Raw genomic sequence first — 144,179 nt, forward strand, 5'->3', positions numbered from 1 at the left:
AGTTTCGCGGGTACCCTCCCCCACGTGCTCCCGCCCCCCCACCCCCCACGCCTGCCTCTGTGGTCTAGTTCTTTCCAGGAATCTCTAGGTCAGGAGTTGAAGCGGCCAAAGTTGGAGGCTGGCCGTTGGGGAGGAACCCAGGGCAGTTTCGGCTGTCTTCATTGCAGCATTGCTTTGCTTGCCAGCCGCCTGGAGTTTTTCTGGATCCCTCAGGCACTGGGAGTAACACCGCGGTTTGGAACAGCAGTGACCAGTTTGTTTTTTTTGTGTGTGTCACGGGTCACACCTGGCAATGCTTGGAGAACCATTTGGGGTGCCAGGGATTGAATCCAGAAAGGGTGTGTGCAAGACAAGCGCCTTCCCTGCTGTTCTATCTCTCTGGCCCCTAGGACAGCTGTGACCTTACCTAAGAGTTTGCTGATGCTGCCTGCTGTCTCTGGGCTCACCTCGTAAGTGCTCTGGGACCAGCGGCCCCAGCCCTGTGCTGCTGTCTCTTCCCCGTTGCCCTCTGCTCTGCCAGAACACCTACTTGCCGTCACTCTCTTTAGCACTCTCAGAGCTAAAGCCCTCCTGCTTTGCTCCTGCTTGCTTCTCTCTCTCTCCCTTCCTCTCTCTCTCTTTTCTCCCTCTTTCTGTCTCTCTCTGTTTCTCTTTCTATCTCTCTCTGTCCTTCTTTCTCTCTTTTTTTTCCTCTCTCTCTCTCAGAAAACTTGGGTGCAGCAACCACCTCCTCTGCCCTCCTTGGGTTCCACGAACTCATTTTGTTTGGGGGCCACATCTGGTGATGCTCAGGGGTCGCTCCTGGGTCTGAGCTCAGAAATTATTCCTGGGAGATGCTCGGGGACCATATGGGATCGAACTCAGGTCAGTTGTGTGCAAGCCAGGCTGCGTGCTACCTGCTGTACTATCTCTCCAGCCTCTCCATGGGTTCGTTTCTGTGGCCAGGCACAGTGCAGCATGACAATGCTCTTCAGCTAACTGCACCCCACTTGCTTGCTCACTCAGGGGTCTCTCCGCCTCCCACCTTCTCAGGACTCCCTTCTATAAGGGACAAAACAAAGCAGGCCCAGTGCCATCTGCTCTTCCCCTGCAAATCCTCAACATGTTGCCCGGTGTTTGAGGACATGATGTGTTGCCTGAGTCCCATTCCCAAAGTCCCTGTTTCAAAGGGTTTGCTGTTTTCCCAAACCATGATCCCTCGGTTAAGCCTAAGCCAAGGGCTGCTTGTTCCCCCCCCACCCCCCGCCACCCCACCCCATCCCATCCCCAGCCCCCATATTTTCCTGGGCTTCCAAGTATGCCACCAGGCACATAGCCCCTTCAGGCCGAAGGGCTCACTGTTCTTATTGTGCGAGAAGAGCTGAATGCTTCGACCGAGAGCTTTATACTCATGATGACATTCTTTGTTAACTCGGACAAGGCTGCTCCTCCAGGAAACCCACCTGACATTTTTTCCTGTTCAGTTTTGCCCTGATTTCACAGCACTGGCCTCCATGTGTTGGAGGTTCTTATGAGCTGAGGCCAGAGACGAACGGGCTGGGTAAAACTTGTCTGTCTCCGCTCTAGACTCTGAAGCACGCACAGCCCCTCCCCGGCCTCCTCCGACAAGGGTAATGCTGGTGGCCATGCTTTGCCCAGTGGAATTCCTATGTGATTCTCTCTGAAAGACTGATTTAGCTTGGAAAACTAGAAATATTTTCTGATGTCGGTGTTACCATCTCTCGTTAGGTCGCCTGAGGTATCACTGACATACAGAAAGTTTACTATTTGTGTGTGAGGGTCTAGGAATTTTGACAAACATATGTGTTGTTCGATCACCACCCAAGCCAGAGTATAGAATAATTTGATTCCCCCAACCTCCCCCCCAATTTCCTTAGGGCCCTTGGTAACCGCCACTTTTCCCCACCCCAGGCACCAGAAGTCACTGACCTATTTTCTTTTCTAGTTTTAGGGGTTATTTATTTATTTTCTTTTTAGTTTATTTTTAATTAGAGAGTCATCGTGAGGGTACAGTTACAGATCCATACATCTTTGTGCTCATGTTTCCCCCATACAAAGTTCGATAACACATCCCTTCATTAGTGCCCATTCTCCACCACCAGTAAACCCAACATCCCTCCCCCCCTCCCCAGTCCCGTCTCCCCCCACCCCACCCTGCCACTATGGCAGGGAATTCCCTTTCGTTCTCTCTCTCTGATTAGGTGTTGTGGTTTGCAATAAAGGTGTTGAGTGGCCATTGTGTTCAGTCTCTAGTCTGTATTCGGCCTGCATCACCCTTCTTTTTAGGGGTTATTTTTGCCTTACACGGAGGTGCTCAGGGGTTACTCTTAGCTCTGAACTCACGGAACATTCCTAGAAGTCCTTGGGGCACCATATGGGATTCTGGGGACCCAAATATGGGCCAGCTGCATACAAGGCAAGAGCCTTACCTCCGTACTATCTTTCCGGTCCCCTCAATGATCTATTTTCTGTTACCCTACTTTGGCCTTTTCTTGATTGTTGCTTGAGCGGAATCAAGCACTAGGCAGCCTTTTAAGCCTGGCATCTTCCACACAGCAAATGCAGCTGAGACGTTCTCAACTCGGCGGCTGTTTTGTTTCTGTCAGAACAGGATTCCATTATAGGCACTTACCAGTTTGTCCATTCACAAGCTGAAGGACATCTGGATGGTTTCCATGCTCGGGTCATGGTGAATGAAGCCATTAGAAATATCTGTCTACATGTGTTTACTTATTTGTTGGTTTGGGGGGCACCCCGTGGTGTTCAGGGCTTACTCCTGGCTCTATGTTTGGGGGGATCACCCCTAGTGGTGCTTGGGGGACCCACCTTATGTTGGGGATTCAAACCTGGGTCAGCAGCGTACAAGGCACTGCCTCCTGTCCTGTTTCTCCAATCCATGGACAAATATTGATATGAAAATTCCACTTGTGTAACTTTTTTTTTTCTTTTTGGGTCACACCCAGCAATGCTCAAATGCTCAGGGGTTACTCCTGGCTCAGCACTCAGGAATCACTCCTGGCGGTGCTCAGGGGACCATATGGGATACTGGGAATTGAACCCAGGTCGGCCACGTGCAAGGCAAACGCCCTACCCACTGCGCTATTGCTCCAGCCCTCACTTATGTAACATTTCTAAGTTTTACTTTCTTGTTTATCTCGTCCAATCCACTTGATTTCCCCAGATTTCTCTGGCTCCCATGTCTGTCTGCCTTCTCTTCAAACCGCCACCTGCATAGAGATTTGAGCCCTGCTCTGTCTTTAGGCAGAGATATGTGACTTCTAGAACTTGGGAGCAGTTTCAGGGCTCTAAACAACTGACCTATCCTCTCCAGTGGTAATAAATAAAAAGCAGAGAAATGCCGATAGGACGAGGGAGAGCAGGGAAATACAAGGTGAGCAGGCAGGGGACAGGACTTGGACGTCAGGTGTTGTAATTAAGGGCTTCTTCTTAATTAGCAGCCCAGCTGCCGATAAAATTGAATTGTGCTTCCCTGCTTATAAACTGGAATGGGAACTCGCTGAATTATGACTTGCTTCCATCCACGCTGTCCGTTTTGTGCGTTGGAGCTAATGTACTGCAACTGATATCTGGACCAAAGTGAGATGATTAGGAGGTCTCTGGTCACCAGGGATCTCTCCTAATAATTCTCTTTGAATAACAATAATAGCGAGCACTGACTGAGAGCCTGCCACTGGCAGCCAGTGTACTTTATAAACTCATTTCATCGTCACAGCTCCCTTATGACTAGCCGTAACTTTCCTGCCTTTACAGGCCATGCAGAATCCGAGGCACCGAAAGGTCAGGACCGTGCGCGTGGGGCAGAGCTGGAAGGTGAACCCGGGCCATCTGGATCTCTTACCACTAGGCTGGCCTGCCTCTGCACACCTGCAGTCGGAGCCAGACATCCGACATCACTCCTGTGGGCTTCAGAGCGGCCCGGCAAGGTGACTGACTGGGTGTTATCCTTCATTTATAGTTAGTGAATTGAGTTTTAAATAACTAGGTCAAGGTCCCTGCTGGGAGTGGGGTGGGGGAAGTTGCGAAAAGAAGCCAAGTGACAGTCACGGGGTTCTCCTTCCCCTCTCCTGCCCCTACTACCATCTCGGGCTTTGCCTTGGACCTGCCCCAAGTTGAGAGGCTGTCGAAGTCAGGAAATGAAGATGAATTTGTCAGCGTCTCTGCTAACCTGCTGTCCAGGCTGAGCTTGGCTGCCTGGGGCCGTGGCTGGGAGTTTACTCCTGCAGCCCGCAGTGCCCCAAGGCGCTGCCCAGTATTGTAAAATCATTCTCATTTTTTTTAAAACCTGGCCTTTTCTCAAACAATAAAATCCCTGAGGAAAGTTGGGCATAAAACAAAAATAAACACTTGTTAGAGGCTATATTTGTCTTTTTTTTTTTTTTGCATTCAGTAGACTCCAACATCTTAACAGGCCGCTGAGGCTGGGCGCCCGCGAACTCTAATTAGTTTTATGGCACGTGACGGCTGGTCTCTGGAGGAGGAGAGCGTTTGCCAGCGTGCGCAGAGGCCGGGCTGTAAAATGCCAGATCAGCCTGTCACTCCCTGAGCCGTGCCCGGGCTCGAGGGTGGCCGGCTCAGTCCCTATCAATCTTACCATCCACAAAACTGGCCCTGGGAGGGAGACTGGGTTTTTATTTCTTTTCTGATCTCAGGGCCTCTCTGTGTTTGCGTAGCTCTGCCCAGCACTTTCGGATGTTTGCTCTCTCTGGTTCCCAACCCTGACTCCCCCTGTGGATCGGTTGGCCTCCTGGGGAACGGGATAGGGACTTATGTCATGGACACGGAATTGGATGGGGTTTGCCTTCCTCCTAGCGCCTTGAGTTCAGTGGGAGAAACTGACGTTTTTATAGACGCTGGGAAGACGGTGCACCGTGCTAGTGCGGTGGTGATAAAACAAACACAGCCGCCACAGAGGCTAGGGAAGGGCCGTGGTCCACGTGCTGTGCTGAATCCTTCGGGTTTCTCTGCTGCCTCATCCTCTGTGACATCAGTGCCCTCTCGGTTCTCTGTTGCCCCAATAATGCTGCACAATGGTCATGAAAGAGTGGTAGGAGGTGATGCTTGTTTTCTCTTCCAACCCTGTCCCAGGGCCAGGAGCATAGGCCCTCCAGCAGCCGGCTGGACAGGCAGAGACCCGCGTGGGGGTTTTCTGATGCAGCTGGGTGGCTGGAAGCTGCCGGTCTCTGACGACACAGTTGGCCTCCATTTCCCCAGGTCTCTCTTCTCCCAGCAGGTGAGCTCTGGCTTATTCTCAAGGCAGAGGCAGGATTCCGAGAAGCATGTGGAAACACATGGACCCTCCAGAGGCTGAGACCCGGAGTTGGCATCTGTCAATTCTGCTGCCTTCACACTTTGCCAAAGCAAATGTCTAAGCATCACCTGGATTCAGGGACTGGAGAACAGGCTCCCACTTCTTGAGGACAACAGCTGCAGAGTTGAAATGGAAAGATCCCGGGTACCATAAGGATGACGATTTTAGCCAGGTGTTGTTTAGCTTGTTCTTTTTTTGGAGAAGAGGCCACAGGGCTTACTCCCGGCATACTCTGGGCTTGCTCGGGGCTTGCTCCTGGCTCTATGGTCAGGGATAACTCTTGGCAACTCAGAGGTGCTGGGGATAGAACTTGGCTGGCCGCATACAGCCAAGTGCCTTATCCATTATACCATCTCTCTAGCCCTTGGAGCCAGTTTTGTAATCTACTACAGGGGCATTTGCTATCACCATTTTATGGATGAGGAAATGGAGGCATAAAGAAGCACTTAAGCTTCCTCCAGAAAATAATAACAGCATAAACACAAGAGCTATAGAAGTATTAGGAAGAGGAAAGATTTTTGTTGTTATTGTTCTTCTTGTATCATTTTTTGGGTCACACCCAAACCAAAAGTGGTGCTCAGGACTGCTTCTAAATCTGCTCTCAGGGATCACTTCCTGGCAGGGCGCAGGTGATCAGACAGGATGCCAGCCATGGAACTCAGGTGACCACGTGCCTGGTAAGCACCCTGTCCTCTGTACTACCACTCCTGCCCCCTGATACTGTTTTCTTTTGGAGCATACCCAGGGGTGTTCCGGGGCAACTCCCAGCTCAGTTTAGTGCCAGGGCTTGAATTCAAGGCTCTGGCATGGCAATGCATGTACTCAAACCCATTGGACTTCCTCTGGCTTCTGATCACTGTATCACTGTCACTGTCACCCCGTTGCTCATCGATTTGCTCGAGTAGGCACCAGCAACATCTCCATTGTGAGACTTTTTGTTACTGTTTTTGGCATATTGAATACACCACGGGGAGCTTGCCAGGATCTGCTGTGTGGGCGGGATACTCTCAATAGCTTGCCGGCTCTTTGAGAGGGACAGAGGAATCGAACCTGGGTCAGTTGAATGCAAGGCAAATGCCCCACCCACTGTGCTATCGCTCCAGCTATGATTTGCTGCCTACTGTCTGAACTGCATCAAATATGGTGTGATAATTATGGAAAATGGGTAGGAAGTGTCTAATAATGTGTCCGGAAAGTGGCCTGGAGCGTGACAGTGGTTGGGTAGTGGAGGTTACTGCTGGGGCTGGGTCCCTTGGGTGAGGAGTGTTCTCACCTGCCCCCCCACCCCCACTCTGGGTGCCCCGAGTGAAAACAGCCTGGCTTCTGATAGTGCTGAGTTTTACAACATACAACAATGTTCTTCTGTGGGGGTGAAGCAGAACCAGGTACTTACTGCACCTGGATTTTGGGTCTGGCCCTGTTTTGTGTTGAGAATTTAAAAGTTTACCCAGGCTCCTAAGGGCAATTCTTACATTAGGTCCATTTCTCACCCCTGCATCCTTTCTATTATTTTGCTGGAGGTTTTCTACAGTGCTATCAAGTTTTACTCCCCAACTTGCAGAGCAGCTTGAGATGTCTGTATTAATACCCCATGGGCACCCCTCCAACAAGGTGGAATGGCCATGGGTGACTCAAAACCCCAACGAGCTGGTCCCAGTTCCACCATGAAAGAACTCTATGGCCCATTTTCTTAAGACTTCTCAGCGAATCCCCCTAGGAAGGAGCCCCAGGTTACTCTACGTGCTCAGGGACATATTATTCTTAGTCTCTCTCTCTCTGTCAGTGATGCCACCTGCACCCCAGTTCTCACCCCAGGGTCTGCTTTGGTGGGAACCAAGCTAAGACACACTAAAGGGTGGGCAGGGTATCGACAGAGTCCGGTTAAGGCTCCATATAGAGAAAATCAATTTGAATCAGGTGTGGGATCCGTCCTAAGCTAGTCTCATCTATTTCAACGCTTTTCTCAGCTCCAAGGACTGGTTCTTTTTTTTTTTTTTTAATTATTTTTTTATTTTTTTATTTTTATTTTTTTTATAATTTATTTATTTTTAATTAGAGAGGGTACAGTTACAGATTTATACACTTTTGTGCTTATACTTCCCTCATACAAAGTTCGGGAACCCATCCCTTCACCAGTGCCCATTCTCCACCACCCGTAAACCCGGCGTCCCTCCCACCCTCCCCACTCCCATCTCCCCCCCACCCCACCCTGCCACTGTGGCAGGGCATTCCCTTCTGTTCTCTCTCTCTAATTAGCTGTTGTGGTTTGCAATAAAGGTGTTGAGTGGCCGCTGTGCTCAGTCTCTAGCCCTCATTCAGCCCGCAACTCCTTTCCCCCACATGGCCTTCAACTACAATGTAGTTGGTGATCGCTTCTCTGAGTTGCCCTTTCCCCGGAACGTGAGGCCAGCCGAGAAGCCATGGGGTCAACCTCCTGGTACTTATTTCTACGGTTCTTGGGTATTAGTCTCCCATTCTGATATTCTATATACCATAGATGAGTGCAGTCTTTCTATGTCTGTCTCTCTCTTTCTGACTCATTTCACTCAGCATGAAACTTTTCATGCCCATCCACTTAACTACAAAATTCTTGACTTCCTTTTTTCTAACAGCTGCATAGTATTCCATTGTATAGATGTACCAAAGTTTCCTCAACCAGTCATCCGTTTTGGGGCATTCGGGTTTTTTCCAGATTCTGGCTATTGTAAACAGTGCTGCGATGAACATACATGTGCAGATGTTGTTTCGATTGTACTTTTTTGCCTCTCTGGGATATATTCCCAGCAGTGGTATTGCTGGGTCAAATGGGAGCTCAACCTCTAGTTTTCTGAGAGTCGTCCATACTGTTTTCCAAAAGGGCTGAACTAGCCGGCATTCCCACCAGCAGTGTAGAAGGGTCCCTTTCTCCCCACATCCTCTCCAACAGCGGTTGCTTTTGTTCTTTTGGATGTGTGCCAGTCTCTGTGGTGTGAGGTGGTATCTCATGGTTGTTTTGATCTGCATCTCTCTGATGGTTAGTGATGCAGAGCATTTTTTCATGTGCCTTTTGGCCATTCGTATTTCTTCCTTGGTAAAGTTTCTGTTCATTTCTTCGCCCCATTTTTTGATGGGGTTGGATGTTTTCTTCTTGTAGAGTTCAACCAGTGCTTTATATACCATTGATATCAACCCCTTATCTGATGGGTATTGTGTAAATATCCTTTCCCATTCTGTGGATAGTCTTTGGATTCTGGTCACTGTATCTCTTGCGGTGCAAAAGCTTTTTAGTTTAATGTAGTCCCATTTGTTTATCTCTGTTTTTACTAGATTGCTTAGTTCCGTGTCACGTTTGAAGATACCTTTATCTTCAATATCGTGGAGGGTTTCGCCGACCTTGTCTTCAATGTACCTTATGGTTTGTGGTCTAATGTTGAGGTCTTTAATCCATTTTGATCTGACTTTTGTGCATGGTGTCAGGTCAAGGTCTAAACCCATTTTTTTGCATGTGGTTGCAAGGACTGGTTCTATGCCATGTACCACACTAAGTAAATAGGATCAGAGCTGCTACTCACCTAATTACTCATACATACGAATATTTTTCCTTTAAAAATTAATTTTTCAGGGCTGGAATGATAGTACAGCAGGTAGGGTGCTTATCTTGCATATGACTTACTCTGGCTTGATCCCTAGCGCCCCATATGGTCTCCTGAACACCACAAGGGCTGATCCCTGAGTGCAGAGCCAGGAGTAACCCCTGAATATTGCTGGGTGTGGCCACCCTCCTTTAAAAAAGCCCCAAATTAATTTTTAGGGCCAGAGAAACTGTTGAGGTAAGGCTCTTACTTTGCACATAGCTGAATCTTGATCAATTCCTGATCCCTCATAGGGTCTGGTGAGTACCACCAGGACTGACAACTGAGCACAGAGCTAGCAGTAAACTCTGAGCACCAAATGGGGCCTCAAGCCAAATTTATAAATAAATTAAATAATTTCTATAGTTGTATGATAAATGTAGAGAAAATTGAAACACAAAATAAAGGAATAGAAAAATTACATAATTTTTCTTATAATACACAGAGATAACTTCTATTAAATTATTCCTATATCTCCTTGTGATTTTCTTTATGCACATTTTTGTATATTTTATACAGACTATATTTTTTCTTTTGAAATCTTGTTTCCCCTTAATATCAAAGCAAAAATATCTTTTAATATTATTAACAACTCTCTAGAAATCTAGATACTGATGGCTACTTTATCATGTGAATATACTATAGTTTTATGTAATCATGTCCTGCAAATAACATCATACTATATTTATATCTTTGTATAATAAAATTTTACAGTAACCTCAAATTATTCTCTTTAAAATTGATTTCTGAAATTAGAGTAAAAAAATTGTAGGGTTTGAGTATTTTTAGACTTTGAACATAGAAACTTTTAGCATTTGGGATTTGCCTAGCAAAGATATCTTAGCACTTGAATAAATTTAAATTATGAACAATAATCATACAATCCAATAGGGCATTTGCCTTGCACGCAGCTGACACGGGTTCGATTTCTCTGCCCCTCTCGGAGAGCCCAGCAAGCTACCGAGAGTATCTCACCTGCATGGCAGAGCCTGGCAAGCTACCCGTGGCATATTCAACATGCCAAAAACAGTAACAAACAAGTCTCACAATGGAGACATTACTGGTGCCCACTCAAGCAAATCAATGAGCAATGGGACGACAGTGACAGTGATTCATACAATCAACACATATTTATTGAGAATCTATTATGTAGTAGACATGTGTTCTAAGTACAGCAATGAGCAAAATATACAAATATCCTTACCTTGGGTAAGTAGAAGAAGAAGTTTGGACATCTGAGAAATCTTCTAGAAAGTAAGGAAGTGCTCAAGAATTAGGAATTCAGGGGCCAGAGAGAGAGTTCTAGAACTCAGGTATCTTGCCTTGCACATAGCCAAACTGGTTTGCAACAAAACCTGCTTTGTTTCCCTGAGCACTGCTGTTCTTTTTCCACGTTATCTGGGGTGTGTGTGTGTGTGTGTGTGTGTGTGTGTGTGTGTGTGTGTGTGTGTGTGTGTGTGTGTGTGTGGTATCAGGGATAGAACCCAGAGTGTTCAAGGTATGTGCTGTAGAACTGAATCACACCATCACAACCTGGCCCCTCAATTTTATTGTTGCTGTTTGGTCTAGGGGACACACCTGGAAGTGCTGGAGTGCTACTCCCAGCACATTGCCTGAGGTTTGTGCTGGGGGACACTGGGGGCTGGACTGTGCTGTAGGGGCTCCTGAGTGAAGCATGCCCTCAGTCCTTTGTTCTATCTCCAAGCCCTCAGCTTCTTTTTTGGTGAGGGGGCATGCCTGGTAGTGCTCAGAGCTTACTCCTGGCTCCATGGTCAAGAACCTCTCCTGGAGGGCTTAGAGGACCGTGTGGGGTGCCAGGCATGGCACCCGGGGTGGCTGTGTGCAAGGCAAATGCCACACCCACTGGCCCCTCAGTTTCATTCTAATCATGCAGGCTTTTGACCTTACAGGCCATGTGCCACAAAATGATCGCCCACTTGGGCAGTGACCTGAGTGACAGGCTTGATGTCACCCATATTGATCTGTTTCAGGTTTGCCTGAGGTGTTTGCTTACTCAGTACATGCATTTCCCTAAGATTTCATGTTGCCATTTGGCATAGTGCACTTTTATCAAATTTTTGAGCATGTGGGATTGTTGCTTTTAATTCAATATAGCATAAATATGCACATGTTTGCACAGTTACACACCTCAATATAAAATTAAACATTAGACACCCTTATTCTAATAATTCATTGGCCTTTGTGCTCTCTCTCTCTCTCTCTCTCTCTCTCTCTCTGTATGTTTGTGGTACCACAGATCACACTCAAGGCTTATATATCCCTGACCCCTATCATTGACCCTTTTTGTACTTAGAATTTATCACCAAGTTTCTACATAAAAATACAATAAGTCCAACCCCATATTTCTGGGGCTGGAGTGATAGCACAGTGGGTAGGGCGTTTGTTTGCCTTGCACGCGGCCGACCCAGGTTCGATTCCCAGCATCCCACATGGTCCCTTGAGCACCACCAGGAGTGGTTCCTGAGTGCAGAGCCAGGAGTAAACCCTGTGCATTGCCAGGTGTGACCCAAAAAGAAAATTTTTTTCTTATTTTTTCATATTTCCCATTGCTGTTTTTCCTGATATCCTTTTACTTTTTTCATTTTAGCAGAGACTGAAGCCCCCTACCCCCAACCAGCGCCCATCCCTTTACCTCTTTGTGGTATTTTCTAAATTAAGCAATTCTCTGCCAGACTACTGTCCCCAACCCAGGCAGCCCATTCTTCAAGGGGCTCTGCAAGCAGAATAACTCATGAAAATGTTCATGAAATAAAAGACCGTGTTCTCTCTCAGATACCTCCCAAACCCGCCACTGAACGCTAATTTGTTTGTAGAAGAGGTGGGAGAGGGCAACACTGGAAGACTGGGAAACAGTAGGTGTCACTTGCGAAAGGGACAGGATAAGAGAGGTAAAAATGGAGAATTTTTGTCCTTTCCCCACCCCCCCCACCAGTATCCACCTTGAGACTCCCAACTCTGCACTTTATTCCTTTGGACTCTGAAAGCTTTTTGGTCTTCAATAATTCTCTATTAAAATGCAAATTCTCACTGGGAGTTAGTAAGCCTTATCAGTTTATAGTTGACTGTTGCTCGGGCAAAGGATCCTGCCTAAATGGGCCAGCTTTTAATGGCAGAGGGACAGGATGTTCTATAGAAGAACAAAGGAGAATTAATTGGTTGGAGTCATTTTGGAGGTCTTCTATTTTAACCAAGTGACTCCAGTCCACCATTAGCCATAGTCTTAGTCTTTATCTTCTCCAAGGGAGCAATTTCAAAAGGCTTGACTTTCCACATGAGATGAATTTTGGAGAAATGCTGGAACTTCTCTACTAAATGAGAAAAAAATAAAATGAACTCACGGAGCACCATAACTCCCCATCCAGTTTCAAAGTAGCCTGGCTTGATCTCCATGGCCTGTGGTAGCTCTGTGATTGGTGGTACAGTGGATTGCAGCAAAGCCAATGGGTATTCAGGGTGATGGGTGTCTTTTTTGCATAGGAGAAGGGAAGCTGAATAGCTACCAACCACTGTGCATCCAACAGGGAGGACTGAAGGAGAGATCTGATGCTCATGTCAGTGCATGCCAGCTACAGAGAAACCCACAGAAACCCACATGTCCTTCAGAAGCAAGGAAGGCATCCATAGCTGGAGCCTGGCTCCCTGGAAGAGGACCTTCTCCATCTCTAAGGTGCTCTTTAGATCTGCCAAATATGCACATCTTCTCTCTCCTGCTGGACCAGCAGCACGTTGGGCAGGAATTAATGTGACTTCATCTTATGTGCAAGTGCAAGTCAAACAATGCTTCCAGAATGAATGCATCCATCAAGAATAAGTAACGCCATAGGATCGATCCAAAGTGCAATTGAAAAATCCTTGCCAACCTTCTCTACCTTTCCTCCTGGATTCAGGGATACTGGCTGAAGCATGCAACAATTGGTCAGGCGCCTGCACTATCAATCAAACTGGAAACAGCCTCATCTGGAAACAGGGTCCTGGGACCAACCACTGTGCATTACTAAGCCCTCAATTCCTGGTGGATCAAGTTCCTCAGGATACTATCAGGTCAGCGACCTTTGTGGAAATGTTCCATTGTTTTATTTTATTTTATTTAAAATTTTCTTTCATTCTTTTAAATAAATCACCATGAGGTACACAGTTACAAAGTCATTCAGGCTCAAATTCCAGTCATACAATGTTCCAACATGCATTCATTCACCAGTATACATTTCTGATCACCAATGTCCCCAGTTTCCCTTCTGCCACCCCACCTCCAGCTTGCATCTATGATAGGCATTTCTCTCTCTCTCTCTCTCTCTCTCTCTCTCTCTCTCCTTTTGAGCATTTATGATTTGCAATATAGGTACTGAAAAGTTATCATGTGTTTCCTTTTACCTCCTTTCAGCACTCATTTCTTGTCCAGAATGATCCTTTCCGATTAGCTTTGTCATAGTGGCCCCTTCTCTATCCTAACTGCACTCCCTGCCTCACTATCTCAATAACCTACCAGTACTGCCTGAGTCCATCCTTTACTTCTTTCCAGACCCCAAGCTTTATTATCCAAAGCTCTGGAGAGGTTCCATCTACACTAGACTTGTGCTCTGGGGGAGGAAGCAGCTGGGTGAGCGAGTTTAATCCCAGGCCCGGTGTGGGGTTCAGACTGAAGAGGTTTGTGGCTTGTGTCTGAAGAAAGCAAAGCGTGGGTTACAACTCTGAGCTTTTAGGACTGGTGACTCTGCTGATTCTGAGTAGGCACTGACCTTGGCTTGATACCAAGGAATTCTCGGTAGCCTAGAGCAACCCTAGGGAAAGTCTTCCCTGGGCATGACATGATCAGCTCTCTATCTTTTCTACATTTTTATGTTTGCTTAATGTAAACTCACCACTGAAGAGAAATAAAATACTATCCCTTCTGCTCAATCTCTTATCTCTGAAAACAATCCACCAACCAACCAAACAAATGAAATGTACCTTTTAACAAACCCACACTGGCAGCTTGCAGAGGGGTAGATGGGAGCCGTATATGCTGTCTACACTTTAGATCTGAGATCCTTTTCACACCGGCTGTCTTCATTCATGCCACAACCTCGAGTCCTAGCACTGGATCTGAATGCTGACTCACCCCAGGGGTTCTTGGAGGTAATCATGCACTTAGGGGTGGGGAGTGGGGAGGGAGGAGAGCAAAGAAGTGAGCTATTTTCAGTTTGTCAAAAATCCAAATAGAAATTATAGATGAACACAGTTCTCTAGTGTGCAGTGAGAGGAATTCAACTTGTGCCAATTTAGGAGGGGGAAATGGAATTAATTGGCTCATGGAATCAGTGCACAGGAAGAAGTGAGGTGTGCCTCGGGGACAGCAGGAACTGGAACCTTAGCATCCCCAGGCTGTGGCCAGGCGGGGACTGGACGGGCAGAGTGATAACCCTCTTCCCCTACCCCCACATCCCTTTCCCCCCAACATTTGGGATTATCTGGGCACATCTGCTAGTGACAACTAGTATAGAGAGGCCAAGGGTTCTACTAAACTTCACGCAGTGCATATCATAGCCTCTTCTGAACCCCCAGCCAATAAAAAATGATCTGATCCCAAATCCAGAGCAATCGAGAAAACTTTTTGAGGAATTGTAAAACCAGATTCCTCCATGTGGCTGGAATATTACTGTTTCCAGCCCCACGCCCAACACTTCCATTCTTTGCTGCTGTTCTCTCATTGTTGCCGAAGGGAACTGAGACCTGCTGTTTCTGATCCAAGTATCAAAAATCCCAGAGAAGTCCTCATTCCAAACTGGCCCAGATGCTCATTTAGACACTTATTCATTCCAGTAGGTTCAGAAAGGTGGGGTTTTAGAAGATCAGGAAGATATTTTTTGTCAAAGCTCATAGCTGAAGTGGGGAATGTGTATGCTCAGAAGGAAAAGGTCAGGGACAGGTCAAAAGCAGAGAGGACAATGAAGTGGCTACTGCCATTATTGAGTAGGTTCATTGCGAGACAGCATCTTTTAAAACTATAAAATAGAAAATGGGGGAGGAATGAGCAAAGGGATATTTTTGGTGACTGAATGGTGCTAGAAATTTGGGGGTGGGGTGGTATGTCTATACATATAGAGATCTGAAGCTAAACCCCTGAAATTCCATGATATTGCAAACCAATGACAATAATAATTAATAAACTACAAATATGGAGGAGTGTTTAACATTAACAATCTTTGGTTGGGCAGAGGTTGGGAACCATGTCAATAAAGAGCCCTCCATAAAAACACTGCTCAGACCGTACTATGTTCCCTCTGCAGATACTTCCCCCCATTCTCCCACAAAGATCATTCTTGAGGAACTAGTCTCCACTCAGAATCTATAGGTAGTAAAAGCTATTCAGATAAACAAATTATCACTTATGTTTAGCTAGTTAATGAGCTATTCTTTCCAGATGACTAATGTGGTAATGCTTAACCCCATTACCATGTCTATATCAATTAAAAAATCCTTGAAAAAGGTAGAAATTTCAGGCAAGTGGGAACTTGGTGCAAAGACCAAGTTTTTTTTTATACAGGTAGCAGATACACACTATATATCTGAATAAGACACATTCAAGGTAATTTTCGGAAGTGCATTTTTTTTATGGACTACTGAGTCCCAAGAGTCCATAATCGAATCAGTTTGCAAAATGCTGATTTAGGTGACTTTTATTAGATTTCTTTAAGATTCAGGTTTGAACCCAATGGGCATTGTGATTCTCAAGTAAGGAACTATTGTATGAAGGCATTCAAACTTTGCGGACTAAAAAAACCCATTTGTTGAGGTATAGTTTACATAGGGTGATCAGTTCTGTTTTTCACTATTGTCCTAGGATAATTGCTCTACTTTCCATTCCCAGTGCACACTAGAAGGCAACTATATGGTCAACTTATGCTAATAAGAACATTCTATTCAGGTGGTTTTTTAATTATTTTTTCTTTTGGTAGGGGAGAATCTGGCTATGCTCAGGGATCACTCCTGGTCATGCTGAGGGGATCATATGAGGTGCTAGGGATTGAATCTGGGTCAACTATGTACAAGGCAAGTACCTTACCTGCTGTATTATCTCTTCAGCTTCAAACAGGAATATTTTTTTTAACACGTAAACAAAACTGATTTTGTAAAGGGTAAAAATATAAAATTGTACTGATTTTCAGAGATTTAAAAATACTTACAAGTTACATTTTCCTTTGTTGGTTTGGGTGTTTGATCACTCAAATATTATAATAAATAAGAAATTGGTAGATACTAACCTTCATTTACAATTCTTTTAAAAAAATTTATTTGTTAATCACCCTGAGGTACAGTAGTTACAAAGTTATGAACTTTTGTGTTTGCATTTCAGTCATACAATGATCATTGACCATCCCTCCACCAGTGCCCATTCTCCCCCACCAATGTTCCTAATATCCCTCCCACCACCCCACCCCATCCCCCACCACCCCACCCTGCCTCTGCGGCAGGGCATTCCCTTTTGTTCTCTCTCCTTTTGGGTGTTGTAGTTTGCAATAGAGGCACCCAGTGGCCACCATGTTCGGTCTATAGTCTACTTTCAGCACGCATCTCTCAACCTGAATGGGTCCTCCCAACATCCTTTACTCCTTTTCCCCCAGCGTGTGAGGCCGATTTAACAGGAACATCTTTTAAATTAACTTTAAATTTTCATCTTTGTTGTGGGAAGCAACTTTTCACAAAACTTAGATTAGTCTAAGAATTGCTCTCTGATGGCATATTTTCACAACTTGGTTGTCAAAGTTAGAGTCAAGGTTTAGTCATCTCTGGATGGACCCAGGAGTACTTAAAACAATGGTTTCTTAATCATGAACAGCTTTGTAAGGGTCCATCTCAGTGATTCAATAAAAATTTTAAAAAAACAATGTTTTCTTATTGCCCCTCCCCAGAACTTTGATAAAACCTACCTCATCATCAATATTAGTATTAGATTCTAGGAAGTATAGATTGTTTAAAATTGGACAGACCATATGTTCACTGCATAATTAAGGAATGGTTTATAAATAAACCTGGTTGGACTAGGCACAAATAAAATAATAATAATTTTGGGAAGAAAATACTAGAAGCATAGTCAAACAACGTGAAATAGAGCATCTCTGGGGACCTTTGAGCAAGGTCCGGTTTTTGATGCTCCCATGTTTCTCTCTTGACTCAGCTTCAATTTGTCTTACCAAAGATTCTTGTTGCCTCTATAGATGCTGGCAACTGCACGAGTCAAATTCATGCCCTTCAATATTCACATAATGTGCATTAGGCAAAGCAAATACAATTATTTAATAATTAGAACACAAGCAAGAATGATATGTAACATGGAGCAGTTTCAGAGGAGAAGCCCAGTACAATGAAGTTTTGTTTCAAAGTCAAGGTGTAGGACAAAACACAATTTCTGTAAATAATTACCCTTGAAAGTCCCTTAAATCACCAATGAAACACAGAATATGTGGTTTAATGCCCTCAAGTCTCAATAAGGGCAAATGACAGAGGCGTGCAGTAATGTGCAGAAAGTAATGAATCATGTACAGAAAAACAATGTCCAAAAGAACAATGAGCACATATCCAAATATAAATCTCCAAACTTTTTACTTACCTAAAAAAATAAAGCCTACAGATGGTTTCTTCAATTGGCAATAGATAAAGTACTTGGTTTAGGAAGAAGAGGCATTTTGTACCAAAGATGCTCAAATACGAAGGACACAGACCATGAGACCTTGATGCAGAGGCTGTTGCCTCTGGCTTCCTGTTACCCTTGGGAGATGGGGTAAAGTCATCTGCCCTATTGCCTGGGTTTGCCTTTTCCTTTTTGTTTCCTCCCTTCCTTTCCCTTCTTCCTTTCCTCCATCCCCCTTCTTCTGGGGCGATGAAGGATGTTGGGCCACACCTACGGACTCTTCCTGGCTCAAGGACTCTTCCTGGTTCTGTTTTTAATCAACCTCTGGTTTGTACCATATGGAGGAAAATCTTTTTTTTTTTTTGGATTTCTCCTTCAAAAGTCACACATTCCATTCCTCATTCATTACTTAACAAATACATATTAAGTGTTTCCTACATGCTAAGCATAATTCCAGAGGGTGGGGATAATGGAGGAACCAGATCATCACAAATCCCTGTCCTCGGGAGCTAAAAACCTGGCAGGAGATAGAGGACGTATAAGGAGACTGTCAAGCACTCCTGCTTCACAGTTTACGAGCCAAACTGAGGTTGTCTTCTTCCTCTCCAGTTCCAACCTGTTCTAATTCCCAGGCTTTGTGCAGAAAAGGGCATTTCTTTGATGTAAAAACTTTCTTCTCTTCTCTTGGCACATTTGTAAATACCTTAAGTGGTTACAAGACAGCTTTCTGGTTTGTTGGCTTTTCCACTAGCACATAACTCGCGCCCTCCTGTGCTCGGGACTGGGTGCTTTTCTGGGCTTCTATTTGCCTTTTTCCAGCAAGGTGGATTCCACTCTTGCCTGGCCCTTCCAGAGTCCCATCCTTGCAGCAAAAATCCTAATTTAGCATCACTTGTGATTATAATGAGTGTGCTGTTTACTTCCTCTTCCAGATCATTAATGAAGATGTCGAATGAGACCAGAATGAAACCATGTCCCCGAAGCATCCCACTAGACATCTTCCAACAACTTGACACTCTGCCATTTGCTGTTTCATTACCCTTTGTTTACCTAGTGGACTTGGGCCCTTGCTTGGAAAGAGGCAGAACACTCAATATTTCTACCGTGGCAGAGACGCCACTTGAGGGTGGGATATTAAAACCTGGCAGATTGTAAATACATCCTTTTGAGTGTGAATTAAATGTGGATTATGAATAAAGCATTGTCAGTAAATACTGGGTTGTTCTCCCTCCTTTCAGATGCCTTTGTCTTTGTTGGATTTTCTGCAGCTGTTGTGTCTTTTTGAGAGCAGGGAAGGGGAGATGTTTGCTGTGCGCGAAGATGTTGCTTGGATCAGCTTAACTATGAACTGTGAAGGGATGGTTACACGGGATAGCTGTGTAGCCGGATTGCACTCCTTGCCCTGGTTTTCCTCCCCTCTCTCTCCACATGCCGCTGGGTCATGTTGCAAGCCATCCTGCTCTGAGGCCGACCTAATGTGTCACTGTCTTGGACAGATGGGCTTTTAGCAGGCTTCGTGTAGAAAAGGGCTTGAAGTCAAGAACTCACAAGTCTCTGCTTGCGTTCTCACACCCTCCTCAGTGGCCATGAGCAAGCCTGGCAGGGCCTGCTGCGGTGCCTCGTTGCCTCAGCTGCCAAGTCAGGAAGAGCCGAGATCTCAGCTGAGATACTGCCAATTATGAGTGAGCTTGCTCAGTTCCACAGAACCCCCAAGATGACCTCTTGATGCATGTCAGCACACTGCTTTGGTGATCTTATCTGTTCTGTGCATTAGCCACCGCCGCAGAAGGCAACTACCACAAATCATATTTGGGAGTGTGAAGGGCTGGAAGCTCACTGGCCTTCTTCCTAATGGTTTCACATATAGTGTGTCTAGCCACTGTCCTTTACAAGAAAGGAGAAGGAAAAAACAAATTCTTTATAGAAGTTCAAAGCACGAAATCAATTCTTGCATTGACTTCAGGTTTGAACAAGTCAAAACTGTACAAATGATGTTTTTCACCTTGTGACTGCGTTTCTTCAGCATCTTCTTCCACTGGGAGACACCTCTACTGTGCTGTGCACTAGAGAAACACCTTTTCTAAGGAAAATAGACTAGAGAAGCATCCATGAAGGAGGTCCTGAGGAAAAACTCAGGGCACTTCCTCCCACTTTATCCTTAACAATTGTTTGCTACTTCCTTTAAACACGTTTGGGTGGGGGAGGGAAGGGGCAGGTCAATGGTTGGAAGCTTGCCACAAGAGTGTGTGGGAGATGTAGGGCAAAGGTTAAGGGATATACCTGATAACTTCTCATTATCTGTGTTGCAAACTATGAGGGCCAAAAGGAGAGAGACAGACAGAGAGACAGACAGAGAGACAGAGACAGACAGAGAAGAAAAGTTCCTGCTATAGTGGCAGGTGGTGGGATGGGGTGGTAGAGGAGGGGGGAAACTGGGACCATTGGTGGTGGGAAAAGTACACTGGTGAAGGGATGGAGGGATGGGTGTTGGAACATTACATGACTGAAGTCCAATCATAAACAACTTTGTGAATGTATATGTCACTGTGATTCAATTTTTTTTTTTAAATGGGAAAAGAAAAAATTAAAACAAAACAACGTTGGCCTCCTAAGACTGCCTCCTAGCTTAGTTCACAACTTAAAAGTATTTCTGCAGCTTGTGGCGAGATAGCAATGGTGACCTTGGTGGGCTGGGCTGAGCCTAGAAAAGTGCTGTTTGCCCCATAGTTTCTACTTCCTGTCTGGAAGTCATAGGTCTCTGGGGTGCAGAAGGAGCATGTCCTAATTGTTCTCCAAGGCTTTCTCATCCTGTACAGATCTAGGCAACTTCTGCACAGTTGGTCTCAACCGTATATTCTACCACTCAAAGATGTGTTCCTAGAAGTTCATCATCTCAAACTCTTGCGTTTTGCTTCATGGGTGAAAACGGTTCACGGGAAGCCCCACCCACTGCAGAGGGTTCAGTTTGAACATGAAGATGTTCAAGTGCGTTTGAACAAGCAAGCTTTGGTCCCCTGGGTCCATCCCAAGTCTCACAGATGCGGCCTCAATTTTTCACAAGAATCCCAGAGATTTGGTGCAAGTTGGAAGGGGTGGATTTTTAACTTTTCTCGAGGAAACAATCATTTGCATAGGTGCTAGCTATCTTATTATGCACAAAGGGTATGTTGAAGCTCAAATTTCTTCGGGGCGTTGGCATCCCAACACCTTGCCCTGCATGTTTGTATAGCATAGGCGTTCCAAACAAATTGATTTGACGGAAAGTGGGTAGATAGATAGCAGTCTCTTCAAGATTCTGCCACTAGTTAATGGACAAACTATTTCTCTCCATGATTCCAGACTCTCCTGGGGGTGGGCACCACCTTGTATGTACCCATCTCCCAAAGGAAGCAAACCTTGCATTTTGCCTCATGAGCGAAAAAGCTGCAAGGGCAGCTTCATGTCCTATAGAGATTAAGGCTTGAAAGTGGTGATGTTCAAGAGCATTTGAAGAAGCAAGCTTGGGGCATTTATTCTGCATATATTAGGATGTCAACCCTGAGCCTAAATTAGGGTCCTCCTGAAAATTTTGCTAGGTCCTCTTTAGTGGATGCAAAAATAGACCAGCAGGCAGAAGGGGAGGGAGACGGAGAAGGTGGAAGATATGAAAACAGAGAGAATGTCAGTGGGGGTGGGATGGAAAGAAAAAATAGGCTAGGGCTTATGGGACCTAAATTTTACATTCTTATTTTCTAGTGGAACTTGGAATTTTTCACCCCCTTGCATGCTATCATTGACATTAAATATCCAATCTTCTCTGCCCCACATCAACTTGAGTAATATACTATAGCCAAGGTTGGCTGCATCTGCTCTCTTCCTCCTCACTCAATTCAAGTTAAGAATGTTCCCACCATACATTCCTATTGGGATTTTTAAAATGATTTATTTTGCTGCACAATTCAAACCTTTGAACCTTACTGGATGCTGGGTGCTTTGTTGACACAGTAGTTAGGGATAAAAGGGGAGTTTGGGGGATTGCAGAATTCTGACTTTCTATAAATCACTAATTTTATTGTAGTAAATAGAGGTCACCTCCTGAAACTTCAATAGCTGGCCTTGAAAAATGGTATGAAACTATCAAAGTCCATCAAAAGGAAAAATAGGACAAATGGAGTAAGGGGAAAAGAATATTTCCCGGTATTAGCTAAGGCCACAGCTGGACATGATTGGCAGACTCAGGGCTACTCCTAAGTGCATCTACTCTGTGCATCACTGGGTAGAGCCCTGGGGGAAGCTGAGCAGCCAGGGTGTGGCCCTGTGGTCCCTGGACACTGTAGGGTCCAGAGAGGCTGCACTTGAAAGCTATCTCATTGAATGCTAAGCTAGTTGGTCAAGAATTTCTAGGCATGGCTCTGAGCACTGAGGCCCTGGTCACTGCATGGAAGGATCATCAAAGAAAAAAATTTAAATGTTAAAAAGAATTTCAGAGGTAGATCAGCAACTTTGCATCATGATGTCTATTATGTACCTAATGTATATTGTTCTGCCCAAGACGAGAATCTTGGATTAAAAATGGGGTCTCTACGCAAAGCATTATGGTGATTTCTCAGAAAAGGAAGAACAGAGTTTCCACAGGAGTCCATTTCTTGGCATTTATCCACCCCCCTACCCCTGCAAAACCACAAAAGCATTCATTGAAAAAGATAAATTGATCCTTATGGTCATTGCAATTCTTAGTGCAGTAGCCAGGAAACAAGTGAAATGTCCAGTGACCGATGAGTGGATAGGGCAGTAATGCCTATATCAAAACCATAAACATGAATTCTATTGTAAACATGTGAAACAGACTATATAATAATTTAAAAATAAGGGGGGAGAGAAGAATGGGAAAAAATAACTAGAAAGGGTGGGGCCTTAGGAAACCAGTTCTGCCATGGGTTGAGAAAGACAGTCATCAAAAGGGAGGAACTCAAGACCATACTTCAGAACCATGGCCCCAACTCAGCTTGGAATAATAAAGACAGGTACCACCTGTGGCAGGCGCTGTAATCACCAGCAGTTACAGGGAGGAAAGGTACACAGTAAACTTGTCTGGGAAGGGCCTGTGCTAAGCTGAGAAACTCTAGTGTGAAGGGGTGATACAGTCAATCCTTCCCAACTCCCTTCTAACTCAGGCGATAACAAAAGGCTCAATATCCTAGCCAAACAGAGCACGGTGTGCCCATTATCACTCACTTGGACTTTTAAGCTAGAGGTGCCTGGAAGTCTCCCTCCCTTTCCACAGAAAATCATAAAGCCATGCCGGAAGAGACTGTGTTTGCTGCTTCTTCCACTTTTTTTTTTTTGGTCACAACTGGCAGTGCTCAGGGCTTGCTCTTGGCTCTGTACTCACGGACCACTCCTAGTGAGACTCAGGGATCTAATTGGAGTGTCAGGGATAAAACCCAGATCAACTGCATGCAAGGCAAGTGCACTGCCTGGTATACTTTCTCTCCTGCCCTTATACCACCGTCTTTTCTTGCCTGGAACACATATGCTATAGTTGGATGTTCAGCAGCTATCTTGAGTTCATGAGGACAAAACACCCCATGTTACAGATGACTCCAGCTCAGAGGAACCTGTGGGTTCCTGATGGCATTGCTCACACTCTCTGATACCCTGGACCTCGAGCTCTTGTGGCATGAGAAAAATGAAAATTAAACCCTGGGAATCAACTTTTCCTCTTTTTCCTTTAGTGTTTTTGTTTGTTTGTTTGTTTGTTTTTGGTTTAGGGATTACACCAGAAAGTTCTCAGGGCTTAGTACTGGCTCCTGTCACAGGGATTATTCCTGACAGGTTCAGGGGACCACGTGGGGCGCTGGGGACGGAACTCCAGTTGACTATATGCAAGGCAAGAGTCCTACCCACTGTAATATGGCCCTGGCCCTCTTTAAAAAAAGTGGACTGAGTTACTGTGATTTACAATACTGTTAATGATGGTTTCCCATGCACATAATTCCAAAACCACACCATCACTAGGGTACCCACCTTCCTCCCCAGGACCTCAACATCACTCCCCCTAGACCTCTCTCTACCACCTCAATTGTATGGACCAGCTTTTTGTGGGAGTCAGTTTTTGTTATATATGCTGTGAGATATATATATGTATATATATACACACACACATATATAACACACATATACATACATACATACATATATATGTGTGTAGCACTGTAGCACTGTCATCCCATTGTTCATCGATTTGCTCGAGTGGACACAAGTAACATCTGCATTGTGAGATTTGTTACTGTTTATGGCATATCGAATACACCACGGGTAGCTTTCCAGGCTCTGCCATGTGGGCAGGATACTCTCGGTAGCTTGCTGGGTTCTCCGAGAGGGATAGAGGAATTGAACCCAGGTTTGATTGCTATGGCTGCATGCAAGGCAAATGCCCTACCTGCTGTGCTATGTGCATACATATATATGTATGTATATATATATGTGCATATATACACTGCCTTCTAGATCTACCCATTGCTGTAATGTACGAATATTGGCCCAGAATGAACAGATGCAGTTTTTTCTTTTTTTTCCTTCTTTTAATTTATTTTATTCTTTAATTAGTGAATCACCATGAGGGTACAGATACAGATCCACACATTTTCGAGCTTGTTTTTCCTCATACAATGTTCGCAAACACATCCCTCCACCAGTGCCCATTCTCCACCACCAATAAACCCAGTATCCCTCCCACCCCCCAATCCCATCTCCCCCCCACCCCACCCTGCCTCTGTGTATTCCCTTTTGATTTCTCTCTCCAATTGGGTGTTGTGGTTTGCAATAGGAGTATTGAGTGGCCATTGTGTTCAGTCTCTAGTCTACTTTCAGCACACATCTTCCTTCCTGCGCAGGATCTCCAACCACATTTTACTTGGTCTTCCCTTCTCTATCTGAGCTGCCTTTTCCCCCAGCATGTGAGGCCAGCTTCCAAGCCATGGAGCCAACCTACTGGTACTTATTTCTACTATTCTTGGATATTAGTCTCCTACTCTGTTATTTTATATTCCACAGATGAGTGCAATCTTTCTGTCTCTCTCTTTCTGACTCATTTCACTTAGCATGATACTTTCCATGTTGATCCATTTATATGCAAAGTTCAATGACTTCATTTTTTCTAACAGCTGCATAGTATTCGATTGTATAGATGTGCCAGAGTTTCTTTAACAAGTCATCTGTTCTCTGGCACATGGTTTTTTCCAGATTAAAAACAGATGCAGTCTTTTTTTTTCTTTTTATGTCTGTCCCTTTCTTTCTTTTTTTTTTTTTATTGAATCACCATGTGGAAAGTTACAAAGTACTCAGGCTTATGTCTCAGTTATACAACATTCAAACACCCATCCCTTCACCAGTGCCCATATTCCACCACCAAAAACCCCAGTATACCTCCCGCCCCCACTCCCCCCACCCCCAACTGCACAACTGATGAATTTCACTTCATTTTCTCTTTACCTTGATTACATTCCATATTTCAACACAAAACTCACTATTGTTGTTGGAGTTTCCCCCCAAGAAGGACAGCCCTACTACCAAGGAAGCATTTGATAATTAATTTTCCATTGCTTAGAATGAAGAGATATGTAGCCCCACTGCTTCAAGTACATAACTCTTTTTCCCCCTTTTTTCTTTTCCTTTCCCCCCCCACCCCCCTTCCCGCGCCTCATAGTATGGTGGATGTCTTGCCTCGTTTCTCCCCCAAAATGGGAAACAACTGGGAAAGAGGGATATTTCCTCTTCTCGGCTGGCGTGGGGCTGTTGCTTAGTTCAGTCTAGAGAAATGGCTGCTACTTTGACTACCTTCAATATTTCAACAAAAAACTCACTGTTATTATTTGGAGTTTCCCCCCAAAGTCAGATCTGTTAAAAAAGGAACCATTACACATTGCTGACAATTAAGAAATGTTAACTCGTGAGACTGCGGCAGCGGCCGTGCGGTTTTGGAATTCTGTATAAAGTCCAGGGAAAATTCTGCCAGAAACTGCATAGTCCATCTCACAGTCCGTTTCACTCTCAGCAGCTCATAATTTATCTGGGCCTAGGGCGTGCCGGTTACACCCATTTCCCATGATTTCCTAGGAGCCCCAAGTGTAAAAACCGTATACCTCTGGGTTAGGAGTCTTAGATGATGGATCTCACCGCGTGGATATTGCTGCCGCCACCATTTTCCATGCAGAAAAACAGGGTGGAGAGGAAAGATCCATCCCCGGGCGCACGGGGTTGTAGCCCAGCTCACAGTCCCAGTGCATTGCTGTAAGAAGCTGCGCTGGATGCCAAAATGTGTTAGAAGGTCTCTGGAATCAAAGTCTTTAGGCACAGAGGGTCCCCAGATGCAGTTTTAAAGAGAAGATGTAAGTTTAATTATTTTATTAAAGCATGGAGACCCTCCCCCCACTTTAGTATTTAGTATCTGGGAATTGATCTCAATAGAAACAATTAATTTCACTATAAAAATGTGTCCAACTACACTCATTTGTGGATTGTAGGGTAGCATCACATGAGGCTGACACCCAAGGACGGTAGATACAAGGGCCAGGGGGGTTGCCCCACATCTGGAAGACTGCTTCATGAGCGGAGGGGAGAAGGCAGATGGAATAGAGAAGGGATTACTAAGAAAATGATGGCTGGAGGAACCAATTGGGATGGGAGATGCATGCCGAAAGTAGATAATGGACCAAACATGATGACCTCTCAGTGTCTGTGTTGCAAGCTATAATGCCCCAAAGTAGAGAGAGAGTATGGGGAATATTGTCTGCCTTAAAGGCAGGGGGAGGGTGGGAAAGAGGGGGTATACCCGGGATATTGGTGGTGGGGAAGGTGCACTGGTGGAGGGATGGGTGTTTGACCATTGTGAGATTGTAACCCAAACATGAAAGCTTGTAACTATCTCATGGTGATTCAATAAAATTTAATTTTTTTTTGCTTTTTTTTGGGTCACACCCGGCGATGCACAGGGGTTACTCCTGGTTCTACACTCAGGAATTACTCCTGGCGGTGCTCAGGGGACCATATGGGATGCTGGGATTCGAACCTGGGTCGGCCGCGTGCAAAGCAAACGCCCTACCCGCTGTGCTATCGCTCCAGCCCTGATTCAATAAAATTTAAAACATTTTTTTAAAAAGTCAGTTTGGGAAGAATTAATTTGTTACTTTAAAAAAAATGTGTTCAGTTTGTTACTTTCAATTTGTAGAGTGTTTGCTCTGAGCCAGGTGTGCTGCTAAGCACTCTATGTAGACAGTCTCACTTAGGCCAGACAGAACTGAGGGTGTCTCTGATGCAGTGCAAGAGGAAGGGCAGGGCACCAGGTGGATTTCGTCAAGCACTTTAAATATCACCCATCAAACAGGTGGTCCACAAGACAGATAGACAATCAAAATAAAATAGATAATGGGGTGGCTGGGGTGGGAGATGGCTAAGAAGAGGTCCTCAGCCCCCCCCCCCCCCCCACTTCCTCCCACATGCACCCAGACAGACTGCAGGATCAAGGAATCCATTGCCACCTGACACATGCCTTGTTCAGGTGGGGACAGACGCTGAGCACAGGAGTGTCACCCACATGCAACATGGTGTGGCTGGAGATGAGAACAGCAGGGGCAGAGTATCAGGACCTGCTGGGGTGGCTGGAGAGAGAGCAGAGAGACTAGCGCGCGGTGGCAGGCTCAAGGCAAAGCCAAGCCACAAGATATCAGGGAACCATTGGGATAGGTCCGGGAAAGGCTCGGGGACCGACTTCAGACTAGGAAGATGCACACAGGCTAGAGCGTGACTTGGGGATGGAGCCTGAATGCCGTTTGCTGGAGGCGGCGAGAAGACCACATGGGACAGTGACTGGGATGTCACATGGATGAAGCCGTGCAGGGCCAGGACACGTGACATTGTATTGGGTCAAGGAGAGCTCTGGACATTGGAGAGAGACACGCGAACCCATCTACTTCGACCGTACAATAAATTCTCAGCTCTTAACCTTCTGAGTTTTATATGTCAATCTTTCAGACAGTTCTCCGGGACCTACCAGCACAGACAGGAAAATCCACTCTGTCTAGCAATTCTGCTCTGCTGCCTTTACAGGAGGAATAGAGGTGCTAAGGCTAACTTGCCCGGGGCCATCAATCTAGCTATTTAGGGGCTGTTCTGAAGACTCCAGCCTATTTTTGCATAAGCTTTGTTAATTACCAGGGAATCAATCCTTCATTATCAAAATGATGCTGCTTAACTCAGTGATAAACGGGTTTGGATATTCCGGCTTCCATTTGGGTCTATAGCTTAACTGGAGTTGGGAACTCTAAACTGGATTGGGGGGCGATGAAGGGGGGATCTCTGCATTAGTTGAATCCAGGTGGGCCCATACCGGTTTATCCTGGAACCCAGGAGAAAGGGCAATGACCTTGGGGTATGCAGTTGCCTTGGGGCTAAGCCAAATGGAACAATTAAGACCACTTTATGTGCGGTGGGCACCCCCCAGTTAGGAAGTTGAGCCCAACATCTACTGAAGGGGGGGGAACTGTTTGAGGTTCCCAGTGGGAGAGGGAATGGGAATTGCTCGTCTGAACTGCTAACAAAGACAGCTATGCTTCTGTCTTCGGAAAAACTGACTTCATTGTGATAAAACAAAGACTCCTTTCCTGAGCCTTCTCTCTCCCCCCCTCCCCCCGTTTGCAACAACAGTGGCTGATGCAGGGAACTGGTAAATACAGAACACGAAGTCCTCTCAAACCAGTTGAGTTCAGTGATGCTGTGGCCCTCTGAGGAAATTTCAGCCTGAAGATTGTGGTGTGCTCCAGATTCGGGGAGGAAGCTAACAGAAGGTGAGGAGGTCAATGGGAATGTGTACCAGGTCCTCTGGGGAGAGGAGCTATCATGCAGCCCTGAGTGGTCGAAACTATCCCTGGTGCTCCCCCACCCTGATTCCTGACTCACCCCTTCTTTTTTCCCCTTCCCATCATTTGTGTTTCCTCTCCCTCTTCTCCAACCCATTAGACATTCATTCATCCGGTCCTTCAATCTTTTAAGCCACAGGCATTACTAATCCTCTCTGCTGGGGGAACATGGAGACTGTTAGGACCCACTTAACCAGAGAACTTCCATGACAGGCTCTGAGTAACTTAGGCCTCTTCCAGGAACAAGAAAAGGAGAAAAACCAGATGCTTTTGTCAAAGATTACATCCCTGGAATAAGATTAGGTCTCCGGAATGTAACTGTTAGGGAGTGGGCTGGATGTTGCGGGCCAAAACTAAACAACAAAAAATATGTGTGTAGTCTGTAGGTAATAGAAAATTGCTGAGTAATGCTGACTTGCCAAAATGAAAGTATTAGAACTTGCTGAACCTCATGCTCGGGGTCCTTGTTGAAGCCCGCTGCACCAGGTGGATACTTGGACCCCAGCCGGCTGGAACAATGAACCTCACTATGTGATTTGCATTATTGGCTCTGTTCTCTGTCCTTGAGGGGTGGTCGACTCCGGACCTTAACAAGACCAGCCTATTGCTTTCATGGAATTTTCGTTTGTCAGGGGTAGCACTGTAGCACTGTCGTATTGTTGTTCATCGATTTGCTCAAGCGGGCACCAATAACGTCTCCATGGTGTGTTGCTGTTTTTGGCATATAGAATATGCCACAGGTGGCTTGCCAGGCTCTGCCGTGCAGGTGGGATACTCTTGGTAGCTCGCTGGGCTCTCTGAGAGGGATGGAGGAATCGAACCTGGGTTGGCCGCGTGCAAGGCAAATGCCCTACCCGCGGTGCTATCACTCCAGTCCTTTGTCAGGGGTAGAAAGATAAATTAATAAGATTTGGTGCTGAAACCAAGGTAGAGCAGGTAGAGCACTTGCCTTGTGTAAGGCCAACCTGGATTGGATCCCTAGCACCCCAGATGCCCCCCTGAGCTTGGCTGGGAGTGATTCCTGAGTGCAACGCCAGGGGTAACCCCTGAGCATAGCTAGGTGAGAGACCCCCAAACCAATAAGTAAATAAAATGAATGAGATTTTTTTTTTACAGGGAATGAGGAAGCCCTCTTAGGAACTAGTTAAATGGAGTGGGGAGCAGAGAAGGGCCAAGAAGGGAGATGCAGCTGGCTCTGGTTTGATCCCACACACACCACGGGATCTTCTGAATATTGCTGGGTGCAGCCCCAGAGGCCTCAGCACCACTGGGAGGACACTTGTTGGTACTGCAGAGTTCTATCACTGTAGCACCCTCAGGTCTTTGAGTTTAGGATGAACTGCTGCGAGCCCCTCCCTCCCCAACCTCCTGAGCACCGTTTGGAACACCCCCCCCCCCCAACTCTTACACAAAAGAGAGAGATTCTGGAGACATCCAGCTGACAAAGTTTTACCCAAGAAGATATTCATTGAACACTTAGTGAGTGGACTGGAGTGATAGCACAGCGGGTAGGGTGTGTTTGCCTTGCATGTGGCCAACCCGGGGTCGAGTCCTTTGTCCTTCTTGGAGAGCCTGGCAAGCTACGGAGAGCATCCCGCCCACACGGAAAGCTCCCCATGGTATATTTGATATGCCAAAAACAGTAACAACAAGTCTCACAATGAAAACGTTACTGGCGCCCGCTTGAGCAAATAGATGAACAGCGAGACGACAGTGCTACAGCGCAGTGCTACCTAGTGAGCACGAGGGGATTTGTTGTTTAAAAAAATCACTCAAGAAAGACTTGATCCTTAACCCTTGGGTGATTTCCTTTGAGTCCATGGCAGCTGTAAGAATGAGTAAGAGTCCGTTGCAGCCACCAGAACGTGGCTGACCTGAGAGGCATTCCTCAACGCTTCTCACTGTTAGGGTGCGGATCTCCCTATAACGACAAAGAGACTCCAGAGACTGCAAACAGCAAGCAGGGTTTATTGTAAGACTGGCTAGCCAGGGTCCAGCCACCTACGTGGACATGCAGGTCCAGCAGGTTGGGCAAAAGACCCCGAGCTTCTCCAAAGGAGATCTTATTTAGGCCTTCCCCGGCTGTTACAGCAGAGCCCGCCAATAGATTTGCAATATTACAAACTTTCTTAACCAATCCATTTAAAAGGACATCACTCCTTAGCCTATGGTTTTAGAGATCAGTATTTGCGGCAATATTCAGGAATGTCCCGGTTCTGGGGGGCAGTCCTGGGTCTTGTGATATGGGTCTTGTGATATGGGTCTGGTTATCTGGTCTGACCACCACCCTTCTTGCAACCCAGGGTGCCTGTATCCAAATTCCTTGCTCAGGGACAGATAGACAAGTTATTCTACAATTCGGGCTCCTGTAAAAAGAGTCTTAAGAAAGCTAAATAGATTCTTGTGGTCTATCCCGGGCCAGTTCCTCACACTCACACTCACGGCTTTGTACGCAGAGTGGAGCGACTCTGCCTCCCTGTTTTTAGGAACACCCACCCAGGCTGACCACAGACAACACACCAGGGCCAGGGAGTGATCTACCCTCACATCTGGAGCATTGACAGTGTCCAGAGAAGTCTTTGAAGATCAGGGTTGGGCTTGGCAAGGGGGAAGCAAGACTGGTGTCTTGTGGGCAGAGACGGGGAGGTGCTTAAGTGTTGTCCTGTGCACAGGAGAGTGAGCCCCGCTGCTGCAGACAGCTGGCTGCCTCCCGCAGGGCTCTGTTAGTGCCAGGTAGCCTCGGTGCCCTGATTGCAGGCTACGCACATTGCACACGTTTAAAGGCACCAAGGGACAACACCCGTGTCCTCCCAGCCTCTCGTTCCCCGCACTCTTGCCCACCGTCAACACCAGTTCAGTGGGTACCTTCTTCAGACCATCTTTGTGCATATCTGAGCAGCCCCTGTTGGTGTCTTACTAAAGTCTCCTAGTTCCTCACCTCGTCCTCTCTCCTGGGGGCTTTAGTTCTGGCTCTGGGAACGTGCCAGACAGACTCCAGAGCAAATGCATCCAAAGCCAAATGGAAAGGAGGTGGCCAACCCTGCCGGCTTCCTGGTCCTTGGATGGCCTCACTGTGAGTCCAGGTCTACCCTGGTTTCCAGGCCTCCTCTCAGATTTCACCTTTTATTGCCCTGTAATGAGTGACCTTCCTTTCCTCATCCTCTTTGCCTTCCCTATTTTATCTCCTGTTGAAATGTCCTGGGATCACAAACCAAGGATATTTTCTTATATCCATTTTTCAAAACTTGACTCAGGAAAAAAATTAGACTTATAAATATAATATCTACAGATAGGTAATAAATATAATACTATACACATGCTACCGAGAGTATCCCGCCCACACGGCAGAGCCTGGCAAGCTACCCGTGGCGCATTGGATATGCCAAAAACAGTAACAACAAGTCTCACAATGGAGACGTTACTGGTGCCTGCTTGAGCAAATCAATGAAAAACGGGACAACAGTGCTACAGTGCTACTATACACATGCAATATTTGTATGACCTTTACATCACACATGTCAGCATCATGTTATGTATCCTACATGTACATATTATAAATTACATGTGACATATGCACACTGAATATCGGTATCCCTCCGATTCTTGTTTTCACTTTTGGGGCCATACCTAGTGGTTCTCAGGGCCTACTCCTGGCTCTGCAGTCAGTGACCACTGCTGGCAGACTCAAAGGATCATATGGGATAAGATGGATCAAACCTCGGGCCAGCCATGTGCAAGGTAAATGCCCTACCCATTGTTCTATCACCCTGGTCCCATGTATTCCTCCAATTGTAATCAAATCTAACCCCCAAGGTGACAACAGTGTTTGGAGGAGGTGTCTTTGGGAAGGGAGTTGTCCTGAATGAAGTTAGTGCCATTATATAAAAGTGACCCCCACAAACCAGAGAGACAGCACATGGGAGAAGGTACTTGCCTTGTTGCAGCTCAATCCCTGGTTTCATATATAATCCTTTGAGCATTAGAAGCGCTCACTGGTGAGCACTGAGCCCGGAATATCCCCTGAGCACTGCTGAGATGTCCAACCTCCTACTTCCCCCAACAAAAGTGACCCCATATAACCCTTTGTCCCTTAACAGCAAAAGGACAGCAGGAAACTGGAATGAGGCTCTTATCAGACACTGAATCTATTATGATGACCTGGACTTGCCAGCCTCCAGACCTCATGAGAAATAAATTTCTGTTGCTGACAAACCACCCAGTCTATGATAATTTTTGTTACAACAATCTGAAGGAACTAATATGTATGTATATGTATGTCCATTTTTTACATGATGTAGCTATTCTGCATCTTGATTTTATACTTGGTTGTATATCTTATTGATTGTTCTTCATCAGCATAGAGAGTGCTTTTGTTCTTTTATTGGCAGCATTGATTTTCTTGTATAGATATAGCTATAATGTATGGACATCTGGATAGCTTTTTATTTTCCCTGTTTAGTTAAATATTGCTGAGATGACTCATAAGCATGTGTATGACTTCTTCCAGGGGAACTATTGGGTCATGGGGTATGTTTATTAAATTTTTGATAGATATTGCCAAGTTATTCTCTAAAAATCAAATATATATGTACATATATGCATACATATATATACACATATATAAATGTTTGTATTTCTTTTTTTTCACCAGCAAAGTATAAGGGCATAAACACAGCACTGAAAAGAAGCATATTTTGGTTTTGCTCAAAGCATCTTTTCTTTTCTGTCACTTGGAGGTAGACATAAGCATAACTCCCTGGTGAGTAAATGTACTGGAAACTGCCTGGGCAGAGCCCTTGGAGGTGTGTGTGCACAGCTGTATAGCAAACTCACTCTGTTCATCTGGAGAGCTAGAGTCCTGGTTGGTTTAGTGGAAACGAAGCCAAAGTTCTGTACTCTTCAGAGGCGGGACTTCCAAATCAGGTCCAGTGGTGGGAAATTGAGAGGATGCATGCATTTCCTTGGGAGACTCTCCGAGAGCTTTAATAGGGACCCAGCACCCTAGCATTTACTATGTGCCTGGCAGAGATGGGAAATGCCTTTAATGTGTGTTTTTATCATGTAACAACCACCCTATTAAGAGATGTCTTTTAATCCCTATTTTTAAAGTGTGGATGTTGAGTCATAAAGGTATGACTTGACTATATGCACAGAGGGAAGCTGGGTCGTTATAACTCCAGTTGCCCAGGCTAAAACCCCACCTCTCCTGATGTGAGTGGGTAACCTTAGGCAAGTGGCCCTTCCCTCTGGGTCTCAATTTCATTGTCTACAAAATAGAGAATTGTAGAGAGGATTAGATAAATCAATAGGACGTGTTTGATAAACTATGGATATCATTATCATCCCAGGGACTCTTCAAGCAGAAACTTTAATCACTATTTTGTAGTACCCTGGTAATTCATTTTATGATTACTATTATTTTTATAGACTTCACATTTCAATTTCTATCTTCTTTTGGGGGTGAGTTGGGGGAGAGGTGCCAAACCTGGTGGTGCTCAGGTCTTACTCCTGGCTCTGTGCTCAGGGTCCGCTCCTGGCAGTTCTTAGGAAACCATACATGGTGCCAGAGATCCAAGAGGGGTCAGTTGCATGCAACTAATGTCCCAACATCTCTGTATTACCTCTCTGACCTGATCCACTTAATTTTTTTAAACTGAAGTTAAATGCATATTTCTGATTGTAAGAAGGAGTGAAAAGGATTAAAACTAGGGTTATTTAAGAAATTTCAAAGTACATTTGAAAATGTTGCAGGAGGCACCCTGGTGGCTGAACATGGATGGTTAGGAGGCTCTTGTGAGAGCAGATTACACTGTTGTGAGTGGAGCTAAGGGAGGCAAGAGTCTAGCACCCACGGTTAGGCTCATCTGCAGAAACCCAGGCCGGCTGCATTCTGGAATAATTGGATCACCTGGCAGCTTGAAAGAAGAAGAAAAAGAAGAGGAAGAAGACACAGCCATGTAGCATGAATGTAATTCCCAATCTGAGTTATGCACCCTCATTTGCTTCATGTAATCTGAGCCAAATTTAAACATGTCAATATCTCAACAACTGCTGATCTTTCCAGTGCTCCACGATGCATCTGGCAGAAACTCATTGAATGTTCTTCAATGATGGTGACGTCAATGTATTTACTAAAATATAGCGCATTGAAAAAATAAATCATATATTGTGATGTCCTTTGGTTTGCGTTCGCATAAATTGGCACTCTGAAATCAGTTGGGAGATTTAAAAGAGCAAGACTACGTTTTAAGATGTTCAAAGAATCATAATTGTAGAGCATACAAACCAGTTAGTCCATTTCTTATTTCGAGTGGAGGAAAACTTAGTCCAAGATTTGCTTTTGGAGAGAGAGAGAAAGAGAAAGAGAGAGAGAGAAAGACAGACAGACAGACAGACCAGATAGACAGACAGAAAAAAGATTAAGAACCTAGACCCCCAGGCTCCAGGGCTGGAGCGATAGCACAGCAGGTAGGGCGTTTGCCTTGCACACAGCCCACCTGGGTTCGATTCCCAGCATCCCATATGGTCCCCCAAGCACCGCCAGGAGTAATTCCTGAGTGCATGGGCCAGGAGTCACCCCTGTACATCGCTGAGTGTGACCCAAAAAGAAAAAAAAAACCCTAGACTCCTAGGAGAGCAGGGAGAGAGAACTGTGGAGACTTCAGGGCATCCCCCTCTCCTCTTCTCTCCCATGACAGCACCTGTAGAGCAGAAAGCCCTTCATCCTTTCTAAACTATTTTTGTTTTGACTTTTATTTTGGAGCAATACCCGGCGATGCTCAGGGGTTACTCCTGGCTCTGCACTCAGGAATTACTCCTGGAAGAGTTTGAGGACCATGTGGGATACTGAGGATCGAAACCTAGTCAACCACATGCAAGGCAAGTGCCGTACCCTCTGTACTATCTCTTTGGCCCCAGATCTTCATCCCTTTGCCCCATTTAGGTTTGCTCTGAGACAGAGGTGATATAACTTAGTTTAATAGAAAGGGCTCTAGGAAGAAATGCCTGTTGAAAGGAAAAGAGGAAGTAGGTTGGGGTAGGAGCAGACACGAGATGGGAGCCTTTAATGTTTTTGCTTGTTTTGTTCCTGGGTTAGAGTGCTCAGGGGATCGATGTGGTGTCAGGATTGAACCAGGACCTCTGGAATGCACAGCAGGTGCTTCCAGACCCTTTCACTGTGCTGTCTCCCCAATACTGTATCAGGCATAGGAACCAGGTGACCTTTCAGCATTGTCCCAAGTGAAGATATTCCCCGTGTTTCCTAGATTTTCACTGTGCTTCACCGCAAGTGGGGCAGCTGTGGCTCCTGAGTGAGCCGACAGCCCAGGGCTGCAGCATTTTCGCTGCCAACGGAGAGACTTCTATGGGGCTATCCCTGGCCCCTTCCCAGGACAGTGCTTGGCACACACTGAATCACTGTCTGTTGTGTGGATGAGCTCGTGGAAGACTTGGGACAGATCTTTGAGGTACAGAACGGCTGTCACCTTCACATCCTGCCTTAGAGAGAGATCTGTGCACACTGCCAAAACCCAACCGGTATTATGCTTGCATGGAAAATGTCTCAGTGCCCCTAGATTTGGTGACATTCCTGGGTCAGGCTACTCCTATAGGGCATGGTTCTAAGACACCACTCAGAGTACCATGTGGAATTGTGGTAGGGATACTCTCGTTCCCCTTCGGGATTAGAAAAAGCAAAATTTGCATCTCTTCTCTTATTTGCAGCTGAATTGTCCAAGCATGAGAGGATCTTCAGTCTGGTCTTCAAACAGTGCGGGATTTTGCCCCGTCCCAAAACTAGGCAGCCTTCTGATGTGTAGTTTCCCAGCTTCGAGGGTTTTAGCATTTTCACTCACCATTTTAATTTACTATTTTAATGCATATGTTTTCAACAAGTTACACTGAAATGGTAACATCTGAATTCATGCATTTATCATCTTTCTATAGTGATCTGGGGTTTGGGACCACATCTCACTGACATCAACTCTTCTTCTATGACGTCAAGGATGAGATTGGCATGGTTATTCTGGGGTTTTGAATGATTTGGTTTCACCTTAGGAATTTTCTGTCACTGTCATCCTGTTGCTCATCGATTTGTTCGAGCGGGCACCAATAACATCTCTCATTGAGAGACTTATTGTTACTGTTTTTGGCATATCCAATACGTGCTGGGTAGCTTGCCAGGCTCTGCCCCACGGGCTCAATACTCTCGGTAGCTTGCCGGGCTCTCGAGAGGGGCGGAGGAATTGAACTCGGGTCGGCTGTGTGAAAGGCAAACACCCAACCGCTGTAGCTCAACAAAATGATAGCCATTGTGTCTTTAGGGTATGGAAGACATTCCTTACAAAACTAGTTTACACTTAGTGTAACATACCTGAATTTTCTGAATTTAGTTTGTACATTAAACAGATTTTTAAAACATTGTTTTCCTTAAGGCACAAATAAATATTTTTCAGCCATAGCTTTAGTGGTTTTGCTTTACAAATTTCACCATCCAGAATTTTTGATTTTCTGTTTTTCCCCCTTGCCCTTGAATCTTTCCTATTAAAAAAAAATCTTCGTTGAGGTATTGTAATGGACAGTACCATTAGTGATGGCTTTGCGCATTTGTCATTTCAGTACCACACTCATCACAAGGATACCCACCCAGGTCCTTGGCAGAGACTTGGAGGAGAGATGTGTAATGTTGTTATACTACAGCAGGAGCCTCCAAGTCCTCTAGTTGTTGGGGGCACACCCATCGGTTGTGTTGGGGCAGTTTACAGGTCTGGTTTCTGGAGTTGGGCCCAAGTTAAGTTCCAAATGCTTCTCTTGCCAGTTCTGTGTCTGGGCAGGTCCCCACACCCCAAACTTCTGTAAATTCCAAGAAGAGGAGAAGCCGTTAGGTCAAAATTTCTCAAATGAGTGTCAGTCCAAAAAACAACTCGTTTAATGAGCCCCACCTCCTCCAATAGAGATTGTGAGATGAAGTGAGATTAAACCTGAACAGCTTTCATTTAGTCTTAAGGAACCGAATGGATCCTTCACTTCCTTTTTAAATTGTAACTATAGAAGAATAAAAAATGATAATTTTTACTGAAAAATGAGAGGACAGATTCAAAGTAGGCTTGCAGGTTAAGCCTTCTCCCTCTCTTAGATCCTGTTAGGACTTTTCCCTCGGCACCTCCTGTGGCCCGGGCTGGAGCGATAGCACAGCAGGTAGGGCACTTGCCTTGCACTCTGGCCAACCCCGGTTCAATTCCCCTGCCCCTATCAGAGAGCCCAGGGAGCTACCAAGAGTACCTTGCCCACATGGCAGAGCCTGGCAAGCTACCCGTGGCATATTCGATGTGCCAAAAACAGGAACATGTTTCATAGTGGAGACCTTACTGGGTTCCCACTCAAGCAAATCGATGAGCAATGGGATGACAGTGACAGTGACTGTCCTATGGCCCAGGCCTCCTGCCCTTGGAGTGGAGGCACCTTCCTTTCTGCTTCAGGGTATCGTTGGGTCATGTTTCTACTTGGGGAGGGAAGTTGCAAGAACACAGACCGTGTGCTTCTGTTTGAGCATATGTGCTTTATGTTTGTATGTCTGTGTCTCTGTGCATGACTCTGGGTATGTTTATGTGTCTCTCTGTGTGCTTGTGTTGTATTTCTCCGTGTTTAGGTGAATTTGCATGTGGGCCTGTGCATTTGTGTGCCTCTGTGTATATGTTTGCCTTTGTGTGTCTCTGCATGTTTGTATGTCTTTCTGTGTGTCTGTGTTGTGTTTGTCAGTGTTTAGGTGGATTTGCAAGTGGGAGTGTGCATATGTGCATCTGTTTGCCTTTGTGTCTCTCTGCACGTTTGTATGTCTCTGTGTGCGTTTGTGTTGTATTTCTCAATGTTTTTATGTATTTGTCTATATGTCTGTGGGTTTCTTGTGTGTCTGCTTGCATGTCTGTGGGTGCATATGGGTGTGTATTTATGTTTGTGTGTCTATGTCTCTGTCTGTGTCTATGTGTCTTTGGGTGTATTTGTGTATGTGTATGTGTGTTTGTGTCTGTGCTGTTTCTGAGTGTGTGCACATCCATTTGTGTATTTATATTTGTGTGTCTGTGTGCCTATGCGGGCATATGCACATGTGTCTGCCTGTCCCCACCCACTGCCACCCTCCTCTAGCTCAGTGCCAGGTTGCAGCCCTGAGTAAATACGTCTGTTCCTCAGATTCAGTCGTGCTGCCCAGGTACCCAGCTTTGGCTGAGTGGGCTACGTGGGCAAAGGTGGAGGCAGGGAGGAGGAGGATGCCTTGGGCTAAGCTATTCCCTTCAATCCAAGTTCAGAAACAGTAAGGCAGATGCAGTGACGGGCATGTCCTTCTCTGGGTTCTCTCCTTGGATGTAGCACGGCCCCGAGGAGAGTGCTGTTGTTAATTAGTTCCCTCCAGCCCCAGACAGGACTGAACCCACCAGCTCAGCACAGGAACTGTGGCAACAACTTTACTTGTCTGTGCCAGAAAAAGGTCCAGCGTGGCAGCAAAATAGAAGTCACCCTTGGAGTGACAGCAATAAATCATTCCCAGATATGGGCCAGAGCTGGGGAGGCAAAACCCAGTAAAGGGACTCCAGGGAAGGGGGTGTGGGCTCTAAAATTTCCTTGGCTCTGCTACCAAAGGTATTTCTTCCCAGGAATGCTTTTGCTCACATCTCTGCCTTTGCTCCAGCTTCCCGTCCTTCCAGAACCTGCTCTTCCCTTCCCACTTTCTTACCATGTATAGTTGAACATGTTTCCCCTGTCTTCTACCTGCCAGTAGCCACCCATGTAGCCTAAAGCTCTTCTGACTGTTTTGCAGCTAAAATCCCTAGTCCAAGCCACCTTCCTTTAAGCAGCAAGACTGATTACGGGGATCCACAAATCTGGAGAGAAAAATACTCTCCCTTGATTTTCAGTAGATGTTCAAAATAAAGATTTAGCACTCATTTTAAATATGGAGGTAGGTAACAAAACTGTAATAGCTTTAGCTGAATTTTTGAGTTTATCATCCACAGAAATCACAGGTTATTTTCGTAGCACCTACAATTGTTACAGACATCTTAAAATATCCCTTGTGCTCATTGTAACTTGGAAATGACAAAATGCATTAAACCTGCAGTTAGCACTTGCTAGACATGACTCAATTCTTATTTAACTATTGTGCTGTTTTCTTGTATCTGGTTTCCTCTGAAATCATGTTTTTATTTTAGGCACTTGGAAACCACCGACTTTCACTTCTTGCCAAAGGGAGCTGTGACCCCATAATGATTTGGGATTCCCACTTTGGCAGGAAAACCAGTTATAGAAGTGAAGCAATGGGTTTCCTTGAACATGATCAAAGGCCAGCGGGAACTGTAGCTGTGATTGAGGCCAGCAACCAGGAGAACCTCACTGCTGAGAGTTAAGTGGACATAACCTGCAGAGAGTCTCTTGCCCGCACACCTGGCTGTCTTCCCCAGGGCCCCTCAGAGTGGGTGGGCTTCAGTTTCCCTCCCTGCCCCGAGCAGAGCTCCCATGGCCGAAGACCTCCAGAGTCTAGCCACAGCCATGCTTAAGGCCCCTATCCACACATTTGGATGAGCCTCATGCATGAAGGAACCGGCAGAGGAACCCAGGTGTGTGGGACCCAGGGCTGAGATCTCCAAACCTGCTTGGATCGGAACTGGGCCTCTTCTGCCCAGATCCCCCATTTTCCAGTAGCTAGGCAGTCATACCCAGAAACTGCTCCTGGTGCTGTGTAATCCCACCAATGGCCAACATCCAGAGACTATAAAACCAAGCTCCCGGCAGTGCATGGTTGCTTTGCAGCCCCTCAACATCTTGTAGCCTAGTTCTCCCTCTGGGAGAACTTGGCAAGCTACCCAGAGTTTCCTTCCCACATGGGAGAGCCTGACAAGCTCCCCATGGCGTATTCATATGCCAAAACCAGTAACAATGATGGGTCTCATTCCCCTGACCCTGAAAGAGCCTCCAATGAGGCACCATTGGGAAGGACGAGTAAAGAGAGGCTGCTAAAATCTCAGGGCTAGGATGAATGGAGACATTACTGAGACCACTCCAAAAATGCAACGATTAATGGGACGATGATGATGATGATGATGATGATGATGATGATGATGATGATGATGAACCTGCCAGAAAAGGTGCCACAGAGGTGGTTCCTAAGCCCTTGCATCCCTCACTCCAAATGTAGAAGAGAAGGACTCCCCTGGCTGGGTTTTCTCTCTGGAACGGGGAAGCAAGACCTTTCATGTGCCAGCGAAAATGTTACTTTCCCAGGCCAGGTCCAAGGAAGAATGAGCATGTCCTGTGTGGGACAGGTCTCAGCTGAGTTCCTAAAACAATATACAACATCCAGGCATTGAAATGGGAAGCTGAGTCTAGCCCCCATCGTCATTCGCTGCTTTACAAGACCCAGGGCTAAAACCTCCTCGCTCAGCCCAGACCCCAGAATGGGGAGCTAGTCAAGAGATTGCTGCTGTATTTCTTAAAAAAAAACCTAAATTTTTTTATTGATTCATCATGAGATAGGGAATTACAAAGTTGTTCTTGATTGTGTTTTAGTCATGCAGTGTCCAACACCCATCTCTCCACCAATATAATTTCCCAGCACCACACCAGTGTCCCCACCCTTCAAGGCACCCGAATCCCAGCCTGCCTCCATGGCAGGCACCTTTCTTCCTTTCTTCTCTCTCTCTCTCTCTCTCTCTCTCTCTCTCTCTCTCCCTCTCTCCCTCCCTCTCTCCCCTCTCGCTCCCTCCCTCTCTCTATCTGCCTTTCTTTCTCTCTTTCTTTTTCTCTTTCATTGTAGGCTTTGTGGTTTGCAATACAGATGTTGACGGGTTATCGTGTATCCCTTTACTTGCTTTCAGCACTCAGTTCTTGTCCAGAGTGATGATTTCCAACTAGTATTGTCGTAATTGTAATACCAGACAGCACTGTAGCACTAATCAATGGGCTGGAGTGATAGCACAGAGTATCCTGGCCACACAGCAGAGCCTAGCAAGCTACCCGTGGTGTATTTGATATGCCAAAAATAGTCACAACAAGCCTCACAATGGAGACTGGTGACCGCTCAAGCAAATTGATGAGCAATGGCATGACAGCGATACAGTGATCGTCATAATAGACTCTCCTCTATTTACCCACCCTCCACCCCCCATACCCTTATGGTCATTCCCAGCCATTGACCTCCTCACCTGTTTTCCTTGGTCTTGGATGTAAGTTTCATACTGCTTTTTTAAAATATATCCTGCAAATAAATGCAGTCATTTTATATCTGTCCCTCTCCTTTTGACTCATTTTACTCAAATTGCTGTGGCTTTAAGGGACTAATTTCTGGGGTAACTTGCTCCACAACAATGGTAACTAGAATAGTAGGTGCTAGACTGTTTGGACTACAATTTTTGCATGCAGACCTATATTGCACAAAAGGTGTTTCAGTGTTGGTCTACTGGACTCTAGAGCCACATTGTCTAGAAGTTTCTGCAATGAAGGATATCTCCACTGTACTCTCTAGTATGGTAACAACTACCCACCAGTGGTTGTGAAGCACTTATAATGTGGCCAGGGTGACTGACAAACTGGAAATTGCATTTTATTTACTTTTTCTGGTTTGGGGGCCATACCAGGTGGTGCTAAGGGCTTACTCCTGCTTCTGCACTGAGAGGTCACTCCTGGTAGGCTCCAGGGATTGATTGTGGCTCCAGGAAATCAAACCCAGATCAGTAGTCTCTGTGCAAGACAAGCACCCTACCTCCTGACCTGTGAATTTCAGCAGCCTCAATTTTATGAATTTTCAATTGGAGTGAGTAAGTGCTCACTTAACAAGGTTCATAGTTCTTTTTTTACCCCCTCTCCAAATGACAGCTCTAGGTGAAATGATATCACAGGAAAGCAGGTCCTTGGTTTGACTCAAAGTCAGTTGGGATTAGTTTTCTCATTAAATTCTAACAAAACAACATTGAATGAGAAGATGCTGCTTGAGTACCTGTGGTCTTTTAGCTTTAAGTATGTTCCTAGCTCCTTTATTGGACTCCCCAGGGACTGTTTTCCATTCCAGATGCTCATAAGTTCAACTCTTACCCACTCTCCATACCTGTTTGATTTAGTGAAGGAAACAATTGCCTGATGGGCACGCAGCCAACCTGATGATTGTGAGAGTTTGCATTTGGCAAACCAAATAGGACATAATAGACAAAACAAACAGACAAGTCCAACCACTTTGCAAAACAGGCAAAGTGACAACACTGTCATGTTGGCATTTTAATGCCAAGAGGCCATAGAAGCTTTGAGGCTGTCTTATTAGAAGCCAAAACAGAATTTAGAGGCCAGCAGGAACAGTGAGGGGTCCCGGTGTAGGGAGAGTTGGGGCATGGAGTCCTATTTATTTGTTTGTTTCTCAGCTACTCCCAGACAGTGCTCAGGGATCACTCCTGGCAGTGCTTGAGGGGCCATGCAGGGTTGGGGACTGAACCTAGACCTCCTGTCTGAGAAGCATGTGCTCCCACCTGTTGCACTACCTTTCTAGCCCTCAAGATTTCATTTTAGGTGCTTTATTGTCATTTACATTATCTCTTATTCAACAAATGAAAACTATAATTCACACCCTATGTTCTACAGCTAGATAATTTTAGTCAAAGAAACATTTTCATGGGGCTGGAGTGATAGCACAGCGGGTAGGGCGCTTGCCTTCCACACAGCTGCTCGGTTCAAATCCCAGCATCCCATATGGTCCCCTGAGCACCACCAGGAGTAATCAGGAGTAATTCCTGAGTGCAGAGACCGGAGTAACTCCTGTGCATGACCGGGTGTGACCCAAAAAGAAAAAAAAAAAGAAAGAAAAAGAAAAAAAGAAACATTTTCATATTCTTTTTTATTTTCAATTTTTATTTAGGCACTGTGATTTATAACATTAATAATAAGGTGTCAGGCACACCAAATGCTGCAACACCATTCCCGCCACACCCATCACCAGTATCTCCATCCACCAATGACTCAATATCTTTTCTAACCCCCCACTCTACCTTCTTGGCAAACTAATTAAAAAAAACTTAATTATTACATTTGGGTCACATGCTCACAAAAGTATTAATGCTTATGGTTTTGATGTACACAAGTACCTCACCTCACCACCACCAAAATGCTCAAGTCTCTCGACTCATATTCTTATGTTACATCCAGTCCACCTTATCTTTTCATTCTACTCGGTCCCCACCCTTACTTGGTATTTCCAGTTCAGTAATCCAGGGCTAATAGTGAGCCAAACATTTGATATACCCCCTTGCCTTCTCTTTATGTATATACCACAGATAAGTGAGATCATCTAATATTTGTCCTTTTCCTGACTTATTTACCATAACATGATAGCCGATTTTCATTCAATTTGTAGCAAACTGAATCTTTTTTATCACTTCTATGGCTGCAGGGTATTTTGTTGTGTATCTAAAGCTCAACTTCTTTTTAAATTCATCTGTTGGACATCTGGGTTTTTTTTCCCCCCATATTCTAACTATTGTACTCAGTGCTTCAAAGAATGTAAGTATGCATATACCTTTTCAAAGTAGTGCTTAGTGTTTTAAGAGTAGATACCAAAAAGTAGAATCACTGAGTCATATAGAAACTCTATTCTTATTCTTCTGGAGAAATCCTCACACTGTTTTTCGTGGAGGCTGAAACCAGATGGCAGACTCATTAGGTGTGAATGAGGGATCCTTTTTTGCCCCATCCCTGACAAAACTGGTTGTTTGCATTCTTTTTTGATATATGTCATTTTCACTGGTTTCAGATTATATCCTATAGTCATTTTGATTTGCATGTTGCTAATGATAACACTTTTACCTTTTTAAGAGCACAGTTTTATTTTAAAGAGGGATGTGCTGGAGAAGCTAGGATTCAAAGCATCGTTAAATCTGAAAATTAGAAATTTAAAAGAATCTGCTCAGATTGTCAAAGAGGGTCTGAATTAGCAAATATCTGTGCTATTTGTAAGGCAAAGCAGATGTGTGACACCCCATCCTGACAAGTAACACAAACTAATGGAGAACAGGGTTGCCAGGAGGAAATTCTGCCAAATCAACTCAATGGATTATAATCATTTATAATCAGCCCATTAATTAACTGGGCACAAAAGGATGTTGTAAAGAGTTCAAAGTATTTTCCCAAGTAGATTCAACACACCCTTCCAGTCTCATTTGCATCCACGGACATTTCACTCAACAAACCCTACTCTGATTGAAGAAAAAAAAATATTATTGTCCTGTCTGAATTTTCTTTTTTCTTTTTTCAAAATAGAATTTAAAAAGTTCCAAATGAATAAGCTTCTGGTGTAAATAGGAAAAACAAATGAAAATGCCAAAAGAGTAAAGAGAATAAATAAAACAACTATGAATATTCATTGAACACCACAAAAGGACATGGATTAAAGAGGATAAAAGGACATGTTTTCTGTTTTTAGGAGCTTACATTTTAATCAGCAATTGACAATGTAATTATAAAAAGAAACAATATTGGCCAAATGTCAGTATTTGGCTAGGATTTTTATTTCTCTTTTCAATAGTGGTTAAAAAAGAAGAGAGAAGTTTCCAAATTATGGGCCTTCCAATGAAATGTTTTAGAAAAAAGCTTTCTATTCATTCTGAAAATAACTCCTAAAAAAGAAAAACATGAAAACAAAATGCTTGAGATGCAAGCTTATTGTAGAAAAATACTCAAAAGTACAGAGAAGCTAAAGAAGATAAAAATTTCCTGTGATGGCACTGTTCAAAGATAAACGTGGAGGTTCTTTTTTTCACATTCTTCTGGAATTTTTATATGCCTACATCTACCAGTGTTTTTCTTTGGCAAAATAGTATTTTACATATTGATCGAAATCCATTTTCCTCCTCTTAATAATCAACAGCACATGTTTCCATAGCAACAGAGAAATAACTGTATCTATGAGCATTTCACTGCATGGGTATTCCATTATTTGTCAGACTAACTCCCAGTCTTGGACATTTCAGTTATTATTCTTGGGGCAATCATAAACAATGTGACAGCCATCAGTTGTGTCTTTGGGTGGGTCTCTGATAACTTCTGTAGCAAATGCTATTAATGAGTACAAGAGCATGTAGAGGTATAGGAAATATTTCACAGTTTAAACTAAGTTCAAAGTAATTAAGTCACGTGACTGACAAAGACAGCGGGGATGGCCTGACTGCTAAACACTGGGGATTGTTCAGTGAAATAATCCAGCGTTTCTTCCACTGCTTTCCACTGTCCGCCCCTTTGGGCGGGAGAAACACAGGCCTGAAGAGTGCCTCTAGAAACGGTTTGGATTCACCATGCAGTCGCTGTTTGAATTCATTTTTGCTTGCTCTGCTTTCAGAAATCTTTTTCAGGGCCAGGGAGATAGTTCATCCTGTGAGGCACTAGTCTTGCATTCGGCTGTCTGGGATTCAATTCCCGGCACTGCCAGGAATGATCTCTGAGCACAGAGCCAGGAGTAATTGTGGCTCAAAATACACAACCAGGGACTGGAGCGACAGCACAGTGGGTAGGGTGTTTGCCTTGCATGCCGCTGACCCGGGATCAATTCCCAGCATCCCATATAGTACCCCTGAGCACCGCCAGGAATAACCCCTGTGCATTGCTGGGTATGACCCAAAAGAAAATTAATTACAAAACCCTTTTACTATTACTCTTCTTCTTCTCCTCCTTCTCCTTCTCCTCCCCCTCCCCCCCTCTTTCCCACCTTCCCCTCCCTCCCCCCTCCCCACCCCTCCCTCCTCTCTCCCCTTTCCCCCTCCCTCTTCTTCCTCTTCTTCTTCCTCTTCCTCCTCTTCCTCTCCTTCTCCTTCTCCTTCTCCTTCTCCTTCTCCTTCTCCTTCTCCTTCTTCTTCTTTGTGCATGGCACACAGTAGGTCCTTAAAAATTGCCAGGTACACCCCTCCCTCCCTCACCTACCCTGGAATTTGAGCTTGCTGAGAGAAAGGGAGGGTGGGGAGAAAGAGCCGTGGAAGGGGGATTACCAACCCCCAAACATGGATCTGCTTTGCCTTCTTCTTTTTTTTTTTTTTTCTTCCAGGAGGAAAGACTCAGGAAGGCTTTTCGGGTTTCTTTATGTGTTTGTTTTCTGTGGCTGGAGTCCCCTCTGGCTTGCACGGAAGGTTTACAGCGCGTGGCTTCAGCATTTCAGGCTGCCCTGGGGTATGATGAAAGGTTAAAACCCACACACCAGGGCAGAGCTGAGCTTGTTTACGGCAAGATTCATGTCTGGTCTTGAGAGGTATTTTCCTCCCTCGCCTGGCAACCCCTGATGAAAGGAAGATGGATGGGGCTGCCAGGCGGCGGTGCCAGCCTGCAAACGGCTTCTGCGTGGGCAGGCGGGAAGGCCTGCTCCTGAGCAAGCACCCCACACCTGGACTCTGGGCGCGCTGCGGCCTGCCGTGCCAGCTCTGCCACGTCACTGCTCCCTGCTTCCAGCCCGTGTCCCTGGGGCTCGCTCCTGGGCTGGGATCACCTCGGCTCAGAGCTCATTTCAGCCGGCGCCAGGATGCGGCGTTCTCGGTGGGATGCCAAGGGCATCTGTGTGAAGATGTTTACTTCTCACCCAGGACTCCCTGCTTCCTTCCCAGTCAGCCTCCCAAGGGCCCTTCCTGGAAGCCCCATGGGCCACTGCAGACCCCGTCGCATGTGGGAGCCGCATCAAGAGACTCACAGCTCCGCTGTACCCGTGGATGATTTTTCCTGTTGTGTTTTTTTTTTAATTTTTTATTAGATCATTATTACCCCTCTTCTCTTCCCTGGGGTTGTTTCTTTTGTTGTCTGGAGTGGGAGGTGGGGAGTGCAACACTTGATTGTGGTACTTGCTGGACGCTTCGTTTCAGGACTCAGTGTCTGGAGACAAGGAGGTCACAGGCTTGGTTGATGAGAGGTGACACATTTGTGGCATCAGGCATCACACTCGTAGGGCAGGGACCAAATCTGAGGCTCAGGGCTGTAACACAGGTGCTCTCCCCTGGGGCCACATGCCAGGGTCTCAGCGTTTAGGTTTTAATCAAGAAGATGTAACACCCAAGTGTACACACACACACGCACACACACACACACACATACACACACACACACACACACACACTCTCAGTTATGAAGTCATCAAGACCCATCTAGGTGGGAGTGTTGGGAAGGACCCTTCCCCGCCCCCTACCTCAGGTGATACTCAAGCTTATTTGGATTTTTGCTGAGTTTCAAATGTGCATCCCTAGGGGAGATCAGTAGGCCAGAAGCTGCAGTAAGAGATAGATGCTTAGGGCTGTTGGAATCACAGCAACGTCCATTCACAGCTTCTGTGAGCTAGAGAGGCTGGCATTCATATTATCACAGCCAGTTTTTGCAACAAATCTGACATATTATCTCCCCCATACTCAGAGAGCTATTGTTTGACATCAATGGCCGAGCAGAAATCGTAGCCAGCTCTATGGAACTCTGTAGTGTTTTTTCCTGTCCTACCCTATCCCCATCCCTCCCTCAGAGGTAAAACAGTTTCCCTTCAAATGCTGTCCTATGGTGTAAGTTATTTTATTTGGGATCTACTTAGATTACTGTTCAAACGAAAACGGCCTTTTCTTTAAGGCCCTTTGGAAGAACTTGCAAACTTTGAATTAGTCCTTCTTTGAGCATATTTCCTGCTGATTTACCACAGCCTTTTCTTTGGGAGGCAATGGTCCCTTCGGATTAGTAAATGTCCACTTGCATTTGGCAGAGGCAGACAAAAGAGATGTGGGTTTGTGTATCTCAACCCTTCTCTCTCCCTGTTCTCCCTCCCCCTGTCCCCTTTCTTTTCTTTCTTCCTTGGCTCTAGATTGGTTTAGTCTGGTTGACCTACCAGCTGAAGCGTAACCCTCTCCACTTTAGATCCCACCAATATTCTAGATCCTTACAGTTGCCTTATACTTAGGTTCTCCTGCAATAGGCTTTTGAGAAATAGTTACCATGCAATTCCTTTTTTTCCCCTAGGGAGGCATGCCCAGAGGTGTTCTGGCTTACTCCTGGCTCTGGGTTCAGGGATCACTCCTGGAAGGGTTTGGGGCAGCGTATGTGGTACAAGGCACATGCCCTACCCACTGTATTATCTCTTTGGCCCTTTGAGGCGAAATGCCTTGAATCTAGCTAATATCTTAACAAGGTTGAATATCAATAGAGCTTACCGAAGTCCCTTAATTTTCATTAACTCCTGTCATCTAAAAATTCATGCGATGGGTCCCAAACTGTTTACACTATAAGCAAGAGAGCTGTAATTAATAACCTATACCAAAAATGATTGTTTCCACCACAGACAAATAACATGCACTATTTATGCCAAAACCAGTTTCCATGATAGAAAAAGAAGTGTGTAATATCTATCCGTAATGATAGGTAAAATATGACTGGCCCCAGGTCCTACAGCTGGTAACTGATCTCACTGAGACTCAAATCCAAGGCTTTGGGAGGTAAGGCCAAATTCTTTTTCCAAACACTGTTTTATCCTACAGATCGATTTATCAGAGACTTTCTGTGGCAACTGGCTGGAAGAAAAGGTTTAGGGAAAATGGAACATGGATAGCAGAGAAAGTCAGTGTGTAAAAATTGCTGATGAATATGTTAATGACTCATTTGTTCATAAATTTGACACTAATTGAACACAAATATGAAGCTCCATAGGTACCTAAACACCAGGGAGTTGACATTTATATATGGCAGAGACCACAACCATTTCTTTCTTTCCCCTGGACGTACAGATTGACTGCATTTCCCTCCTCTGTGGTGATTGGAGGCCAAGTTCTGGCTAATGGAATGTGCCCCTCAAGTGTTTCTTCTCCCCTCTCTTTCCCTGAGTGCAAATAAGCAGAGAGAACTTGGAAGTGCTAAGTTATTTTGCTCTTGCCAATTTGGAATACCCATTAGACATAAACTTCTATTATGTGAAATCACTGAAAGTTGAGAGTTTATCTTTTATGATGATCAGTGTTACTGGCTTGTCTGAAGCAGGTTGCAGGAGAGAATTAAGCCCTAAGGCCCCAAGGCATCCATTGTACATAATGAATTAACTTTTCGCCGTTGCATCAAAAATGGTACTAGTTATATATCATCCTTGGGAGAATTGAGAAAATAGTTGCTCATATAATTTTCCATGGAGTGTAAATCTCTTGCGGAACCCTTCTCGAGAAACACTGGATACACTTGAGCAATCCCTGTCCTCAAGAGGCTTAGTATAATCTAGGTGTGAAAATTGGACAGATGCACGTGTGTCTAACAGGGAATAGGAAGAGGGAAACTCATCGGGCTTTACTTTGATGACAAGCTGTGAAGGTGACGGTATTATTGCCATCTCAAAGAAAAGAGACATTGTATAGTTAAGCAAAGATTTAAGGTGCATCAGCTGTGTGTGCGTGTGTGTGTGTGTGTGTGTGTGTTTGTGTGTGTGTGGCCAGAATTTGAACCTATGTCTGAAGACTCTTGGTATTTCTGAAAAGAACTCATTTTTGGGGTTTTGATTCTTGGGGTACTCCCAGCGGCTGCTCAGGTATCACTCCTGGAACGATTTATGGGACCAAATGGGATGTCAGGGATTGAACCTGGATTGACTGCATGCAAAACTAGTAGCTAGTAGCAAAGCTAGTAGCATGCCCTACTCCCTGTACTATTGATGCAGCCTTAAGGAAGAACCCTTTATTCAGATCACTATGAAATGAGTAAGTTTAATGCAAATCATAATTTTCTTGAGAGTACTCAGGGCACCAGAGGACCCAAGACCTCTCTGTTCTTTTCAAGGACAAAAATAACACTTCCTCCTGCAGGGGTCTGGTCTCTTTGGGGTCCTGAATAGTTCTGAGATGCTCTCTTGCTGTCAGAATTTTCCCATAATATGTCTTTCCATGAGTGTTATAGTACCATTAAAAACCATTTATAGAAGTCAATCAGAGAAAAAGAAGCTATCCTACATCTTGACTTTAGGGAAAAGGGACTCATTTATGAAAACTTGGGGTGGTGTGAATAGGAGAGCAAAGGATTGTTAGTTTACAGAGAGAATTAGGGTAACTAACGACCATCTTCCAAAAGCTTAATTAAGTCTCTCAGACCTCAAGTGAGGCAAGGAAATAATTGATTTCTGCATTGCTGGTGGGGAAAGTGAGGGGGAGGTAATTTGCCTATGGCCAACAAGGGAACAAGCATCTGTCCTGGGATTCAAAGCTAGGATTTTCTGGCTCAGGGTCCTTTGTTTCACTTTGGAATCAGGAATGTTCAGGGCCCAGAAGAATTTGTGTATTTGTGTATGTGTGTGTGTATGTGTGTGTGTGTGTGTGTGTGTGTGTGTGTGTGTGTGTGTGTACTTCAGAGCACGACCATCAACCAAGATACTCCATGCAAATAAGACACCAAATAATTAAGGATTTGCTCCTTAGTAATTTCCTGTCCTTCAAAGAAATAGCACAAACAATGCTCTGCTTATGAGAGTCAAGGCCACATGGGTTTATTGGAATAAGTGCTGGCACTTTTTTATTATAAGGCCTGTGCATTAGCAGTGACTTGCACTGCCAGAAAGTATCTGGAGATCTCCAAATGTGAAGCACCTCTGCACCAATCTAGAGAGAAGTGAGAGGCCAGAGACAGGGGGAAGGGGATGATTGCAGAAAAGGGTGGGAAGCATACTACAAGAATGAACTATCACATTCACCAATTATTTTTATTGAGGGGGCTACACCTGGCAGTGCTCGGGGCTACCCCTGGCTTTGCACTCAGGAATCACGCCTGGAGGGCTTGGGAGACTATCTGGGGTGCCAGCGTTTGAACATGGGTTGGTTGACTGCAAGCCCTATCTGCTATACTATCTCTCTGGTCCCTAACTTTCATTCTCATCAGCATGCAGGCATCCTACATCTTATATATGTAGAGATGTAGGATAGCTATCCTACATATATATATATATATATACATATATATATATACTTTTAAGCTATCCTACATCATATATATATATATGTGTGGGCTACCCCTGATATATATACATATATATATATATTTATCAGGGTGTTTATAAACACAGTTACACTTAAGCCTACTTAAAGCTTAAACAAATCTTACCTTACCTTACCTCACCTTACCTCTCCTTACCTCACAGCTTAAATGCTCCTTCCACGCTTCCGCTGCACACAAGACGCCAATCTAAGTAATAGGTTCCCTGTTACCCTTGTCTTCTGTTTTGTAGTACTTAAAATTTCAGTTTTTTTTTTTTTTGCTTTTTGGGTCACACCTGGCGATGCACAGGGGTTACTCCTGGCTCTGCACTCAGGAATTACCTCTGGCCGTGCTCAGGGGACCATATGGGATGCTGGGATTTGAACCTGGGTCGGCCGCGTGCAAGGCAAACGCCCTACCCGCTGTGCTATCTCTCCAGCCCCAAAATTTCAGTTTCTAATCAGTGACATCCCTTCTCCAGACCCTCTCCAGAATCCCACCCAGAGTTTCTTCAGTAAAACAAAGACATTTCAAAGGATTAGAGCGATAGCACAGTGGGTAAGGTGTTGGCCTTGCCGTAGCCAACCTGGGTTTGATTCCTCTGTCCCTCTTGGAGAGCCCGGCAAACTACTAAGAGTATCCCACCCGCATGGCAGAGCCTGGCAAGCTCCCTGTGGCATATTCAATATGCCAAAAACAGTAACAAATCTCACAATGGAGATGTTACTGGTGCCCGCTCGAGCAAATCAATGAATAACGGGATGACTGCTACAGTGATACAGTGCAGGAATAAAAAAGGGTTTCAGGAGCCCTTGGCTAGGAACCTGAGAGCAAAGCTCAACTGTAAGAACAAAGAAGGTTTCTAGTTCTCTTATCATTTAGGAAAGCACTGGCATTTCAGGAACTGCCAGGAATGAGGCAGAGATCAATATTTCTATTGTTACTCAACTATGGGGTGAATAGCCTTTCACTGATCTCTCCGGAAGAGAGATGCAGAGGAGAACTATTGGAAGTCATGGGATTAGATTTTTTTCCCCCTGCTGAGCTGTATGCTCCCCCCCAAACAAGAATCAAATGTGCCATTTTTGTCTCCCTAAATCCAGATGTAGTTCATTAAACGCCATCAATGTTTGCTGCAGGAGTGAATGACATTTGCGAGAGGCCAAAGGGCCCAGGATCAAATATCTCACCTCCTTATCTCATTCTGAACCCACCTGTGGTCTCTCAGGCTTTCAAGATAGACATAAAATGGGTTTGCCTTCCTCTGTTCTTTCCAAACTCAGCTCCCTGCGTTGAGGAAGTCCAAAGGTCTCTCTAAGGATGGGGGACAGCCCTACACGGTCAGGACCTCTTCGCCTCCCTCACCCTGAGTTCAATCTCCTGCTCTCCGGCTATATCACTCGTATGTTGTGTTAGATTCTGAGAGTCAGTTTTCCTCCCTGTGGATGTCCATCCAGATTTGGATAAGGGGGAAAAGCTCAAATGCCTCCAAGGGTCAATCGAGTATTAATAATAAAGGGCACAGATTAGAAGACAATAGGATGAACTGAGAGCTGTGACCTCCGGGAAAGGCTATGCTTAGTAGGAAGCAGCTACTGCCTTTTTGGGGGCGGTGGAAAAAAGATGAGGAATCACACCTGGCAGTACTCAGGGCTTACTCCTGGCTCTGCTTCCAGGGATCACTCCTGGCAGGCTTGGGGTATTTAGGGTGCGCTGGAGATTGAACCCAGGTAGACTGCATGCAAGCAAACACCCCAGCCACTGCACCATAGCTCCAGGCCCTGTTTTTGTGTATTGTCTCATGGGAATGTGAGCTAAGTGTAGCCATGTTTTCTTCTCTTTTTCTTTTTTCATTTTTAAGAAAAGACACCAAAAGTCTGGATTTTTATGCAAAATCTCCCATTTCTTAACTGTTGGCACGAAAACATTCAGAAACACAAAGCCAGCCAGACTCCCACATCTGTGTGCCTGATTCAGCCTGGGGGCTCTGGTGCAGCCTTTGCCCAGATGATGTCTGAAGTCTTTTCCACCTCTGAAGTGACGTGGCCTGGTGGCAGATTGTCCCTTCCGTCTGTATGTTTTTGGCTCCCTGGTACTATTCCTGCTACAGTTTGAGCAGAGTGGACGAGGGCTTAAGTGTAACTGTGTTTATAAACACCCTAAAGAATTCCATATGGTATGCCGAATGTGAAGTTGGCTTAATTTGCAAAGATTAAATGTGCTCAGGCAATTGCAGAGTTGTCTGTTTTGTAAATCAATGCAATTTTCTCAGTGGCAGGGCAGGGGGTGCGGTGAGCTTTGGGAGGCACAGCTGGTGTGACCAGCAAGCCCAATGGTAGGAAATCAGGGGAGTCAGCACAGCAGTAGTGATTCCAAACTCCTCTCTCTCTCTCTCTCTCTCTCTCTCTCTCTCTCTCTCTCTCTCTCTCTCTCTCTCTCTCTCTCTCTCTCTCTCTCTCTCTCTCTCTCTCTCTCTCCTTGCTCTATCTCTTTCCCTCTTGTATTCACTCTCCCTTGCTTGACTCCTGATTTCCTTTAGCATTTTTTAAAAATCTACACCTGGCAGTACTCAGGGATTACTCCTGATTCTGCGCTCAGGAATCATTCCTGATGGTCTATGGACACCATATGAGGTGCTGGGGATTGAACACAGGTCAGCCGCATTCAAGGCAAACACCTTACCTGATGTATTATTGCCTTGCCCTTTTCTTAATTTGAACCTTATCCCAATGAAAAATATCTCCTTGGAGCTGGAGCGATAGCACAGTGGGGAGGGCGTCTGTCTTGCACACAGCTGATCCAGGTTCCATTCCCAGCATCTCATGTGGTCCCCCGAGCATCTTCAGGGGTCATTCCTGAGTGCAGAGCCAGGAGAGACCCCTGTGTATCGCAGAAATGTTTAGCAATCTGGTACCAAGTGTCTCAGCTGGTCATGGCAGCTTTGAGTCATTCAGAAACCCTCAATTAGGAAGCCCCGTGCTGGCCTTAATGTGTGGAATCTTGAACAGGCACTTCCTTTCTCCAAGCCTCTCTCCGAGACAAAGGGAAGGAACACCATGGCTGGGTCCCCTTCAGTAGCAACCACACTCGGGATTCTGATGCCCCTGAGGAGGAGGAGTTCGCTCCTGTCTCTCCTGTCTTACAGTATTGTTTCTGCTTCCAAAGCAGCAAGAACGCAGACAACACACCTCAAGGCAGTTGTTGGAGTAGCTTCGTGTGGGGTAGGGGTTTAAGGGGTGGAGGCAGGAAGGGTCAGGTTGGAACATGAAGGCTGCATCTAGCAGTTCTCAGAGGGTGCTGTGAGGTTGTGGGGGGGTCAAGCTCAGGGCTTCACGTGTGGTAGCCCCATGTCCTCACGCCTGAGTCATCGCCCTGCTGTTTGCAGGGCTGGTGTAGTAGACGGTGTGGCCCCAAGGCAGGTTTTGAGGCACCTACAGATCTCATCCAAGCCCTGAGCAGAGTCCCCTGCTTTTGCCTTTTCTGTTGTCCTTTTGGCCACAATTTCAACAGTGGAAGGATGTCACACTTGTGTAATCAGGTTCCCTGATAGCACTTCGCCACCCGTTAGAGAGCAATAGTGCATGAAGGAATAAAAGATAGATCTGCTCACAAATAACAGAAAAGCAACTCAAACCAGTCTGAACAATAGGGGGCTGATGCAGTGACTGTGGGGAGAAGCCCAGAGTTATTCCAGTAGTTGAGGGGGGCTAAGTCGTCAGCTCATTGATGTCATTAAAGGCCCATTTAATGGCCTTTCTCCACTCTACATCAGGTCACTTCTCCTTACCCCAATAGTAGGTCTGCTGTGGTTCCAGGCTTCATATCTTTATGTGCCAAGGTCTGACTCTGTGAAACTTGCATGTTCTAATAAGTCCCACCTTCAAAAGTCCAATTGGGGGGAAGCCAGTCATATATAGCACTGTAGCACTGTCATCCCGTTGTTCATCGATTTGCTCGAGCAGGCACCAGCAATGTCTACATTGTGAGGCTTGTTGTTACTGTTTTTGGCATACTGAATACGCCACGGGAAGCTTGCCAGGCTCTGCCATGCAGGCGGGATACTCTCAGTAGTTTCCAGGCTCTCGGAGAGGAACTGAGTAACTGAACCTGGGTTGGCCGTGTGCAAGGCAAATGTCCTACCCTCTGTGCTTGCAAGGAAATGAAATCACGGGTTTAGAGTTAATCAGGTTCTCCATGGATCTGGGGAGGGACCTTGCCTCCCTCTGAGGGGCAGGGTACCTCATATCTGAGTAAAATGTAGGAGACTAGTTGGACGAATAAACACAATATGTCTCTCTGCTTCTTTCTCTCCTGCACTCTCCCCCAACCCAACCTTGGGATGGGAAAGAGTAGGGAAAGAAGAGAGAGAAAAGTTGAGGGAGGGTGCTGGAGCCACAGCACAGGGGATTCGGGCTTTGCCTCACACGTGGCTGACCTTGATTAGATCCCCGGCACCTGTCACCAGGAGCAACTCTCTAGGACAGAGCTGGGAGTGCTGGCAGATGTGAGGTGCCAAACTCCTGCCCCTAAAAGAAAAGCAGAGGGAAAATAATAGGAAGGAGGAAAACAAGGGGGAGGAGGAGAAGGGAGAAGAGGAACTTGGAAACCAAAGGAACTTGAGTTTCAATCAAGTTTGTTGTTCCCTGCCTGGGGACTCTGGGCTTTCATATTTGTAAGACGGAGCCAAGAGAGGGGTTTTCATGAAGTCCTAGGAAACCTGGAGTCCCGAGGACTGTTTCCATAGGAATTCATAGAAATCCATAGGAAGAAAAGAAATCAAAGCAAGAGTGGGCTTTTTATACAGGGCTTGCAGCCTCCAAGACGCCTTTGCAAATACCAGTGCCTTTGCTGTGACAAACTACTGGGTAGGCAAGAAAAAGAGACACCTTAACTGTCTCTTGTGGACACTGAAGATAGGGCCCAGAGACTACCCAGGAAAAAAAAGAGTAGTAAAAAATTAAAAATTTTATTTAAAAAAATGCCTTTTTAATTTAAGTAGAACAACTGCTTGTGGCAGATGATGGAGGTTATCCTGGTAATTATCATTTTCCTGATAATGGAAAACTCTGTGTTTTAGACACCTCTGGGCTCCCAAACCTCCTTGTCCTTTAGCTTCCATTTAGGACCATTAGACTCAACACCACAAGCACACTGAGTTCTGACGGCACAGGGCAGGCGATGCAGAGGGGAGGGAAGACACGCTGTACCCTGGTTCATCAAAGGCTTTCTTCTCCCTCTGCCCTCCAGGGAGTGGAGCCATTCAGCGGGCTATTTGGGGGCCACACCTGGATGCTTAGGCTCCTTAGGTTACTCCTGGCTCTGCACTCAGGAATCACTCACGGCGGTACTCAGGGGACTTGATGGAATGCTGGGGCTCAAAACCATGCAAAAAAACCTTTCTTTCCTGGACTATCTTTCAGGCCCTGGATGGTTTATTTGAAAAGGGAATGAATCCCATTCCTGAGGGTCCCACCCTCCTGACCTAATCACCTCCCCAAAGTTCCTGCTTCCAAGACCTTCACTCGGGTTAGAATATTCAGTCTCTTCTGGCCCACATCCAAAAGTACAAAAGCAACCAGTGTTGGCATGGATGTGGGGAGAAAGGGACCCTCCTTCACTGCTGGTGGGAATGCCGACTGGTTCAGCCCTTTTGGAAAACAATATGGGTGATTCTCAAAAAATTAGAAATTAAGCTCCCATTTGACCCAGCAATACCACTCCTGGGAATATATCCCGGAGAGGCAAAAAGGTACAGTAGAAATGACATCTGCATTTGTATGTTCATTGCAGCACTGTTTACAATAGCCAAAATCTGGAAAAAAACGGAGTGCCCAAAAACACATGACTGGTTAAAGAAACTTTGGTACATCTACACAATGGAATACTATGCAGCTGTTAGAAAAGATGAAGTCACAAGATTTGCATATAAGTGGATCAACATGGAAAGTATGTTAAGTGAAATGAGTCAGAAAGAGAGAGACAGACATAGAAAGATCACACTCATCTGTGGAATATAAAATAACAGAATGGGAGACTAACACCCAAGAGTAGTAGAAGTAAGGACCAGGGGGTCTGCCCCACAGCTTGGAAACTGGCCTCACATACTGGGGGAAAAGGCAGCTCAGATAGAGAAGGGAATACCAAGTAGAGGATGTTGGGAGGACCCATTTGGGTTGGAAGATGCGAATTGAAAGTAGACTATAGACCGAACATGAAGGCCACTCAATACCTCTATTGCAAACTACACCACCCAAAAGGAGAAAGAACAAAAGGGAATACCCTGCCGCAGAGGCAGGGTCAGGTGGTGGGGGAGGGGGTGGTGGGTGGTGGAAGGGATACTGGGAACACTGGTGGAGGAGAATGGGCACTGGTGGAGGGATGGGTAAACAATCACTGTATGACTGAAATGCAAACACAAAAGTTCATAAGTTTGTAACTGTACATCACAGTGATTCTCTAATAAAAAATTTTTAAAAAGAGTATTCAGTCTGTTTTTTTTTTCTTTTTGGGTCACACTAATGAATAGAGAGAGCCTCTGTGACACAGGGCACAGACATCTGCCCCCCTGCTTGCTGGTGACAAATGTACCCAGATGAGAGGCGTCAGTGTCCCTGTCAGTCATTCCTGCCATTCATGCTTGGGTGCTGCCATCACAGGGTCCCTTCCTGCCCTCCCAGAGTCCTCAGAGAAGACGCTTTGATTTTTTTCTTTTGGGATCACACCTGGCGATGCACAGGGGTTACTCCTGGCTCTGCACTCAGGAATCACTCCTGGTGGTGCTCAGGGGACCATATGGGATGCTGGGAATTGAACCCGGGTTAGTCTCATGCAAAGCAAATGCCCTACAAACTGTGCTATTGCTCCAGCCCCAAAGATGCTTAGCTTTTCGAAAAGGGTCAAAAAGATTTAGTTGAGCATTTTGATTTCCCCGAAACAGAAAGGTCCTAGATGGTAGGGGATTTTCATCTCTTTGTTCACCAGAGGACTCCCCAGAGTCTGTAAGAGTCAAGGGCATATGTTGGCACTCAACAGGTGCTTTTAGATATTGACTAAATGAAATAATCCATACAAAGTGCCAAGCACAGTGCCTGCAAAAGCACACAATTAATGTTAGTTATTGCTGTTATGAATGGCTTAGAATCTTCCAAAGGGTCTGAGAACAGGAAGAAACTTAATTTAGATGATGTGACTGTATGTTTCAGTAGTTTTCATTCTACAACTGTGCTTTTACTTTCTAAGTTCTGATAGGAAATAGTCATTTGACTTTTTCTAGTTTTTTTTAAAATTTTGGTGCTGACATAATTACTAGTATCATTTCTAAATCTATTTGATTTATTTTGGGGTATTTGGGCCAAACCCGGCAATTGCTTGGGGGACCAGAGAGTGCTAGGGATCAAACTGGAGTAGGCAGCCATGAGGCAAATATCTTAACCCTTGTACCATCTCTGTGCCCCATTCTATTTTAAGGAATTCCTCTAGTACCACTAACATTAAGGAGAATGAATTTCATGTGTGTGATAGAATCCATAAAGTGTACGCAGTATGTCAGTATCAATCCATGATGATGGCTTTGAAGAGTCACACTAATAACCAGTTTATCTACACACATTTGTGTAAATGTGGCTTTAGAAAGTCCTTTATTCCCAGACCTAACTCATGTGAGCACATGATAGTCTGAGCTCCAAAATCAGACAGTGTCTGTGCAGAGATGTTAGCACAGACCACCTACAAATCTCTAGTGATGAGTATGGTATGGTGACTATTGGATGCTATTTGTTGCTACTCAAGGTTTCTAAGTCAATTTTTCTTCCAATAAAGATTTAGCAAAGAATAGATTCAGGCCAGTGTGTGCCAGGTGCTCTGAAGTTTGGGGTCCCATGGTGAACAGAGACACATTGGGGGTGGAGAGCAGATCTAATGAAGGAGACAGACGATGGACCAGCAATTACCAGGGTTCCCTGAGCTCCTCTGCATGCTGATCACCTTGTCAGTGGGTACCAATGAGATGGGCTATCTTGGGGTAACAGGACTAGACCACCTGCTGCAGCTGTACCAGGCACATGAGCCACTGTAACCGTCAGCAATGAACACAGAGGTTGTGCTTTGCTTGTAAATCTCCATCCATCCTCTGCACCAGCGGGCAGCCCTGCACTTGCCAGGCTTCTGGGGACCCTGCTGTCTTCCCAAGTGTGCCTCTGCCCTCTCCACTACTGGGCTCCAAGTTTCTTCTGTGCCCTCCCAGGGCAGGTGGGAATGGGAGGAAGGGTCATGAGGAAAGTGTTGAGCATGACATCTGCTTCCATGCTATCGATGACCAGGCAACCTGGAGGCACAACTAACCAGAAGGACACTGAAAAGGGTTGTCCAGTCTGGACTTTGGGGTTTCTCCTGTATGCTGCCCTTCAAGCAACCCCCACTCTCACTCTCCCAAACTCAGGCCAGCTACCATGCCCTGCCTCTGAGTGATATGCCCCATCTCTGTGCAACCCTGTGTAATAATACTTCAAGTTCATTGACACGTGAACTGAAAGGGCACACGATTGGTCACTCCACATGCCATGATGGACCGTGGCGGGATGAGGTGAGAAGACCACCCCCTAGGAAATGGCAGGACAGGAGGCCCATGGTTGTCCTGGCCTATGGCCCTTCCACCAGACAATATATACTCTTCACAGGCAAGGCAGCCACTTTTTTTTTTTAATTAGACTGGATTAAACTCTTAGAAAACTCCCCTCACTATCGTGATGTTATTTTGTGTTTGAGACTAGACAGTTTCTTACTGGGCTATCTCCCCTAGGCTACAGATTCCCAGCTTAGAGGCCACAGATTTGTGCCAGGCTCAGTGTGCCATCCCAATGCCTCCTGACATTGCCAATATGCCATGGAGGGGAAATCTCCACCCTCCCTGGTTCAGAGCTTATGGTTTAAGACTTACACAAAAACAGAAGCTTATAGTTTCTTGGGCAATGCCATTCCCCCATTCCCTTTACATTGGAGCAGACTTTTGAGGTTTTAATCGGTTTCACAAACAGTAACCTTGGCTGGAGTTCTTTGCTTTGCTATCTTTTGGGGGTGTTGAGAAACGTGGTCTCATGATTCTTGGCCAGTCAGATTGGTGGTGGAGGAATTGCTTGGGTGTGGCGATGCCAGTGATTAGCCATACCAACCTGGTTGTCACCTGGAGTCCTCCAGGGCTGCATTCTGCCATGTTCAGGGGACCATGTGGGGCCAGGATGGATTCTGAGTGGGTTGCATTTGGGCATGTGTCTTAATCCCTGTCCTATTTCTCCAGCCCCCCTGGAGTTCTTTTCTAAACAAAGCAGTTCATATGGGATTTATTTCTTTACTTTCTAGTATTTTGCTACTGCATAACACAATTTTCATTTTCAGATCATTTAAGATCATTTTTCTTGCCTCTTGTCACTCATTCCATTTAGCTATGTGGTAGGCAGCCAGAAAGCTGATGGGAAACTGGAAAGACTTATGCAGTGACAAAAGACCTGTGATGATTTGCAAGGCAAACTGTGGAACCAGTGCCACATGCTTGAGATCAGGATCAACAGCTCTGATTTCAGTAAGTCCAAAGCTGGGCTGGTTATTCTCTGGCTGGAAGGGTAGGAACTTGGTATGTGTCTCAGAGGAAAGTAGGAAAGAGGAATGTGTGTATGGCGAAGACCCCTCAGGGTCTGCAGCTGAAACTGGAAGGAACTTGGAGCAGCTCCTGGGACATCCCAGGTTTTTTAAGTTTTGATGCATGAGATTGCAAGGTCCAGACTCAGTCACAGGGGCCAGAATGGGATGAACACCAGCAAGCCACCAAAACAGTTCATGCACTTGGTTGGCCAGAAAATAATTCTGAATTTTGAGTTTTTTTGTTTCTAATAGCCCATTACAACTTAGGGCTGGAGAGATAGTACAGGAGGTAAAGTGCTTGCCTTGCTTGCAACCAACCTCAGTGTGATCACTGACACCCAAACAGGTCTTTGAGCATTGTTAGTGGTCTCTTGAGCACAGAGCCAGGAATAACTTCTGAGCACCAACAGGTATGATCCAAAAAACCCCTCCAATTATATGTGCACATAATTGTATACATATAATTGTATATATGGATATTAGTTTCTGTGAAAATGACACTAGAAATCAGTATTTCATTGGATTATGAATATAATGAAGAAAACTTGAAATAAGTGCCCTTAGGGGAAATGCTAAGAAACTATGGTATAGCCACACTATAGAACGTTGTTTTGCAGTTAGACTTATGTGTCCAGTGGGAGAAACTTTACATCAGAAGGGAAAGTTGCCATGTGTGTGTGTGAGGATGAAGTATCGTCAGGTTTTGAAGGGAAATCAAGGTGAAGGGATGCACGTCAGTGTGCCAAGCCGGAAGGAGAGGGAGAAGTTGGCATGGATTTGGAATAATGGTTAAAGCAGCTTATTTATTTAGTCCTTTAGGCCACACCCGGCTGTGCTCAGGGCTGCCTCCTGGCTCTGTTCTCAGGGATCACTCCTGGTGGGGCTTGGGGAACCCTGTGGAGTGCAGGGGCTTGAACCTTGGGTCAGCCACATAAAGGTAAGCATCCTTCCAGCTATACTATCTCTCCAGCCTGGTTAATGTAATTTAAAGCAATGGTCTTCCTTGAAAAGAATATAAACACAGTTGGATAAAAATATAAGGAATGATAAGGACCCGTTAGAATACCAGTTCCTTTTCTCCTTTTGAAAGAAACTATTTACAGTATTTATCATTACAGGGAAATGGAAGGAGGTATAAACAGATGGGAGTTCCACTATAAATTTTGAACTTCTTTATACCCTCAATGTTTTGGCCTTATTTATATGTTAAACACCAATAGGATTTTCTGGGTGGCAAAATAATGGATCTTTTTTGCTTTTTATATTCATCTCTATTAAAATAAATAAATGTTATTTAAAAGGGATAATGTAACCATCAATACCATTTTGATGTTTTTTTCTACCTTTAAAAGGCCTATAAAATGTTTATTTTAATAAGGTTGAATTATATTTTACATCCAGTTTGATGCTGTTTTTTGCTTAGTAATATATGAGCATTTTCTGTGCCATTAATATTCTTTTAGCAATGTAATTTTAATAATTGCATAATTGCTCAGTGCAGAGAAGTGTCCTAAATACATATGTGTATGTATGTTCATATGCATAATCATAATTCTGATGCTAGTATTTAAGCACTTACAGTGATCAAGCTCTTCAGAAAGGCTTTGCCTACATTATTTTATTTAGTGCTTCAAACAGTGCATGTGGTAATGCTCTCAATCTCATCTTATAGTGAGGGAAAGAGGCCCAGTCAGTTACACATGGTCCAAGACACTGAAGCTAGTGAGTGGCTAAGCCATGTCTCTCATTCCTACTTATCCTTTTCATTACTGAATTAAATAGCATCTGCAGCAGCTACTTGTCCAGTCCCCCTTGCTAGACATCTGATGGCCTGACATTTTTTACTCTCTCGAATCACACTGTAGGGAGTAGCCTCTTGCATATGCCTTCAGCTACATCTCAGAATTCTTGGATTAGAGTAAATTTCACAAGCTGGGATTTAGGGTTCACAAGGAAAGATAAATAAAAGTTGAAATGAGGGTAAGTACCCATAGGGAAAATGCTAAGAAAAAGAAGGCATAGCCACATTACAGAACATTGTGCTACAGTTATACCAATGTGTCCAATGAGAGAACATTCATATCAGAAGGAAAAGTAACCATGAATCCTTCAGCTTCATGAACCTATTGCTGGACAGGTGTGCTCTGAAACTGTAGGTCAACCATTCCAAAAGGAGTTGGGAACTCTGGAAGGAGCTAGGATCATAGCAACCACTACCCCATGATGGATTGAGGGCTTAGATGAAGCCCACAATGTAAATAATGACAATAATGGCACATAAGTCACACCAGGAGAGCCTGGAAAGTTTCGCTCAGTTTCTCTGTATCATCAAGATGCTCCTACACAAAGTCAGGCAGAACAGCGACCGGGACCCCATGACACGAGGTAAGTGCACATCTCGCCATATGCTTCCTCTCAAGATTCTAATGTTTCAAGTGTCAAATGCAATTTGCCTCCAGCATTCGTGGGCTTTCATTTTAAAATCCACATGCATTTAATTTATTTATTGGATTCTGACGGGACTTGAGGGGTAATTTAATTCATACACTTCGGGTTCATCTTCACTTATCTCATTGGAGAGCTCAAAAAAGCTTCAATGATGCTCCTAATTGAGGATTTTTTCCCCCTTCTGGTCTCCTGCTTTCTGTCACTGTCATCCCGTTGCTCATCGATTTGTTTGAGTGGGCACCAGTAACGTCTCTTGATTGTGAGACTTATTTGTTACTGTTTTTGGCAAATCTAATACGCCATGGGTAGCTTGCCAGGCTCTGCCATACGGTCGTGTTACTCTCGGTAGCTTGCCAGGCTCTCTGAGAGGGCCGGAGGAATCGAACACGGGTATGCTGCATGAAAGGTGAACGCCCTACCACTGTGCTATCGCTCCTTCTTTCTAGGGATGCTAAATTGAAGTGAGGGTGAGGGGAGAGAATATCATGGGAAAAATAAGAGCTAAGGTAGAAGCTCATGGGTCTGGAAAAGGTCAGGCTCCCAGCCATTGTTCAGAATATTTTTGCTACTCAAGAGATTACAGAAAGGCTCTTACTTGCTTTCATTGGCTTAATTTGGGTACCCACCTTTTCAGGGATATGCCTAGAAGCTTCGGGATACCTTAAATCTCAACAGTTTTTCTTTTGTTTTCTAAAAAACTTGTTGACATTTAACTCTCAATCATGTTCTTCTTACTAAGATGAGATCACTGGGATACTCCCAGTCCATCTTGGATGTTTTCTCATAAATTTAACTGGAAAGTGGCTACTTGTGCTATGTCCATGATGGCTGTCTCTACTTTTACAGTTTCCTTTTCAAAAATTAAGGACATTTTCAAACATCTATCTATTAAGGTAGAAAGAACTACATGGTGAACTCTTCTATCACTATGTAAATACCTTAATCCTATTATTACTACTATTCTGCCTCATTTCTTATGTCACATGTCAATCCAGCTCTCTATGCACCCATCAATCCATCTTATTTCTTAGTGTATTTAAAAGTAATCTATCAGAAAATTCAGTCCCTAAACTCCCAAGTTTCATTCCAGCAGGCAAATTTTTAAGTTAATGTTCAGCATTCATTACCATTTTTCCTTTTTCAGGTAAAATTTTTCAGGTAAAATTCATACAAGTAAAATGCACAACCCCCTTCTTTGGTATGTGTGTATGATTTGTATTTGTGGTGGTGTTTGGGGGTTGCTCCTGGTAGTACTAGGGGTACACTGTGGTCCTGGGGATTGAACCTGGGCCTCCCATAGGCAAAGAATTCTCACAAGCCCATTGAGCTCTCTCTCTCTTTCTCATCTGAAATGCACAAATATTAACTGCGCTGGGGCTGGAGTGATAGATAGCATAGCAGGTAGGGCGTTTGCCTTGCACGCAGCTGACCTGGGTTCAATTACCAGCATCCTATATGGTCCCCTGAGCACCGCCAGGGGTAATTCCTGAGTGCAGAGCCAGGAGTGACCTCTGTGCATCGCCGGGTGTGACCCAAAAGGCAAACCCCCCTCCCCAAAAACCCCAAATATTAACTGCACATCCAATAGGTTTGACTAAGGAGTACAACTGAATAACACAAATCCCATCTAGATAAAGCAATTTTCAATACCAGAGAACTCCCTTTGTGCTCCTTTTTTTTTTAATACCTAACCGCTTCTTACCCCTTGCCTCAAATGACTGTTCTAATTTTGATGACTATATTACCTTCATCTAATTCAAGAACTTCAAATAAATACACTTACACCATATGAACTACTTAATCAAGTTGCCATGGCTTTCTGTTGTAGCTATAAGTTTTAGTTGAAACAAAAACTATTTGAGGTTGATCTTTCTTGCCTTATGTTATAAATCGGAATTTCTCAGGAACGCATGAAAATAGAAGCAAAGGCACTTATGGGGAAAAATAACCTTCTTAATGCCTCACTGGGATGATATTAACTATGCTAGGGAATCATTCCCCATAACAAAGTAGCATACAGCACAGAGGCTTGGTGGAAAAAGAAAAAACCTAGGAAAAGCTCTATTTTTCTCACCTGAGTTACTGGGTTACTTCACAGACCCACACTAGCTTGCTCTATATTTAGAATGCTCTGATCTCTTCTGTATCAGTGGTGCGTTGCTTTCAAATACTAGAGTCGGAGTTCAAAACCAAGTGTCCTGTTCTGCTAGGAAGACTTCTGACTTTGAAGGTGATTAGGAAGGAGTAGCCCAGCATCCGGGATGATGGAGGTGGAGCAGGTCATCGGCAGGTGGCGCTCTTCCTCTGAACCATGACCCAGATTCTCTGCCCACCTTGACGAAGGCCGGAAGCCAGCCCCAGGAAGGCACCGCCTCTGCACAGCGACAATGCAGGGAGTTCTCAGATGTTTTCTCTTATGAAGTCTGCTTCATAAGACAGGCCGTGGTGGGAGGCCACGGAGAGTGGTGCCTAACCATGCCCAGGGCCCTTCACCTGCAGGCTGAGATCTTAGATAGCCGGGACCCTCACAGTAAGCCCCTTTGAAGAGGGATATTCAGTGCACATCACTATCCACCATCAATGCTAAAAGGTCTAGCAAAAATTAAATAAAAAAATCCAGGAAGAAAATCAGAAGAGTGGATAGAATGTGAATGTTAATCAGGGATACTAGGATCATTTCTCTAGGAAAGACCAATAACAATCCAATCTTTGATTTTCCTTCGTTTATTTAGTGTTCCGTGGTGGCGAGGCTCTAGTAGAGTATGAAGTGCGTTGGAGGGACCAGGGAGAGAGCTCAAGTGACAGACACCAGCCTGGCATGCGGGGGGGGGGGGGGGGGAAGCCTCAGTCTGGGCGCCACCCCCTCAACTCCCCCCCCCCCCCCACCACCACCACCAAGCTCCACCGCCTGCCTACAGTTGCCTAGCAGCTGTTTGTGTCAGGTCTGGTTTCCAACCTGAGCCAGTCAGCATCTGTTTTCTGATCTGTAAAATGGAGGCAATGCATGTACATTCTAGAGCTTTTCCTTCCTTGTCTTGACAAATGAGTATTCTCAAGTTGCGTGACATTCAGCTCCAGGGCTCTGCAATAGTGTGAACTGGGCCCCAGTTTTCAGGGAACTTGGTGGTGTTCTGGGGGCTCCTGTTGGCTGGCTGTTCAGAAGTTGGTCCTTGCAGTGGCGGGCAATCATGCAGTGCTGGAGGAGGGACCCAGGCCTCTGCCTGCCGAGCATCTACTCCAGCTCATTGAATGGTCTTTCCTTTTTATTTCAAGGGAAGCACCACAGCATACAATAAAAGCAGACAATAGCCTGAATAGTTTTTTTGGGGGGGGTGGTGTTTTTTGTTTGTTTTTGTTTCTGGGTCACCTAGAGGTGTTTACTCCTGGCTCTGTGCTCAGGGATCACTTCTGGTGGGGCTTGGGGGACCACCACATGGGTAGAGAGGATTGAACCCAAGTTAGCCACATGGAAGACAAGCACCTTACCTATTATACTGTATTTTCAGACCCTAGTTAACAGTTTTCAAAACAACTTTGTTGAGATATGTAAAAGTCTAGGTATGTTTCATGCAGACAACTTGATAAGTTTGAGGATAAGTGTACATCTGGGAAATCACCAACATCACAGCCATAGACACGTCTATCACCCACCTCACTTTCTTCTGCCCTCTTTTTAGCGTGTGTTTTAAGACTTTTAAACATTTTAGAAAATTTTTAGAATACAGTATGGAATCTCTAGCAATTGGTATCATGCTGTATTGTAGGTGCCCCAAACATGTTGAATTAAAACTCTGTACCTTCTGTCAGCTCCTCAATACTCCTTTCCCTCACCCCCTGGCAGCCACTATTCTCACCTCTTCTTTGAGTTCAACTTTGTAAGGTTTCACCTATAAGTGAGATCATACGATACTTGTATTTCTGTGGCTGGATTGTTTCACAAAAGCACGACAGTCTTCCTGTTGCTGCAGAGGCAGGATTTCCTTCCTTTAAAAGAATGAGTAATGCTCTAATGTGTGTATATATGTGTGTGTGTCACTTACATTGCACATGAATCTGTCCTCTTCTATTATTATATGAGTACTCTTCTGGGAGAAGTCTGCAGCCCCGGGACCCACGAATTGGGACAAACCTGGGACAATGGTGCAAATCTTACTTATTTAATCTACAAGTCAATGTCCTAGAAAGCAAGACAGAATTCTCCTGCTCCTCTCTCCTGGGAAACAGACCTTGGGGTTTGAGTTGGTGTGAAAGAAGTCTAGCTTCATCATTACAGCCCCCAGAGGTAACCACATGGACAGGTCACATAGGGACAGATGGAGAAGCCCAAGGGAACCTGGCTGGTCCTGGTCTCCAGCTGAGGCCCTGGGATTTCAGTCATTCCCACTGTGCTCTATTCTGCTTCCTTATCTTGATCCACTACCAGGTACTAAATGGCTGGGTAAGATATTCCAGTGAACAAACAGCCATGGCTACAGAGAAGGAAGAGAGAAAGAGATACAATGGGGGAAACAGGTAGGGGGAAACTAGGCAGAATAAGGAAATCAGGACAGAAGAGAACACGCTTGCAAGTGGAGATACAAATAGAAAGAGGGGTCAGAGGAAGCAGTATCACTTGTATGTCAGAGTTTGAATTTTTATCCAACAGTAATAGGAAACCATTGAGAGCTCCTTGGTGTGGGGAGGGATATACCATTATTTATATAGTAACCAGGTTGTCTTAAATATAGCTGTTGTGTGAGGAAGAGATTGAAAGGTCAGAGATAGAGCAATGAGGCTCATTAGAAGACTCAGACTTAATCCTAGTGAAAATAGATGCAGGTTGGCCCCCTGGGTCTGTGGACACCAATAAAAATATAATAACCCAATTGCTAGCATGACTGGGGGTTCCTATATCTAGTCATTGTTTAAAAGACTTTACACAGATTATCTTATTTTCTTCACAATCCCCACCTTATGACAAAGGTTCTGCTGTCATTGCAGATGAAAGTTCCATGACTTTGCCCATTACTGAGTACATTTCAAGTGGTGGAGGCCAGTTCCTGACTCAAGCTAGATAAAATCTAGTGGAAAAGTAAAAATTCTGAAGGTAGAGTTGACAGGATGGATGATTGGATGTGAAGGAGGAAAAAGAAGAAAACTCAGGAAATTTTGTCAATCAAGAGAAAGAGAGGTGATTTCATTTACTAAGAGTGGGGAGGTGTAGAGGAGGAATTGGGACAAGAAGATGCAAGAGGGCTGGAGCGACAGCACAGTGGGTAGGGCGTTTGCCTTACATGTGGCTGGCCCCGGGTTATGGGACCCATATGGTCCCCCGAGCACCGCTTGAGTGCAAAGCCAGGAGTAACCCCTGTGCATCGCTGGATGTGACTCGAAAAGAAAAAAAAAAGATGAAGCAAGAGTCTTCTCATTCATAAAAATTGAACACTAATAGGGATAAAATGAAAGCAATGGAGACCCATGCATGGGCAAATTTTGCATTTATCAAGTCATTTGATGGTATAATGACACTAAGAGGGAGGGTTCAGCTATACCACCCACCTATCTCCCCACCCACTGCCTATTTTACCAAGAATGTTCCTTGGAGCATTTGTCAGTGATACAGGGCTAGTAATTTGTAGGTTCGAGGATTCAGGTTGAGACTTTTTTGCAAGAGCTTGTTGCCTTCTCTGCTTCTCATTTCATGATCCAGTGCTTGGGAAGCACAAAGCACGATGCTCAGAGCAAATGATCCAATAAATGGTGGCCAGTTAAAAATATCATGATTTTTTGGTGCAGCTATGTTGTGTGACAAAGAAGTAGAATTCAGCTTGTGCCTTTGAGAAACAAACATCTCTGGACAACCCAGACTCCTATGCAAAGTAGTTTCAATGATTGCAGACGACCCCACTGTACCACATGGAGAGTGGAGCGGCGTCTCAGGCAGTGTGTGATGAAGTGCCCGAGGAACGGCATAGATCTAGCTAGGCACAGTCTTTTTTCCCCAAACGTCTAGAGGAATATTAAAGCTTTGTGCCAGGATTATTAACACATGTGCTTGCAACAGGGACATTCCTTCTCTATAATTCATTGTGCCCTGTCAGGACCCAAACCAAATGTCAAAGATTAGAATAGTGACATTTACACTGTTTTAATTACCCAGCAAGATTAGTGTTTGTGGATTTGTTAAGTAGTTCCCAAACAAAGCAATGAAATTTATGGTTTGGTTGGGCCACAAAATGCACCTCCCTCCCTCCTTCCCCCCTCCCCATCTCTCCTCTCTTCCCCCACTTCCATTCCTCTGTATGTCTTTCTCTTTTACTCATCTCTCTCTCTTTTGGGGAGGCAGTGGGGACAAGTTTTCACTAGTATAATCAAGACAAATTCCTTGAAGTTTTGATGCAATAAAAATGAAAAACACGCGCTGCTTCCACCTTTCTTGCTATTTATAGCACCATTTTTTCTCTGCGCTTCCCCAAATGCCACCGATTCAAAGCAATAAGTCAAGCTATGTTCGGGGGAAGTGTTTCAGATTTCCTTCAATTGAAAAAACCCCAAAGTTTAGAAAAAGAGAAAATAAAAAAATCCACCCACCATCCCCAAACACAACAGATGTTATTTTGTGCTTCCTTCTGGATTTTAATTGTCCTGTGCTTCTCTCAACATCATTCTCATTCTAAAGCACCAACCGTTTTTTTATCTTCCTTTGATATAGAAATGTTTATCAGGTACTCCTCACCATGTTTTTGAGTATCTTTTCAAATTTTCATGGTAGAGTGTTTTGATTGAATATCTCTTAATTTTTAAGTCATGTAATTATATCATTTTGATGAGGCTGACACGCTCCCTACTGTGCTAATGAGGCTTCTTAGGTCACTTTTGAAATAAGGAAGTGAATCAATCAAAAACTATCAGTTTTTTCTCTTTCTCTTTCCTCCTTCTTATTTCTTCTTTTTCTTCTCCTTCTTCTTCTTCTTCTTCTTCTTCTTCTTCTTCTTCTTCTTCTTCTTCTTCTTCTTCTTCTTCTTCTTCTTCTTCTTCTTCTTCTTCTTCTTCTTCTTCTTCCTCCTCTTCTTCTTCCTCTTCTCCTTCTTCCTCTTCTTCTTCCTCTTCTTCTTCTTCTTCCTCTTCCTCTTCCTCCTCCTCCTCTTCCTCTTCTTCTTCTTCTTCTTCTTCTTCTTCTTCTTCTTCTTCTTCTTCTTCTTCTTCTTCTTCTTCTTCTTCTTCTTCTTCTTCTTCTTCTTTCTTGACACACCAGGCTGTGCTCAGTGCATACTCCTGCCTTTGTGCTCGCTCAGGAACCTCTCTAGGCATTGCTTGGGGGACCATATGAGGTGGCAGGGATCACACCAGGGCCAGTTGCATGCAGGGCAAGTGTCTAACCCCTGCACTGTCTCTACGGCTCTTTTCTCTTAAACCGAACTTGGCAAGGCCTGTGTCAAGGGGTTGAAATTTTTGCAACCTGTTAGCTGTGTGACCTGTGACAAGTTACTTCTCTGGTTTTCAGTTTCTTCACCTGCATGCTATAGATCAGTGTTCTTCAGCCGTACAGCAGTGCCAGTCTATGAGTGTCGGGAGGTTGAAAGCAAGTAGTCTGCCACCTGCTTTTTTTTGCTGTTAACTGCAAGCCCGTGCACCAGCATGCGGGACAGGTGCTTGTCTGCAGGTGTAAGAAGGCTGAAGAATGCTGGGTAGATAGTGGCAGTTCTTATCCCTTGGTAATGGAATAATGTGCACTGCAATACCTGCAGGAGTACCTGTCACAGGATGAGTGCTTAAGAAACGTCAGTCATCATTACTGCTATGATCATTATTATTTAAAATTTCAAACATGATTAAGACTCAGAAACTTGGAGCTCTAGATCTGAATGACTCATAAACTGGTGTTGGTTTCCTACCTGTTAAACACCTGGCCAACCTCTTTAAAAAGGAACTTTGAACAAGGATTAAAATATTCCATAGATACAATGTGTCATGCCTGTAAGACACCCAATCTTAAGAACTAAGTACTATCAAAAATCCTCTGCCTCAAAAAAAAAAATGGGGCCTGGAGTGATAGCACAGCGGGGTAGGGCATTTGCCTTGCATGCGGCCGACCCAGGTTTGAATCCCAGCATCCCATATGATCCCCTGAGCACCGCCAGGGGTGATTCCTGAGTGCAGAGCCAGGAGTAACCCCTGTGCATCACTGGGTGTGACTCAAAGAGAAAAAACATTCTCTGCCTCCTGATCTAAGAGGCACGAGCACTGTGACGAGTTCCCTCCATACCCCAGGAGCTGGATGGGGGCTCCCTTATACCTCTCTGATGACCAAAGCTCAATTCAGAGCCAGCTTTGCTGCTTAGAACAATGCTGGCTGCACATGATGCTTTGCCAAGGTCAGCAGCGGCTTGCCCACTGCCTGCTGTGACTTTCCTTCCACCTGGTCACGGAAGGCCAAGGAGCTACTCAGGGCTGCTGGGCTAAGGAAACCCACACCTCAGCCTTTTTTTTTTCCTGTATTCATTTATTTTAGATATTTTATCAATGCCTTTTGCCTGGCTCAGGTTAGAACTTGTCAGCATTTCCTATTTAGGCCGCAATTTCCAGGGGAGGGTAATTTGATTGCAACATTTGCTCAGAGAAGCCAAGGCAAGGTCTCAGCTCAGAAAGCATCCCCCACCCACTTAAGAACAACAGCCATCCCAAGACACTCCTTGTGTGACCAATTTAAAATGATGGAGCTGGAAAAACAAAAAACAAAAGCCAAAGAAACAAAACCCTGTAACAACTGACCACTGATAGTTTGAATTCTGGCAGGTGGCAGGGGCTGTTTCTGACATGGGTGTAAAGTTCAAGCTGCAGGTCACGGAGAGTGCATTCTCCAGCATCCTGGGCGCTGTGCATGCTGCCAAGCTCCTGGAATGCAGCCACAGTCTCCTGCCAGGTTCAGGCTCTGTCTTTGCCTTCTGCCTTTCCTCTTTCTCCTGTGTGCAAGAAGGAGGTGAGAGCAGGGTCAACTCCTCTTGTTGGGATGCTGGTCCCAGCGAGGAAAGTGGGCAGGGCAGAGTACGGAGAGGAAGTAGAAGGCCGACACTCCTGTCTGGGTGCTTTGCTCTGTATCACCTTAGGATGATCCTGAGAGAGAGGGCGGGTGGGTAGCAGACGTTCTTTCACACAACAGCTCCTGATTGAACACCTTCTCCTGTGTCGTGAGCTTCTCTGCATTGCTGGCTGCAATGAAATGACATGGTTAGAGGCTGGGCCTCCCTAGTTGCCACCTATGAATGGGCATGCACCAAGCGACGGCGTGGTGTCTAAAGTCAATCACGCTGGCACTGATGACAGGGCTGGTTGCAAATAATGAGACAAAGCCATAAGGAGCTAAATATACAAGGAATAGCCAAGCTTTGGGGTCACCAGAGAGCCCGCAGTGAGATCACAGCTGGCCCATCTTTCCAATACAATATCGCTCCTCTGTCCTGGCTCCTGACACACGAGCCATTGTTGCAGTTGGCAGAGACATTAAGGGCAGTGAGTGAGGACATCCACATTTGCTGTGTACATTAGGAGCAGAGATGGTTCACACTGCCAATCAGGCAGGCACCCTTAAGGTTTTATACTTTAAAATGTAAAGTATAAAGCCATGATAATTTCCTATTCTATTTTAGCTTCTGTTGCCCTCTACACCTAAAGGATCCTAAATTATTTTATTCTATTCTTTCCTGGGCACATTTTTGGCTGGCCCTATAATATATTCTATTCTTTCCTGGGCTCATTTCTGCTTGCCCAAATTACAGTCTAAAAGACTTAAGCTGTCTTGCTCAGGGCCTATCTCAACGTTGGTGCCTAAACTAATTTGCCCAGGAGACTAAACCAACGTCGGGGTTATTGTTAGCAGAACGATTCCCCACAGCTTGGAGAGGCAGGGAAACAGCACAGAGTGAGAGAATTCTTCTGACAGAAAGGGACAGTTCGCCTGAGAAAGGAAGGTGCAGGGAGGCGTTGAAGAGGGCGATTACTTTCTATCACCATCTTTTGTGGGCTGGATTTCGAAAGCAGAGGTGCAGAGATCCCAGAGCCCCTTGATTCTTGACCAACTGGGCTGGAGGATCCATGTGGAAGTTCAAGGATCGGGTGTTGCCAGGCCTTACCTGCATCACCCTGGTGGAAATTGGTGGCCTCTGGGCCTGTCCCCAGTAAGACTTGAAGCCAGTGTGGTGCTGGGGATTGAACTCTGGTAAGCAGGTAAGGCATATGCCCTACTTAATCCCTGTCAGACCTCTTTGATTCATTGATAAGTAATGGAAGTCGTGCTGGATTTGTCCATAGAGAATATTTTTGGATGTGAGCACCTGGTACCTATTACAACTGCTGACATTTAAAGAACGAGTTGTTCAAAGGGGGAAATTTGATAGATACCAAATGTCCCTAAAGAAAACATCCAGGGGCTGAAGTGGTAGTACAGTGGGTAGGGCATTTACCTTGCACGTGGCTGACCTGGGTTCAATTTCCAGCATTCCGTATGGTCCCCAAAGCATCGCCAGGAGTGGTTCCTGAGTGCAGAGTCAGGTAGAAACCCAGAGCACTGCCAGGTGTGCCCCCTCCTTCCAAAAGAATAGACATATCCAGCTTTGGGGCCTGATCAATAGTATAGTTAGTAGGGCATTTGCCTTGCATGCGGCCGACCTGGGTTTGATCCCTGGCACCCCATATGGTTCCCCAGGCACCACCAGAAGTAATTCCTGAGTGCAGAGCCAGGAGTAATTCCTAAGCATTGATGTGTGTGACCAAAAATCCCCCCCCCAAAAAAAAATCCCAACATATCCAGCTTTTCCATGGAGGCTTGGAAGACTGGTGGTTTCTCCCGTGTCTCTGAAATGGGCATGAGCACCTATGTGGTGAGTCAAAGTAGAAATAAGAGGCTATTGTGAACAAGGCCTGCTTCACCGGAGGCTTGTGAGCTCTGAGACCATGGTAGGAAATGCAAGACTGGGGCAGGTGCTGGTGTCTAGCACGCAAGAGAGGGTGTGGCACCGTCAGCAGGAACCAAGTCAAACAGCTTTTGTGCTCAGTTAAGGAGCAATCCTTATCCTGGAAAGATTGACAGAGAGAGAAGTAGGGAGAGAGGAAAGAGAAGAGAGAGAGAGAGGAGAGAGAAGAGAGAGAGAGGAGATCACTGAAGATTCCATGTAGATGATGGGGGGTGGGGAGACTAAGGGAAATCTAGTTGAATAGTCTTATTTATCCAGGTTTGGGATGAACAAGGACCATGTGTTGGTCACCCAGCATCTGGATGCACTTCTGCATGTCAAATTGGGGGATTTATAAGTGTTGACAGATGTGGTACAGAAACTGCCTCTTGCCACAGAAGCTAAGAATAATCAGACATTGGCTTTCCAGTGTCCCTTTTAGCCTGACCACAGACATGTGACCTTGGCCTGGCCCACCAGAATGTACCACAGATATGTTTATTTCTTCTCTCTTCCCTTCATCCTCCACCTTGTTCCTTCCCTACCTCTCTCCCCTCAACCCCTTTGCCCCAACTCTGACCAAGGAGGCTACGGGTGTCTCTAGGAAATGCTGCAAACTATTGTACTCAAGGCACATGTTGGTGGTTGACAGTTTCTCCTCTGATCAGTTTTTCAGCTTTGTGACTTGGGAAATCTTATCCTCAAACTCACTCCCAAATACTTCATCTGTATTTCTGAAGTAGTCAATAATTTCAAAAATTTCAAAACTTCCTATTTAATTGATTTCATACCTGTATACAAAGTTGAAAGGTACTTCAAGAGAATTATCACCAATTTCCTATAATAGAAGCATTTTAAAGAACAATAGTGAAAATAGGAATTTATCACAGGTAAATGGGCTAGGTCTTCTATGTGTTTTGAGTCATGTAACCAACCTTTCAAACCAAAATACTAAACTCCTAATAATCTTTCCCCACCTACTCACCCACCCTGCCATACCTAGCTCGGGAAAGTTACTAAACTGTTTTTCATCTCTATTATTTTTTTTATGGTGTGTCGCGCGGCCGCTTTGTGGCTGTGGTCCGGAGAGCAACCTGGAGTGTGGCAGTGGCTGGGTAGTGGATGTAGTGGGGGTCGGCCAGTGAGGTATTTATCTGGCTTGGCTAGGGTGGGGCATCTGGGTTTGACCCCTCCCTCAGATGCCGGAGATTGGAGGAGGCAGATAGAGGATCTTGTTCCCAGGTCTCACTGAACCTAGAGTTCAAGGTTGCAAAGTTCTGCTTACCTGGTTTTGCAGGGCTTCACTCATGCGTAAGGTTCGGCCCAAGTGTCCAGAGAGCGGCCTGGAGTGTGGCAGTGGCTGGGTAGTGGATGTACTGGGGGTCAGCCAGTGAGGGTGGGGTGGGCGTCTGGGTTTGACCCATCCCTCAGATGCCGGCGACACACTGTAAGACAATTAATACCCATTATTCCCACACCATATTTGATAGGTTTAAATTTGGTGTGTAAAATACAGAAATCCAAAACTGTGTGACTGCTAGTGCGGCCGCTTGACCTCATATCTCTTTATTCTCAGCAATGGAAAACCAATTATCAAATGCTTCCTTTGCAGCAGGTCCGACTTTAGTGGGGAGAAACTCCAAATAATAATAGTGAGGTTTTTTTTTTGTTGAAATATGGAATGTAATCAAAGTAAAGTGAAAGTAAAGTGAAATTTATCAGTTACACAGGCAGGGTGGGGGCCTGGGGAGGTGGGGGTGTGAGGGGAGGTGTACTGTGATTCTTGGTGGTGGAATAAGTGCACTGGTGAAGGGATGGGTGTTCAAGCATTGTATAACTGGGACTTGAACCTGAAAGCTTTGTAACTTTCCATGTGGTGATTCAATAAAAGAATAAATTAAAAAAAATTTGGTGTGAACCATGGTAACAACTCTAAGGGCGATTGGAAGCCACCCTAAAAGTCTTCCTCCCTCTCAGAGAGCCAGGCAAGCTACCGAGAGCATCCCGCCCACACGGCAGAGTTTAGCAAGCTACCCATAGCATATTTGATATGCCAACAACAGTAACAACAATTGGCCTCATTCACCTGTCACCGAAAGAGCCCCCAATTTGGCAGCATTAAGAAAGATGAGCAAGGAGAGGGCTGAAAAAAATCTCGGAGACAAACTAGACTGCCAAAAGAAGAAAGACTAAAATGATTGTCTGTACTTTCAACGGACGTACGCTGGCATCAGAAGCATCCATCGATGACCTGATGGTGCAAGCGCGAAGATCAAGTACGACATCATTGGTCTGACCGAAATGAGGAGACATCAATCACATCACGCCATTTTTGACACTTGAGAAGAATTGTTCCTCAGAACATGCAACAACAGAGGCGTTGGTGACGTTGGTGTCCTTGTCTACACGAACTTGGCCATGAGCATCGATTCATTCAAATGCCTAACCACCCGAATTGGACGATTACGCTTGAATAGATGTAGCTCACTGCCTGCAGTTTTTATCTTCGTTGTCTATGCACCAACTTTCAACTACGATGAAGAAGAAATTGAGAGGTTCTACATGGAACTGGAGACATTCTATAAAGAAGACTATACCTTCTACAAGATAATTGTTGGTGATTTTAATGCCAAGATAGGTCAGAGAAGGTTGCCTGAAGAACTCCACATTGGGACACATGGCCTAGAATGGAACGATCAGGGTGAGAGACTGTCTGAATTCATCTTGTCGACCAAGACCATCCATGGTAATTCACAGTTCCAGAAGGCCAAATCTAAACGCTGGACATGGGAGTCTCCTGGTGGACAGTTCCACAATGAAATTGACCATATCATATTCAATTGAAGGTTTTCCCTGACCGATGTCGCTGTTGTCTCAAAATTCCAAATGGGATCGGACCACTGTCTCCTTCGTGCAAAATTTTACTTCACAGAGTGGGGAGAAAAGTCTGCAAAATTTAAGTCTAAGAAGGCAACTCCCCAAATGACCAACAACTGTGAGCTCTTTGGCACTATTGCAGCAACGTGGGAAGATGCCGTCCTTGACAACATTGACGAGGAATAAGATCGACTGGTTCAGCACCTCCATGACTGTATGAAGAATGCCGAGAGTGAGAAAGCCACAAACAGCCACAAACAGACACCTGTCTTCAGAAACTCTCGGGCTCATTCGTCAACGTGGTTTGGCGCGAGCCTCAGGCAACCACAAGCTAATGTCCAAGCTCACAAAGCTGTGCAGAGATATGATAAAGGAAGACCTCAAAGAGAGAGGAGCAGCAGTGGTGGCCAGTGCAGCAGAAGCCGGGAAAAGTATTCACAATGCTCGCCTGTCCTTCGCCAACTACAAGACCAAGATGACTGCCCTCCGACATCCCAATGGACCTATCACATCTCCCAGAAAGGCAACGGAGAGGATTATTCATGACTTCTACTTGGATCTCTTTGACAGCCATGTCTACCTGCCCACGTACCAAATTCCGCAGGATGGATATGTCATTCCCAACGTTCTCCTTTCTGAAATCCGACATGCCATTTTGTTGGTAAAGACAGGTACAGCACCTGGTCCGGACAAGGTCAGACCTTGAACACCTGAAGAATCTGCTGCCAGTACTCATCAATACACTGGCTTGACTCTTCACACACTACCTGTCTGAATGCAAGGTTCCATCTCAGTGGAAAACCAGTAGGACCGTTCTGTTGTACAAGAAGGGAGACATCCATGACATCGGCAACTATTGCCCAATCTGCCTACTGTCTGTCATCTACAAGTTGTTCACTCATGTCATCCTGAATAGAATAGGCAGAACACTAGATGAAGGACAACCATGCGAGCAAGCCGGGTTCCGAAGGGGATTCAGCACGATAGACCATATCCACACAGTGACCAAACTCATTGAAGTTTCACGAGAGTTCAAGATGCCGCTCTGTCTAACTTTCATCGACTTAAAGAAGGCCTTCGATTCTATTGAGACTGAGGTTTTCATCGAAGCCCTGGCCAAACAGGATGTTCAAACTCAGTATATCAAAATCCTCCACGAGCTGTATTGTGGATTCACCACCAGGATCTCACCATTCTACAAGGAAGTGATCATTGATGTAAAGAGAGGGGTGCGGCAGGGTGATACCATTTCACCGAAACTCTTCAGTGCTGTCCTCGAGAACATCATGCGACGACTGGAATGGGAAAGAATGGGAGTGAAGATAGACGGTCGGCAATTACACCACCTCCGCTTCGCTGATGACATCATTCTCATAACACCAAACATTTGCCAAGCGGCACAAATGCTGGTCGACTTTGTCCACGAGTGTGGAAAGGTTGGATTGCAGCTGAATCTCAACAAGACGATGTTCATGAAGAACAAACTGGTCCCTGAAGCTCCATTTGCTCTCAATGGAACGAACATCTCCAAATGCAGCAGCTATGTGTACCTGGGTCGAGAAATCAATATGAGGAACGACTTGGTGCCAGAACTGCGCAGGAGGAAGAGAGCAGCGTGGAATGCCTTCAAGAGCGTCAAAGAAATGGTTAAGAGAACAAAGAACCTCTGACTCCGGGCACATCTTTTTGATTCCATCGTTCTTCCTGCACTAACATATGCCTCAGAGACTTGGGCCTTACGCAAACAGGATGAGAATGCTATTAGGGTATCCCAAAGAGGAATCGAAAGAGCTATGCTAGGAGTATCACATCTCACTCGAGTGAGAGAAGAAATCTGGAGTTCTGACCTCCGTCAATGGTTGAAAATCAGGGACGCTGTCTCTTTTGCCAAGGCATCAAAAATCAGATGGGCCGGTCATGTAATGCGATTCAGAGACGACCGCTGGACTAGAGCTGTTACAGACTGGATTCCACGGGATGTCAGAAGACCCGTGTTGAGCAAAAAACTGTTTCAAAATAACACATACTGTCTTGCACCATTTATATAAATATTTTCAATATAACAAAATAATCACTTCACTTGTATCACTTGTCATCCCATTGATCTTTGATTTGCTCGAGCGGGCGACAGTAACGTCTCCATTTGTCCCTGTCGCGTGCTAGTGCAGCCCAGTGATATCTGCTCGCTCCAGGAACAGGAAGAGCCTTAAATCATTCATTCAGGGATTTGACGACGAAATCTGACCATCTAGTTAGTGGGCGGTCACAGGTCTTCTGATGTCACATGGAATCCAGTCGGTAACAGCTCTAGTTTTTTAACCAATTGTATACTGGTCATTATTTTGTTTGGTGCTTTTGCATCTGGGCTCTTATAAGCAGCTGTGTTATAAGCAAAAAATAAAAAGCTTTTGAGCAGAAATAAATTTTCATATTTCTGTATTTTAGTTAAAAACTGTTTCTATGTTAGCTTTTTAAAAGTGGAATAGTGAAGTCATATAGATGTGTGTTTGACTTTTTTTAAAAAAGAAATGGTCAAGTTATTTTTCAGAGCAGGAACACATTTGATATGCCTACCACTATTCATGAGAGTTCCAGTTTCTCTGCATCTTCCCAGCATTTGGTAGTGTTATTTATTATTTCAGTTCTTCTCACAACCACATAGTGACCTCTTCTTGTACTATTAACTTGGATTTTATTAATGGCTAATGCTATTGAATATCATATTTTTTTATTATTCACAGCGCCTCATTGGTGAAATGTGTGCTAAAGTAAGTTTTTTCCCCCATTTTAAAAAACAGATTCTGTATTTTTGCAATGCTGTTTCTAAATTGTTTAATTTTTTAATTCTTTCATTTGAATTCTTTCATTTAATGGACTGGAGCAATAGCACAGCGGGTAGGGCATTTGCCTTGCATGTGGCCCATTCGAGTTTGATTCCTCCATTCCTCTCGGAGAGACTGGCAAGCTACCGGGAGTATCCTGTCTGCCTGGCAGAGCCTGGCAAGCTCCCCATGGGGTATTTGATATGCCAAAAACAGTAACAAGTCTCACAATGGAGACATTACTGGTGCCCGCTTGAGCAAATTGATAAACAACAGGATGACAGTGCTGCAGTGCTGCAGTACAATTCTAGAAATAAGACATCACTGCCACTGTCATCCCGTTGCTCATAGATTTGCTCTTGCTATTTAATCCTCTTAACTTTTTGTTTTGCTTTGTTCTGTTTTGGGGCCACAAACCTCGTGGTGCTCAGGGGTTACTTCTGGCTCTCCCTTAGAAAAATCACTCCTGGCAGATTTGGGGGGCCAAATGGGGTGCAGGGGGTCAAACTCTTGTATGCATGGCGAGCGACCTATGCACAGTACTATCTCTCGGGCCACCATATTCTCTTAACTTTTATGGAGATAAAGTCCTATTTGGCATCATTGTTTTTTCTTTTATAGATTGTGCTTTTGGGGTCATTCCCCACTAAATAAAAGGTTTTTCAAACATTCTATCATGTGATCTTATAAGGCTCATATTTTACAATTCAATAAATGTGTGATCCATTTTGAGCTAATTTTGAATAAGAAATAATATTTAAGTCGAGGTTTGTTTTCTTGATCATGGACATCCAGTTGATTTAGCACCTTTGCTTGAAAAGATTGCATTGTCTTCTTAAATTCATTTTGCATTTTTCTAAAAAAATTAAACTTATATATATATACAGAACTGTTCCTAATATTCCCATGGTGTCTTTTGATGACTGTAAAATCTATGGAGCCATAACATATTTCATTTTTATCATTATTTTATTTGTGTCTTCATTTTCTTTTTTTTTCAGTTTGGTTAGGTTTATTTTTGTTGATCATTTTATTAAAAAATTACTGATTTTTTCTATTTTCCTATTTATGTTTTATTGATTTCTATTATTCTTATCTTATAGTTGCATTTTATTCTTTTTAAAAATTAATGAAAAAATTGTGACTTATAAAGTTATTGATAGTTGACTTTTAGATATACAATATTATATCACCAATTTTCTTCTTTTAGCTTCTTGAAGTAGAAGCATAGAGTATTGCTTTTTATTTTTTTCTCTGCTTTAAGTAAATATTATTTATTTACTTATTTATTTTTGCCTTTTGGGTCACACCCAGCAATGCACAGGGGTTACTCCTGGCTCTGCACTCAGGAATTAAACCTGGCAGTATTTTTTTTTTTTTTTGGCTTTTTTGGGTCACACCTGGCAATGCACAGGGGCCACTCCTGGCTCTGCACTCAGGAATTACCCCTGGCGGTGCTCAGGGGACCATATGGGATGCTGGGAATCGAACCCGGGTCAGCCGCATGCAAGGCAAACGCCCTACCCGCTGTGCTATCTCTCCAGCCCCTAAACCTGGCAGCATTCAGGGACCATATGGGATGCTGGGAATCGAACCCGGGTCAGCCGCGTGCAAGGCAAACGCCCTACCCGCTGTGCTATCTCTCCAGCCCCTAAACCTGGCAGCATTCAGGGACCATATGGGATGCTGGGAATCGAACCCGGGTTGGCCGCATGCAAGGCAAATGCTCTACCCACTGTGCTATCACTCAGGCCCCTCTAAGTAGATATTTAGTGCTATTAATTTACCTCTCAGAACTGTTTTAGCCGTGTACCTCATTTTGTTTTTAATTTCAATTTTGTTTTGTTTTTTGGCCATACTTGGTGATGCTCAGGGGTTAATCCTGGCTCTGCACTCAGGAAATTACTCCTGACGTTTCTTGGGAGAACCATATGGAATGCTGGGGCTGGAACCTGGGTAAGGCTCATCTAAGACAAAAGCCCTACCCACTGTACTATCTTTCCAGCCCTATGCACCTCAGTTTTTGATAGGTTTTCATCTTTATGCAGTTCAATGTAGTTTTAAAAAATTCTCTTTAAACAACTCAGGGGTTGTTTAGATACATGTTTGTTTAGTTTCCCAGTTGACATGAGCTAAATTATATCTCTCCAAAATTCACACATTGGATTCCTAACCATTAGTACCTCAAAATGTAACTATATTTGAACGTAGAATCTTCCATGGGGTAGCTCTGCCGCTCTCCCGTTGTTCATCGATTTGCTCGAGTAGGCACCAGTAACATCTCCATTGTGAGACTTGTTGCTACTGTTATTGGCATATCAAATACACCAGGGGTAGCTTACCAGGCTCTGCTGTGCGGGTGGGATACTCTCTCGGTAGCTTGCTGGGCTTTCTGAGAGGGACGGAGGAATAGAACCCGGGTCGGCCGCATGCAGGGCAAATGCCCAACCCGCTGTGCTATTGCTCCAGTCCTTCCATGAGGTAATAAATTAAAATGAAGTCATTAGGGTGGGCCCTAATACAGTCTGAATGATGTCCTGATAGTGGAAGGAAGGAGAGCCCCAGCTGGTCATAGAGGAAGGAGCGTGAGAAGTGGCTGGAGAGAGAGGTCAGGAAGGATGCCAGGAAAGAATCTTGACACACTGTCTCCAGAATCCTGAGGCAATCAGCCTCTGTCTTAGTAAACCACCTATTCCTTAGTGCTTTTAATCAGTATTTTTAGAACACTTACGCTCATTTAATTATTGATATTTTAAGTCTAAGTAAGTTATTTTCTTTTTTTGTCTGTGTGTTTGTTTTTTGTTCCTTCATTTTACTTCTCTCTTTCCATGGTTGCTTGAACATTTTTTAGAATTCTGTTTTGATTATATAAAATGTTTTTTCTTCCAACTTGGCAGTTATTTTTTCACATCAAAAGTGAATAATTTCCATTTGTTGGCACATGAGTTAGAGAAGAAGTCATAAAATTTGGAATAAGAACCAATATCAGATACGTAGAATAATTGCACTTTGGTGTTTGAATATAATAGTCATTTGTATATGTATATATTGAATAATATTCTGGATTCATGCTAAACTTTACAAATTGTGGTTTCTTTTTTAATTTATTTTTATTTTTATAAAGTTGTTCACATTCACGATTATTTATTACATTCAGTACTCCAACACCAATTCCATCACCATTCCCATTCCAGCCCTTCCAACACCATTATTTCCAATTTTCTCAACCACCACCCAAGCCTGCCCCAATAGCAGACCCTAAATAATTTATTTTGCACTGCTTGTTATTAATAATTGACAAATGTGCGAAGATTGTTGTATCTCATCCTGGGGACATCAAGCTCTTGTATAAGGGATTACTAACACGTTGTTACAGGTTAAGTCTTGTGTGTTAATATTTTATTTACTTTTAATTTTTATTTATTTACTTTCTTTTGCTTTTTGGGTCACACCTGGTGATGCACAGGGGTTACTCCTGGCTTTGCACTCAGGAATTACTTTTTTTTAACTTTTAATTTATTTTTATTTATTAAATTTTTTAAATTTTAGTGAATCACCGTATGATAGTTACAAGCTTTCATGTTTGGGTTACAATCTCACAATGATCAAACACCCATCCCTCCACCAGTACACATTCCCCACCACCAATATCCCGGGTATACCCCCCCTTTCCCACCCTCCCCCTGCCTCCATGGCAGACAATATTCCCCATACTCTCTCTCTACTTTTGGGCATTATAGTTTGTAACACAGACACTGAAAGGTCATCATGTTTGGTCCATTATATACTTTCAGCATGTATCTCCCATCCCAACTGGTTCCTCAAGCCATCATTTTCTTAGTGATCCCTTCTCTATTCCATCTGCCTTCTTCCCTCTTTTCATGAAGCAGTCTTCCAGCTATGGGGCAATCCCCCTGGCCTTTGTATCTACTGTCCTTGGGTGTCAGCCTCATGTGATGTTATTCTATACTCCACAAATGAGTGCAGTCCCTCTATGTCTGTCCCTCTCTTTCTGACTCATTTCACTTAGCATGATACTCTCCATGTTTATCCATTTATAAGCAAATTTCATAACTTCATCTCTCCTAACAGCTGCATAGTAAGGAATTACTCTTGGCGGACCATATGGGATGCTGGGGATCAAACCCGGGTCGGCCTCGTGCAAGGCAAACGCCCTCCCCGCTGTGCTATCACTCCAGCCCCATTGTGTGATAATATTTTCTTAAATCAGGATTGGTTACCTTCTACTTTATATCCCACCCAATGTGGTGTGCTACTCCTGGTATATCAGTGGTATAGAGTATGAGATATCGCTCCAGGAATTCTAAAATTTTGAATGGGCAATACAGCTGGAGTTAACCTTTTAACTGGATGGTAACTTTGGGGTCCGGAAGCATCTCTGCAGATTGTGGATGTCTTATGAGATTTATTTCTGAGACTCCGAATCATGGCTGGTCAATGGGCTTATGTGGTGCCAGAGGCAGTTAATAGGCCTGACTGCCGGGCTCCCAGAAGAACAGGGGTGCGTGGGGAGGTTGCCCATCCTCGACTCTGTGAGAACCTGGAGACTTTGGTCATAAAACCTGCATATCTCAGTTTTTCAATAGATTCAATCCAGGATGAGGCTCGTCTTGAGCCTGTGGAGTCCGACTGTGAACAAGGTGGCAATTGGATTATGGAGGCTTTGGGCTGCTGGTGCTCTGTTTGGGTGGGTGATGGGCTTGCATGCTCCCGCACCCCCCAGGGTGCCCTCGATGAGATTCGGTTGGCTGGCTGAGGTCTGAAAGCATCTCTGTTGGTCTCTTCCGGGATTTATTTATGAGTCTCTGGGTCATAGTCAGTCAATGAGCTTACATGGCTTACAGCGGCAGTTCCAAAGTGCAATTTCTATGTTGTTTACTCAAGCTAAAGTCCTGTTTTAAAAATGTCTCATTAGAAAAACAAAACCCAAAAAGCACCCAAGCCGGGCCAGATCTATACTTGTCTTGCACCCAGCTGACCAGGGTTTGATCCCTAACACCCCATATGGGCCCCTGAGCCTGCCAGGAGTCACCCCTGAGTGCAGAGCCAGGAGTAAGCTCTGAGCACCACTGGGTGTAGCACTAAAGCAAAGAACAAAAACAAACAAAACAAAAAATGAGATTTTCTACTTTAAATTTTTCAAATTATATCCATATGGTCATTTTAGTTGTGTGCAATGACCTTTTCCAGAGTTTGAAGTGTATTTCATAACATTAAACTGTGTTATACATGTGATTTGGGGTAGTATATCTTTTCCCTTTAGAATAAGTTCAACATCCAACACTTTTCCTTAAATAAAATAATAGGAAGAACCTGACTTCTATGTATAAGGGTCAGCTTCTCTCTTTTTCTTGGCAGGTTGTGGGGGGTACTCTTGGCTCTTTGCTCAGGGGTTCTTTTAGGGGTGCTCAGGGGACTATATGTTGCTTGGGGTTGAACCTGGGTCTCCTGCATGCAGAGCATGTGTTCAGTCTATTGAGCTACCTCTCCAGTACCATGTACACACACTTTTTAGCTGTGTGTCCTTCAACAAGTTACTTTAACTTTCTGTGTCATAGTCTATTAAGTGGTAAAGCTACTAGAATATATTTCATAGTATTGCCAAAAATATTTCATGATTTAATGACTAATACAGGCTTATGACAAGGTCTCACACAGAAGTCAATAGTACTATTATTACGACTGCTATTACTAACATTTCATCATAAGGCAAACTAGAATATTCTTCCACTGCTCATCTGTGTGTTTATTTCGTTGAGCAAATATTAACCAGAACCTACCCTGTGCCAATCATTGTTCTAGTACTGAGAACCAGAAGTGCCAACTTGCAATGTTCAAGGTAGTTCTCACTGAGGATATGATACTTTTGCAAGGGATTGAAGCAAGCAATAAAATGAGCGTTGACATGTAACTATCTGAGTAGAGGGGTAGACAGGCACTAGTCCCAGCGTGGAAGCAGGTTGAAGTGTGTGTGTGGGGGGCGGGGGGAGGAGGAAGGTGTTGCAAAAGAAGAGGAAGTCAGTGAGATTGGAGCTGAGAGAAGGAAGGGAACAGTAGTAATGGTTAAAGACAGAAGTAACAGAGGCTAGCTATGCAGACTTGTAAATCTTTTTAAGGGCTTGACTTTCCTGCCAAGGGAAACAAGAAGTCATTCAGGGCTTTGATTTAATGTTTTAAAAGGATGCTATGGAAAGAGGTGAGGAAGGAAACAGCTCAGTCTGGACTGATGATCTTGTCAAGGTCACTGAATACTTCCTCGCTTTTGCATCCGAATGGCACTTTCTAGTTCTTTTGTTACTCAATTTCCAGAGTTGGTGCCACTCTAGATCACTCATTCATCTGTTGTTGCCCGCATATGCTAATAGAGGCTTCTTTTATTATGGGTGGGGGAGGGGCAGAATCACACAGAGGTGCCCAAGGCACATGTGGGATTCAAAGCATGGGCTCCAGCCTTCTGGGCCCTCCCTCTGCCCCATTATTTTAATTTTTAAAAATTAAAATAAACCGGTTTACAACAGTACTGTAATGCTTTAGACTTGTAGTTCCACTTTACCATTCCAACACCTAACTGTCAGTTACCTGCCACCATGACTCACCTTTTCTCTTCTTCTCTGCAACCTTAGTTTACTTTTTGTTAACAATCTTGGTTTATTTTCTTTGGGAAAATTTCTCCCTCCCTCCCTCCCTCCCTCCCTCCCTCCCTCCCTCCCTCTCTCCCTCCCTCCCTCCCTCCTTCCTTCCTTCCTTCCTTCCTTCCTTCCTTCCTTCCTTCCTTCCTTCCTTCCTTCCTTCCTTCCTTCCTTCCTTCTCCCTCCCTCCCTCCCTCCTTCCTTCCTTCCCTCCCTCCCTCCCTCCCTCCCTCCCTCCCTCCCTCCCTCCTTCCTTCCTTCCTTCCTTCCTTCCTTCCTTCCTTCCTTCCTTCCTTCCTTCCTTCCTTCCTTCCTTCCTTCCCTCCTTCCCTCCTTCCTTCCTTCCTTCCTTCCTTCCTTCCTTCCTTCCTTCCTTCCTTCCTTCCTTCCTTCCTTCCTTCCTTCCTTCCTTCCTTCCTTCCTTCCTGGAAGTGGCCCAGGACAGACCACAGCAATCTATTTAGCTTTCTTAAGACTCTTTTTACAGGAGCCCGCATTGTAGAATAACTTGTCTATCTGTCCCTGAGCAAGGAATTTGGATACAAGCACCCTGGATTGCAAGAAGGGTGGTGGTCAGACCAGATAATCAGATATCACACGACTCATATCACAAGACCCAGGACTGCTCCCAGAACCGGGACATTCCTGAATATTGGAGCGAATACTGATCTCTAAAACCATAGGCTAAGGAGTGACGTCCTTTTAAATGGATTGGTTAAGAAAGTTTGTAATATTACAAATCTATTGGCTATGAAATGTGCAGGCTCTGCTGTAACGGCTGGGGAAGGCCTAAATAAGATCTCCTTTGGAGAAGTTCGGGGTCTTTTGCCCAACCTACTGGACCTACGTGTCTGCGTAGGTGGCTGGACCCTGGCTAGCCAGTCTTACAATAAACCCTGCTTGCTGTTTGCAGTCTCTGGAGTCTCTTTGTTGTTATAGGGAGATCTCGGTCCGTGCCCTAACACTTCCTTCCTTCCTTCCTTCCTTCCTTCCTTCCTTCCTTCCTTCCTTCCTTCCTTCCTTCCTTCCTTCCTTCCTTCCTTCCTTCCTTCCTTCCTTCCTTCCTTCCTTCCCTCCTTCCTTCCTTCCCTCCTTCCCTCCTTCCTTCCTTCCCTCCTTCTTTTCGCCCTCCGCCCCCTCCCCCGTTTCCTGGGATGAGCTAATCCTGGCTCAGTGCTTGGGTGGATGTGTCTGGGTGTGCTCAAGGGACCATGGTTGCTCTGCTTGTTTCTTTATATTCCATATATGAGTGAAATCATCTGGCATTTGTCCTCTTTCTTCTGATTCACTTCACTTAGCATGATACTCTCCAATTCCATCCAAGTTGCGGCAAAATTGCAAAAAAAAAAAAAAAAAAAGGAAAGTAATTTCTTCTTTTCTCCTAGCTTAGTATTCTGTTGAGAACATATACCACAATTTCACTATCCATTTATCTGTTGTTGGGCACTTGAGTTGTTTTCAGATCTTGGTTATTGTGACTATGCTGCAGTGAGCATAGGTGTGTATACATACTTGCAAGTGAGTCTGTTAGTGTTTCTGGGAGAGATCGAAGGAGGGAAATTACTGGGGAATGTGGAAGTTCTTTTCTTAAGTTTTTGAGACTTTACACTGTTGTTCATAAAGGTCAAGTCAGACAGTAATCCTGCCACAGTGAATGAGGATCTTTCTTCTCTGCACACCTGCCAGTCCTGGTTGTTTCTGGCTTTTTTTGATACAGGCTATTTTCACTGGTATGAATCTCATTATTATTGAGATATTATTATTATTGTTGTTTTGGCATCTTGTTATTGTTTTGATTTTATTTCCCTGATAATTAGTGATGATGAATAATTTTTTTCCATATGCTTGTCAGCCATCTGAATTTTATTTTTAATTAAGGCATTGTGATTTACAAAGTTATTCACAGTTGAGTTTCAGGCACACAGTGTTCCCATACCAGTCCCATCATCATTGTCAACTTTCCTTCACCAGTGTCCCCAGATTTTCTTCCAGCCTGTCACTTTCCCCCCTGCTCCCGGCCCTGTGGCCACCCCCCACCCCACCAGACCCCCAGCCTTCCTCCTTGACAGGCATTATATAAGTTTGGTTGTTGTAGTTTGGACCTCCTGCTTTCAGCGTGGTTCGCTCTGTGGTTTGGATATATTAATAAGTTGCTCTTCTACCCACAGATGTGCCAGGAACCCCTGGTCCTGTTACTTCCCAGTTTCTTTCCTTCTCTAGCTTAGTATTGTCCTTCTCCCTCCTGTACTCTAAGGTCGAGTGATCTAGGCATCCCCCCTTTAGTATCTTGCATTCCTTCATCCTGTTCTTCTATAAGCCACAGATCATCCTGTGGTTGTCCTTCTGGCTTATTCACTGAATGTGAGACCCTCCAGGTGCATCCAAGTTGCAGTGAGTCGCATGCTTTGACCCTTGCTACTGCTTGGTATTCCATCCTATGTCTATGTGCCACACCTTCATAGCCCACTCCTCTGTCACTGGACCCAGATTGATTCCACAGACTAGCTCTTGGGCTAAGTGCTGCAATGAATAACAGTGTGCTTTTTTTTTTTTTTTTGGAGTGAATGTTTTTGTGTCCCAAGGGGAGATACCCGGAACTGGGATTGCTGGATCATATGGCAGCTCAGTTTTTTTTTTTTTTGGCTTTTTGGGTCACATCTGGCGATGCTCAGGGGTTACTCCTGGCTTTGCACTCAGGAATTACTCCTGGTGGTGCTCAGGGGACCATATGGGATGCTGGAAATTGAACCCGGGTCAGCCGCATGCAAGGCAAAAGCCCTACCCGCTATACTATAACTCCAGCCCCAGATCAACTTTTACATTTTGGAGAAATTTCCATACTGCTTGACATAGGAATTGAACCATATATACATATGGCTTTTGGGTCACATGAGGCTGTTTTCAGGGCTTATCCTGGTTCTGTGCTGAAGGATCACTCTTAGTATTGCTTGGGTACTATATGGATTCCAGGGATAAAAAGTGTCACAATTATTTTTTCCCCATTGTTTTTGGCTGCACCTGGTAGCATTACTCTTAACTTGTGCCTCTGGTGTTATTCCCGGCAGTGCTCGGGAGATCATGTCGTGTGGGGGATTGACTCTGGGCCTCCAACATGCCATGCATAAGCTTCAGCACTAAGTTGTTCCTGGCCTCGTGACACTTGGCCGACTGCAAGATAAGTCCTTTACTTCTGTACTAGATCTCTCTAACTTCTAACTATATTTTGAGTGTGTCATTTTATGTGGCCTCCTAGTGATTATTTTAGGTGTTACATTATGTACACATAAACACACACAAACATAAAACTGTATACAAATCATTTATCAAATCTACTGGAGGTAGTCTATTACCAGTTGAACGAAGCATTCAGAAAGTTTGCCTTAATTATTGTAGCTTCACCATCCCCTTTTGTTATTATGATTATGTTAAGATCTTGGGGGTCACATGCTGCAGTGCTCAGGACTAGTTCTGGCTCTGTACTCAAGAGTAACCCCTGGTAGTCTCAAGGTACCACAGTGCCTCACATTCTGTTCTATGTCTCCAGCCCATCCTCTGATATTAATATGATTGTCTTCAGGATTTCTCAACATGCATTGAAAAGCCTTTTAGATGGTGTTATGATTTTTGCATCAGAACCTCTAAGCATTATTTAAGGGAAGGTTATCTGTTGCATTTACCCATAGTTTTGTTCTTACTGTGTTCTTGCTTCCTTTTGATGGTCTATGCATCCTCCTTTAATCATTTCCTTTCTAATTAGAGAAGTTCCTTTAACCACCCTTTTAAGGTATGTCCAACTAGTAATAGTTCTTCAAGTTTTATTTCATCTAGGAATGCTTTAATTTCTTCTTTATTCCTGAAGGCCATTTTTATTTTATATAAAATTCTGAGTTGACATTTCTTTTCTCACTACCCTTGAAAACTGCTCCACTTTCTAGGCCTCTATAGCCTCTACAAAGTTGATCGTTAACAGTGTGTTTTGAAAAGGTGACAATTCCATCTAAGAATGGGAGGGGAGATGAAGAAGAGAAAAAGAATCTGACGGGATATTAAGGAAACAAAATTACAGAAGCTGAGAACAGATTGGATGTAAACGCATAAGACAGAAGAATCTTGTGACTAGTCAAATACACATGATCTTAAGTAAAATTGACCAGTTATTGCATCAATGGTTGATGAAGAATCCAATTAGCAGCTTTTAGTATTTTTACATGAGGTAACTTTCCTTTAAAAAAAAAAGTACAGAAGGGGGCTGGAGCACAGTGGGTAGGGCATTTGCCTTGCACTTGGCTAATCCAGGTTTGATTCCCAGCATCCCATATGGTCCCCTGAGCACTGCCAGGGGTAATTCCTGGGTGCAGAGTCAGGAGTAACCCCAGTGCATTGCCAGGTGTGGCCCAAAAAGCAAAAAAAAAAAAAGTACAGAAAATAGAGGCTTTTATTTTTCTTTTTGTGTTACAACTATTTGTTATCAGGCTGACTTTAGTTTTATAGAGTTTGCCCAGCAAAGAGCTTCTAAAACAAGCTAAGTATATCAACTAAAACCTAACAATAACAACAACAAAAACCCACATCTGAATAATATTTTTCTTCAAGTGTCACAATTCTTTTTTTTCCCCCTTGTTTTTGGCTGCACCTGGCAGCATTACTCTTAACTTGGGCCTCTGGTGTTATTCCTGGCAGTGCTCAGGAGATCATGTTGTGTAGGGGATTGACTCTGGGCCTCCAACATGCCATGCATAAGCTTCAGCCACTAAGTTGTTCCTGGCCTTGTGACACTAATCTTTACTTGTGTAGCTCATTCTTTTCTTTTTTCCTTTTTTTTTTTTTTTTTTTTGTGAGGTGCCTTCCGAGAGGTGCTCATTCCCACACAGGATATCCTTCCACCACAGGCTACTCTCACACACACGTACACACACACACACACGTACACACACACACACACACACTCACTCAGACACATTCATACTTGCACACAGGTATAAGACATAGACACATAGACATTTGCATACTCAAGATATAGTCATGCATTTTCACACTTGCACACATGTGCAAGCTACACACATAGGTACACTCATGTAAGCACACTCATAACTTTGCACTTCCATGCACAATCCCATGCATACTTGCACACACATGCTTTCTCACACACTCTTATACAATTCATACTGATTGGAACAATTGAGGCAGGCCATTGAAATACGTATATGTGTTCTCTGTGATGTGGAGAGGCCAGAGAGCTCATGTAGACCTGGGCAGAACAGGCAAACTCCACATAGATAGTGGTCTTAGTTGGGATTACTTTTTTCTCATCCTTACAAGGAAATGATGGTGAAAGAAATAACATTATTTGGTGACCTGCTGTGTATGACTCTGAGTTTCATAGCAATGAGACTAATCAATTGCTGAACTGGAAATAGCTGTGGAGTTCCTGTTTGTGTCCAGGACTGTCCCCATTTTCCCTCACTCCACCACTCCACTCCAGTCTATGGCAGACACTTTTCTCCTCTCTCTCTCTCCCTCTCTCTCTCTCTCTCTCTCTCTCTCTCTCTCTCTCTCTTTCTGTCTGTCTGTCTTTCTCTCTCTCTTTCTCTGTCTGTCTGTCTGTCTCCCTACCCTTTGTACCCTTTGGGAATTCTGGTTTGCAGTACAGGTACTGACTAAACAGTTATTACATATATCCCTTTACCTGCTTTCAGCTCTTGATTCTTGTCCAGATGGCTCATATAATTTGATTGTTTTTCAGTAACCTGCAAATATGTGGGGTGTTGGGGTGTGTGTGTGTGTGTGTGTGTGTGTGTGTGTGTGTGTGTGTGTGAATTTCTCATGTAATAAATAAGAGGAAAGGGTGAGAGAGTTTTAGAGAAATGTCTAATCAGGGCCTCAAAATAAAGCAAACCAACAAGAAAAACCCTCCAGGGCCAGACAGGTGGTGGGGTGTCTGTGGAGTGCTTCCAGAAAGCTCCAAAAGAGAACTGGGATTTTCACAAGCCAAGACACCCATAAAACATTCTGCATGTGAACTTGAGAGATGGTACAATACGTATGGCTCTTGCCTTGCATGCAGCCCAGTAAATTTGATCCCTGGCACCACTTATGGTTCCCAGAGCCCAGCACTTCCAGGAGTGATCCCTAAGCATAGAGCCAGCATTAAGCCCTGAGCACTGCTGATATGACCCCTAAAGCAAGCCCAAAACAAAACAAAACAAAACAAAAAGACCACAGAGTATTCTTCACGTGAAATACATTTCAGGGAAAAATTCACCCAGCGCTTTCTTAGTGGGTGGGACACACAAGCCATAGTCTCTCTGACGTCCAAGAACCCAGCCAAGTCATTACTAACAGTTCAAACCGAGAGAGATATCCAGTATATCAGCACAGGGAATGTCAAACCCCATCCACCCACAAAACATTTGTCTGAAGTAGAAACAGTCTCAGCCAAACTTCAGCAACAAGAGTTGGAGGATGAATACTCCCGAAGAGCGCATTTTCCTGGGCTTGGCCTGTTTTTCTTCTGTGTGTCCTTTACTGGGCTTGTTAAATGGGCCGACAGCCCCCTCCCGCCCCCCACCAAAGTGCTTGGTCAGGATATTTGTCGCGCTTTTGCTGCCATGGGAAATGCACGCAGGGATTGAAAGGCCCTGTTCATGCAACATTGCTCAAAGGATTTGAGGACTCCATTACTGCACAAATCCTTTAATTAAAGCCAGTTCCTCCGGGCCCCCAGTGCCCAACCCACTCCATAGCGTCCCCAGTGACCTTGGGAGGGTTGATTAATTGACGAGCTGGCAGTGCAGCCATGCTTTCAAAGATCCCAAGATATATCTGCAAAAACAAAAATGCCCCCAGACAGCACCGAGTCCTATACTTGCAGGGGCTCTTAAAATGTATCTGCAACTTCTCCCCCACTTGAGTAATGCCTGCTGCCTTCTACTCAGTGGCTGTTTCGACCCATCACCTTCCTCTCTGAGGTGGAGGACTCGTCAGCAAGGAGGTATTTTTGGAAACTCAAGAGGGCATTTGTGCAATTTGGCAGTAGGAAGCGACCTTCTCCTCTGGGCCCAAGTCACCGTTGATATCAAAGTAGCCAGAATTTTGAAAAATATCTGTCTTGGCTGCTCAGGGAATCGGCAATAGGCAATTATAACTGGGAAGCACCAACATCTAGATGCTGCTTATCAGAAGAGTGAATTGAGGGGAAGTGGATAATGGAGCAAAGTCAGGTGGGACCGTTTTTTCCATGGCAACTGTATGGGGCGGCTCTAAATGCCTCAGTTTTATAATTTGGGATCCTCTCCCTTGGTCTTTGTCCGTGCCCTATCCACAGCTGCTCTAGCAAAACGGTTCTCATTCATTCTTTCAGCAACCCGAGGAAGCAAGGAAATTTAATTAAAGAAAAACTGGCTCCCCTCTCCCTCATGCCCCAACCTTCCCTTTGCTGCTGCATTTGCTGCTGGTGCAGTGACCAAAGGTGGGGACACACCTGGAATGTGGAGCTTATTGGGGGGGCACACACTTTTTCGGGTGAAGGTAGTTGCAGTGTTTGCATGCTTGCTTTCTGGTCTTAGCTGCCTTCCTGGGCATCGATGCAACTAAGAAGGGATAGATAAGCTCAGGATGGTCTAGTGAGCTCAACTGTGGAAAATTGTTCACATAAAAATAACTCCAAGGTGTTTGAATATTAAATATAATCAAATATTGTGAACTACTTTATAAAAATAAAATAAAATAACTCCAGGGTTGGAATAGTCCTTTAGCAAAACAGTTTAGGTATTTTAGATTATAATCCAGGCCATCAAAATGCACCTGGCAGGGGGCAGGAGCCATAGCACAGCGGGTAGGGCATTTGCCTTGCATGCGGCCAACCTGGGTTCAATTCTCAGCATCCCATATGGTCCCCCGAGGACCGCTAGGAGTAATTCCTCAGTGCAGAGCCAGGAGGAACCCCTGAGTATCGCTGAGTGTGACCCAAAAAAGCAAAAAAAAAAAAAAGCACCTGGCAGAGAATAGAATAGATTGATTATAGGCAAGCAAAAATGCACCAGGAAAGAATAGAACAGTTTAGGGTCTTTAAGATAAGAGGGCAGTATAGGCAAAAATAGAATAGGAAACTGTCACCACTTTACCCTATACTTTGAGGGTGCTGCTGGTTGGTATGTGACGTCCTCTAGCCTCTGCTCTTCATGGACCTATTGAATGTTGACGTGCTGACTAACTGTCCTTAGTGTCTCTGTCAACTTAAAAAGTGACTCACTGGGGACCAAGGCTGGAGGAGACTTATAGTATTCAATAAATGGCCCTTGTGAGCTCACAGATAGATGCCCAGGAGATCAAAAAGTTGGGATGGAGGTTGAAGGTGTCAATGTGATGGGCTTTAGACACTCAGCTACTCTGGTCTCTCCATTTATCAGAGTGGTCCCCAGTCTTGTCCATTCTTGGAGAAACTAGATTTCTCCAGACAGAAAATATATGCGGTGAACAAGCATGGTGGTAGAATGAGTCAATCAGTTCTATCAGTCCTCACCTTCCCTGATACCTACATCTCTTGGGGAAGAGGAGGTAGTTCTTGTGCCTGTGGCAGAAACAAGTTCCATCCTGTGACTTGTGCCACTCTCAGACCCTCAGGCATTCTTTGGTCAGTCTTCGTCATACACACAATATCAGTTGTAGTCAATTTTCAAACACCCAGTCACACTGGGGGTAAAGATTGCTCTCATTCTTTTTTCCATGCAGGAGTATAGAAATTTGGAGAGAACAGTTAACTTAATAAAGGTCTTAGAGATAGAAAGTAGTGAAACCAGGATTTAAACATTTTATTCTTTCCATCCACTTTTCATTGGTTCATAATATTTCATGAATTTCAGGGGGTTCGCTTTCTCCTGTATGTGTGCAATGTTTCCACTCCCGTCTCAAAAGTTTCAGGAGCTTCCCACTATCAAAAAGACTCCTCTGCTCATTCTCCCATCCTCTCCTTTTCCCCTGTTACTGACCACCATAGTTATTATCCAGTTAGACTTGCTTTTTCGTGCCAGTCTGTTGGCTTTATTCATATTCCACCTATGCATGAATTATTCAATAATTGTCTTCAACTTCCTATCTCACTCAGCTTAGTCACCTTAAGATTTATAAATTTTGTCCCCAAAAAGCAGCTAGTCATCTATTGATGACTTCATTAGGTTGACTTCATTCCTTGGTTATTGTGAATAATGCTACTATAAACAATGGTGCAAATATCTTTTTGAGTTACTGTCTTGTATCTCATAGGTGTATAGGTAAGAGTGACATTACTGAGCCATATGAAATTTCCATTTACACTTTTTGGGAGGGGGCACACCCAGTGGTGCTCAGACCTAACTTTAGACTCTGTGCTCAGGGATTACTCTTGATGGTGCTTAGGAAATCACATGAGGTGCTGGGGGATTAAACCCAGGTCAACTGTGTGCAAGTCAAGCACCGTACTTGCAGTACAATCTCTCTAACCCTCCCTCTTTATTTTTAAGGAACACCATTTTCCACAGTGGCTAAGCAGATTTACACCGCCCACCAATAGAGTACAATTTCTTTATCCTCCATAGTCTTGACAATATTTCTTTTTACATAGGCCATTTTCACAGGTATAAGATACTATCTCACTGTGGTTATAACAGGCACATCCCCTTAAAGACATATAAAACTTTTTTTCATATATCTATGAGTTGTCTGTTTTATTTGAAAAAGTCTACTGGAGTTCATCAAACTTTTGGTTTACATTTATTATTTGGTTTTGGGTCACCTTGACATTGTTTAGGTGCTATTCCTGGCTTGCTGCTTGGGTGACCATGTGGTGCCAAAAATCAAACCAGGGTTTTCACATATGAACATACGCTTCACTCCTTTGGGCACTCTTCAGGACCTGATCAAATGTTCCTTTTTAAAAAAACTGGATTTTTAAAAATGAAATCAAAGTGAGATACACATTTACAAAGTTGTTTGTGACATGATTGGGTTTTAGTCATACAGCATTCCGACACCCAGCTCTCTTCACCAGTCCACATTTCTCACCACCAAGGTCCCCAGTTTCCCCCACTCACCCACTCCCAATGCCCATTTGTTTGATTGGATTCACACGAATCATGAATCATGAAATCCCGTTGATCGTTGATTTCTCGAGTGGGCTCAGTAACTTCTCCATTTGTCCTATCCCTGAGATTTTAGAAGCCTCTCTCTACTCAGCCTTCCTAATGATGCCACATTGGAGGCTCTTTCAGGGTCAGGGGAATGAGATCCAGCTTGTTATTGGCTTTGGCATATGAATACACCATGGGGAACTTGCAAGGCTGTCCCATGTGGGCAGGAAACTCTCAGTAGCTTGCTAGTTTCTCCCAGAGAGAGAAGTAGGTTATAAGATATTGCTTCTGGGAGCTTGCTTTTAAGTCTCTGGATGTTGGCCATTGATGGTATTACACACACCTGGGTTCCTCTGCCGGTACCTTCATGCGTGAGGCTTGTCTGAATGTGTGGAGAGGGGCCTTGAGCATGCCTGTGACTAGGTTCTGGTGGTCTTCGACCCCTGGGACCTCTGCTCACCGTTGGGAGGGAAACTGGAGCCCATCCCCTCTGAGGGACCCCGGGGAAGACAGCCAGGCATTTGGGCAAGAGACTCTCTGCATCACTCTCTTCTGGGAGCTTGTTTTATTGGATTAGTTGTTTGTTTTATTATTGAGTTGAATTACTTCTTTATATATATTTTGGACATTAATTTCTTGTTATCTGTGAAATATGTGGATATCTTCTCTTAATTGCTAGTTTGCCTTTTTGATTTCATGTTAGGTTATTTTGTTTTGTGCCATTTAGAGCTTCTGAAGTCATCTTGTGATCATTAGGAGTGAGGTCCAGTGAATTGTGGGTCCCAAATTCTGACATTGGGAAACTGTAAAAGTAACACAGAAATTTTCTACCTTTAGATTTATCGATAAAAAACATTCTTGGAATTTAAACCACTTTAATTACCTTATGACTTGTCCTCCAAAAATAGGACTTTTAATTTCTGCTTTGGTGTACACTGGTGCTCCCTAACTCGTAAACAAGGAACTATACTGAGAACATTTAAGATTAACTTGTTTGTTTTAATTTTGGGCCACAACTGGTGGTGCTCATGGATCATTCCTGACCCCATGTGGTGCTAGGAATCGAACCTGGGTTGGCCGTGTGCAAGGCAAACACTCTACATGTTGTACTATCAATCTGGCCCCTGACTTTTGATTCATAGTACATTTTCCCCTTCTTGGAATTAAACTTTTGAATATTAAATACAATTAAACAACATGGATATTTAAAATAATTGAGCATAGATAAATAAATATATTTCTAATGTGACAAGGTTATCACATAATTTTTTTCCATTTATGACTTAATGACCATATGTTTTGATGACCATTTTGGTTGGATTCTATAATTTTCCTCAGATCCTCAAAAGAATTCTGGGGTGGGAAAGAAAAGTTCTCTTGTGTAAATACTTTTTCACACAAACAGTGTGTAGGAAAGACTGATGGTAACCTGCGGGCTTATTGGAAAATAAATGTGGGTTTGTGGAGGTGAATAGGAACAATAAATGAAAATGTGGATTTTAGAGTCTGACATCACTACTCAGAGCTTCTGTTTCCTAATGCAAAAAAATGGGGATCAGAATGACCTAACTCACAGGTTTGATGCCATCTTTGAATAATGTATTGGCTATAAAAAGGTACTGTCATCTATAATGTATGCAAAGTCATTTCTAGAATATAATTTGAGCTCAGCAAATAATAACCAATGACCTTATGTATCATGAGACACCTGTAGGATCAAACTTTGATGCCAGTGAATGCCTCTAAGACAATAAAGGAAGAAAATGCAGGTATGGCCCATGGAGTTACAAGTTAGCACAGATAATAGAATGTCCAAGGAGTTCTCTAACTTTGAGACTGACTCTGACTTTGAGACGTAGGACAAATTGTATTCCTTCTCTGTGTCTGTTTCCCCTTCTGCATACTGGGGTGTAACATGCCCACCTCATGAGCCCCCAGTGGATGCTAAAGAGAGAAGGAGGGTAGAGGGATACCCAGTGGGGACATTCAGTAACCGAAAGTAGATACCCATCCCCAAGTCCACTGGCCTATTGTATTTATGTTTACTCCTGATCAGCGACCCACATGTCCATATACAGGAATAACTGAATAAATGGAATGCTCTGGATCAGTGCCAATGGGCGGAAGGCTGAGACCTCACCAGCATGTATGCCATGACTGCAGGGTCTGGTAGGAGCTGTTCTTATTGGGCCTTGGACTATTCTCAGCCACTCTGTGCCCCCTGAGTACCTGTGGCAGCCTGAGGCTGGGCTCTTTCCCAGGCTCTGAGTTTCCCGCCAGAAGGGCTATTAATCCAGGATAGGGAGAAAGCTAGTAGCTCTTATATTTACCAATATTGTTGCTATCATTGTCATTCAGAACTGGTTTAGGGGCTGGAGAGATAGTCCAGCAGGTTAAGCACTTGCCTAGAATATGCCCAACTTGAATTTGATCCTCAACAACTCTTGAAACAATTCCTGGACCTTTGATGGTAAGTGAGCAAATTGTTGATTAAACAAAGGACTGGGTTTAAAGGCAGTTATTGGTTAGGAAAAATAATTGGAGTTGGAGTGATTGTGATTTGTACAGAAAGCATCAACTTTTGCTAGATTTCCATCTTATTTTTAAAGACTTGTGGACCTTGGTTTGGCCCAAGTTTCTATACTTGATCTTCCTCCAGCTTCTAAGGATTGAGATCAGTTCCATCCTGTTGATCTCAGGAGATTTAAAGTCAAAGCCACAAGGTTTGCTTTAGTCAATGAAGTGTAAGTGGAATCTATGCCAGACAGGAACTTTTAGAGCTATCACGGGGAGCCTTGTGTTTCCTTTTTCTGTCTACCATCTTGGAGCTTCTGTGGGTTTGTTTGTTTGGGGGCCACACATCAGGTGATGCTCTGGGGTTACTCCTGGCTTTGCACTCAAAGGTCGCTCCTGCTGGTGCTTAGAGAACCATATGAGATGTCAGGGATTGAAGCCAGGTCAGCCATGTGCAAGGCTAACTTCCTAGTCATTGTGTTATAGCTCCAGCCCCGGTGTTGGCCAAATTTTGAGTGACTTTGGGGTCTCATGGTGTTGTGTAAACCACAGAGGTGTGAGTGAGACATGAACTTGCTTGCCCCTGCTGGGATGGTCACTGCGGCACAGGCTCACCAAATTGCAAGGATCCAAGGCCCATTCCCATGCTTTGTGCTTTATCTATTTATGCCTTTGACCACAAACACAGGAGCCGGGCAGAGGAAAGGATTGCATTGATTCAGTGCTTCCCAAATGCCGAGAGTGGGGGTAAGGGGGAAGCTTAAGGGTTATCCCCAAAGCCATTTGATCTCAAACCTCTCTATGAAGTGGGCAGAAACTCCTGGTTTCAGTATAGGATGGAGGAATATGAGGCTTGGGAGAGGTAAAACACCCCAGATAGGATTTTTCTCCTTCTGATCCAAGGGCTCACTCTTTTTACCTAGAAGGTCGTTCTGGAAGAGATGATGTTTTATTGAAAAATAAAATAATAACCTTTACTAATGACCTGGTAATTGTTTTTATAGCTTTCCAATGAAGTGTGAAGTGTTCTGAGAGATAACACAGGACAATTTCCTTTGATGATGAATGGAGTTTTCCAAAGAATGATTTCCCCATCCAGTGCGGGCTCCTGGTGCCCAGATATCACTGGGATATTGAACTGATGTTGACCTGCAGGCCTGGGACCTCTGAAAAAGCCACCGTGGTTGGGAGGAACATGAACAATCTTGTATTTATTTTCAAGTGCTCATCCTCTCCTTCCTTTCCCCAAATACCATATCCCAATAAAGGAACAAGTAGCCAGTGTTTACAAGCACAGAATCTGAACCACCCTGGGCTCAGCACAGTATCTGGCACACAGGAGGGGACCCAGAAATGTCTGTGTAAGGAATGATTTAGCTACAGCCAGAAATTCTTGTCTTTTTTCCTTTTTCCTTTTGGTTTTGGGACCACACCAGGTGATGCTCAGGGGTTACTCCTGACTCTGAGCGCAGGCATTATTCCTGGCGGAACTTGGTGACCCTAGCGGATATTAGGATCCCTGGGTCAGCCTCATACAAGGCAAATGCCTTATCCACTGTACTAGCTTTCTGCGACCTCCCCCAAGCCAGCATTTCTTATACATGGTTTTCAGAATCCTATGCCAATGCATATAGATATAAATATAAATATTTATATATATATGTTTATATATATATTTATATATTTATATCTATTTAGAGGCCTTCTCAAAAGCCTTCATCCCTCTCGGAGAACCTGGCAAGATACTGAGAGTATCCTGCCCGCACAGCAGAGCCTGGCAAGCTACCCATGAGTACTCGATATGCCAAAAACAGTAACAACGACGGTCCTCATTCCCCTGATCCTGAAAGAGCCCGCAATATGTCATCATTATGACTATTATGCTACATTAGCACGCAACAGGGACAAATGGAGACGTTACTGGTGTCCGCTCGAGCAAATTGATGAACAACGGGATGACAGTGATACAGTGATGCCAGTGCAATAAAATGCTTTGGGTCCAATTGCAGTGGACATTTACTATATGAGAGATGGACAAAAAGGAAAGTGTTCCAACCACTAGCTCACCACTAGTTCACATCTAAAAAATAATTCTAATTCCCCCCAAAGGCAAGAGTATTTTTTTTTTAATGGAAAACATTTGTGATTGCATCAGTGAAGATGTTAGAATGAAGCAAAACTTATGAGAGAGAAGCCTTGCTTTTCATCCGCCTCTGTGCAGGGGGCTGGACACCCCCGTGTGGAGCACAGCGAAGGCAGAGCACTCAGCAGTTTCCTTGCAAAGCCCTTCCCAGCACTCGCTGCAGGAGCTGCTCACGACTCCTGTGTGCAGTGGGTTGGACAAACGAGGTTTTTATGGGTTGCAGTTAAGGAAGTTGTAAGCATCCAGGGGCCTGTCTAAAACTCACACCCACATGGGACCAAGGGACCGAGACAGCAGCTAGGTGTGGGGAGATCCATCACTCCTGTATCTCAGCGGCCCCGGGCAGGCTGGAGTGGGGGTGGTGCTTGTCGTTATTATTGTTGTGTCTCTGGGTTGCTCTTGTGCTGCTGTCTGGTTTTTGTTCTTGTCTTTGTTGTTTGGGTTCATACCCAGTGGTGCAAAGGGACAACTTCTGGCTGGGTTCTGGGGAATGACTTTGGGAGGTGCCCAGGGGACTGTGCTGTGCTGGGACTGAAAGCCGAGACTGACACACAGAGCATGTACTCCATCCCCCCAAGTCATCTCTCCAACGCTGTGCTTTTCATTTATTACTATTATTATTATTATCATTATTATTTTGCTTTTTGGGTCACACCCGGCGATGCACAGGGGTTGCTCCTGGCTCTGCACTTAGGAATTACCCCTGGCGGTGCTCAGGGGACCATATGGGATGCTGGGAATCGAACCCGGGTCGGCCGCATGCAAGGCAAACGCCCTACCCGCTGTGCTATTGCTCCAGCCCCTATTATTATTATTATTGGGCTGGAGCGATAGCACAGTAGGTAGTGCATTTGCCTTGCACGCAGCCAACATAGGTTCGATTCCTCCGCCCCTCTTGGAGAGCCCGGCAAGCTACCCGTGGCATATTTGATATGCCCCAAACAGTAACAACAAATCTCACAATGGAGACGTTACTGGTGCCTGCTTGAGCAAATCGATGAACAATGGGAGGACAGTGCTACATTATTATTATTATTATTATTTTGACCTGGAGCCACATCTGCAGTGCTCAGGACTTACTCTTGACTCTGCACCCAGGGATCATTCCCGGAGATCCTATGTGCTCCTGGGGCTCAAACAAGAGTCAGTTACATACAAAGCAAGTGCCTAAACCCCTGTTCTGATTCTCTGGCCCCATCAAATGGCATCAAATCTTATTTGCTCAGGTAAGGTTTTATCCAAAGCAAAAGGTGATATACCTACAGGATGGTTTATTTTAATTTTTAAAATCCAATTCCTCCGTTTCATTGATCTGATTTCCATTAATTTACAATAGGATGGATGTCAGGGATTTGGCTTGATCTCTAGGGGACGGCGGGTACACAGCAGCCAAGTTGCAGTGCCATCCTCTGACCAAAAAGACCCCCCACACTCATCACACCTTTCTCTGCCAGATTGCTGCTTGTGAAGAGATGTTTAAGACGGGATGGACGTTTAAGTCTGTGGACTCAGAGTAAAGCAGGGGAACCTCCAGAATGGGGATGGACGTCAGCCAACCAATCCATTTAAAGGCTTGAAGAGGAAGGCTGAGTCCTGGAGATGAAGGAGTTCTGCCTCCAGAGCACCCGTGGCCTCAAGCCTGCAGCATCCACTGTCTCACAGCCAGCCCTGGGAGTTGGGCTTGCCAGCCTCCGCAGCTGCTGAGCCAATTCCTTAAAATCCACTTTCTGCTTCCTCCTCCTCCTCCTCCTCCTCCTCCTCCTCCTCCTCCTCCTCCTCCTCCCCCCCATATATGTGTGTGTGTGTGCGTGCAAGTGTGTGTGCTTGCATGTGTGTGTGTGTGTGTGTGTGTTCTAAAGGCTTCACACAAAATTAGATAACTGGTTCTATTTTATTTGTTGGAAAACAGCAGCCCATTGTTCCACATTGTTTGGGTAAACCTATGTGCAATTCCTTCAAACGAAAGAAAGGAAACCTTTCTATTTTGTGCTTTTCCATGCAACTCTTTACAGAAGGGGACCCCCAAACCTGTCACCTGGCCCTTCATAAACAGTCCTCTTTGTGTGGCAGGGCGCCACCACGTTCCACATTTCATGCTGGTTCTGGGCTTGGGTGTGTGTTTGGCACTTGAGGTGGGGCATGGGCTGAGCACTGAGCACTGAGCCCCAAACCTGGGCTTCCCTTTGCAGGCAGCCTGGCCCAAGGGGCCCATGGCACACGGGGATGTCAACCCGTGTGCCATGAGTCTGAAAGAGAGCCAGGAGCGACTGCCTTCTGCCCTGTCGGAGCTGTCGGAGCACCGCTGTCGGAGCTCCTGTGAGCAGCGCCGGTTCTACCTGTCACGCGCGCACGAATGCCACGCTCGGTTCTCCGTCTTTCCCTGGGCAACTCGATGCGAGCTTTGGAAGTAAAAAAAAAAGAAAAAAAAGGAGAGAAAAAGGCCTCCTTCACATGCACTTATTTTTAGCTCCTCTCTCCTTTGCAGAATGGCTAACGCCAACTCAGACTATTTCTGAAAAGAGTTGCTGGGACAAAGTTGGGGTGTGGGCAGGCCCCCTCGAGTGGGCTCTCCGAAGCAGGTGAGATGCAAGATAGAGCAATCGCTTTGCAGCCACCTTTGACGTAAGTGCTGGAGATTTCTTCAATTAGCTTAATCCTTTCCTCCTGACACGCACTTTACAGGAAAGCAAATGCCATAATTATCCTCCCCCACCCTCTCTAATCCCTGTCTGCGTGGCAGGCCGACAGATGCTTTTCTGCCTGCCTCTCCGAGCCTGGTGTCACGATGAGGCGGGCTGTGTGTGACAGATTGCTAAATCTGGCCTCCTCGAGGCAGGGGACTCGGTGTTCAAGTGGCACCGGCTGCTCGCACCTCCCCTCGGGCCCAGAAAGTTCTGGAGGGCTGCCGTGTGACTCAGGAAATCCTGTGCAGAGTAGGCCAGCCCTCCACCGCTGGCAGAGCCCCCGTGAGGAGCTGCCTGGTTTGGGAGTGAAATCTGGGAGCCTGCCCGGGGAAGGGCCACTGGTCCCAGATGCACGCCAGCATGGGGCAGCCGTGGGGGAATCAGGGCTGTGGTACCTGGTCCTGCCCTCCAGTCTGGACCCGACTGGGGCCCATCTGTTTGTGACAATTTAGTCATCCATTTATCTATTTTTCACACCATTCACCTATTATTTACAACATTCATACACTGGTAGGTTCCTTTCCCTCCCTCCCTCCCTCCCTCCCTCCTTCCTTCCTTCCTTCCTTCCTTCCTTCCTTCCTTCCTTCCTTCCTTCCTTCCTTCCTTCCTTCCTTCCTTCCTTCCTTCCTTCCCTCCTCCCTTCCTTCCTTCCTCCCTTCCTCTCTCCCTCCCCCCTCCCTTCCACCCTTCCTCTCCCCCTCCCTTTCTCTCCTTCCCTCCCTCCCCCCTCCTTCCCTCCCTCCTTCCTTCCTTCCTTCCTTCCTTCCTTCCTTCCTTCCTTCCTTCCTTCCTTCCTTCCTTCCTTCCTTCCTTCCTTCCTTCCTTCCCTCCTCCCTTCCTTCCTCCCTTCCTCTCTCCCTCCCCCTCCCTTCCACCTTTCCTCTCCCCTCCCTTTCTTTCCCTCCCTCCCTCCCTTCCTCCCTCCCTCCCTCCCTCCTTCCTTCCTCCCTCCCTCCCTCCCTCCCTCCCTCCCTCCCTCCTTCCTTCCTTCCTCCCTCCCTCCCTCCCTCCCTCCCTCCCTCCTTCCTTCCTTCCTCCCTCCCTCCCTCCCTCCCTCCCTCCCTCCTTCCTTCCTTCCTTCCTTCCTTCCTTCCTTCCTTCCTTCCTTCCTTCCCTCCTTCCTAACTTCCTTCCTTCCTTCCTCCTTCCTTCCTTCCTTCCTTCCTTCCTTCCTTCCTTCCTTCCTTCCTTCCTTCCTTCCTTCCTTCCTTCCTTCCTTCCTTCCCTCCTCCCTTTCTTCCTTCCTCCCTTCCTCTCTCCCTCCCCCTCCCTTCCACCTTTCCTCTCCCCCTCCCTTTCTCTCCCTTCCTCCCTTCCTCCCTTCTTCCCTCCCTCCCTCCCTCTCTCCCTCCCTCCCTCCCTTCCTTCCTTCCTTCCTTCCTTCCTTCCTTCCTTCCTTCCTTCCTTCCTTCCTTCCTTCCTTCCTTCCTTCCTTCCTTCCTTCCTTCCTTCCTTCCTTCCTTCCTTCCTTCCTCACTGTTTAGGTTCTAGTGACTGCTGTTCTTTGAATTCAATGAGTGGAATGATTAGACTTTGGTCTGTTTCCAATCAGGTAGGTAATCTTTCAATCAGCCCCCGGCTACCCATTCCTCATCAGTAGGTGTGGGAGTGACCAGTTCTTTCTCTGCAAGACCAAGCAGAGAATACGAATCTAATCCACCTGAAATACTGCAGTGCTTAATACCCTCGATTTATTAAGAGGGTATTACAGCTTGACTGGTACTACTACTGCTAAGACTCACTTTGTTTTATATTATTTTCAAAATAATGTCGTGACAAATCTTCATTTGCTGTCATTATACTCCCCACCCCCATGACATCCCATCCTTTCCTTTATTAGATTTCCCAGCATTAGAAAGTCAAAATAAAGCAATCATGAAGGGCATCCAGATAAAAGACTCTCGGGGGGAGGGGGAGAGATGTGCTCCTAAGTGGTGCTCATGTCACCTGGAGGTCCCATTGGTCATTCTTAGCCAACCTGGATGGTGGTTCAACACCAGGGCCCAAGGGTGAACTGCTGCTTGGGTGCTGATGAGCTGGGATTACCTGGGCCACCATGGGGTTTATCTGGTGATCCTTGGGGTCCCTGGCTGCTATACTATCTCCTGGCCTGAGAGGAACACATCATTACCCATCATCTCCCTGCCCTGCCTCAGTGTCTAAAGCCAACTGGACTCACACCTTCCACCTCAGTCCAGTGGGGCGTCCGTCAGAGAGAGGGAGACAAACATATAAAGAGACAATCAAACACACACAAGGACCGTCCAAGCTTAAGGGTCACTTTAGTTGCAGCCATCAGTGAGCTCATAGGCTGCCCATTTATTCAATCCAGTATAGCTCCCCCAAACCTGGCTCCCAACATTGTTTAAGTTGGCAGAGATGTTAAGGACACTTAATGAGCACAATAGCATTCAATAGTCCCTGAAGAGCAGAGCTGGGATATCACATTGCCAATCACCCCAATGTATATAGTAAAGTCACAGCAATTTCCTATTCTGTTCTTGCCTAACATGCCCTCTACATGTTAAAGATCTTAACCATTTTATTCTATTACTTTCTGAGCACAGTTTTTATTTGCTCTGTAATCTATTCTATTCTTTCCTGGGATACTTTTTTTTTTTTTGCATTTTTGCTTGCCTGGATTATATTCAAAAAGACAAACTGGATTATATTCTAAAAGAGAAATTCTATTCTAAAAGGGATTATCTCAACCTGGAGGTTGTTGTTAGGGGTATTTCCCACACCTCAGGGCTCCTCCCAGAGAGACCTTCTGGGCATCTGAGACACTGTTTAGGTCATAGACTTTCTTAAAAGCTTTGCATGTGGGTCAATGACCTGAGAACGCTCTCCTTATCCTGCTTCATGCCCACTCTTGTCCTCAATTTCACTTTTCACTAGAAAACAATTCTCAGCAGAATAGGTTCTTGGGGGGGCCCAAAAGTCAGGAGGTTCTAGCAAAGCTTTTTATATTTTTTCCTAGACTTGCTATTTATTTGAAGGTCTTTTTCCATTTACTGAGCTCTTGGGACCACAACCAAAGGAGCTGATCCCTGGAGAGATAGTGCAACAGGTAAGGTGCTTACCTCTTATGCAGACACCTGAGTTTGATCCTAGGCATTTCATGTGGTCCCCCAAGCACCACCAGGAGTAATTCCTGGGTTGAGAGCAGGAGTAAACCCTGAGCATCCCTCAGTGTGTTCCCCACACTCCGATATTTTGTCACTAGGGGATTTTGTAATCTAGTTCCTCAGATTGGGTCTTTTGGCTGCAAACCCAAGAGGTGTGTCACTTCAACTCTTTCTTTTCTCTTTTTCTGCTATTCACTTGTATCACTTGTCATCTCATTGATCTTCAATTTGCTTGAGTGGGCGCCAGTAACGTCTCCATTTGTCCCTGTCTTGTTCTAGTGTAGCCCAATGATATCTGCTCGCTCCAGGAACAGGAAAAGATCAAATCATCAGGGTTTTGACGAAAAAGTCTGACCATCTTGTTGGTGGGCAGCCACGCAGTCTTTTGATGTCCTGTGGAATCCAGTTGGTAACAGCTCTAATCCAGTGGTCGTCTCTGAATTACATTACGTGTCCAGCCCATCTGATTTTTGATGCCTTGGCAAACGAGACAGCATCCCTGATTCTTGACTGTTGAAGTAGGTCGGAACCCCAGATTTCTTCTCTCACTTGAGTTTAACATGATACTCTAGCATAGCTCTTTTGATTCCTCTTTGGGATACCCGAATAGCGTTCTCATCCTGTTTGCATAGAGCCCAGGTCTCTGAGGTATATGTTAGTGCAGGAAGAATGGTGGAGTCAAAAAGATGTGCCTGGAGCCAGAGATTTTTCGTCCTCTTAACCACTTCTTCAAGGCTCTTGAAGGCATTCCACGCTGCTCTCTTCCTCCTTCACAGTTCTGGCGTTCCTCGTGTTGAGTTCTTGACCCAGGTACACATAGCTGCTGCATTCGGAGATGTTCGTTCCATTGAGAGCAAATGGAACGTCAGGGTCTAGTCATTTTCTACTATTAACTTGTACAAATATACAAATACTTATACATATATGGGGCTGGAGCGATAGCACAGAGTGTAGGGTGTTTGCCTTGTGTGCGGTTGACCCAGGCTCGATTCCTCTGCCCTCTCGGAGAGTCTGGCAAGCTACCGAGAGTACCCCACCTGCACAGAATGACCTCTGGTGATGTTCAGGGAACCGTGCATTTCCTTAGCCATCTAATCTGGGTCTCCTCCTTACAAAGCATGCACTTAGTTCCTTCTGATAATAATTGATGTCCTAATGATCACTGGTATCAAGGCCTGGAAAACTATACAGACAAAATCCTGTCCCCTATCAGCTTTTGTAAAATAAAGTTTTATTGGAAAACATCTATGTTTCATTCTCAAGAGTCTGAATGGTTTCCTGAGGATTTTAAGGAGCCCATGAGCATTCGATGCAATAGAAGCCCTCAGCCCATTTAGCACCCAGCTTGCTGGCAAGTTCTTACCACTTATTGTTCATATCTACCCCATCTGGTATTATTCTACCTCATTCTACCCATGTATGTCTCCTCCATTCCCGACGCCCAGTCAGCTGTCCCATAGTCTTACCTGAGACCTAAAGACAAATATACTGGCCATGGCTCTGTCTTCAGAGAATGAACAGAATGACCCTCCTCAGGCAGGGTCCTGAGCAGACCAAGAATGGACCTGCTGAAATAGCAGGAATGAAGGACCCTAGGTATAGTCTAGATTTAAATGTGGAATAGTGTGTTGAACAAAGAGGAAAGACTTTGGTAGGACATTCCCTGGGTTTGCAGTCTCTCTGCCCGATGATGGGTCCTTACCCCAGGTGGAGTCACAGTGGGAGAGAGCTTGGAGCCTGGAAGGGGCAGACACATGAGGCCAGACTGAGTGGGAGTCAGATAGGAGGGTGTGTGGGTTAAAAGGCTGTAATTACAGCTCATGGACGGTATCCTGAGCAAGGAGCAGGGAAAGAACAATCCAGAGATAAAACAAGGAGTTGATGGTCCTCTGGCCAGTGATGTAGTCTTGCTCCTGTCCAGTCTGATCAGTGGCACAATAGCTGGGAAGGTCACTATTTTCATGGCCAGGGACAGTCTCTGAACACAGGGTGTTGGAGGTTACAGAAGGGAAATGCAGGGTTGAATCAGATACATATCTCTCCAAGGTAGTGAGATCTAGAAGTCAGCTGGAGAAAGAAGGTGGATGGTGAAGGAGGAGGGAACAGCCTTCCAAACAAGACTGTGGGGAGGAGGACACACACACACACACACACACACAAACACACACACACATGAGAGCAGGGGGCTGGGGGAGCACATGGGATGTGTCTCAGTAAGTGATTTACCTAAAAAGGGGACCTGAATTCCCAACTAGTAGGGAACTGTCAAGCTTGACTACTAGCTCCTTTTTCTCTGTGAGCTTCTATACATATAGAAATAATTTAATTGCAAAGAGCTAAAGACAAGAAATAATAAAAAACAATAAAACACCCACAAAAGAAAAGAATAAGACCTGCCCATACCTCTTCATCCACATAATGAAAATAATTTGATGTTTGACCCAGCCAAGCAGCTGAAATATCAACAAGAGTTCTATGACTTAGATGCACATCATGCTATTTCTGTTATTTCTCAATGAGTTTATGTTTGAGGCCAAAACAGTCCCAGAGGACTCCTGGGTCAGTTATCTCTAGTTGGAACATTGTGTCTATGCTCTTTGCACAAAACAGGGCCCAATTCCAAGAAGATATTATGTTTAACCCATCCATAAAGTTTGATTTTTATGGGTGTTTAAAATCATACTACCAAGACCCATCGGTATTATGGGTTAGTGCTGAACAGGCTCCAGGACTCAAACCTGCCAACATCCATCATCTTCTGCGCTCAGATGCCCTAAGACATTGCCCTTGAGGTTCTTCCCAGAAAGGCCAACTTTGCCAATGTTTCAGTACTCTTGAAATAAGAAAGAACTTTCTGAAGATTGGAAGTGCTTTGAAAGGGCGTGTGCCTCTCTCCAGGGGTGCTGGAAGAATTGCTTTCCTTCTAGATTGCTCTATTCAATGGCAATGTCCACTTGAACTACTTGCTACCAAATGATCCTTTTCTTTGACCAGTAATGAAGTTTGAAATTTTAATTTTTATTATTGATCTAGCAATGCATTATAACAATATGTAAGTTTTGAGTGTGTATCATTACAAATCAGCATATGTATGTACTGTAATAAGTTCACCACGAAAATTTTATTCTAGCCTATACTATATCGTGGACTTTATTTTAAATTTTTTTTATATTAGACACCCTGCCTTATAATGTTGTTAGTGGTAGGGTTTCATACACCATACAATCTATACTCTACCCTCTCCAGGAGTGTCACTTCCCTCCGTCATTTTCCCAGTGTCCCCCACTTTCCCTCAATCTCCTCCTGTGGTCACCTTCCTACTGTAGATCAGTTCTCCATTTGTGTTTCCATTGGGCATTTGTTATACCTCAATGTTTCTTTATGTTCCACTGATGAGAGACTTTTACCTGCCTTATTCATCCCTTCTTCCTTCCTGGTAAATGATTAGTCTTATAGCCTGAAAGCCTGATAATTCATGTATCTATCTGTTTTCTCTAAATACTGAGTGAAAATTTATAGGGTGCTTGTCTCTCTGTTGACTTATTTCACCAAGAACAATGCCCTGTAAGTCCATCCATTTTGTTGCAAGTGGCAAGATTCAATTTAGCAGTGGGTGGGGTGGGGACACAACCATTGTTGCTTAGGGGATATTCCTGGCTCCATACTCGGAATTGACTCTTGATAGTACTCAGGGAAACATATTCACATATGGCTACAAGCCAGAGTTGGCTACCTGCAAGGCACGTGCCTTACTTCCCATACTATCTCTCAGTACTAGCTCTAAAAAATTTCACCTTAAATAGAGCTCTATTGTGATACTTATTAATAAGAAGTAAGACCTAAAATGAAGGTTCCATAATACAAGCTACTGTAATATTTGGCAAAATTGACGAAGTCTTACATGGCCCAATCTCTCCTTTTAAGGTCTTCTAGCCAAATAGCTTTATTAACTGAACGGGAGTACTTCTTGCTTCTCCCTGAACCTTGAGGAATGGCTTTCCATTCTTTATTAGCCTGCAGAACTGTTTTAACTGTGGAGGAACATTGCCCTTTGATCCCCTGCAAAGCCTGACCCCCCTCCCTCCACAGCCCCTAGTGGGTTCATTCTACCTCCAAATGCAACCTCCTTGTGGTCCTGGAAGCACAATGTCCTCTCCAGTCTGAGTCTATGTGGCTAAGAAAATGGCAGCAGTTTCCCAGAGGCAGGCTTCATGTACTCGGCTTTGATGGGGAGGGAATCTCTCCTCAACACCAGTCCGAATTGGAGGTAATTAAATCACAGGAGCCTGATAAAGTCCCCGCTCTGCGCTAGCCCAGGCTTTGGTTGTGTAATGGACACCTTGTTTAGCTTCTCAGAGTCTGAATTCCTGCCGCTCCAGTGCAAAGACCTGTTTTCTGGGTTGTTGGGAAGATTAAGTGGAATCATCTGCTCAACAAATCTTTATGAGGACTTCCTAGGTGCCAGGAACAAAAACTCTGTTTGGCTCCTCATAGAATGAGGAGCCAAACAGAGTTTTTGTTCATATAGAATTAGGATTCTAAGGGGAGACATAAACCACAAGCATTTAAAAATTAATGAGATGGTTATGGATGATGTGAAGTGCTATGAAGAAAAATATTAATCAAGCCATGGGAGAGAGACAGTACATGTTGGGCGAGGGTGTGTGGGGAGTTATACTAGATCAGGATATCATGGAGGATTTTCCAGAAGGAGGTACCATTGGGGCCAAGACCTGAAAGCTAAGGAATCAGCCACTGAAATAGTTGTGGGGGTGCATGTGGGGGGGGACAGTTGTGACAGCTGAGGGAATAGTGGGCATGAATACTCCGAGGTAGGAACAAACTAGCATTTTAAAATTATTTTTATTTTTCATTAAAGAGCTGTGATTTACAAAGCTCTTGATAGTTGAGTTTTAGGTATATAATATTTCTTTTTTTTTTGTCAATTCATCTGCTTTTTTTTTTTCAATTTTATTGAGGGCTGGAGTGATAGCATAGCGGGTAGGATGCTTTCCTTGCACGCAGTCATTCTGGGTTTGATTCCTCCGCCCCTTTCAGAGAGTCCTGCAAGCTACCGAGAGTATCTAGCCCGCACGGCAGAGGCTGGCAAGCTACCCATGACATATTTGATATGCCAAAAACCAATAACAACAAGTCTCACAATGGAGACGTTACTGGTGCCCACTCGAGCAAATCGATGAGCAACGGGATGACAGTGAAAGTGAATTTATTTGAATCACCATGAGATAGTTATAAGCTTTCATGTTTGGGTTACAATCACACAATGCTCAAACAACCATCCCTCCACCAGTGCACATTCCCCACCACCAATATCCCCAGTATATAATATTTCAATACCAATCCCACCACCAGTATCAACTTCGCTTCACCAGTGTTCCTGTTTTCCCTCCCCACCCTGACTCTCACCCCAATCCTGCCCGTCAATCTGACAGACGCAGTGCAAAGTTTCAGTGGTTGCAGCTTCTGTCTCAGTTTTCAGTGTTGTTGTCTGTATTTTGGGTCTATGGCTATATCATTCACCCATATCATTGGGATAACTGATACCTGCTCACCCATTACTTCTCATTCTCCTTTCCCCCACCCCCCTGGAGTCGAGGAGAGAGTTTACTGTCTGAACTAGTGAAAGGTCTGAGTGTGGGTTGGTTGGTTTGGGGGCCACACCCAATGATGCTCAAGGATTACTCAGGTATGCTCTGGGATCCAGCCCAGATTGGCCTCAAGCAAGGCAGATGCCTTTAGCTCTGTACTATCTCTCCACCTTCCTGAGACTGTTGATAAGGAAATGGAGCCTCTCCGGAGGTCAGAATCAAAAGAGAACAAAGAAGCTTCAGCACATGGAGATGCTGATGGGAACTGCCGCCATCAAGAGTTAGTAACTGCTTGAAACTGCAAGGAAGGAATCACCGGGTCTCTATAGTTTTTAAGGGACTGGGAAAATACTTGATTCCCCTCAAACTTGCCCGACAGAGTATATACCTGCATTTGCATGAGGCAACCATTGCTTTTTTAGATCTGCAATTTGGACACAGTTTTTCATAGATAAACCTCAGTTTCCTCAAACATAAAATGGAAATAAAGGTGATGATGATGATAATGGGCTGGAGCGATAGCACAGCGGTAGGTCATTCGGGCGTTCGCCTTGCACGTGGCCGACTCAGGTTTGATTCCTCCTCCCCTCTCGGAGAGCCTGGCAAGCTACCGAGAGTATCTCGCCAGCACAGCAGAGCCTGGCGAGCTATTCGATATGCCAAAAAGAGTAACAATAAGTCTCGCAATGAGACTTATCACTGGTGCCCGCTCGAGTAAATCGATGAGCAACGGGATGACAGTGACAGTGACAGTGATGATGATAACAGCACATATCTTTGGAGCTGTTGGAATATTAACCAAAATAATCCTGGAAAAGTGTTAGCATGCCCTGTATGGTTCCAATCTTAGTTCTTAAGGCTAATTCAAAATTGTGTGAGATACTTGAATGTTACGACTTTTATTTAATACAGAGGTTAAAGTTATATTTGCCTCTGGTTTATATTGCTACCCATTTGAAATTATTAGGACACTGCTAAAAAAATAAAAAGCTTTTCCATCAATTACCCCAGTGCTTCCTGACATAACGAGATCTTATTCAGGTTGCCTTGTGGATGCCATCCCTTAAAATCCCTTAGAAGAAAAAATTCTATGTTAAACAACACAGATCTGTTATAGGGATTATGGAAAAGACAAATATTTGAATAAACACAAAATCACCTCTAATTTAATTCACCTAGAGTTTTCTATTTTAGAATTTTTTCTTTCTGTCTTATCTATATGCCTGTAAAAACACAGTTAATATCTTATATTCCTTATTTTTATCCTAATTTTCAAGTTAACTGTATCATAAACATTTTTATGTTATTAAAGGCTTTTATAAACATTATAAGTGGCTACATAATATTCTGTTATTTGAATTTATCCTAATTTGCATAATAACTTTGTTACCATTCGCTATGTTGTTACCTTCTGATTTATAATCTGGCATGGAATCTTTTGTTTCATGTTTTGTTTCACATTGACATTATATCAATTTTTCCCAAATCATGCTTGACTAGAAAATGAATATATATGATGCCCAGTTCAATATGCTTAAATCTTTTATTAAATATAATTTCATTGATGAGTTACATGAAAAAGAAAACACTATAAGTATTATAGGGAATAGTAAACTACAGATTTTAGTCACATCAAACCAGATTCTTTTTTTTGGATTTTGGGCCATACCTCATGGTGCTCAGAGCTTGCTCCTGGCTCTGTGCTCAGGGATTACTCATGGAAGTGCTTGGGGAAACGTATGTTATGCTGGGAACTGAAACTGGGTAGGCCATCTGCAAGACACCTGGCCTACTGGTTATACTATCTCTCCAGCCCTCTGGATTGATTTTTTTGGGCATAGTTTGTCACTCCTTATGATAGTAGATACTTCCAGATGTATGCTCATTAGTATGCATCTCCTACATTTGCATCAAGCTGCCCTTACTTTATATCATTATTAACAATGCTGAGATAAAAGTTGCTCAAGTGTAAGCTCTCAAGGAACAGAATGCCAGAGCCCTACTCAAATGTTCAGGATAGTAGGGCTGAGTCAGGAGACACATGCTCCTTCGTCTCAGCTCCACTGGACAGTTCTCAGAATGGTACAAAATCCTATATTCTATCAACAGTAAAGGAAGGCTTTTGTTTTCTCACATCCTTGCCAAGGAGTAATAGCTTTCTATTTATAGGAAGAGGGCTGGTCCAAGTCATATCTGATGTTTTAAAATTTCCAATTATTTATTACAAGTGAGAGTCAGTGTCCCACCATAAACTTATGCTTTATTCAAGACTTTTCCTTCTGTGAATTGTCTCTTCACACCCTTCACCCATCTTTAACTGGCTATCTCTTTTCCTTATTGACATCCAGAAACTCTTTGAACGTTCTGGATGTCAACACCCTTGTTGGTTTTGCAAAGTGCAGAGCTTTCTCCAAGTCTGTTTCCTTTCTTAAAGTCTAGTGAGCTTCATTGAACCAAATGTTTGAACTTTAATGTAGCCAAATAGACAAATTACTTGTGTGTTGGGACCACCCTTTCAGAAGTTCTTACCAAGCCTTTTAATTCTTTTATTTTTTCACTTCATTTAAACACCATGGTTTATAAAGATGTTCATAATACAGTTGTTATGGGTATTCAGTGTTCCAATATCAATCCTATCACCAGAGTTAAGAACGTAAAAAAAATGACACATTCTTAAACTAACCCCTCATGAAGAGTTAATTTTTATTTTTATTACAAATACAGGAAACATACTGTTTAAATAGACTTCTGATAATGCCATGAAAATAAACATCTAAAATTTTCACAGTGGGGCCAGAGTGATAGTTCAGCAAGTAAGGTGCTTGCCTTGTATTTGGAAGACCCAGTTCTATTCCTGGCACTGCAACTGGTTCCAAGCCGGCCAAGAGAAAGCTCTGAGCCAGTGCCGAGTGTGGCCCAATATCTACCCCCCACTGCCAAAATTTTCAAAGCATATTTTACTTTACATTTTATTTATTGAATATGCTTAAAATATCTTTTATATTCAAATTTGCTAGTTACTGGGCTACTACTAGATTTTATTAATTAAATATTGAAATCTGATGTTAATAAAACATCAGAGGTGACCGCTGGACTAGAGCTGTTACTGACTGGATTCCACGGGATGTCAAAAGAACGCCTGGCCGCCCACTTATGAGATGGTCAGACTCCTTCATCAAGACCCTGAATGAACGGTTTGAGGCTCTTCGTTTTCCTGGAGCGAGCAGACGCCATTGGGCTACACAAGCACGTGACAGGGACAAATGGAGACGTTACTGGCTCCAGCCCAAGCAAATCGATGAGCAACCGGATGACAAGTGATACAAGTGATACAATAAAACATCACTTCACAAGTTTTTTAGTATTTGCATGTTTTTACCTTGATAGTACTATCAAGTTTAATTTGTGCATTTCAAACCTTATTCTGAGTAGTCTATAAATTTCCTCAGATAACCAAGAAGATCTATGTTAAGAACTTACTTTAACTTTCATATTTAGTGCCTCTTTCTATATAGTTTGAATCAGATTCCTACCTCACACCATATATCGGTATCATATAGAGAGGAATACCTTTTTCCCCACTGATTTTTTGGTGCCATTTTTATTATGGTAAAGTTTCTATACATATTGACTTCTGTCCCTGATTTCTGTTCTATCAATCTTGCCTGCTAAAATTCTAAAACACAGAGTTGAAGGGCATAGAAAATGTGGTTGGGTAAGCCCATATAGTCTACATATGCGTTTTCTTTGATTTTTGCCAATTTTAAAATTGTTTACTAATTTCCCCCCCCTTTTTTAATGTAATGAATTTAAGCAAGATACTGAAAATATTAAGAAAAAATTTTTAATAATGTAGGAATACTGCTATTTCTGCGTTACAGAACTTTATGACCTAGACTCTGGGCTCAACAGACCCAGGAGCAAAGATCCTCTGCCTGCTTCCCCATTCTCCGGTGACCCAGGAGTCACACCCATAAGCCACCTCCTGCTGGCACCAGATAATCTCCTCATAGGCCACCCTCCAGATCTCACAGCTACTTCTCCCAGAAGGGAGCATAAAATGAGGCCCCCATAACCATGCCACCGGACTCCACACAAGGGGTACCCCAGAGATGGGCGGGTGAGAGCCCTCTCTGCCCCAAGGGACCCAGTCCTAGCAGCCAACCTCCACTAACCCACCACTGCCAAGCTCCAGGCCGCTTTTCACATGCCCAGGCCGAGCCTCATGCATGAGTGAACATATTCCTGGACCGCGTGGCCGAAGAGGAAATATATATATATATATATATATATATATATATATATATATATATATATGTGTGTGTGTGTGTGTGTGTGTGTGTGTGTGTATGTATGCCTCTTGGAGAGCTGATACTCTCAAGATACCAAGAGTATGTCACCTGCACAGAAGAGCCTGGCAAGCTCCCATGAAGTATTCAATATGCCAAATACTATAACAGTAACAGGTCTCATTCCCCTGACCCTGAAAAGAGTCTCCAATCATTGGGAAATACGAGTAAGGAGAGGCTGCTAAAATCTCAGGGCTAAGATGAATGGAGACCTTACTGGTGCCCGCTTGAGTAAATTGATGAACAACTCATCCAGGAGTAATCTCTGAGCACAGAGCCAGGAGTAAGTTCTTTTTTTTTATAATTTTTAAAATTTTATTGAATCACCCAGGAGTAAGTTCTAAGCACAGCCAGGTTTGACCTTCAAACCAAAACCAAAAATATGTGAGTATTTGAGTATTTTTTTAAATCATGCACCATATTAATAAAAATTAAAAGTAAGAACACCAAGAAAAAATTTAGCATGATACAGTTTGTTAAATTAACAACAAATATACTCAAAATAACCCAAAGATTTAAGGTATCTATGTCTTCAGAATGAATGCACAAATGCACCAAGGCCAGATAACATAGAAAACATTTTTGACTTGTAGCAAGCTGCCCAGGAGACCAAACCCTGATCTATGATAAGCATCCCTTGGAAGCCAAACTACATGAAATCATTCATGCAAGACTGTCATACTGCTAAACAACCCAGAAAAGTAAACACTGATTTCTTGGCAATCAACCCCACATGGCACAACTTGATCAATTAAAGCCCCTTTAATCTCTGTCATCTCTGTCCGCATTTCCAACTCAGGAGCACCCAAAGGATTCTAACAGAGGTCTTGCTTCTAGTTACTCTACCTCCAATTCCTCAGGCCGACAAGCCTCCCAGCAGAAAAAGCAGACACCTCAGCCCCTTTAACTGGGAGTCTCCCTCACTCCTCTGCCCCAGAGACTCTGTCCGCAGGCTAGCGGTGAAGGCCAATTCCTTCCGCTAGTCAGCCGGTTCTCATTTTGGAGGGTGGGGGCTAGGGTGGTCTTCATTCATATCCACCACTTCAAGAGACCCTCCGGCCACTTTGAGAGCTGCCTCTTTGTAATTTGGGGATAAACGGAAACGGAGAACAGAGCTGCGCAGAGATCCATGTAGACTGTGTTCTCTCTGCATGCTGCGGACAGACGGGTAAACTGAACTCCCAGAGAAAGAGAAACGTGAAAAGTTGGATGCCTTTCATTTCCGTATTGTAATTTCCTTTTTTTCTGCTCTTTCCTTTGTGGATAGGTATAGGGGGCCCTTCCCAAGTGGTGCTCAGGGGGCCTGGGGATCACTCCCAAGGCTAACCCACCCTAATGCTAGGGCCTCAGAACACCAGGGCTACACGCGCGGCGTGACATGCTCAGGGGGTCTCCAGATTATCATCCGAAGCACCAGGGTTGGTGGGTGCAACCCAGGTCTCATCCATGCAAACCTGTGCCTCGAACCCCTCTGCTCTCTCTCTGGTCCTATTTCTGCCCCTGTCAAAGCGTTTTCCCTCCGCTTGGCCTTCCTTGGGGGCTCAGGCATCAGATGATTCTTCAGCCAGAGAAGCTCTCTCGGTGTCAGAACTCTGCACCAGGCTTCTGCTGTGCTGTTGGGGCCACTGCCAAAGCTGCCTTTCCCTAGGAAACCCTAGCAAGGGCGCAGGTAGCAGTCTGGGATCTAAGTTTGCCGCCTACGGCCTGGTTTTATCTCTATTAAAGCATAGTTTAAAGCCCGTGTCCTCCTTCTTCCCACTCAGTGCTAGAGATTAAAGGAAAAAATAGCCCCAATGATTTCATCTTACTCCTTTTTGGCGAAAATTACTTCTCAGAACTATTAAATCTTCTGTGAAGGTTATAATAGAGGACTTAGGTTCAGCTTAGCCCATTTATTAAGATATAGGCTATCCAGCCCCAATAGAAAAAAAATAAACAAACAACTAGCCGTTTACTTGGATTTATGCACAGTTTGTCTAATCAATCAATCTGTACACATTATGCAAATGTGTGTAAACCCAAACCTAGCCCAGACTTTACGTATGCAGTTATGTAAACGATCAATCTTGTTAATGCAAATATTAATATAAACCTGACATTAAACACAGTTTACACAGCCTTGTTGGTTGAAGGCAACTTGATTTACATTAAAATGTAAATAGCAATAGTACTCTTTTTGGGACTTTAGAAAACAGTGTCTGGAGTTCAACGGGTGGCCCGTGCCCACCAACTTCCCCTGATCCAAACTCATTCCTCCATTCAAAGCAGCTCAGGAGGAATTCAGAGAGAAGTTATAGAACTCACTATTAGTCCTATTAATGGTGTCTTTGGTTTTGAAATCTCCAGTTCTCAACCTTCCCCTGGGACCACTGTTAACGACCCGATCATCCCAGAGTTTCAGTCAAAAAGACAGAATCATTTACCAGCATCCACTCTCCTATCAGGGCAGGACTAGAAGATGAGTAGTGTGTGTCTGTTTTAAAGTTCACCTCTTTGGGCAAACCTTTCTTGATAAGTTTCTCTTCGATTATTTTGTAGCCTAGCACCAGTTTGTCCCATCCACAATGCTTCTCTCAACTTGTGAAGGAATAGTTCCTCATTTGGGGGCTTGATTTGTTTAGCACTTCCATCATTGAGTTTCATGGCATCAGAGTTATGTGTACTTCATTCATTACTTTATCCTCAGTGTCAGGCATAGGGGACACATTTAGATATTTGACTGACTGACTGGCTGGCTGGCTAGATAGATGGATGGACACATAACTCTAGAAATTTTTTGCTTAGTGAAGAGGCTACCTTCTTTTCGATAGCAGTCTTAGGAAATTGCCCAGTTCCGTCTTCCTTTTGGTCCTGAGTCCTATTTTTAACATACTGATAATCTGCCTGGTTTTCCTCTGACAGAGCTAGATTCTGTGCTCTGAACTCTTGCCAAGACAGATAAAGTAGTATCAAATGTTCAACAGCTACTAGGCCCCAGATACTGTACTATAGGTTTCATCTGCATCATCTCATTCAAACAACTCAATCCTGAAGGCTATTTCTCAAAGTACCTGAGCTTCATCTGAAGTCCAGTGAAGTACTGAATTTTGGTAGCACTAAACTATTTCAGAGTGCAGTGAAGTCGGTTACATCTGAGTTTGACTTGTTCCCATGAGTTGCTTTATCAGTTACGGACTTTGGGGAAGATGTTTTGCTCAGAGCCTTTATTTATTGAGCAGGAGAGCAGGGAAAGTAAATTTTCCCTTCATGCAGAGGTGAAGTTCCCCAGGGTGGTTGTGATGTTTAAATGAAATTGACAGTAGAGCACAATAATTAAGTAACTATTAGGAATTAATGTGGCTCTTACACACAAAAGTTCAGACATCTGGAGACCAAAGACCAGGTTGATTCTCTTCGGTCTATTTGTCATCTTTGTCCTCTTCAGGACTCTTAGCTGCTTTTAACTCTCTCGCATTCTTTCTTGTAGAGAAATTGTGTGGGATTGTACTTTATGGTTTCTCTGCTGAGATCCATCACCTCAAACTGAAATGGAGGAAGTAATGACCCAGAGCTGTGCAGGTGGGAGAAAAAGGCACTAAAAATGACCCTGGAACTCTTATCCACACCCATCAGTTCTAATCCCGAAGGCCCTGAAACAAAGGGAGTGGAACTAGACTGCACAAGGCACAGTTAATTGGTCACAGCTTCCAGCCAGAGCATAGCTATTACTGGCCATGCCTATTTATGTCCCCTGGAGAGCAGGCCTGTGTGTTACTCATCTCTGTAACTCAGCAGCCAACACTCTGCCAATACATGGTGGGTGTGCAATCAGTTTGTTGAGTCAATATGCCCCTTCTATCCTACCCACCAGTCGTTTTGACTTTTACTTTCTTAATCATCTTGGTGTTTCTTTGGGAGGGGGTACTTTTAAGTTTGTCTTTGATTATTTTCATTCGTGGGGAACTGGGGTACTTGCTGGGGAGAGACCACAGCAACTAGAACGTCCTATAGAGTCTTTCAACTGTTCTGCAGAGGCTGAGTCATCAAGGGAGTTCATTCCCCTGATCATTCCTCTAGCAGCTGCAGGCCTTCCGGCTCCGAACAAAACCAGAAATGCACACAGAGAGGAGAAACTTTCCTCTGCCCATGGGAAAAGTAAGAAAAACTAAAAAGGAGTAAGAAGGTGGGTGGAACTATTAGCCTTATATGGGATTTCATAAACCTGTTATGGAACAGAGGAAACTGTCCCCCTGTATTCTGTTATTCTCACCCTCCCCACCCTGTGGGTTTATATAGCCTCTGACACAGGCCAGCACAGCAGCTAGAACTTGAGGTGATTAGCTACCGCTGAGTTTTCATGAGATCACCTAGCTTTGTGCACGGCTCTTTGGAACCATCTCAAGGTGAGTAAAAGGTTGGGGATGGTCCACTGGTGGTCTCCTGGTGGAGTAACTATTTGTTCCAGGCTCACAAGCCTTCCTTAGACAAAGGAGATGTTAGCCAGAATGGGATTCCCTGCAGAGAATTCTTCATAAGAATGTCAGGCCCTTTGCCTTCCACCTTGACAGTCTCCCCCCTCAACCGTGCCCTCCTCCCCTAAGAGACAAAGTGAAAGGGCCTTGCTTAATGTCTCATCCAAGGGTATTTGCAGCGCTGGCTTCATCATTCAAAGCAGGAAAGGCCTTTGTCATGGTCAAATGGCTTTAATGTGTTTTGAATGCTACATAAATTCAAACTTGATGGCTCATTTATTTGTTGGATTGAAGTTTTATACAATAAACTAAGCCTTGGTATTTACTAATAACGTGTGCACTGCCCTTTGTTTGTTTAGAACAGCCAGAAGGCAAAGAAGTTGACTGAGTCCCTCATGGCCAATATGGTGTTCACATCCTGGCATTTCCTGGGACGGTTTATGGATCAGCAAAAGGGATGCGGGAAGGTTGAGAAGAGGTGTGTGTGTGTGTGTGTGTGTGTGTGTGTGTGTGTGTGTGTGTGTGTGTGTGTGCGCGCGTGCACGCGAGTGTAGGAAGCAGGACTCATGCTGGAAAAGGAGGAAACTGGGAAACATTGCAGGCAGGTGTTTGACTCCAGTCTCACTCAGTATTGCTCCAATCCAGCAGCTTCAACTGCTAAATTCAGAACACTGAGTGGCAGACCAAACTTGGCCAGTGACTTGTAGCCTGACCTTGGGAGATGCATTGTCTCCTACTATGTATTATTGTCTTGCTTGGAAAAAAGACAAAAACAAGGAAAGAAAGAAAGAAAGAAAGAAAGAAAGAAAGAAAGAAAGAAAGAAAGAAAGAAAGAAAGAAAGAAAGAAAGAAAAGAAAGAAAGAAAGAAAGAAAGAAAGAAAGAAAGAAAGAAAAGAAAGAAAGAAAGAAAGGAGGGAGGAGGGAGGGAGAGAGGGAGGAGGGAGGGAGAGAGGGAGGAGGGAGGGAGGAAGGAAGGAAGGAAGGAAGGAAGGAAGGAAGGAAGGAAGGAAGGAAGGAAGGAAGGAAGGAAGGAAGGAAGGAAGGAAGGAAGGAAGGAAGGAAGGAAGGAAGGAAGGAAGGAAGAAGGAGGCAGTCTCTGGGTGTGACTGCCTAGCTACTGGAAAATGGGAAATCTGGGCGAAAGAGGCCCAGTCCCTATCTGGGCAGGCTTGGAGGTCTCAGCCCCGGGTTCCAAACACCTGGTTTCCTCTGCTGGTACCTTCATGCATGAGGCTCATCTGAACGTGTGGAAAGGGGCTTTGAGCATGTCTGTGGTTAGGCTCCGGAGGTCTTTGGCCGAGGTAGCTCTGCTCAGGGCAGGGAGGGAAGCTGAAGGGGACTTGGGGAAGCCAGCCAGGCGCGAGGGCAAGAGACTCTCACGTCCCAATATGTTGCAGAGAAAAGTAAAGGTACAAATATGTGTTCACAGAGCGTTGCGTGCAAGAAGTACTCTTTTTCATTGGAGCAATATTAATTAAAACATGTTTGGGGCCCAGAATAGAGAAAAAGCTCCTTGAGGGAAGTCCCTTCATAGCACCCAGCCTAAAGAGATGGACTCACTTTCCATGCTAATAGCCTACCTCTCAGAGACAGATCAGGTGCAACATTGCTGAGTTCTTTTGAAGGTGTTAAGTCACAAAAATTCTATCAAGTTGATTTTAAAGATCTAATTAGCTTTATCCAACAATTAATAAATCCTGAATTGGCAGCATCCCATCTCGCAAATAGATAAGTTCTCTGAAAAGCTATACAAATTAAAAGAGTAAGCCCTAAATCAATATAACTAGTTTCCTTATAATGCGAGAAGTTTGTAACATAGACGAAGGGAGAAGACCAAGTGATGGTGGAGAAAGGGATTGGAATGATTCAACTACAAAACTTAAGCCCAAAGATTTTGCAAACCAGAAATGAACTAAGAGGCAAGGAGCAAATTCTCCATCAGAGCTCTTGAAAGTCCACACCTTTGTTTGGGACTTGACTCAGCAGAACTGAGACCATAAATTTTCGTTGTCTGAAATAGCCCATTGTGTGACACTTGGTTACAGAGTTGATCCTCAAGAGTTGATCCTGTTCTTGACTGTAGGGGGCCTGCTGTACTATCTCACTAACACCAGGGGTGTTCCCAGTGCAGAGTTGGATCACTCTTGGGGTTTTCATGAGTTTGGTGAGCTTCTCAGTTTACATGCCCAGGAAATTACCTTTCTCTAAACTTTTTTAGGTATGAAATAGAACATTTCCTTAGTATTCCAACTATTTGGGATGGGGTTTTCTGATACATGCTGACAAGAGCACCTGAGGGATCCATCAATCTCATGCCTTCCTTTCTCAGTCAGATCTTTCATTCTCCGTGAATGAAATCACCATCCACTCAAGGGAGAAACTCAGTTGTCATCCTTGGTACTTTCCCCCGCCCCCCTACACTATTGTTCATCATTCTCACATAACCTGAATCTATCTCTAGGGGTAGGGTAGAGGCACGTAGGTGGTTCTGGAACATAAGAACCCCATGGGCAGACAATCTCTCTTTGTCTTGCTCCACTCTTAGATTCTTGGTGCTCAGCATCTATGATCAGCAGCCAACAGACAACAGCAAATATTTGTTGAATAAGTGAGGAAATGAGTTTCACATTAGCAAGTGATAGGCTTATATCACCTCATTCACATTGCTGCAACTGGCAGTGGCTTAGCTTTTTTCACAGGTAAAATGAGAAAAGTAATTTCTGTCTGGAAGTGATGCTCTGAGAATTCAAAATATATCAAGCTCCTTGCATACCTGATGACACCTAGGTAGTTGATTAAATAAAATGGTGCTGTCATCATTAGGGGCCATTGATATCACTCAGATTCAACCCCCAAAATACTCGATTTAAATTTGGCTGCCTACTTTTAGTCGGAAGAGGCTAAATTAGGCTGAGATGATAAGCCAGCCCCAAATCTCAGAGAATAACACAAGAAAGTTTGTTGTTAGTCTTCTTATTAGTCACAGGTTGACTGGGGACATCAATTTCCGTCCTATGGAACACAGCCAGTGACCAGGAGAGCAAAGGGAAATATTCAACAGGATTTTCCACTGGTAAATACTCAGTATACAAGTAACTCACCTTGCTTCTACTCACAGCGATTGGCCAAAAGCACAATCAGAACAGATGCCCAGAAGACAAAGAACTTGGATGAGCAACACAAATGATTAGCACAGTTGTTCTCAATCACCTGCACTACTCTACACACATTTACTCTGCCAACAGCAGGAGTCAATGATGGTCAGAGAAGAAAGGAGCTTTGCGCATTTGCTGTGTTTTGACACCCAACAGGACTTTCTCTTTCTTATGGAATCCACACTGAAATACATACATATAAGCTTAAAACAACGGAATGAAGTCTAATTTAGAGATGACAAATTTCATCTGTGGAAAATGTACAATTTAATGATGCTTAGTAAATTTAGTTTTGCAACCATCACCACAATCTAGTATTTCTGTCATCTCACGCCTAGTAAAAATCAATCCCCCACAAACCAACCTCTATCGTATATCCAATCGGGTCTCTATATACTGATTGTTTCTGAACATTTTACACAAATACAATCACAAGATAGTCTTTTGTGTCTGCCTTCTTTTCCTTTGCATAGTGTTTTGGAGATTCATTCATAGCGAGGCACTGGGGGAGGGGTGGGCTTCAAAGCATTTCAGCAAGGAAAAGGATCACACTAGCAAAGGTGGCACTCACAGGAAGCTTTGTGGGTGTGCTGCTTACGGAGGCACTGAAGAGGGAATTAGCTTTCAGGGTGATACCATCCAGCACTACCAACCAGAAGCGGAGAGCAAGGGGCTTCTGAAGAAGAGTGAGAAGAGAGTTGGAGGTTTTATCTCGAGGTAAAATCATTCAGCAGTAAAATGAGTCTTTGTTTTATAGAGCACTGAAGGACAGATGCAGCTTGGGTTTTTAGGGTCCAGGGACAAGATAATAATATAAGATTTTACCTACCAATAGTAGATAAGGTTTAGTGGGGAATGCAAAACAGGAAGTCTAAATGGTCAAAAATCTGCTAGTACAAGTATTTAATTTTTTGTTTGTTTTGGATTTGAGGTTACACCTAGCGGTGCTCAAGACTGGTTCTAGCTCTGTGCTTAGGGATCACTCCTGGCGAGCTCTGGGGACTATATGGGTTGCTGGGGGATTGAACCCAAGTTGGATGTGTGCAAGGGTAGCACACGTACTAGCAGGTTGTACTATCCCTCCAGCCCCATTTCCATTTTTAGAATAATTGGATTGTAATTATTGAGTTCCATCAGACTTTTCTACAAACGAGTCTCAGCCTGAAAAAAAAAACCTAGGGGCCAAAACATAGAGTTATTTTTGTTTCATTTTTTTAATAAGAATTTTATTTTATTGAATCACCATGTGGAAAATTACAATGCTTTCAGGCTTAAGTCTTAGTCATACAATGCTGAAACAACCATCCCTTCACCAGTGCCCATATCCCACCACCAAAAAAAAACCACAGTACACCTCCCATCTCGCCCACCCCCGCACCCCCCACCCCGCCTTGTAACTGATAAATTTCACTTTCCTTTCTATTTACTTTGGTTACATTCAATATTTCAACACAATCCTCACCATTATTGTTAGGAGCACCCCACTAGAGTCAGACCTGTTGTGAAGGGAAATGAGGTCGCATGGCCGCAGTAGCGGCTGCGCAGTTTTGGATTTCTGTACTTTAACAACTAAGTCCAGGGAGATTTCTTCCGGATGTTGGATCATTTCGAGCTTGTAAACCCCATCTGTGGTCGTCATAATATGGCAGTCCCCATGCCCTTCATCCCTGGAAAGGGAGAGGTGAGAGAGAGAAATACCTTTCCCCTCCTGGGTGGGCATGGGGTCGCGGCTTAATTCTCAGGCTGGAGACATTCTGCAAGTAGCTGCCCATGTCGAAAGTGGTTTAGCTGGGTCTGGATTCACGCTCGTGCAGCTGCGGAGGGGCCGCACCTGGGATCACATCTCGGCAGCGGCAGGAGGGGCCGGTGCCTCCCACCTTCCCTTTTGTTTCATTTCTATGTCAAGCATATATCAGTAAACAATCTCTTCCCCTTTTTTCTTTTTCTTTTTGCTGAATAAATTGCATCATATCTATGAGTCACATTTTACTTATCCATGCCTCATTGAATGTACATCTAGGTGTTTCCAATATTTGCTTAACATGAGTTACACTGTTAAGAACATTCACAAACAAGCCTTATTTTGTTAGAATATATTTTATTTAGGTAGATCGCTAGGAATGGTATTGTCAGATTGTATAATAAGTTTATATTTACCCTTCTTATTCGTTTAGGTGTGTGCCAGTCTCTGTGGTGTGACATTGTATTTTAGTGCTGGTGTGGATGTGGGGAGAAAGGGACTGTCATTTATTATTGGTGAGAGTGTACACTGGTACAGCCTTCTTGGAAAGCAATATGGACATTCCTCAAAAAACTAGAAATTGAGCTCCCATTTGGCCTATCAATATTACTCCCTGTGGACCCAAAAAGCAGAAATGCTATCTGCACTTTTATGTTCATTGAAACACTATTTATAATAGTCAGAATCTGGAAACAACCAGGAAACAGATGATTGGATAAAGAAATTATGGTATATCTATACAACGGAATATTAATGCAGCTGTTAGGAAAAATAAAGTCATGAGATTTGCTTGTGAATGGATGGAGTATCATGCTGAGTGAAATGAGTCAGAAGGAGATGGACAGATATAGAATGACTATATTCATTTGTGGAATATAAAAAAAATAATCTCAATGGCTGCTCCTTCCAGACGGGAGTATAAAATGAGGCCCCCATAGCCATGCCACTGGATTCTGAGGCAGGCTGTTTTCACTCGGGGCACCCCAGAGGGGGGGCGGGTGAGAACCCTCCCTGCCCCAAGGGACCCAGCCCCTGCAGCCGACCTCCACTACCCAGCCACCGCCATGCTCCAAGCTGCTTTCCAGACATATTATAAGATACTTTCTACCCATTTTCCATAATTACCACACCACATTTGATGGAGTTCAGATAGTTGGCAACAAATCATAGAGTAATTTATATATATTATATTTGTTATATATATAATCTTGGGGAGCCCGGCAAGCTACAGAGAGTATCCTGCCCACATGGGCAGAGCCCAGCAAGAAACCCATGGCATATTCGATATGCCAAAAACAGTAACAATGGGTCTCATTCCCCTGACCTGAAAAGAGCCTCCAATCGTTGGGAAAAAAGAATAAGGAGAGACTGCTAAAATCTCAGGGCTGGGAGGGATAGAGATGTTACTGGTGCCCACTCGAGTAAATTGACAAACAGTGATACAGTAATACAGTGAAAAAAAATAATATGAGACTAATATCCAAGGCCAGGAAAAATAGGGGCCAGGAGGACTGGTCAACGGTTATAAGTTTACCACAAATGTGTGGGGGGCAAAAGGCAGAATAGAGAAGGTGGCAGCCGCGCGACATGACTCCTATGCTCCTTAAAAACTATGATCCGGGAGGTCTACTAACCCATTTTGGCACCCAGAGACTTGTTATAGAAATGCATCTAGACTGTGAACTGAGCTACAACCCCATGCCGCCTGGGGAGGGGGAAGGATTTTCTCTCCCAGTGCTTTCTTCCTACGGGGGAGACAGCAACGGCAGCAGCAGTGGCCATGCGGCGTCCATCATCTTCTAGAACTCACAACCCAGAGGTACGAGCTTGCAGTGATGTGGCATGCAAGAGATCATGGGATGGGGGTGTTACCGGCAGGCTCTCCGCTCAGATGAGATCTTGAGCAGCCAGCCGCACACGACACGGCCCCTCTGCTCCTTAAAGACTATGATCCGGGAGGTTCTACTAACCCATTTTGGCACCCAGAGACTTGTTAAATGCATCTAGACTGTGAACTGAGCTAAGATATCAGAAATCCAAAAACTTATATAATCTTCATTCTCAGCAATGGAAAACAAATTATCAAATGATGCCTTTTCATCAGGTTTGATTGTTGGGGGGAAATTCCAAATAATAATAGTCAGTTCTCTGTTGAAAAATTGAATGTATTCAAAGTATAGAGAGAATAAAGGGAAGATCATTAGCCACTCAAGTGGGGGGCTGTGGGAGGGGGGTATATTGGGGTTCTTGGTGGGGGAACAGGTACACTGGTGAAGGGATGGGGGTTTGATCATTATATGACTGATACTTAAACCTGAAAGCTTTGAAACTTTTGTCACGATGATTCAATAAAATAAAAATAAAAAAAAATAGAATAGAGAAGGAACCAGAATGACAATAATAATTAGAAATGATCACTCTGGACAAGAACTAAGTGTTTTTTTTTATTTAAATTTTATTGAATCACCATGTGGAGGGTTACAAAGTTCTCAGGATTATGTCAGTTATACAGTACTCAAACACCCTTCCCTTCACCCGTGCCCATATTCCATCACCAACCACCCCATTATACCTCCCGCCCCCTCCCGCCCCCCCAGTCCCCGCCCTTGTAAGTGATAAGTTTCACTTCGTTTACGCTTTATCTTGGTTACAGTCCATGTTTCAACACATAATTCACTATTGTTGCTAGGGTTTCCCCCCAAAAAAGAGAAGACAGTCCCACTGTCAAGGAAGCATTTGATGGCTCTCCATTGCTGAGAATGTAGAGATATTAAGTCCCGCTGTTTGTTACATAACTTTTCTATTTTTTTCCCCCCTCGTCCCGCGCCACCAAGATCACGCCTGTTTAGTAATCACCACGCTGCCTGACAAAGGGAAAACAAACCAAAAGAGATGGTTATTTCTCGTCATCAGCCAGCGTGGGGCTCTGGCTTAGTTGATAGTCTGGTAGAATGTCTGCAGTTTCTGGAACCAAAAGTAATACACTGGTATCGGCCCCGGCTCAAGATTCCACCAGCGTCCCGCTGTTCCAAGTACATAATAATTTATTCCCTTGTATCCCATTCCCACGCCACCAGGTCCGTGTCAGCTTAATGGACATCATACTATGGTTAACGCCATGCCGCGTTTCTTCCCGAGAAAGAAGGATATTTCTTCTCAGCCGGCGTGGGGATATGGCTTAGTTCAGTCTATAGAGATGGCTACCACTTTGGTGGCCTTCAATATTTCAGCAAAAGACTTACTATTCTTGTTAGGATTTCCCACCAAAGTCCGACCCGTTAAAAGGGAACCATTTCATATTGGTGATGATTAAATGACAATAGGTTGCGCGGCCATGGCAGCAGCCTCGCGGCTTTGAATTTCTGTATAAAGTCCAGGGAAAGTACAGCCAGAAATTACACATCGCTACAAACTTTAACCCTATTATGGTCCCCCCAAAGTCCAACCCATTACAAAGGAACCATTTCATATTGCTGATGATTAGATGACATTAGGCTGCCGCGGGCGCACGGTTTTGGGTTTCTATATAAAGTCCAGGGAAAATTCTGCCTAAAATTCTATCACTACAATCTTTTACCCTTCAACAAAAAACTCAGTACTATTGTTTGGAGTTTCCCCCCACGTTAAGCCCTGCCAAAAAGGAACATTTACACATTGCTGACAATCAAGAGATATTAGGTCACACGGCTGCGATAGCAGCCGCGCGGTTTTGGATTTCTATATGAAGTCCAAGGAAAATTCTTTTGGTAATTGCATCACTCGCTGGCAGCGCCTGGGCCAGAAGCTCCCAGCACACAGTTTGGAGGCATTTTGGGGGCGCCGCTCGTGTCCAAAGTGGTTCAGTTGCCTCCGGGGTCGATCTCGCGCGGGGCCGCAAAGGCAAGAACTAGGTGTTTAAAGTAGGTAATGGATATACATGATAACCTTTAATAATTGCAAACCATAATGCCCAAAAGAGGAGAAAGAGAGAGACAGAGAGAGACAGAGAGACAGAGACAGAGACAGAAGAAAAAAGTGCCTGTTATCAAGGCAGGTAAGGATGGGTGGGAGGGAAACTGGGGGCATTGATGATGAAAAATGTACACTGGTGAAGGCACGGGTGTTGGAACATTATGTGACTGAAGCTTCCCTCCCCACCAAAAAGTTCACATGTTGGGAACCAGGTTGGGCAGTGATATTGTATTGAATAAATGGCCAGTCTGTGAGCTCCTGGGGGACTGCCTAGGTGACCCCAAGGCTTGCACAGTTGAAAAAAGTTTGTTTACTTTTCTTAGAAACTGTCACAGTGATTCCAGGGATGTGACTCGGTAGTGGAACACCTGCGAAACTGGTGCTGGGCTTCTGGCACCGCAACCAAAGGTCTGCAACTTCTGTACACTGCAACTAGTGTGTGAACACACAGATAAGGGTGTAAAAGCTGCTCAGCACCACAGTGATTTCAGGTAAAGAGTGGGGGAGGGGTACTAATGAAGCAATTTAGAAAGAAAGACACCTGGACTGGGTTCCAGAAACCAGACTTTGGATTCATTGTAACTGTTTCCTGTTCTTTCTGCAACGTGTGAAAGATTTAATTTCTCCACATACTCAGCATTTGTTATTATCTCATCTCTTTTTGAGTATAGCCTTTCTGATTGGTGCGAAGTCTTATCGTGGTGTTAATTAGCTCTAAAGCTTATGGTCAGTGCATAAAAACTGATGGCAAATGATGATGAGCATTTTTCATGTGCTTCTCAATGATTCATGTATCCTCTTTGGTGACATGTCTGTTCAAATCTCTCGCTCGTTTTTAAAGTGATTTGTCATCTTCTTTATTCTGTTATTTATTCTGGACAAGTCTTTTATCAGCTATGAAATTTGCAAATATTTTTTTCCCAGTCTGTGATTTGCTTCTTTATTTCTGATTGATGTCTTTTGAAGCACCAAGATGTTAATTTTGATGAAGTCCAATTTATTAATTTTTTTATGGATCATGCTTTTCGTATCTAAGATCTCTGTCTAATCCACAATCACAAGGATTTATTCTTATACTTCTTTTTCAAAGTTTTATAGTTTTAGTCTTAAATTTACATCCATCACCCATTTTGAATTACATTTTTTTGCTAGCATGGTATGAAATAAGGTCTAAATTAATCTTTTTGCATATGGATATTCAATTACCCCAGTACCATTTGTTGGAAAGACTGTTCTTTTCCCCATTGAACTGTCTTGCCATCTTCATCAAAATTCAATTGACCATAAATACGTGTTCATTTCTAGACTTGATTCCATTTAATTTAAATATATGTGACACTCTCTCACTGTCTTGAATACTATAGTTTAATAGTTCCAAAGTAAAAGTGACCCCTTATTTTTATTTTTTTCTACATCATTTTGGCTGGGCTGGAGTGATAACCCAGTGGGTAGGGCATTTGCCTTGCACGCAGCTGACCCGAATTCAATTCCTCCTCCCTTCTCGGAGAGCCTGGCAAGTGGCAAGCTACCGAGAGTATCTTGCCCACAGGGCAGAGCCTGGCAAGCTACCAGTGGCATATTCAATATGCCAAAAACAGTAATAAGTCTCACAATGGAGACATTACTGGTGCCTGCTCGAGCAAATCGATGAACAAGGGGACTATAGTGATATAGTACAGTATGTGTCCAATACCTTGTAGGACTGTGTTAATATCCTTCCCACTAGGGGACAATACTGAAGGTTCCTCTGACCTTTCTGATGGCTGTACATGACAATTTGTTTAGCTGTTTTTTCAGCTAATTTGGTTACTAGAACTATTCTCTTTTGATATTTTTATAAGCTTCTTCCTTTTTAAATAATAAATCAAGACAGCAGTCTGCAAATAAGGAGTATTTTACTTTTCCCCCCTTTGGGATGTTTTAAATGAAACATCCAAAACATCATTAAAAAACATCCAAAAATATCAGAAAATTTAAATTTAAATATATGTAACACTCTCTCACTGTATTGAATACTATAGCTTAATAGTTCCAAAGTAAAAGCCACCCCGTAATTTTATTCTTTTTTTTCTACATCATTTTTTCTGCATCATGGTTGGATTATAAAACATCCAAAAATTCATTAAATTAAATGTTTTTGAGAAAAGGAAAAAGAGAGAGAGGAAGAGCAACAGAGAGAGAGAAAGAAGAAAAGGAAAACTGGAAGCATTGGTGGTGGGAAATGTACAGTGGTGAAGGGATGGGTGATGAACACTGTATGACTGAAACCTGAACATGCAACTTTGTAAATGTGTATTTCACAGTTATCCAATTACAAAAAATTCAAATAAAAAAACTTTTTTGCTAGCTAAAATATTAATTTTTTTTCTTTTTTTTATGGGGGGGTCACACCTGGCAATTTACAGGGGTTATTCCTGGCTTTGCACTCAGGAATTGCTCCTGGTGGTGCTCAAGGGACTGTATGGGATACTGGGAATCGAACCCAGGTCGGCCGTGTGCAAGGCAAATGCCCTACCCGCTGTGCTATTGCTTCAGCCCCCAACATCCCAAGATTTTAAAATAGAAAGTGGCTTGAGAGTACATAATTCTTGGTTATTGATCTTAAGGGGGAGAGTATTGAGTTTTTCAGCGCGATATTTAGCTGAATGTTTTTCATAGACCTCTTTTACCAGCTCAGGAAAGTTTCTGTTTATTCACAGTTTTTTTAAAACACCTTTATATGAATGCTTATTGGGTTTTGTTAATTGCCTTTTCTTTACCTATTGGATAATCATGTGGTCTTTGTCCTTTATTGTACTAACACAGTGCTTTACATTAATTAATGTTAAGATGTTAAACCAACCCTGTACTAAGAGATAAATCCTACATGTTCCAGGTGCAGAATTATTTTTATGTCTCTCTTGATTTGTTTTGCTAATATAGTTGGAGGATTTTTGCTTCTATATGCATGAAGAAAGATATTAATCTATCACATTATTTTCTTGTGATAGCTTTGTCTGATTTTGGCATCAAGGTAATACAAGCTTTATAGAATGAGTTGGAAATCCCTATATTTGGGGGAAGGTTTTTGAAAGTCCTAATCATTTATTAGGAATATTTGATAGAATTCATTAATGAAGCCATCTGTGTTTGAAGAGGTTTATTGGTAGAAATATTGTTAATTGCTAAATCTATTTTAATAAGTCTATTTTTAGGGGCTGGAGCGATAGCACAGTGGGTAGGGCGTTTGCCTTGCACGCGGCCGACCCGGGTTCAATCCCCGGAATCCCATATGGTCCCCCAAGCACTTCCAGGAGCAATTCCTGAGTGCAAAGCCAGGAGTAACCCCTGAGCATTGCTGGGTGTGACCCAAAAAGCAAAAAAAAAAACAAGTCTATTTTTATTTTGTACTTTTTTAGTTAGTTTCAATAACTTAGGTTCTAAGGATTTGAATTTCATTTAAATTATTTGATTTTTTATCATAATCTTCATACTAATCATTTATAATGATTTTATAGAATCTCTTTCAGAATTAGTTTTTATTCTTTCATTTTTTTTCTTGCTCAATCTAGCTGGACTTTTTCAGTTTTATTAATCTTATCAAATAACATTTTATGCCATTGATTTTTCAGTTATTTTACTTTTCTCTTACTGACATCCATTGTAATTTTTATTACTTTTTCTATGCTTGCTTTCTTTCCTCCCTTCCTCACTTTCTCATTTTTCTCTCTGTTCTTCTTTCTCTTTTTTCCTCCCTCCCTCCCTCCCCCCTTCCTCCCTCCCTTCCTTCCTTCCTTCCTTCCTTCCTTCCTTCCTTCCTTCCTTCCTTCCTTCCTTCCTTCCTTCCTTCCTTCCTTCCTTCCTTCCTTCTTTCCTGTGATCAAATTCAGAGTCTCGTACATGCAAGGCAAATGCTATACTGCTGAGTTACATACCTGATCCTTCTTCTCTTCTTCTAGCTTTTTTTTTTTGAGAGATAATTTGATCTTAATTTATTTATTTATTTATTTATTTATTATTATTTATTTTCTAATTGAGTTACTGTGAGAACAGTTACAGGGCTTTTAGGGTCGAGTCTCAGTCATACTATGCTCAAACACCCATCCCTTCACCAGTGCACATGTTTCACCACCAATAACCCCAGCATACCCCCCCTCCCACTCCCCCTCTACCTTTGTGGCAGATGATTAGCACTTTACTCTTTCCTTACTTTGATTACATTCAATTTTCGACAGGAGACTCACTATCATTATTTGGTGTTTTACTCCCAACAGTCAGACCTGTCGGAATGACATCATTATATTGTATGTTTTCTATTGTTGGTAACAAAGAGCATATGATGTTGCACAGTCTCAAAGCGGCCGCCCAGATTTGGAATTCTGGTATTAAGTCCAGAGGTATTTCTGCCAGCAGCCACTGCATTCCGAGATTGATTTCTGTGGCGCTGGGATCATGACTGTTCAGGAACGGAGGAGCTGTCCATGGGCGACCGCTCAGGGTCTCATTTGGGCAGGAGGCAGGTCCGGTTCTGCCTTCCCCATCGCAAGATTCCCCATGCATCCCATCCCATCACTGCAAACTCCTACCTCTCTGTCCCACTGATTCTGAATGGTGGCGGTCGCCATGCTGTCGCAGGGGGGGAAAGGCCGAGGGACAGAAACCCTTCCCCTCCCAGGGCTGCACGCGGCTGTAGCTTAGCTCAGAGTCCAGGAGTTTATCTGCCAGCAGCCGCTGCATTCTGAGATTGGTTTCTGTGCCTCTGGGATAATGGATGCTCAGGAGTGGTGGAGCCATTCCAGAGCATATATTTTGTATATCAGGAAAGGTCCTGATTGGAGATGTCCAGTCCCACATACCGGAGTGGTGTTAGTAGAAGCTCAATGTCGCTGGGGCTCCATCTGGAGAAGGCGTGCTGGCTGTACTTTCCCCATCTGGCACCCCGGTGTTGTTGGCCCAGTCTGGGGTCCGGAGCGTTCTCCGGCCTGCGGTGCTGCCGGAATGACCCGGATTCTTCACTGCTGATTATGGCAAGATGGTGCTGAGGGCAGGTCGAGGGCATGACTTCCGGCGGCTGGGGCAAACTGGAAACTTGGCTGGCGCCGCCCTGTTCCAGTTCTGCCCGCCCCCCAGGTTTGGAGATGTCCAGTCCCGCATACCAGAGCCATGTTAATAGAAGCTCAGTGTCGCTGGGGCTCCATCTGGAGAAGGCGTGCTGGCTGCACCTTCTCCATATGGCACCCTGGTGTTGTTGGCCCAGTCTGGGGTCTGGAGCATAGAATTAGTTCTTAATGGAATTTTTATTTTATTTTATTTTGCTGCAGTCAAGCTTGCCAATTGCTATTTAACAGTTTGTATTTGAGGTATTTAGATATATATCTAATTACATTTGTCTTACACTTCGACTTCCTAGAACTTTTTGAGTCTGTAATTAACATTTGTTATCAAGTCGGGGAAAAGTCTGGCCATTATTTCTTCAAATATTTCCGTACCTTTTCTTTCACTTCTCTCATTTTGAGGGGTTCACTTGACCTTTGTGGAGTCTTTCAGCTTTCTAAGTCCCTACCTATATTTATCTTCTTCCTCTTCTTCTTGGTGGTCTTCAAATAGCTAATTTCTATCCATTTATATTAAGTTCACTGTTTCTTAATTATGCCATCTCAAACATTGGATAATTTTTACTGTTGAAAGTGAAAATTCCATTTCACTTTCTTTCCTTGACAACTCTAGATTTTCCACTTGATTCTTTGAAAGCGTAATTTATATAATTGTCAATAAATTATATTTGATGAGGCACTGTCAACATGCTTTTTCTTAATTTTAGGGAGTAATTTTTCTTTTTTTTAGCATTTTTTTTATTAGCTGCTCTTCAGTGATTTTTTTCTGCTACATTCACCAGCTTTGAGACTTCTCAGAGTTTATCTTGATTTATTTTTCCCATTTCTTCTGGTGTTCTTTTCTTAAATGTCCTGTAATAGTTTATTGGAACTGAGACACTTTCTATAACATATTACAGTGACTCTGAATTCTCATTCCTTTGCTGGGAGTTGTTTCCATTACTATTTTTTGTTTACTGACTTGCCTGGTCTTATTCTCTAAAATATCTCTTTGCCTTCATCTGTGACAGCTAATGTCTTTGCAAAGTTTTCTTTTCTGTTCTTGCTTTTATTTCCAAGCTTGGCTTTTTACCCTCCTTCCTGTATTCAAGTTCCGGAAATAGCTTACTCATTGATCAGAGGCTTCGCTTAGACACAGAGTCAGTAAGGTTGCTGTTCTCTGCTGATAGTCTCTCTGTGGATTGGGGAGCGCATTTAAAATGCAGATAGTTCACAAACCTGCCTGTGCTCTAACTTCCTATTGACACTGTTTGTGCCCTTGGTGCAAGTACACGGGGTCTCATATTCATCCAGGAATCCACAGTGAGCTAGAATTTTCTCTACCTTTTCAGAAAGCGTGCTTAACTTTCAGCATGTTTGCAGGCTTGCAGGCCTATCGGGATACGCTGGAACTTCTATAGGCCCAGCGACATGCCCAGCTCCCTAGATGTCCCTGTCAAATTTCTGGCTATGCTTCTAACGTGTGCTTGTTGGAATAACCGTGGCATTGGCCTTCTCCATGGGTTTGCAGATGCAATCTCTACTTTTTTCCTTTATATCTGGGGCATGGGATTTTTTTTCTGTGCTCCAGTCCTTCAGTCCAAATCAGGTCAGCCTCTTCCGGAAGAAAAGGTGTTGGTTTTTACAGCTTATCTTGCGCGGGTATATCTACTAAATTCAGGGAATGCAAGGAAGATGGGGGTTGCCTCAGGTTAAATCATCTTAGAGTTCATCTATCTTTACCCACGTTTTAGTATATTTGAATAAACACTTGTCTTTTTTTTTTTTTGTATGGTTTCCAGTGCTTCAAAGGTACTTTTTAATAAAAAAAAAAACCATGTTTCTCTCAGTTTTATAGTTTTTCTGGTTTTGGTTGGAGAGAAAGGGATAATTTGTGAGCTCCTTTCTCTGTCATTCTGGAATTCTCACCTCTTCAATATAATTGTATGTTTTCATCGCCCCATCAAGAACTGCTTTGCTGAAGCTGCTGATGAGAGGTCAAACTGTATTTGGGAAGGGCTTCTTGGACCATCCCCAGAGGTGCTCATGGCTTTCTCCTGGCTCTGTGTTCAGGAATCACTCTTTAAGTTTCTCAGAGGGCTATCTGCAGTGGCAGGGATCAAATCAGTCATAAGCAATTAAAGTCCTTACCCAGTTCTGTCTCTCCAGTCCTGTCCCATCATGCTCTGTCCAGTAGGTACGCACAGCTGAGGTCTCAAGCTCTCTTTATTTAATTTTAGAATCTTGATGGAAGTGATAAAAACTCCAGAAAATAAAAGCTGACCTTGATTAATCTTAACCAGGTGATGACAAAGTATCCACTTATTTCCTCCCCTTGTGCAAAGTCTGATTCTCTAGCCTTTCATCAATTCTGGAAGAATCCCCTATATTGTGCCAAAATATACTTTTCCTGTTCAAGTTAGCCAGAACCTGTTTCTGTGGCTTGCAAACAAAGAAACTGAACTGCTGTAGTTTTCAAAGGATGTGCAGAAAGAAATCGTTTAAAGACTGTAGGTAAGAGACCAATTATTCATCTGACAGTTTTAGGGATTGCTACAATGCACAAGTGCCCATGGGAAGCTCCTGAGTGGGGCTGTGCTGTGTGTCTGATGAGAGCCACTGGAGAGGCCAAGTGTGCACCTGTCACCAGCCACAAAGAAGATCCAATTTTTATCCATTTCATCTGGAGAACCATCTGGGTTGGGAATCACAGTAATAATAAAAAATCATTGTCACCAGATTTCTTCATAGATAGTGATTTTTTGTTGTTGTTGTTGCTTTTTTTAAAAAATTGAGTTTTCAAGCCTGGTGAATAAGCAGCCAGCAGTAGTTATACTGACTGCTCAGGGCTATATGACACAGGGTTGGCACTGAGCCTGGGATTGTGATGTAAAGAGACTTGGTGACTCTATGTAGTCTTTTCTGGAGGAGTAGGGGAAGGGGGGGGGAACCCAAGAAACTATGGTAGAAAGAAATTTACTGAAAAACCAACACTTGTGAATAAAGACTGATAACATGTGTGAAAATTTGAAGTTTTGATTGATTGGGAGTCGGTATCAGACTGTGGGTGCTAAGTAAGCAATCTCTTATATTAAGAGCATTAATAAAGGTTTGCCATTCTGAATAAGGGAGTGATGGTCCTGTATTTCATGCTTTTCAGAGTACTCAGACTTATCCCTTCAATTTAGTATCATGAGCTTTGCCTTAGTCTGAAGGCAAATGAGAACACATTCCAAGAACGACTAACAGGGCACATTGACTTCAACTACCATGATGTGATAAACAATTGAAATAACAGTGCGAATCCTGCTTGTATGGGGGAAAAGGTGGAGATAGAGAATGGGGGGCATGATAGTTATTTTTTAAATATGCAGGTAAGACTGGAGAGATTGTACAGCATGTACGGCACTTTATTTGCATGCAGCCAACCCAGGTTTGATTTCCAGCACCACATATTGTACCCTGAGCCCTACTAAAAAGAGCCCTGAGTGCAGAGCCAAAAGTAAGCCTCAAGAATAGCCTGGCAATGACTGGACGCTTGCCACAGAGTGTGTGTGTGGGAAGGGTAATTAGGATAGAGAAGAGAGCAGCATGGCAATAATAGTTGGAAAATGATCATTTTGGATAGGAACTGAGTGTTGAAAGTAGGTAAAGGGATATATATATATATATATATACATATATATATATATGATAACCTTTCATTATCTGTATTGCAAAGCATAAGGCACAAAGGGAAGAAAGACAGAGACAGACAGACACACACACACACACACAGAGAGAGAGAGAGAGAGAGAGAGAGAGAGAGAGAGAGAGAGAGAGAGAGAGAGAGAGAAAGTTCCTGCACTAGTGCCTAGTGGTAGGCAGAAAGGAGGAGAAGGACAGGAAGGAAACTGGGACCATTGGTGGTGGGGAACCTACACTGGTGTTGGAACATTATATGACTGAAATCCAATCACAAACAACTTTGTAAATGTGTTTATCACTGTGATTCAATAAAAAAGAACAGCTTGGCATGACCCCAAAACAAAACATGTGCAGTACTGATATATGTAAGATGCTTAAAATTTGTTCTCTCTTTCTCCAGTTACAGAGGATCAATGGACAGAAGCTACAAAGACATTTGAATTCTATTAAATGTGTCCAACAGACACATTTTATGTTGCATTGTAGGTTGCAATAGTAATAGCTAGTATGGGTTTTCTATTTTTGAAGTTAATGCAATATACATTCTATATTTGTAAAAGAAATATGTTTGGTTTTGAGCATTTATTTAGATGAGGGTGTTTGAGTGTTTAAATAAAGTTTGTGAAACAATATGTGAAAATTCAAAAAACGGAAAGATACATACACTAATCAAACTTTAGAGAAGAGATAAAACAGCTGACAAGTGAGGCGCTAGTTGTAAACCTGGAGGAAAAAGTGGGAATTGGAAGAGAAAGGGTCTACACCTATCAGTTAGACAGAGCAGAGAATAATTCATCAGGGATCAATCAAGGCAGATGGGAACACATTGAAGATGTTGTTAGAACTTTTTTGTTGTGTACCACTTTGAAATTGAACCGTAGCACCATCACTCTATTTTGCCATTTAAAGGAACCTCCATGGAAAGTTTAGTTCTACATACAATTGTCTCAGATTTCCAGATTTACCCAGTCTTCACAGTGATTTTAATGCAAGATACACACACATACATACACACACACATATATATACATATATATAAAATCATTTTCAATGATGCACACCTTAAACATGTTACTTCTGTAGAAAAGTTTATCTGAAAATTACAGGAGTTAGACAGTAACATAGTCAGTTTATCCAACTCCTTTGGGTATATTAGAAAAAAAATCCCTGAAGGGCAGATACAGTCCTGTAAGTGAACCTTATGGAGAATGGAAGGTGCACTAGACTTTAGCTTTCTCACACTTTTTGCTGAGTATATTTGTGCAGGGAATAATTTTGCCTGTGGAATTCAGAGTTTTGATACCATGCATTTCTATGTTCTGAAACTCCACTTTAGAATCCTATACCTGGATTCTTTAGGATGAAATCAGAGAATGAGTTTATTTATTGTGTTTGGAAAGGAATATGCCCTATTACATAAACAGGTAAGAAAGAATTTTTAGAGCTATTCAAATTTGTGAAGTTTTAGGAAGTGAATTCCTCATAACTAGAAAACTTCTGGCAAAGGTTTAGTTATCAGAAACCAGAAACCAGTCCAAGATGAAAGTATATTGGAGTAAGGAGCGGGGATGGTGAGACTGTGAATTCCAAATGTCAGGGTGTATCAGAGCCCCTTAGAAATGTCAACCACATATTGATGTACCTCAGAGTATTATATTTTGTTTTTATTGTTTATTTATTTATTTTTAATTTATTTATTGTGTGTGTATGTGTGTAGTGGGGAGAATTATGCAGTACCAGGCATTGAATCCCAGCCTCTGACATACACAACACATCTTATGCTTGTGGGTTATCTTTCTGACCCAGAATTTCTGATTATATATGGGTTCAAACAGGTCTCCAGATTGATGAACAGGTCCAGAGACCACACTTGGAGACTGGCCTAGACTGTCATTTACGAATTTCAGTGTTGGTACAAGTCACTTGGAGTCTTGTTAAAATATAGTGTCTCCTTTAATTAGCCCTAGGATGATGGTCTGAGATTCTTCATTCTCCAGACAAGCTTTCAGGCACAGGCTAAAAACCCAGCTTTGAATGAACAGCAAAGGCCCGGATTTCATGGTACATGCTGAGGCTGAAGTCATTTGAAAAATTATCTTAACTGTAGAGGCTAAAGGATTGCTGGACATAGAATCAGGTAATTCGTTCATGCTTTCCACAGATATGATTGCCTACACAGTGCCAGGTGCTCCTAAAAGTGTTGGCAACATGGCACCAAGAAAGAGAAACTCTCATTCTCATGAGTTCACATTCCAAAGAAGCAAAGCCATGGATGCAGCTCATTCGCCAACATCTCAGAGGATTCTCATTTGGCAGTAATGTATTACAACTAATTCCAAGAAAAAAAAGAAATTAAAAGGACTGCTGAAAAGCGTATTAACTTAAATATTTTTTCTTTGTTTAGGAAATGTAACTTTTCTAAAACCAGTGAGTAAATTTTTCAGAAAAGATGTTCATATACTATATAGGCATACACACTTTTACTTTCTAGAAGTAATTTTTATAACATTTATATTAAGATGCGTCTTAGTGCCACCAAAATACAAAAATACAATTGTGTTTATAAATCAACCTAAAAATTGACTTGTAAATTGGGATTTTTCAAATATATGGGTTAGGACACAGTTGGAAGACAGTAGATAGTATTGATTAGGACACAGCTGGAAGATGGTAGACAATATTTAAAAGAAGTTACTGGGAATTTTCAATGTTTTTTAGCTATTCCCAATCAATTCTAGCTTGAATAGAAAGGAGACAACCAATACATAGATGAGGCTGTAAGGTGAAATTGCCCAAAGCATGGGTTCAAATCTTGTCCCTATCATGTATATATTATGTGGCCTGGTAAAGTTACTTAATGTCTCAGATCCCTAGTATCCTCATCTCTAGTATACCAACTGAAAAGAAAGAATAACGTCTATTTTTCAAGGTAGTTGGAAGAGAAAGTAAAATAGCATATATATTGCTCAGAGTAAAATTTCAATGTTAATGATATCAAGCTAGAGGTATACCAGAAAGCCATATAGTCAGGCCAATTTTGAGAGACATATAAACTTTCAAGTAGGATAGATGTAGCTCAGGTTGCTAATGTTCTCCTTGGATAACTTCTTAGAAGGCTTGGAATACAATAAAAGAATTATGTCAGAAAAAAAGAAAAACACCAACCAGGTAATAAAGAATGGAGTTGAACTGAGTAGGTGAGAGTTCTATAGCTATTATTATGGAAATTTAGGATCAGGATAATGACATTACAATAGAGATACAGGTATAGACTTCAAAGTTGTGATATTTCAAAACATATTTTAAAGTTACAATACTCAAAGCTGGTGAAGTTGTAATAAAACTGCTATACTCATGAGTATGGCAAATGGATGTTATCTTTTAGGAAGATATTTTGACAGAATTCTAAGTTCTATAAGTATTAATATTGTTAACTTTTAGAAAGTTATTTTAATTCAGTTTTTATGTTTTGAAACTATATTTAAACACCTTGTCAGAACCAGGTGCTGTATGCTTCTTTACCAACAAAATGGCATGTCAGATTTCAGAAGGGAGAACACTGGGAACGACATATTCATCCTGCGGAATTGGGTATGTGGGCAGGTGGACATGGCTATCAAAGAGATCCAATAGAAGTCATGGGTAACCTTCTCCATTGCCCTTCTGGAAGATGTGATAGATCCATCAGGATATGTAATAGATCCATCTTGGTCTTGTAGTTGGTGAAGGACAGGAGGTGTTGTGAATACTTTTCCTGGCTTCCTGACTTTTGCCTCACCAGCCAACACTGCTGCTCCTCTCTCTTTGAGGTCTTCCTTTATCGCTTCTCTGTACAGCTTTTCAAGTTTGGACCTTAGCTTGTGATTGCCTGAGGCTAGCGCCAAACCACGTTGGAGAATGAGCTTGATAGTTTCCAAAGAGAGGCATCTTTTTGTGGCTTTCTCACTCTCCAGTCCTTGTACAGTCATGGAGGCACTGAACCAGTCGATCATATTCCTCATCAATGTTGTCAACGATGGCATCTTCACATATTGCTGCAATAGTGCCAAAGAGCTCCCAGTTGGTGTTCATTCTGGGAGTTCTCTTCTTAAACTTTGCAGCCCTTTCTCCCCACTCCATGAAGTAGAATTTCACACAAAGGAGATGGTGGTTTGTTCCAGTTTGGAATTATGGGACAACAGTGACATTGGTCAGGCAAAACTGTCAATTAAATATGATGTGGTAAATTTCATTGTGGAACTGTCCACCGGGAGACTCCCAAGTCCAGCGCTTAGATTCAGGCTTCTGGAACTTCGAGTTACCATGGATGGTCTTGGTCGACACGATGAACTCAGACAGTCTTTCACCCTGTTCATTACATTCTATTTTTTTTAACTTTTTATTAAATCACCATGTGGAAAGTTACAAAGTTCTCAGGTTTATATGTCAGTTATACAATATTCAAACACCCATCCCTTCACCAGTGCCCATATTCCACCACCAAAAACCCCAGTATACCCCCGCACCCACCCTATACCCCCACTGTATAACTAATGAATTTCACTTCATTTTCTCTTTACCTTGATTACATTCCATAATTCAACACAAAATTCACTATAGTTGTTGAAGTTTCCAACCAAGAGAGACAGACCTACTACATTTGAAAATTAGTTTTCCATTGCTGGAAATGAAGAGATATGTAGCCCCACTAATACAAGTACATAACTCTCTCTCTTTTTTTTTCCTTTTTACTTTTCCCCCTTTTTTTTTCTTTTTCCCCCTCATCCCCCTTCCCGCACCTCATAGTATGGTGTACGCCACG

This window comes from Sorex araneus, chromosome 5 (assembly GCF_027595985.1).
Source record: "Sorex araneus isolate mSorAra2 chromosome 5, mSorAra2.pri, whole genome shotgun sequence".
In the NCBI taxonomy this organism is placed as follows: Eukaryota; Metazoa; Chordata; class Mammalia; order Eulipotyphla; family Soricidae; genus Sorex; species Sorex araneus.